The sequence below is a fragment of the Theropithecus gelada genome, chromosome 2 (assembly GCF_003255815.1).
Source record: "Theropithecus gelada isolate Dixy chromosome 2, Tgel_1.0, whole genome shotgun sequence".
Classification (NCBI taxonomy): Eukaryota; Metazoa; Chordata; class Mammalia; order Primates; family Cercopithecidae; genus Theropithecus; species Theropithecus gelada.
Genome location: NC_037669.1, coordinates 184,104,868 through 184,249,046, shown reverse-complemented (window position 1 = coordinate 184,249,046; position 144,179 = coordinate 184,104,868). Strand labels below are relative to the sequence as shown.

General features: G+C 42.3%; 3 protein-coding genes and 1 long non-coding RNA gene across 6 annotated transcripts; 3 read left to right on the top strand and 1 right to left on the bottom strand.

Annotated features, from left to right (window-relative positions):
• The first annotated feature begins 28,284 nt into the window (after positions 1 to 28,284).
• Positions 28,285 to 52,621, top strand: BCL6 (B cell CLL/lymphoma 6). Of its 3 annotated transcripts, XM_025376067.1 has the most exons (11): positions 28,553 to 28,602; positions 36,751 to 37,901; positions 39,079 to 39,117; positions 40,282 to 40,452; positions 42,374 to 42,595; positions 44,268 to 45,239; positions 45,766 to 45,950; positions 47,417 to 47,584; positions 48,690 to 48,820; positions 48,934 to 49,071; positions 51,397 to 52,621. In XM_025376067.1, the coding sequence occupies exons 4-11, from the start codon at positions 40,292 to 40,294 to the stop codon at positions 51,538 to 51,540; spliced, it is 2,121 nt and encodes a 706-aa protein (XP_025231852.1). In that variant the 5' UTR covers positions 28,553 to 28,602; positions 36,751 to 37,901; positions 39,079 to 39,117; positions 40,282 to 40,291; the 3' UTR covers positions 51,541 to 52,621. The 3 variants fall into 3 exon arrangements, with proteins under 3 accessions (XP_025231851.1, XP_025231853.1, XP_025231852.1); XM_025376066.1 differs by lacking the exon at positions 36,751 to 37,901 and having other exon boundaries at positions 28,285 to 28,602; XM_025376068.1 differs by lacking the exons at positions 36,751 to 37,901; positions 51,397 to 52,621 and having other exon boundaries at positions 28,285 to 28,602; positions 48,934 to 49,507.
• Positions 41,880 to 71,736, bottom strand: LOC112618697. Its single transcript, XR_003118114.1, has 3 exons — positions 71,563 to 71,736; positions 58,107 to 58,225; positions 41,880 to 41,924 (listed from the first exon to the last, which is right to left on the bottom strand). It is a non-coding gene; the product is annotated as an uncharacterized LOC112618697 (long non-coding RNA).
• RTP2 (receptor transporter protein 2) lies at positions 71,545 to 75,873 on the top strand. The gene is made up of 2 exons (XM_025376069.1): positions 71,545 to 72,139; positions 75,118 to 75,873. Exons 1-2 carry the CDS (start codon positions 71,976 to 71,978, stop codon positions 75,632 to 75,634), a joined length of 681 nt encoding a protein of 226 aa, XP_025231854.1. The 5' UTR covers positions 71,545 to 71,975; the 3' UTR covers positions 75,635 to 75,873.
• A 26,922-nt stretch (positions 75,874 to 102,795) lies between these two features.
• Positions 102,796 to 104,282, top strand: SST (somatostatin). Its single transcript, XM_025376747.1, has 2 exons — positions 102,796 to 103,058; positions 103,911 to 104,282. The coding sequence occupies exons 1-2, from the start codon at positions 102,921 to 102,923 to the stop codon at positions 104,121 to 104,123; spliced, it is 351 nt and encodes a 116-aa protein (XP_025232532.1). The 5' UTR covers positions 102,796 to 102,920; the 3' UTR covers positions 104,124 to 104,282.
• The last annotated feature ends 39,897 nt before the right edge of the window (positions 104,283 to 144,179 follow it).

Sequence of the window (144,179 nt, the reverse complement as noted above, 5' to 3'; positions counted from 1 at the left end):
ATTTGGCTCTAAAGTAAGTCTCATTAACCATCATCCTTTCACGATTGTGTTGCCCTCTTTCTACCCTCTCTCCTCTTGCTTTGTCTTTCTTTTGGTTGTTTCAGCTCTGGCACTTCTTTAAGTGGGGGATTTAAATGTTTGGCATGGTCACTAGAGAAGCCCAGACGTAAGATCTTTGAAGCGGTTGGTGAAAAAAGGGAAGTGATACTATTGGGTGAGGGGTGATATCAAAGAGAAGCTTATGTTCTGTTCCCTACAGCGTGGCTGGGATTTTTTACTCCAGGAAAAGAATTCAACAACAAAGCTTTCCAGGAAAAGAGTGACTTTCCTTTGTTTGCTCCTCCCATCTTCTTTTCCTGATCCCTTCAGACATATAAGCGATTTTGTTTTAAGGAGAAGCCTAACACAATTGAGCACTAATACTATAATTATAATTAATGAAAACAACAATATTCAAATATCTTATACCCTTTCTGTTTACCTTTGAACAATACAGTAGTAGTTACAAATGACAAATATGAATATTATCCCAGTTTTTCATGGAAGAAACCAGGGCCAGAAAGTCAAATGCCTTGCCCAGGTATTTAGCATCTTGACCTGATATTTAGCACCTTGACCTGATATTTAGCATCAAAATATAGTCTCCACTTTTTTGACTTTAGGCTCAGCATGTTTTTATCTACACCTTGCTGCCTCTTCCCACACATAATCTTTTAAGATTAAGTCTTCAGATTCCAGAGTTGGGGCCATGGAGTTACTAAAAGGCCTAAGGAAAATGGGGCTTTGAAAAGGTTATATTCTCATCCTTCTTACTGTGCACTGTGCCTGAGTATTAAAAGACTGCTTTGAAAATTCACTGGCCCATGATTACTTGACTAATGCCAGTAATAAAATGCGTATATCAAAACTATGCACTTTTATTTGATTTTTCTCGGCCCATTGCTTGTCTCAGCTGAGTGGCCAGCTATGTGTAAGCCTGAATGGTAGGAAGGTTTTCTGGGAGCGATGACCAGTTATGAAGTTTCTGTTGAGATCCAGGGAGCAACTTTAGGTAAGCATATTTTTGTTATCACTCAGAGGCACAAGAGATAGACCTTACAATCAGCTCATCAATGCCAGAAGGGAGCTTTGCCAACAGGGTCTCCTCTTTAATCACCACCTGGATCACCTCTGGAATCCTGGGAAGGAAAGTGATGGATGTTGATCAGAATGCTGTTGTGGGCAGGTTTTGCAGAAAAATAACCAACTGAGTGTGCCTGCCTGTAGGAGAAATTTTCCAGTTCCTACAAATAAGGCCAAAATTATGGGACCATTTCTCTCCTCTTTCCTCCTCTTGATCATTATCAGCATCATAAAATCAACCATGGGTGTGACTCTAGAGAGATGGAAGTACGGCAAAGAGGGAACACTCAGCCAAGGGTTGTAGAGTCCCTGGTTCTCTCCAGGCTCTTTGTGGTCTTGGACAACAATTTGACTTTGTGCTCTTTAATGTTTCCATTTATTAAATTATGAGTTGGACGATATTGCCTTTGACACTTCCAGGCCTGATATTCTCTGATTCCCATCTACCTTGTCTCTCTCCTGTAACTAACTTTATAATTCCAAGTGCCTATAATACATTATTTTGAGTTTTCCAGAGAGAAAAAAAGTACAAGGCAGATTAAGAAGTAAATTAATAATAAATATTAACAAATAATTTCTAGTTTGAATACTTGTCTTTTTTTATTTTTATTTCTTTATTTATTTGAGACAGCCTTGTCACCCAGGCTGGAGTGCAGTGGTGTTATCTCGGCTCACTGCAACCTCCACCTCCCGGGTTCAAGCAATTCTCCTGCCTCAGTCTCCTGAGTAGCTGGGATTACAGGTACCTGACAACACACCTGGCTAATTTTTGTATTTTCAGTAGAGATAGGATTTCACCATGTTGGCCAGGCTGCTCTTGAACTCCTGACCTAAGGTGATTCACCCGCCTAGGCCCCCAAAGTGTTGGGATTACAGGCATGAGCCACTGCACCCAGCCTGAATACTTTTTGTTTAGTGTACAAAATTAGAAAGCAAGTAAGTGAAAGTGAAAATAAAACCTCTCGTTATCCCATCAATCAGAGATGTCCACTATAAAGATTTTGGTAAGTTTTCTTCCAGTTCTTTATGTGTGTATATATATATATACACACACACACACACATATATGTATGTGTGTATATATACACACATATACACACACACATGTGTGTGTGTGTATATATATACACATACATACATATACACATACATATGTGTGTGTATATATACACACACAAATACACACATCTTTTATATATACATATACACACATATACATATATATTATATATAAAAATATTTTCCATTGATATTTCAAAAGATTTTTTAGGACTTACTATATACCTTTGGCCTTATATCAATTGTATAAGATCTAATTCCTATAATAAATCCATTATTCCATATTACTTGTGGTTCTGCTTTCCTGAATGAACCCTGACTGGTACAAAGAGTGGTTGAAACTCCTAAGCCTTGTCACATCTGGGTTTTGGCATTGGGTTCTCCACCTAGACATTTTCCAAGAAAGGATTTTGAAGCACTGAACAGTGTGTTCCAAAACAGCTACAGGGTTTAAAAGAATCAGCCATTTCCTATTACATTTAACGTTTATTGAACATATACTATACATGTCAGACCTGTGCTAAGTGATTTATTAGTACATGTATTATATTACTTAATCCTAACTCCCTGAGGGTAAGTATGTCATTCCTAGTTACGGATAAAGAAACTGGGGTTCAGGGAGGGGCCAAAGTTGCACAGCTAATAAGTGGCAGGGTCATGATTCAAACCTAGGCAGTTTGTTTATGAAGTCCACACGCTGGATTCAAAGTTAAGTCATTCACTGACGTACCAGGCTGGAGAAGCCTAATCTATTGGTGGGATGGCAGGGTATTGGTTAGTTGCTTGCACTGTGAGAGTGCATGAGCTTGTGAAATGAGCTTGTGAAATGACTCCTGGTGAGGAAGGTAGCAGATGTGCTGGAATAAGCACTAGACATGAAATCAAACAGACATGGGATTTTCCCATCACTTTCTTGTCTCAGCATCAATGCTTTCATCTGTAATAGAGAGATAATCATATCAGTCTTACAGGTGCAGATTGTGGTGAGGATAGAGAATAACATGTAAAAGCACCTGGCATGTTTCCAGGCATATAGTAAATGCTAATAGAGTTTAATTGATTCTGAATCTGAGCAGAAAATTTTAAGTTGAGACCTGGTTTTTTAATCTTGGATGGAGCACACTTGATATGTGATTTTGAATGAGATACAGGGCCTTTCTAGGCTCAAGTTCCTCATCTTCCTAGGCGGTGGTTAAACTAGATGATGGCTAACATCCTGTCTAGGATTCTAGGCCTTTAGTTGGTATTAAGAGGAAGGAATGTGGCAGATGGTATCTTCCCTTCTCACATCAGCCTGAAATGAGGCCAAATTCTCAGAGTACAGTGTGTTTCTCCCTTGGCTCCTCGGCCCTGTAGATATTCTTGACTAGATCCAAGCCCTTGGAACTTTCTGAAAGGTTTGAGGTCTGATGAAAATCACAACCATTTCTTAGAAGGAAGGGGCGAGGCCTGTGTCTTTGACTGCCAGGATGCTGTTGCTTTTAATAGCTCTTCTAGGAAAGGAAGGCCACAGTTTCATAGGTTTCCCAATGAAGAAAAAAAGTACGTCCTTTGACTTGCTCCAAAGAACTCAGTTGGGAAATCACAAATACAGATGATTTATTGGGTCCCTCATACTCTATTATTTTGTGATTCAGCTGTAAATTAACACGTCAATTGAATGTAACTGAAGAGCTCCTGGACACTAAGCACTATGCAGCATAAACAAGGGGCATGATTCTCCCTCTAAAGATACCTCTCCCTAATCTGCCTCCTTTAAGGAAATATAAACCAATAGTTGAAGAGGAGGTGCAAATTTTGGTCATATTTTCCAGAAAGAATGGTCAAGATTTTCTCCTATCTCCCTGGCTATTTCTCATTCTCCTGAGCTAGTGTCTTCTCCTCTCCCAAACCTCTGAACAAGGAGTGGCCCAGGACTTAGTCATTGGACCTCTTCTTGTTCTGTGCTCACTTCCTTGAAGATTTTATTCAGTTTCGCAGGTTTAATAAAATCTTAGACCTTGACAACTCCTAAATTTCTATCTCCAGCTTAGATTTCTCTTCAGAACTCTAGATTCAGAAATGCATCTGCTTGCTGAGTTATCTGCCTTTGAATGTCTATTAGGCTTCTCTAACTGAACATATCCAAATGGGAGTTCCTGATATGCCCCCAACTCCTTTAAATCTGCTCTACCTAAAGTTTTTCCTATATTAGTAAATAACAAGTCTATTTGTTACAGTTGCTCAGGTCCAAGTACTTGGAGCCATCTTTGACTCCTGTTTCTCTATAACCCACTTCAAATCTATCAGTAATACTATTGTCTCTGCCTTGAAAATATGTGCAGGAATTCAAACATTTCTCACGACCTCCCAGTCCAAGCCACCATTGTCTCTCTCCAGGATTATGATAATTTCTTCTTAAATGGCCTCTATGCTTCCACCTTGCCCTTCTCAAAAGAGCACTAAGAGGGATTCTGTGAAAGTAAAATTTAAACGCTGTCTAAACCGTCGGTGGCTTTCCATCTCATCCAAATTGATAGAGCTTCCAATGTCATATGAGGTGTCTTTTTTTTCTCTCCATCTTCATCTCCCACTGCTCTGTCCTCCCTCACTACCCCCGCCTTACCTTGATATCCAAATGGTTCTCACCTTCACCTCTTCTCAGTCTTTAATCCAATGTCTGACGCTCAGTGAAGCCTTTCCCAGCCATCTTATCTCAGATTGCATTTGTCCCTTCATATACATCCTATCCCCCTTTCCCTGCTTTTTTTTTTTTTCTTTTTCAACATTTATTACCATCAAAAATATACAAGCCAGGCATGGTGGCTCCTGACTGTAGACCCAACACTTTGGTCTCCTATGTTGCCCAGGTTGGTCTCACACTTGAGCTCAGGAGTTCGAGACCAGCCAACATAGGAGACTCCATTTTACAAAAAAAAAAAAAAAATCAAGAAGATTAGTGGGGCATGGTGGCACATACCTGTAGTCCCAGCTACTTGGGAGGCTGAGGTGGGAGGATCGCTTGAGCCTGGGAGGGCGAGGCTGCAATGAGCAGTGATTGTGCCACTACATTCCAGTCTGGGTGACAGAGGGAGACCCCATTCTCAGAAACAAAACAAAACAAAACCATACATATTTACTATTGAGCTTATTGATTATTTCCTTCCACTAGAACAAAACTCCACTGGGCAGTGGAGCACAGTGGAGGGCATTCAGTAAATGTTAGTTGAAGAATTGGGTGGGATGGTTGGCCGATAGCTTCATGGAAGAGCCTTGGCTTGAGTTATGTTACTGGCCACAGAGAGGATCTGAGCAAACAAATAGTCTGAGAAATAAGTGCTTGGGAGAGAGGGACACTGAGCAAAGGCCTGGGTGGGAGCCCAGTGGGGATGGCTAGGGTTGGACTAACTGACCTGTTCTCCATCAGCCTTGACCTTTCTGGTTTGGTTTCTTCCAGAATATCTAGTGTCTTTTAAGATGTGGCAACAATCCTGTGGCTGCTTGGTGTAATAGAAAGCTCATGAATGGAATTCAGAGTCATAGACCTGAATCTAGAAGTGTAACCCCAGACAAGCCACTTTACCTCTCTAACCCTCTGCTTGCCCAACTGTCAAAGAAGGATAACAACACTGGCTTGTGTTTCTCTTGGGGCTGTTGTGAAGATCAAATGAGGCAACAAATGGAGAAATGCTTCAACTGTGAAAGTCGGATGATTATAGTGGGGATTAGTAAAACGCATCCGCATATGGCTGAAATAATTACTCAGAGTCATATACAGATTATTCACCACAGTGTTAAGGAAAGGGCTAGAGGATTCCAATTGGTGACTAGTTCAGAAATCCTTCATCATTCAGCTTTTATATATGGGAGCTACATGGGAGGAGGAATTAGAAGATGTACCTTCCTGGGGATGTGCCAGCATGCAAATGAGGAGCGATTTATTCCTTGTGCACCAGGTTCTGGTGATTAATTCTTCTCCTTTCACCCTTACAAAAAACGTACAGTTAAATGTTAGTATCTCGTTCCTTTTTTTTTTTTTTTTTTTTTTGAGATGGAGTCTTGCTCTGTGGCCCAGACTGGAGTGCAGTGGCGCAATCTTGGTTCACTGCAAGCTCTGCCTCCCGGGTTCACGCCATTCTCCTGCCTCAGCCTCCCAAGTAGCTGGGACTACAGGCGCCCGCCACTATGCCCGGCTAATTTTTTTTTTTTGTATTTTTAGTAGAGATAGCGTTTCACTGTGTTAGCCAGGATGGTCTCGATCTCCTGACCTTGTGATCCGCCTGCCTCGGCCTCCCAAAGTGCTGGGATTACAGGTGTGAGCCACCACGCCCGGGCTAGTATCTCATTCTTTAGAGGTAGGAAAACCAATGCTCAGAAAGGTTAAGTAACTTGCTCATTGTCATACAACTATTTGGTGTCAGAGTCAGAAGAAACCATTTTGTCTCAAGAACCTGTGCTCTTTCAGTAGGCTACCTTTTCAGACACCTTGCTGCAAATAATTAAGCAGCAGCAGCAGCAGCACTACCCCAGTTACTTAAATTTGGGCAAGTGAATAATATATAAGTCTAACACTGGGGGGCCCAGGCAGATAACAGACTGAGCTATTAAACACAATTTCGAAAGTGAAAAGGAAGGTCAGTGTGCATCTAAACCCATGAATCCTAACCCTTGTCTAGGTCACTGCCTTGTGCTATGAATGCTTCCTTTCAGCAGTACCTGGTAACAATTTAGAAGAAACCAAGATTTTGAGTTAAAGTTTTAATAAGAGTGTAAGAATGATAAAGCTGGATGAATATCCACTAGTCTTTCTAAGCATCAGAATTTGTTTTTTTTTTTTTTTTTTTTTTTTAAGCAGTGGTATAAAGGCCTGGCGTGGTGGCTCACACTTGTAATTCCACCACTTGGGGAGGCCGAGGCAGGTGGATCATTTGAGGTCAGGAGTTCGAGGCCAGTCTGACCAACATGGTGAAACTCCATCTCTACCAAAAATACAAAAATTAGCCGGGCATTGTGGCGGGCACCTGTCATCTCAATGACTCAGCAGGCTGAGGGAGAGAATCACTTGAACCTGGGAGTCAGAGCTTGCAGTGAGCTGAGATCATGCCATTGCACTCCAGCAGCCTGGGTAACTGAGTGAGACTCTGTCCAAGGAAAAAAAAAAAAAAAAAAAAGCAGTGGTATAAGAAATGATATGATTATTTTGAATGATTAGCAAACCTAGTCTAGATTTTAACTAGCAACACCTTTGCAGCAAGTTACCTGCTGCATGTCACATAGTGGGACTTAACAAATGCTCACTGGATATATGCATATATCTGTGTGTGTGTGTGTGTGTGTGTGTGTGTGTATAGCATGTTTGGTGATGGTATTGTTTTGATAATTATGTATGTAAGTTCATTTGTATAGATGATGAATGTACAGATGGATGGATACTGGGCCCAGATGTCAGAGAAATGTCTCCCAAAATAGCCTGTAATCATGTATAGGATGCTGACAGAATGCTTACTTTGAAAATGAATGCACCACAAAATTTACAGAGTACCTACTGGGTGCTGATGAAAGGAAATAGAAGGCATATCTCTTTGCACTTGCCTCAGATAGCCACAAAAGGCATATATACAATTTTAAATAAATTGTTTGTATAGTTTAGAATTGCTTGGATTTGGAGGCAAAGGAGGACCATTTTCCCTTTGGTGTGACTCACCAATCACAGGATGTGAGGGGTGAAGGAGGCCGGGGTCATCTGGTGCATGTAGCCATTTTAGATTGCAGATTGAACTGCATAAAGGAAAGTTACACAGTGATTCATAGGCAGATGTTTTTAAAAAAACAGAAATAAAAAAAACCTCCCTCTCTAGCTGCCACTATCTTCTGTAGGTGCTATGGATACTCTCAGAAATAGGTATTTGCAAAGATGTGGAAAATTTGGTAGGACGGTATAAAGTCAATAGCTTGCAGTTTGGATTTACTTCAACCTGGGTTTGAACCTCCTTCATCTGCCTATTGGCTCTTCATCTCAGGGAGTCTATTTGCATTTTGAACTTCTGGCTCCTGACTTATGAAATGAAGAGACCTGACCCGCATGTCTCCTGTCAGGATGAAATGAGATTACATTGGAAGGGGCTCAGCAGAGTGAGTACCAGCTCACCCTGTTACTCAGTATTTCATCCTTCCTCATACCCACAAATTCTCCCTTTGTCTCTAATGTCCTGGATACCCTTGGGCCAGGCACAGACTGCTTCCTCCCCTCCTCATCTGCCACATTCAGGTGTTGGACCAGACAATATCTAAGATTCCCATCTAAAAATGGGACTGTCTAGTCCCATTTCTTTTTTTACCAGGAAGCTGAGATAGCTGGACAGTATATAAAACAGTCTGCTTTGTACACATTTATGTTTACAAACCATTTACGATGCTTTACCTCATTTAATCCTGCAAGGCAGTCGTTGCTTTCACTTTTTACAAATGAGCAAACCAAGGCAAGAGGCATAGAGAAAATAATCCCATACCTCTGGCTGTCAATCAGCATGCAGGGAAGACTTTTAAAGGCTTGACAACAGCATTCAAAAACAAGACCCTTCATGATACCCTTGGCCTTGAAAATTAAGTGTAAACTTTCCAAATTCACTCTGTCCCTTCTCTCTCCTCTTGCACTCACAGCTGTAGTCATCTTATCTTTCTCTTTTGTTGTCTCTTTTAAATGTTGCCATTCCAGGCTGAGGTCATGACTCTCTCTCCTAAGAGCCCTAATCAAATTTGGAAGACAACAGGATTGAACACAGAGCCTTCCATACCTGGTTCCCAGACTGAACATGCACAAACAAAGCCGACGGTTGGGAATTCAGTCCTTTGCTGCCTGAGGCTGTGGGGCTGGCTGTGAATTTTTACCCAGCTCCTACCTGACTGTCTTTCTTTAGCATTTGACATGCTTGCTGCTGGATCCATCATAGAGCCATTCTCTCAAGACACTGATTTATGTTCTCCCTTGGGGGCCTAGAACTCTAGCCTACTCTACACAATGGGTGCTCACTGAGCTGGAGATGGCATTGCTGCCAGTGCAGTCCAGAATTGCATCAAGTATTTTAGCAATTGCACCAAACTATCGTCCAGTCTGATTCGTAGCCTTTCCCACATAGATTCACAAAGCCCACTTTCAGAAACTAATTCCTAATAATGCAATCAGTTTTTGGAAACTGAAGCCGAGTTTCATATTTGAATGTTGACTTTCACCATGCAGGAAAGTTGGCCACATGCAGGAGTGACTGGAAGATTTTGGCAAAGATATTGATTGGGATTTTCCATTCTCAGAGAAGCTGCATGTGCTAATGCACAGGTAATACTCCATTCTCAGGGTTCCCAGGGACAAAGAGTGGGCAAAACCAGAAACTAAAAAACTAATATGCCTCATAGGGAATCACTAGCATTCCAAAAAAAAAAAAAAAGTCAGGTAGAGGCAGAATTGAACTGTTTCCCCTTTTGAAATGCAATAACACCTACTTCTCAGGGCTATCATGGGGACAAAATTTGAAGATACATGAAAAGTCTAGCACAGAGCTTTGCTCAGAGTATTCAGCAGATGTATTCGTTGTTGGGACTCTTATTTGAAGTAAAAGGACCAGGTTTTGAACCTCATTCTGCTGTTCACCAGCCCAGTGCCTTCCCCATTCTGGGTCCAACTTCTCTTATCTTCTAATGAGAGTAATAATTGCCACACACTTCGCAGAGTCATGATGAGAAACAATTAAAGAATGGCTGAGACAGTCCTTTGAAAACTAGATAGCTCAAATAAAATAAAGCATTATTAGGTATATGTCTAATCCCTGTGCCAGGGTTTCAGTCTTTCTTTTTGTATGAAAAGCCTTCCCTCCCCATACTTCCTCTCTTTAACCTACCTGTTGAAGTTCTATCCTTCATTCATAAGGCAGTAAAACATTAATAGCTAAGATTAAAGACTTCGGATTGCTAGGGTTCAAATCCCAGCACTGCTTTTTATTAGTTGCTTGACTTTGGGCAAGCTACTTCACCTTTCTGTGCTTCAGTTTCCAGTCTGTAAAATGGGAATAAAACAATATCCATTTCATAAGATTGTTGTAAGGATGAAATTAACAAGTGTAAAGTACTTAGAACAGTATATACTCCATACTATATAAAATGCTAGCCATAATTATTTCAAGGCTATGCTTATTGTTTTGATGTCTATTATTTCAGGAGTATGTTTACCATTTTGCATTATTTCATTATTATGTTCAAATCCCACCCCTGCAAGAAACTTTCTTTTATCTCTGAAGCAATCACGTTCTCACATTCAACCAAAGTATATTGATTGTAGCTCAGTGATAGCTCTGGTCATTGCTCGTGTGTTTGTTTATATCTCCCTCCCCCACCAGCTTTGGGGCCCTAAGTGACAGAGGCTTTCTCTTTTACCTCTGTACACATGGTCAGTGTACATTATTTGTTGAATTGGATGGAAGGTATGCAAAGCAAATGTATACACATAAAAAAACCTAAACATATTATATAACAGCTAATAACACTCTCTACATAATAACTACATTTTCAAGACTGAACAAAATTACAACCTTTTGCCCTCTCCCCGACACATAGTATGTGCCAACTAAATGTATTTACTTGAACTTATGGGAAGATCAATAAAGGTGCATAAACTCCAATAAAAGTCTCAGTCTGTTGGGTCCCCTTCCTTCAAAACATGTATGAGATGGGTAAGCTGCTTATCTCAGGCACGAGGCGAGGATTAAAATACCAAGGAGAAGAAACAAATAGCTACTGGCCTCCAGGCACTCACATTCAAGAGGAGAGACAGTGCAAATACTAAATAGTCACAAGGGGTCATAGGTACTAAGCTGAGTAGGATGAAACAGCACAGGGATGTGTGTTCAGCAGCTCAGTCATCTCTCTAAGATTTGGACCTTCTCAACATCAAATTGCCCAGGGATGATTGTACCTTCTTTTTCAATAAGTAAGGAACCAGGGAAAAAGATTCCAAGTTGACTAAAGGCAGAGGAGAACAATTCAGTTATAAGAGTGTGGTATCTCACAATACAGCAGGTGAGAATATAAAATGAGGAGGTAAGACCATAAGCCACGTCTCTAGAACATATCTCACAGAAAGTGCTTCTCAGTCTCAATGATTTTGATGTCAAATGTGGAGAAAATATTGTGAAACAACAAAAACTATCCTGGCTTAGGAGAAGGGAGACCTAGTTTCTTACCAACCCCATTTCCACCAATGACTTTCCTCCCTACAGCCCCAATTTCACTATCAATCGAGAAATGAGTTTGAACTTGAGTATTTCTAAAGACCATTCCACTTTCACTGCTTTTTGGTTCTATTTTTAACACCTGGCCTGATAGGAAAACCAACTCTTTCTTCTAGCTTCAAATACTACCTCTATTTTGATGAATCGCAAATGCATATCTCAAAGCCAGACATCTCTTTTGAATCCAGGTCTTGAATATCACCTTGCCTATTTTGACATCTACCTCAGTTGTTTAAAACAGAGTTTTCAACAATTTCTCCACTTCCAAAAGATTTTCATTTTACAGTGTTTTTGTTTTGTTTTGTTTTGTTTTTGTTTTGTTTTTGTTTTTGTTTTAAGTCAGTAAGTGGAAACACATTTGCCCAGATGCCCAATTCACAAACTTGGGATTCATTCTTGATATCTCTCTTTCTTTTACCACACACTCCGGCTCAATCTGATTGATTGTTAAATTTTGCCAATTCTAGGTTCAAAGTATCTCTCAAATATTTCTACACCTCACCACCTATACGTCAAAGGTGTGTAGTCCAAGCTACCTTCTTCTTTCACTAGGACTCCTACAATAGTCACTTAGAAATTGCCTTTTGTGGGAGGCTGAGGCAGGAGAATGGTGTGAACCCGGGAGGCGGAGCTTGCAGTGAGCTGAGATTGTATCATTGCATTCCAGCCCTCCAACCTGGGTGACAGCAAGACTCCATCAAAAGAGAGAAAGAGAGAGAGAGAGAGAGAAAGAAAGAAAGAAGGAAAGAAAGAAAGAAAGAAAGAAAGAAAGAAAGAAAGAAAGAAAGAAAGAAAGAAAGAAAGAAAGGAAGGAAGGAAGGAAGGAAGGAAGGAAGGAAGGAAGGAAGGAAGGAAGNGAAAGAAAGAAAGGAAGGAAGGAAGGAAGGAAGGAAGGAAGGAAGGAAGGAAGGAAGGAAGAAAATTGCCTCATGTCCATTTTTAATTCATCTTTTACACAATAGCTGGGATGGTTTTCTTTTCTTTCTTTCTTTCTTTCTTATTTATTTATTTATTTATTTATTTAGAGAGGGAGTTTCGCTCTTGTTGCCTAGGCTGGAGTGCAATGGTGTAATCTCAGCTCACCACAACCTCTGCCGCCTGGATTCAAGCGATTCTCCTGCCTCAGCCTCCCAAGTACCTGGGATTACAGGCATGCACCACCATGCCCAGCTAATTTTGTATTTTTAGTAGAGACAGGAGTTTCTCCATGTTGGTCAGGCTGGTCTCAAACTCCTGACCTCAGGTGATCTGCCTGCCACAGTCTCCCAAAGTGCTGGGATTACAGGCGTGAGTCACCTCACCCAGACTGATCCTTTTCTTAAAATGTAGAACAGATCATGTCAATCATGTCACCATCCTGTATAAAACCCTTAAATGACTTCTTGATGCACTTAAACTATAAATTCTGCCCATGGTCTATGAAGGCCTAAATGATCCTGATTCTCCCTCCAACTTCATCTTTCACCATGCTGGCCTCTTTCAGGTCTCTGAATATGTCACAGTTTTACCCACTTTAGTGTTGTCTGGTCTCTATTTCCTCTGCCTGGCACACTTTCCCCTCACTCTTGGCCTGATTAACCCATCTTCCTTTTTCAAATCCCAGTTTAAAGTTTACTAGAGAGGTCTGTACATGTAGGTAAATTATCTCCTTCCTGTCTTTTGTTTTGTTTTTTTGAAACGGAATCTCGCTCTATCACCCAGGCTAGAGTGCAGTGGCGTGATCCCGGCTCACTGCAACATCCGCCTCCCGAGTTCAAGCAATGCTCCTGCCTCAGCCTCCCAAGTAGCCGAGATTTCAGGTGTGCACTACCAGACCCAACTGATTTTTGTATTTTTAGTAGAGACGAGCTTTCACCATGTTGGCCAGGATGGTCTCAATCTCCTGACCTCAGGTGATCCGTCTGCCTCAACCTCCCAAAGTGCTGGGATTATGGGTGTGAGACACTACGCCCAGCCCTTCTCCCATCTTACAGCACCCGATTTCCTGTATCTCAGTTATCATACTTCATAATAAAATACTCAACTGTGGATTTGCTTAGGCAATGCTTGTCTACTCAACTAGACTCTGAGCTCCCCTAGGAATGCGTCTCCATTGTTCTTTGCGTCTGCAAAGTCTAGCCCAGTGCTCAGCATAGAGTAGGTGCTCAATTCATGATCGGTGGTTAAGTTTATAACCTTTTTGCCTGCATATTAGTAAGATCTAATGATATGAATATCTGTTTATTCCGTGCTGAAAAAGTGCAACCAGGTGGGCGATGAATGAGGAAATATAGTTGACTATGTCCCATTTCTCTAACTTTTTCAGTTCTTAGCTTCTAGTATCTTGCAGCAGTCCTCCATTCTCTTACTGAACCTTCCCAGTTTTCAGGGTTGAGTAGGGAAGTTTGGTATGATGTCCCTTGTGCTTTGCTCCCCTCAGCTATATTTAGCTTTGTGGAGGAATGTGGCTTCCACAGGTATGTTTGGGTGAGAGGTGTTGGGAACGGAATGGGTGGAAAAAGGAAAAGAAAGAAAAGAAAGAAAAGAAAGAAAAGAAAGAAAAGAAAGAAAGAAAGAAAGAAAGAAAGAAAGAAAGAAAGAAAGAAAGAAAGAAAGAAACCAAGAAAGAAAGAAAGAAACCATATAGGGGAGGTACCTAGCCTCGCTCAGCACGAACGTTGCCCAGGATTCCGGATTTTGTCCCAGCTCATCCACGTCGGAATTTTTATGTTTATTTAAATATTTTTTCATTAATTTATTTTAATCTTTAAGATTGCAGTTTTTATGCCATATACATCAGCATTCTCTCCCTCCTACCTCTAGGAATCCAAAAATAAATAAGCATGGCCTTGGTGCTGGCAAAGCTGGCAAGTATGAGCAGACAGGTCCTGATTTCAGGAGTTTTCCTGTGCTACTGCCACCCGCCACGCCTGGTCTCTTTGGAAGTTGTCATGCACCTATTCCTGTTGAGTCTACTGGACTTCTTATTCCACTTAGTTACCTACTGTTATAGACTACACGAAGTAGGAAATGGGTTTTTGAGTAGTTTTTCTTATTTTTTTTTTCTTAAAACACTAATAAATGTCTGTTGCTTCATCTGCCTGTTGGTTGCCTGATTCAGTTACTGGAATGAAAAGTCCTTACTACTTCTCTTCAGTCCCTATACTCATCATTTTGGGTTTCCTGTCATTGTTTGAAGACAGGGTTTCATTCTGTCATTCAGGCTGAAGTGCAGTGGCATGATCATAGCTCATGGCAGCCTTGAACTTCAGGTCTCAAGAGGCCTCCCATCTCAGTCTCCCGAGTCACTAGAACTACAGGCATAAGCCACCATTGTCCAGCTGGTGCTCATATTTTATTTCATTCCTATTAAAACCAGCTTGCTCCTAATCCCTTCTTATATTCACCTTGACATTTATGGGATCCACTCTGCATTTGCACCAGAGGTTGGAAGGATTGATTTAGGAATTCTCTTAGCACGACCAGGGCATTTCCTGTCATTTAGGCTTCTGGTAAGAAATTACCTAACTCTTTGTTTTGATAACTCACTCATCAACTCAATTGCTTAAACAATTTATAAATAACCACCTTGTTGACCTTAGAGAACAGCCCTAATAAATTTGACTTTTGCTTATACCTTTATCTAAGACTGAAGTTAGCTCAAAACAACTGATTTTTTTCCATTTGGGTACAGGAGAGGGATGGGGAGGAACTAAGGTAAAAAGAGGGGGAAGAAAGAGGAAGAAGGTACCAAAAAGGAGGATCTAATACTGGATTTCAGTTCCCACTACTGGGAAATGGTTCATTTCCAATTCTGCATTTCAAGAACAAGAAGGCTTTCTGGTGGTTATTTTTTTTTTACTCTCTTTGGATCAGTATGAATCCTTAGTAGCAATATATGCCTTCCTATACTTAAAGGGTTAAAAGATTTTGGGAAGTGAAATAATTGTATTTGAGGATGGTTACAAAGTCAAGACAGGACAGTTTAAATACATTGTTCTGCAGATACAATCCAAGCCTCAGAATCTATTACTTAATAACCTGATGGCTTCACTTAACTGCAATAGTTCACTCATTAGTCCATTCATCAGTCACTTAGAACTGTGCATTATGATTTTCAAAGTACTTTCTCCTCCATTGTGCTTGATTCCCATGAAAATCCTACAATGTACCCCCTTTACAGAAATTGCCATTTTAGAGAACAAGAAACTGAGACCCACAGGAGTTAGTCAGTTGCGAAGACTAAACTGAAACCCAGGTTCTCAGATCCCACATTGAATTCTATTTCAGTTTTACCTCCTTTAATTGAATCAACATTTTCTAAGTGAGCACCATGTACTGAACACAATTCTATGAAAACGAAAACAAAGTACCTCTGTCCTTGAGGAGCTTATAGCTTTGCAAAGAAAGGCAGAGAGCAAGGCTTGGGTGTGGAGGGAGGAAAGTGCATGGATCCTTGGAAAGTGCTGAGGAATCTGGTGTAGAAAACTGTGGTGGTAGGAGATAAGACTGGAAAGAAGCCAGAGGACCTGAAGGGCTTGATTGATGGATTCATCACCAAATCATCAAGTCTTCTTCATGTGCCTTCCCAAATTGTGGCCTTCATTAGCATCATTACTAATATTTTTTCTGTCCCATTTTCTACCGAGCAATTTGCTGGCATTTTAGTGCCAGTGCCCCCAAAGGGCAAGGTTGGTCTGAACAACTTGATGTTTAGACATTGAAAGCTGCTGGACTTCAGCTAATTGTAACATTGCTAAAATCTTTTCTGGTGGCATTATGCATGTGCCATTATGTCGTCTTGCCCTTGCCTGGCCACAGAAAATAAGTGGTTACAACTTCTGGCAGACAGACCCAACCCTGAGGCAGGATGGGCCATGGAAACTAGGATGCTGTGGAAATTGGTTTGGGTGCAGAGCTGGCACCTGGAGATATCACCTGTCGTCACTCTATCACCCCAAAGGTCTGGAATGCCCAGAGGGCTGAGGTGAACTTGGTCTTAGTTGAGTAGGCATCAGGTCAAGTCCCTGCTAGGGGTGGTGTTTGTTTCTGGAGTCCAGACTGTGGACATTAATTGAGGTTGGCTTTGGAATAGTATAATGCTGGGTGATCTGCCTGTTCATGGTAGAACCTGATGGGTACCAAACGCAAAAAAGCTATGAAAATCAGGATCCAGGCTCTTCAATGAGAGGGCTGACAAAAGTTAAGCAGGAGTACAGGCCTGTAGTCCAATACAGGGCTCTAGTCTCAGTGGGGGAATGATCATTCTTGCAGTAAGGCTCTGGCCTGAAGGCTGAGACAACATGGTGATGATGGTGTAGAGAAAGCTGAGGTTCTGTTGTGCCCCAGGCTTTTGCAGATCTTCCTGCATTAGGTGCTGGTTGTCATTCAATGGTATGCTGAGGTGGCTGGGTTATCCATCATTCCAATAAATACTAGATGAACCACTCCAAGTGGCTGAACCCGCACAGGGAAGGACTCCATGCCTCACCCTGACGGGGGATTGGGGTCAGGGAACAGCCTCTGAGAAGAGGCTATAGAGATCTACTGGGAGCAGAATCCGGACATTTGGAGGCCAGTTCTGGCTCAAGGACTATCTTTTGCATAAAGTCAGGGCCCCGTATTTTCTTCATATTTGTTTCACTAGCATCTAGCACAGTGTCTACCTCACAAGAAACAGTCAGTGAAATGCATGTTGTTTGAAGGAGTGAATGTGAGAGTGAAGAGAATGAACTGAGCATGGAGAATCCCATCAGCAGTTGAAGGGAGAAGGGCCTTATCAGGCTCATATGCTTCTTACCCTCGCCCTTAGATTCTTTTGCCCTCTCCTCTCCTCTCCTCTCCTCTCTTCCCCTCCCCTCCCCTCTCCTCCCCTCCCCTCTTCTTTTCTTTTCTTTTCTTTTCTTTCTTTTTCTTTTTTTTTGCTCACGCTTTTCTTTTACCATAGCCTGTAGATTCTGATGCCTACCCTCATGCCCTTCTTTAAGACCAGAGACACAATGAATGGGTCTTCTTATCAACTCTGTGATTCTCTGATGAACAAAACATTGAGATAGTTCATTTGAAATTTTTTTCCTCAGCATTCACTGACCAAACATTATAAAAATGTTAAAAAGTCACCTATAGCCCCCCAAAAAGTTCTATCTATAAGGAGAGCTCATGAGTGGCCTCATATAATAACCAGGAAAACCTTTAACATTTGCAAATGCCATGAAACACCAACAAACAAGATAATCACAGTATGATCAAGGGTGCGAGACCTACAGAGCCTACTGCATCTCATTATGGTCAATGTGTTCAGAAAGGGTGACATTTTGTTGGCATGGAGACAAATGTCTCCTAAAGTGAAAGGCCTTCTCCAAGAGTATGTGGATACTTTTCACTTTTGCTGTGGTCCCTAAAGACGTAGGTGGTTTCAACTTTAAGTCAGATATTCAAACCTGTGAATAAGGGGACTAATTGTTTGCATTTAAAAGACTTGAGTTAGGGCTTTTTATTTCTTGAGTGTGTGTTTGTGGGATAGATAGATAGATAGATGAGAGATAGATAGATAGATAATAGATAGATGATAGATAATAGATAGATGATAGATAGATAGATAGATAGATAGATAGATAGATAGATAATAGATATTAAGCGTTGTGGAAGATAAAGAAAAGAGTAAAGATGAGAAAAGCGTTCATAATCCTGCTACTCTAAGAGAGCTACTGAAAATATTTTTGTCAATTGTGTACTATTATTTACATCCAGTCTATTTTCTACAAAGAGTATATTTTTAAAAATTGCTGTGAATACACTGTACACAAATATTTTATAGATATATAATATGCATATATCTCTATATACATATTCTACTTCTTTCCACTTTACATATTACCATAAGTATTTTTCAATTCTAATTTTTTAAAATTAGTTGTATTGTAATTTACTTAATCATTCTTCACCCAACACTCTTTCTTCCAGCCTAGTCATGATAGGACATGTAGGTTGTTCAAATGTTTTGCTCTTTGTTCACATTTTTTGTTCTTAGATACAGCGCTAGGATGCATATACTCATTCATTGATTTTTCCTGTATGTTGAATTATGCATTAAAGATAGATTCCTAGAAGTGGAATCTCTGGGTCAAAAGGTCTGACTATATTTATGATTCTTGGTATATGTAGCCAATATATCTGAAAAAGAGTCATACTAATCAACACAGTAGGACCTAGTCTCACTGCACTTCACCAAGAGTTATTTAAATGTTGGCTTTCACAGTGAATATAAGTGTTAGTTCAAAGATCTTATAACTACTTGGCAGAGAGGCCGATAGATGTTAGAAAATATGAAGGGAAGAAGAGAAGAGACACTTAAAACTCAAGCGCAACATCAGAAGTAAAAGCCATTGATAACTGACAATTGGTTAGAGATTTAAAAAGCATTTTCGAAGTCATAATGTACATTAATACAATAACAGGCTTCAGTTTACCAGAGTGGATACTGCAACAAAATAAATGATTCGGGGTGAACTGGTGATGGGAATCAACCCCACCACTAATTTGCTAAGTGGTCTTTGCAAATTGTTTTCCTCTCTGGACCTTTCTCAGCTGTAGAACTGGTAAGCTGAAAGGTGAAGATCGATGCTTTCAGAATTTAGAGTATTGGGTTGTACTCAGATAATGCAGACAAACTCATAGGGTTAAGGGGTCTGATAGGTGCTTCTCCTCTGTAGACACCCAGACTCACAACTCTGATGAGATCCACAGCTCTATTGGAATTGTGCAATGAAATAGCAGACACTCTTGGGATCTCCTGGGGCTCCTCCAACTTCATGAATGAATCTCTAAGTTCTATATGCCCCATATAAACTGATGACAAGACCTTTGAGAACACTGTTTCCTTAGCGGGTTTCCACAGAGAAGTTTTGAGTATGGGGGTCCATGAAGTGGCTTGAGCCCATCTACCCTAACAACAACATTTGGCCTTTGGTGCCTCCCTAGTGTTCTCCTGATGGTTATACAGATGGTGGCATACAGAAATTGAGCGAATTAGTAAACTAAAAGAATAAATGAGGTGCTCCATTTCTCTGACTCTATTCTAGGAAAATGAGTGAGAAGCAGGATCTCCCAGGTTTCAGGAGAGATCTGGGTCACTTTTTGGAGGTTTCTGGTATTGAATATATATTTATATATATACACACACACACATCTCTCTCCTCCAGGTGTGTATATATCTCTATATGATATATGTATCTATCTATATGATATATATCTATATAGATATATATGATATATAGATATGCTATATAGATATCTCCTCATAATAGACTTAATTTTTAAGAACATGTTTCAATTAATAGAAAAATTGAGCAGATAGTGCAGTGAATAACCCCGTGCCCAGTTTCCCCTATGATTAACATAATACATTATATGGTACACGTGTAACAGTGAAACAATATTGGTACATTATTATTAACTAAAGTTCATCATTGATTCAGATTTGTTTAGGTTTATCTTATGTCTTATCTCTTTTTGCGGCCAATGATTCCATCTAAGACTGGACATTACATTAAGTTGTCATGTCTCCTTATGCTAATCCTTGTCTGTGACAATTTCTCAGACTTTCCTTGTTTCTGATGACCTTGATGGGTTTGAGGATTACTGGTTTTTTGTAGGACGCCCCTCTACTAGAATTTGTCTGATGTTTTTCTTATGATTAGACTAGTATTATGAGAGCAGGACCACAGAGAGAAAGAATCATTTTCATCACGACATATCAAGAGTATACACTATCAAGATGATTTATCATTGTTGATGTTGGTCTTGATCTCCTGGCTGAGAGAGTGTTTGTCAGGTTTCTCCTATTTTTTCCCCCTGACTACCTTTCCATATGGAATATACACCCCGGAAGGAAGTTACTATCTACAGCCCACAATTAAAGAGTAGGGGTTTATGCTTCTCCTTAAGGCCAGCACATGTCCATAAACTATTTGGAATCCCTGTGCACATCTATATAAATACATTTGGAATTAAGGGATGTTTGTCTTTTCTCTCTGGTTTATTAATTTACTTAATACTTTATGTATATTAGTATGGACTCATTACATTTTTTTCTTTTCTTTTCTTTTTTTTTTTTTTTTTTTGAGACAGAGCCTCACTCTGTTGCCCAGGTTGGTGGAGTGCAGTGGTGCCATCTTGGCTCACTGAACCTCCACTTCCTGGGTTCAAGGGATTCTCCTGTCTCAGCCTCCCGAGTAGCTGGGATTACAGGCACACAACACCACGCCTAGCCAATTTTTGTGTTTTTAGTAGAGACAGGGTTTCACCATGTTGGCCAGACTGGTCTCAGACTCCTGACATCAAGTGATCTGCCCACCTCGGCCTCCCAAAGTGCTGGGATTACAGGTGTGAGCCACCGCACCCAACCCTGGACTCATTAATATTTATTTTAGACTTTGGGTTATAATGTAAAATGCTATTCTATTTTGTTGCTCAAATTGTTTCAGCTTTGGCTACTGGGAGCTCTTCCAGTGGCTCCTGTGTCTTTTTGAAATATCCCTCACCAATAGAGTTTTGTTTTTGAATAATTCCTTACTTTAAGGTGCTACAAGAGCTTCCATTCTCATTTGTGTATTTTCTGCTGCAGTTTTAGACTCAACCATTTCTCCAAGAAGCCTTGGTTCCAGCTGCTGAGAAATGACATTAAAACTGAGACCAGCCTGGCCAACATGACAAAACCCCGTCTCTACTGAAAATATAAAAACTAGCTGGGTGTAGTGGTGCATGGCTGTTATCCCAGCTACTCAGGAGGCTGAGGCAGGAGAATTGCTTGAACCTGGGAGGCGGAGGTTACAGTGGGCCGTGATCGTGCCACTGCACTCCAGCTTGGGCAACAGAGTGAGACTCTGTGTCAAAAACAAAAACAAACACAAAAATGAAACAAAACTGAGATCCGAGCACCAGGTGTGCTTGTTGCTTTTCACTGCTTCTAGGACAAATATATTTTATATCTTATATTTTTAACACCAGCACACACACAACTACAATACAATTGCACTATGCATAAAACAATCCTATATTTATTAACAGCATTCAATTATGGTGTCATAGGAGCCTGTGGTCCTACACTGGAATCCACACACAAAACTTGCATATGATGGTCATCTTCTTTCAGTCCTGTTAGGATTGAAAGAGAGAGGTATAGCCTCAGTGGAGATAATATCAGAAGTCTAATTTTATTTATTTATTTATTTAGACACAGGATCTTACTCTGTGGCCCAGGCTAGAGTGGTGCCATCATAGCTCACTGCAGCCTCAAACTCCTGGGTTCAAGCAATCCTCCTGCCTCAGCCTCCCAAGTGGCTAGCACTACAAGTGTGTGCCATCATGCCTGGCTATTTTTTTTTCCATTTTTTTAGAGACAGGGTCTCATATGTTGCCCAAGCTGGAATTGAACCCCTGGTCTCGAGTGATCTTCCCACCTCAGCCTCACAAAGTATGGGGATTACAGTTGTGTCATTGTGTCTGGCCTAGAAGTCCAAATTTGAGGCCTTCTTTGAATGTGCAGCCACAACAAATGGCTTTTGCAAGGCTGCCAACCCCATACCCTCTTTCCATAATATGCCATAAGAAAAGCATACTGGATTTAGAACTAGGGCCTGAAAGTTCCGAATCCAGTTGTGTTAGTGTTATAGCATATCTAGCAAGTGGATTCTGTCTGGGCCTCAATTTCCAATGATATAAAATCAGGAACATCAGACTGGATAATGGCTAAAGGCCCTCCCAGTTCTAGCACACTGTAATTTTCAATAGTCTTACGCTGGGGGAATACAATTGGCTCCCCTAGTCTTTGTATACAGGCCTAATATTCCATAAAGTCTAAACCAGTGGAGGAATGGGGGTGGGGAGGTCGCTGCTGATAAATCAGAGTCATTTTATTATTTTTTGGGAATGTCAAAGCCTGTTAAAGGCTTTAGATTATCTAGACAGTTGGGCCTGAGAAACTTTAGACCTTTCTTTTTAAAGAATGAAGATCAAAAAAGGGTAAGAAATATTGATGGAAAGTATCTCATTGGTTTCATGTTCTGATATATCAAGACTTCTTCCTCTTTTTTTTTTGTTTTTTTCCTTTGGTAAGGGAAAACTCCTCATCTGTTATTTCCTCTGACTTCAAATAATTACCTTTAATACAGTGATGGCTGAGCCACCTCTATGTTTCTTACCAGGAATCTCTCTCTAGGTTTTTTTTTTCTTCTTCTCTTCCTTCCTTCTCTCCTCCCTCCCTCCCTCCCTCTCTTACTCTCTCTCTCCCTCTCTTCCTTCCCTTGAATGTTATGATGTGTTTTTTACATCCACATACTACCCAGTGTACAAATGTCATCTCCTTCCTATCATTGATGGGGACAGTTTCCAAAAACAAATAGAAGGAAAATAAAAAATGAAATATAGGGCAGAAAAGACACTTGGGAACTGTCACATTTCATTATGAATGCTGGAGATCAAAGGTACAAGTTCTTAGAACCTGCTTCCTCCACCTCTTAACGTTTAAAATCTTCAATTGGCTTTTGAACCCACTCAGCAAAATCCCAGACTTTGGTCTACAATTGGTTAAAAATTGATAGAGTGAGGATTCTGGGACTGCCTTCTTTACTTAGAAGTTTACATTTTAACTCCTTCCCTAGCCCCAGGTACACATATACACACAGCTCCTTTCCACTCCTCTTGCACAGTTCTGTAAATGTGTATTGAAATGTAAAGGTAGAGAACTAAGCGCAGCCATCCCGCAAATCATCGGGGCTATTCCTTCACACAGCTGAGGAAACGGAGTCCTCACAAGTGGCTTTGCTCAATGTCCCATCAAGAGTTTCAGGCAGAGCTGTAATTAGAAACCAAGGGTGTGTGTGTGTGTGTGTGTGTGTGTGTGTGTGCGTCTGTGTGTGTGTGCGTCTGTGTGTGTGTTTGCAACAAATACAGTTTTTTTTTTTTCCTTCTCCCTACACTGTGCCCCCGTGGAGTTACATTTGTGTGTGTGTGCCTCTGTACGTACACAAGTTACACAGACACTGACATGTAGGAAACGTGCACCAAAGTGTCTGTCGTCTGACCTCAGGTAACAGTATAATGACTCGAATTTAAGGCAGCTGAAAGATTTCTGCCGGTGGAGGTTGAAATAAACAAGAAAAGCCACTGTGGAGATGTGAATGGAAAAGTACCGAGCCCTCCCTCCCTCCGCACATTCTTCCGCTCTCCAGCTCTCCCTGCCATCGAGCTGGCTTCAGATAGGCTTCTGCACGGTCAGGTGTACAAGAGGGCGGTGTGAAGAAGAAAAAAAAAATGCAGGCACAACACGCAAATCAAGTTTTTCCACTTCTAGCCTTAGGTAGTAGAGACAGCTAAGTACAGCAGCCAGTAGCCCAGCAACGGCAGCGGGTGGACCAGCCACCCTGAGTTTACAAACACTGAAGTGCTTTCCTTCCCTCATCCCTCTCAGAGTCCAGCTGCTGCTTTCCTTCATGCTAAGGTTTCACAGGAAGTGAAAACTCTGCTATTCAAAACAGCGATCGAATGCAATAAACAAATCATTACACACCCCCTAACCCCCATCACTTCTCTATTTTAAGCTCCTGATATTTATTTCCATTTTAAGTAAGTGAGAAAAGTGTGGAAAATTAGTGTTTGGGGGTAAACTCTGAGCCAGGCTGAAAAGATTTCTAAAGGAAAAAGAAAAAAAAAAATCTCAGAACAATAAAGGCTAAAAGCGGGCAGCATATGGATGAAAATTAAACATTAATACTTCCTTTTCAGAAGGCAGTAGCTGGAAATTATATATTTTTTAATGTCTCAAAACTTTCTGCTCCTCTTGCTATGTTAAAAACGCCTTTCTTTCTCCAAAGATACTACGAGGAGCTTGTTTACAACAGCTCTAAATGAAGGATTTGAAATAAAATGAACAGGTAAAATTTAACAAGTCTGATAGATAATATCTCCCAAATCTATCAAAAGTAGTGCCAACTACTTCAGTGTAGCTGAGAGGCATAAATAAACCCAAATGACCATCAAAACTCATCATGACTTGGAGTTAGCTCTGAGTTTTACACTTTACAAAGAGACCATAGCAGCCTTGCTTTCCTCAGTTCTATAAGGAAACAAGATACCAACCTACAGACTCAAGTTGTCAGGTTACCCTGATCCTCTAAAATGACAGAGGGCCAGCAAATCATGCAGACCCATTTTCAGTTGTGTTCCTCGGGTCACACATCCTCCTAGTGAGGACCCAGCCTGTAATCCTGAAAGAAGAAAGCCTAGAGGAGGTGATTGATTTGAAAACTTCTTTCCAGCTTTAAAATCTATAGTCCTGTGATGTGATATCTTAAAGACCTACCAAGGTGCCAGAGGTTCTTGATAGGTGAAAACAACTTCCTCTTGTGAGCCCCCTTAGAAAGAGGACAGAACCCTGTTTGTTTCAAGGATAGGTTCTTTTTCGGCTATGACTGAATTGTGGGGAAGGTTTTGCAAGGGGGAATTGGATGTGAAGTCTGTTCTTTTCCTTAAATAGATGTAGTATTAGGACCAGGGTATTTTATTTTGTAATAAGGCTTATATTTACCCAGCGGCAATGATCAGGGACCTATTCTTATGCACAGTCCATGAGGCAAAGAGGTTGGCCTGGTCCTCTATTCTGAGTATTAACCGCCAGTAACCATTAAATCATGGGACTAGGTGATTTGTAGTACCCCCAAGTCTGCAGGAATTATTCATACGACCCCAGACATGGAATCACTCTTTAGAGCTTCTTAAGGATGATTTAAAAGAATCAGAATACATTCAAGTCAGCCCTTTCTTTAATCCTGTAACATGGCACTGCAGGAGTGAGGGAGGCCCACATAGTGATGCCAACTGGTTACTGAGGAGAGGTCAAGAACGAAAGAAGAAATGACATTCTGGAAGAAATTCAACTGGTATAATATTTGACAAAGTTACTTTCCTAGGAATTGAAAAGAGATTGAGAGGCGGGTGCACAATTTTCCTCACCATGCATTCAATTGAAAGTAAAAGAGACTCACCGAAAAGTAAGTGTCTATCTTTAGAACAATTTCAATAATCATTTTCTCTTTCTTTCTAACTGGTCTTCTGTTCTGGTCAATTTCTTTCAGTGTAAACACACTGATTTGGCAAAAAGCAGTAGGAAAATGTGGCACTCTGGCACTTGGTCCCAGAAATAATGTGCTGGGAAGATCTGAGGTCCCTGGTGATGAGGTTAATTATATATAAACCAGGCCTGGTGGGTTCTCCCTCTAGGGGCTCACTGCAGAGAATTAAAGAGGGCTGAGGTATGAGAAGGGTGAATTCTTTCCCAGCCCCCACTCGGGCTGGTTCTACTACTGCCTTAGGGAGCAGATTTCCCTTTGCTCTGCAGCGCCCCCATGGGGCTAAGAGTGGAGTGGCAAAGGGAACACAGGAGGGACAAGCTGTGTGTGTTTCAGGTTTGGGGGGGGCAGTGGATGAGGCTAAATGGCAGTTTTGACAAAAAAAAAAAAAAAGTGACCAAAAATCAGAAAAGTACTCTTTTGAAGGACCAATAATAGGGCAGAGCTATACAATTCACATTCCAAACGATATAGATAAATCTCAGAAATCCCAAAGTGCTAATTGCTCATAAAAGAAAAAATCATCACACATATAAACACACAAGGAAAATCCCTTCCGCAAAGTCGGGGTGTCATTTTGCATCCAGTGGGATTCATTTTAATCTCTTTGAAAATGAGAAGGAAGGGGACTCAAATGAAAAAGCAGATAGTCTGCCTTCTGGCAGAATAAATCTGAACTTGACAATATCATGTGTCTTTGGGGGTAAAACGTACATTTCAACAACAGTGACAGGATTAGGCCTATGTATATTTTTCAAAAACCCTTCACAAGACAGGCTTTTCTGCAGAGGCTGCAGTAATCCATCTGTCAATAAGTATTAAAATATTCAAATTTCACAGGGACAGACACTCAACGCATGTTTCCTAAGCTCCAGCCCTTGCGGAAAATAATCAACCTCTTTGCACCATTCTGGGTTTTAAAACCTAAAATACAGCCTTTAAAAATGTGTGTGTGTTGTGGGGTAGTGGGGTGCATTGCCAACAACATTTTCAGTGATACATGGAACTTCTTACGGGACTGTCAGTGAAAGAGATTTTCCAAATATCCCAGCAAACAGCAATCTTTCACAGCTCTGATCTCTCCTCCATTATAAACCCAAATTTTGGGTTGGGATAGGTAGATTATTTTAGGACATATCTTTATTAGAAATTAACAAGTGACGAGATTTTGTGGAACCTTTAAGAACTCATCTGTAATTTAATAAGTCGCTTGAAGGACTCTCATAGCCAAGGCTCAGAACAGCCTGACCTTTGAAAGCTGCTTCTGGTCCAAACATTTTGGGCTAATTCTTGAGGAATCTGAAATATTATTTTCCCCTCACACCCTTCTTTTAAGAGAGAGACATAAAAGAAACAAGAGTCTCCCTTATTCAGGGATGAGTAGGAGGGGAAAAAACCCCAACCAACATTTAAATAAGGAAACTAGCAGCTCTGAACAAACAAACTAGGACCCACAATGAAATGATTCTGCACTGCAATTGCCTTTAAAAAGAAAGTAATAGAGAAAAAGAGAAGGAAAGATTTTCCCCTTCTTCGCTCCCCCCCCCCACCCCCAACTCAGCTTCAAAGCTAAGACGACTGTGCTGCGTGTAGTGCGTTGTAGTTGTAGCAGTCTGTTCTAAATACAGGCAGTATCTGTGATACTGGCACGGCAGGCCTTTAGAATTCCCTCCGGCTGATCTCTTAAACACAGACTGAAGAGATTTTTTTACAACGACCTTGAAACGAGCCCCGAAAAAAAATATCAAGACCTTAAGAGAAAACTAAACACAAACAGGTATGTGGCTCACAGAATTTTGTAGAAAACACACACACATACCCCCCCACCCCCTACACACACACACACACACACACACACACGTTTCTTGCAACAAGAAATTTCCTAAGAGTCAACAATAACAGATTAAACCCACCACTTGCTGTCCTGGAAGAAACAAACCAAACCAAACCAAATCCTTTGAACATTTCTCTCAAGTGCAGGAGAGACACACTTCAGCAAAAGTCCAAGGGGAAAAAGAAAATTGCACCAAAGGAAAAAAAAAAAAGTGGGGGCTGGGATTGTTACATATGGCCAAAAATTTAAGCTTCTTTCAACAGTGTTAGTATTGAAATAACACATCTTCTTTAAAACGCTTGAGGGATTAGATAGGGAAAGAAAAGGCACGCACAAAAAAATCCAACCGATGCCGATCCTATGATTTATGTAACACCACAAACTTGCAAAAGGCAAAAAATCAGAAGCAAAAATCCATAAACCATCAAAATACAGCAACCAAAAATCCCAAGCCACCACACCAGAAAGAAAAAACCCCAGAACGACAGCAAAAACCCCTGTCCTAAATAAAAATAAAGCAAATGAACCCACCGAAAACTGCTTGGCAAATATTTTTCTCGTGGTGCCTAATATTCTAGCTGGAAAGAGCTGTGGTGTTTATTGTTTTTTTTTTTTTTTTTTTCTCTCTCTCTCTCTCTCTTACTTGCCTCTCTAACCCTACTATATATAACATACTTTTTCCAGTGGTTCAAACCTCTCGCTCCCTTTTGTGCATTTAGCTCGATCTGCTGAGTTTATGGGTAAGAGAGGAGGAATTAGCCCCAGACCCAGGGAAAGCAAAGCGCACTCCCCCTCTTATGTCACCGAATAGCAAATTAGTTCTCAGAATTCCAGAGGCCGAGCTTTGCTACAGCGAAGGCGCCGACGTCACAGAGGAGGAGCCCACGTGACGGTGGCGGAGCAGGCCATACCATCGTCATGGGTCCGGGGAGGGAGAGCCACATTCAGGCCCCTCGAACCTCGAACGGGAATCTCCAAATCCAAGACATTCTGCTTATGAGGACCTCGAAATATGCCGGAGAGTGAAAAAATCTTGTGGCTTTGAGGGCTTTTGATCGGCCAGGGGAGGTAAAAAGCTCAGAGAGCTGACACCAAGTCCTCCCCTGCCACGTAGCAGTGGTAAAGTCCGAAGCTCAAATTCCGAGAATTGAGCTCTGTTGATTCTTAGAACTGGGGTTCTTAGAAGTGGTGATGCAAGAAGTTTCTAGGAAAGGCCGGACACCAGGTGATTATTGCTGTTGCTGCCGCCGCCGCTGCTGCTGCTACTGCCGCCGCCGCCGCTGTTGCCGCTGGTGCCGCTGCCGCCGCCGCTGCTCATGATCATTATTTTACCTTTTAATTCTTTTTTTTTCCGCTCTTGCCAAATGCTTTGGCTCCAAGTTTTCTATGTGTATCTATTGATATAAATGTATATATTTATTTATTCTAGCTGTCAGATGTTAAAATAAATGCCGAAGATTAGTCCCACGTCTCTCCCACTCTAGGATATAGATTTTTATGTATTTATTATTATTATTGTTGTCTTTGAGTGAATCGGCCGGTTCGGGGAGGCTTTTGCCACCCTCCCTTGTGTTGTTTTGGTTTTTGGAAAGGAGGTGGAGGCGAGGAAGGAGGGGAATTAGGGGGCGGCCGGAGCAGAGAGGACGAGACAGTGCTTGGGGGTGATTCGGGCAAGTCTGGGGGCTGTCTGGCCCCAGACCGTGGAGAGGACGCGCGCTCGCGCTCTCGCTCTTTCTGCTGCTGCTTGCGTACGGCTTGTGATCTCTCTGGATTCGTGCGGCTGTGTTTTTTCCCTCTTTTCTCGCTTGCAAACTGCTTTCCTTGCTCCCTCGCTGCTGGCCTCCCCTTCCCTCCCTCCTCTTTTTCCTCGCCTCTTCTTCCTTCCCTTCCCCTGTCCTTCTGGGTAACTCCGGGAGGCAAAAAGGGAGGCTGCCCGCTCGCTCGCCCCGCTGGCTCTCTTCCATCGGCCTCGGTCTTTTAGATTCCCTGCCTTCGAGCCGAACCGAGATTTGGAAGGAAAAAATGCAAGCGAACTCCTCGGGTTTTTGTTTTTGTTTTTGTTTTTGGTTTTTTTGGTCATAAATCCAGATAAGATGAAGTATCGTGTCTACTATTTCCTTTCAGAGCCGTGATCTTCCTAACGAGAGCCGAGTGTTTTGGTGTCCCCTGCCCCTGTGTTTTGGGGAGCTTGGGGGCGGGGATGTTGAACACTTTGAAAATTATTCTTTCTTGGTTGTAGTCGAGGGTGTCGGGAACCTCCGCGCGCTCTCCCTGCCCATCCCGAGGAGAGAGGCTGACGGCGGGACAGGGTTTCTGGGGTGGGTGGGAAAGGGGTGCGCATTGCACCTGCGATGCCTTTCAGTGTGCGGGGGGACCCAGGGAACCGCGACAGGACAGCCCGGGAGAACGAGAAAGGTGGCGGGATTTCTGGCCGCCGCGGTGTTTGTATTTTGGGTGCTGCGTGACTCTGTGTTGGCTCCCAATGGCTGTTCCCTCCCTTTCCTAAATTTTATTTTATTTTTTTCCCATGGTACAAGCTCTGTAAAAAGGGAGCTGCGGGCCTGAGCGTAGTGGACGCCAGGCTTCAGATTCCCGAGGTCCTTACCTTGGGCGAGGAGAAAGACGAACAGAGCCCCAGCCCGCGTTCCTTATGTGCAAGACTCGGGAGGAGAGAAGGGCACTTTGTGGCTGTGGCTGGGGGGACCCGGCGCGGGAGGAGCGGGCGCGGGCGCGAAAGGGAGATCTTTGTGAGTGATTTTGCAAAAATAGATTGTGAGGTTGGTTGGATTTGCAACCTGTGGCTCTCCTCGAGGGAGTAAGAATGGGGGAAGGCGGCGGCGGCGGCGGCCCGGGGAGGGAGTGGGTAGAGTTGGAGCCTCAGAAATCGGCTGAGCTCCGGGGGCGGGCGAGGAGAAAGGAGGGGGCGGGCAGCAGGAGCTAGGGGCCACCCCGCTGCCGGATGTAGTGACCCTGGTAAATGTCTTGAGAACTGTGGGTTGCGTTGCCTTTATGATGCCGTGTTATTGGAACCCTGGCGAAAAATGGAACTAGTGTTGCAATAATGAGTTTTAAAGCTCCCCCATGGAAAACAAAAACACAACCAAACCGATTTTTTAAAAAAATGAAAAAAGACCCTCTGTGTTGTGTTCCCTTCTACGATGGTTGAGTTGGTGGCTGGGGTTTGGGGGTGGGGGGTCCTGACAGTTGAGCAGATAAATGACCCCAAACCAGGTGCTGAAAGTCCCAAGCTGTTACAGGGCCCCTGACCACCTCAAAGAGCCAATCTCCACTCCACCGCCCCCCCCCGCCCCCGCCACCCCACAACCCGCCAGGATTTAATCTTTTATGGATTTTTTTTTTCAATCAGTTTATAGTTTCCAGGAGGAAAGTCTTGTAACGCTTTACTTTTTCTCTTCTTTTTCAAAAGTAAAGTGAGTGTCAGTAGATGTGTTTTTTACAGTCTGGATTAAAAAAAAGTGGGGCAGGAGAGAGGGAACCAGGGAAAGGGCTGTTTAGAAATACAGTTTGTGGCTCTGAGCGATGCCACCGGCTTCCTCTACAGAGACTGCCAGTTTCCCTTTTTCTTTGCAAGGTGTGTGTGGTTTTAATAAATAACTTTAAAAAAAAGAGGGGGCGGCAAGATCCATCAGGAGACAGGTATCTATTTTGCTCACTATTTACTACCAAGAGCCTTTGGCACTAGAACAGAACCTCGTAAATCTGCAGCCCAAGTTGAAGTTCATCTGGCCCTAGTCCACACGCTATTCCTGGAGGTAGCAAACATGAGCTCAAAGGAGAGAGATGAAATCACATTCTTGCTTTAAAATACATACTTTTTTTAAAAAGACGAAAAGGTATTTGTCTCTGGGGGAGGAGGAAATGGCGAACAAGTACCAGGAGATGGGCATTCCCTTACTCTAATGACTGCAGTTGAGTCTTCAGGCCAAAATAGAAACCTGTAGATGGGAGCTCTCTCTCCACGCCCCCCCCCCCCCCCCCCCCCCCCCGTTTATAAATAGAAGTTTCCAGTATCCTCAGTATCCTATTTGGAAGACTTTCCAATACTAGAGGCTGAAGCATTGGCTAGTTTTAAGGGTCTGTTGATAGGGACAGTAAGGCTAGATGCTGTTCATGAAAACTAGGGACTTGAAGGAGACAGCCAGACAAAGTGGGAATTCTCCAATTGTCCCTTTCCTCTTCTTTTCAGTTTTGAAGGGTTTTATTCCAATGCTTTCTTGAAAAGACTAACTTATTCTGGGTTTGGTGGATAGGAATGGGACTTTAAATTCTTAAGCTGTCGTTTGCTGAGCCCTTGAAGAGTTCCAGTTATTGGTTGAGTAAATGGTAGCCATGGCTAGATGTCAAAACCCTTCCTTCCCTCTATCAGGGTAATGACACTAACAGGGTAATGACACTCACAACCCACTTTGTTGTGAAAAACTTAAGAGATTTAGAGGAGGCGGTACAGCAGCGCCACCCCTCGGTGGGTGAAACTATTGGCAAAAGTCAATTTTTGAAAAATATTGGGAAGTGAACTTATGAAACATTTTTCCCCCCAGAGATTTAAAGAAAAGGGGGGAGATAAAACTAACGGATAAAAAGGACTTCGCAGTTTATCAAGTAGGGAAGAAAAATGTTGCTTTCCAACTAGGATGGTGTTATAATAGGCAACGTGGTTCATATATATATATATATATGTGTGTGTGTGTATATATATGTGTATGGTGGGGGGAGGGTCCCTGGTTGACTGTAAGTAGAAGAGTTCTCCAGGCGGAGGTAGCCCGACCTTCCCCTTGGACTGACTTCTCAGGGTATCTTAATTCTGCTGCCTGTCGGATACCGAGATAGCGAGGGATGTTTAGGTGTAAAACACCACAGTGGCTGGAAATGCTGTAGTTTTGCCGGCGGTGGCAGGACGTATGTGTAGGGGGTGTGTTGAGGAGGTTTGTGGATGGCGTGGAGCAATGGTAGGCTGGTCTGTAGCCCTCTGTGAGTCAACATCGAATGGCGCGTGCCGGTTTCCAGCACTGCGCAACAAGTGGGACCGCCGCTGCCGCCGCGAGCACAGCGAGGGTGCAGCGTAGTGGTAAAACTGGCTGGTTTCTCTTTGCCCCAGTGGAAGCCAGGAACGGCCCCCCCAACCCTCCCGAGACCCACAACTTCACCAAAAGACCATACCCGACTCCCCACTCCCCCGCTTTGCCAGACGCAGTGAGCCTGAGTGGGATCCAGCTCTCGGCCCCCAGCGCCCCTTTCCTCCGAGAAGATCAGGAGTTTATTCCCGACTTTCTTTGCTGGACGACCAGTGTTTGGCAAGAATATGTGCCAATGCCGTCGAGTGCCATTCTGCTTTTTGAAGACAAGTGCACCTTCTTTCCCTTCCCAGTACATAAAGCTTTTCGGGGGGTGGGGGGGGAAATCAACTTATGATACATGAAACCAGCCCCCAGATACCACGTTGTGGTTGCTACAGGCGGGAGCATCGGGAAGAACGGAATGCCATCCACTAAATTAAATGTTTTCTAGCTTTGCTTTTAGAGGCAATCACACCCCCAACCCTCGCCCCCACCAGACAGAAAATAAAGAGGGGCGGGTAGGGATCGGTGTGGAAGCTGCGGCCGCGCGGCGATTCTCGGACGGGCTGGCCTGCCACCTAGCGGTGGGCTGAGATCGAGTTCGCGGCCATGGGCGGTGGGCTCGCGGTTCCACCTCCCGGGCGGCGGTGCCCTGACCAGATACTAGGCCTGACAGAAGGAGGGCACCCTCCAATGGGGATGGCATGCAACCTCCAAAGTTTTGACAAGAAGGATGAAAATCAGGCCTCGCTGCTCGCCCATCACTCAGCGATGAGCATCTATTTCCACTAAGAGAAACTACAAATAACCCGCTTCGAACACACCATCTTCCTGTCCCTGTGGCCCTTCTTAGGGGAAGTCGGTAGTGGAAGGATGCCACCTAGGAGCTCAGGGGCTTTGGGACGTACAACTCTGTTTTACAGTTGAGGAAACAGGCCCGACAAGGAGGCTTGTTAGTGGTGAGTTAGTGTCTTAACCAGGACCAGATTTTAAGCTTCTGAATTTCATGTCAGTGACTGAAAGTCACAGGCGGGTTTATCTCAGCTCCTTTGAAGTATTTATGAGAATGGATCGGCTGCCAGAACCATGAGTTAACCTCTTAGGCCACCTTTGTTGCCAGTGCTCATTGGAAACCGCTCCGCAGCAGTCTTGGAGGATTTTTTTTTTTTTAAAGAAAATATGGCCTAAGATTTTCGGTAATAGACAAGAAAAGCCTAGATGGTGCTGAGGGGTGTGGGTCTCGGAGCTCGTGGGTTTGCGTGTTAAGAGGGGGATTAAGGCCTGGGCCAAAGACTTGCTGGGCGAGCCTCGATCCTGAAATCGCTCCCTTCCCCTTCCTAACATCCTTTGCATAGTAGCCTGGCGAGAAACCGTGTGTGTGGGGGGGGGGGTTGGGGGGGCGGTCATGTGGATAGGCCAGAATTTGTGCCGCAACAGCTCCTCCGTAAAGTTTTCTTTCTCCGAGCTCGTGACTTAAGATGGCAAACGCGCGTCCGCATGCTGGCGGCTCCTAGCGGCAGCCGGCGCGCTCTGCAGCGGGAGACGGCGCCGTCTCCCCCGCGCAGGTCCGCGGGGATCGAATTCAGCCTCTCCCACTGCGGGAGCCGTCCGAGGCCGCGTCGGAGAAACGCGCCTCTGTTCGGGCTGGAAACGAATCTGGGAACGTGTTTGAAGCGCGGTCAAGTTTGACTCATCGCTTTCCAAGGACAGTTAGTGCCTTCCATCTTCATTAACGTGAATAAGGACCTTGGCTGACTTCTTTCCAGATCGGATTTTTAAAGGCATTGTTTGCTTGAGGAGATCATGCTTCTCCCCTCCCCCGCCAGCCCTTTTGCAAAGGCTGAGCCCAGTCCAGCCAGGACGGCCGAGGGATCTCTGCTCCGGGACGCGATTTGCTGGCATTGTCTTCGGGCCCTTCTGGAAGGCTGTCTCGCGCTGAGCGTATGGGGAACGTCCCTTTTGCAACTCCTCTTCAGATCTTGATGATAAAACACATCCCTCTGTTTTATTGCATTTCCTAGAAGCTTGCAGGCTTGCAAGAGCACTTTGGCAGGAAACGTGATAGAAATGAAAGTCAGGACATAATGTTCCCGAACACCTCGGTTATCCAAAGCGGCTGCCGAGGCCATCGCGTTATCAAATTCGCTTTTATCCACTGTCGCCTCCTGCACCCTCCCGTCCCCCAGCCAAGAGGGCGAAGAGTGTCTTCCCCCAAGAATAAAAGCAACTCCGCCGTTTGACCTCACCCCCTGCCGCCGGACCACGGTGGTGTCTGCAGCCGTGCAGCTAGTTGGCTGAGACACCGCTGAGACCGGGAGCCCCATGGCAGGGCCCCTGATGCGGGGTTCACTACGGCAGTTCCAGCCTTATTAAAATTCCTTGTCCTTGTCCCTAAACAGTGCTTTACACTTTCAAATTTCCCTTTGGATTTTTCAGCGTGTTATTGGAGTTATTAGATTACCAATAATCCAACAGCCGGCCTGGCTAGAGAGGAGGGGGAAGGGCGGAAGGCATTCTCCAAATCGGGAGGCTCTGGCCAAACTAGGTCAATGGGAAGGAGGGGAGGGGCGAGAAAGGGCTTGACGGTTTCAAACCTTGATGGAGGGCTCTCTCTAGTGTTAGGCAGCGGTAAAAACACCATTAGGTTTGAGCTCCCGGAACCACGGGACTCCTAATTTCCAATAAATGCACTTACTTAATTTTAACTTCCCAGATTCTCATCTCCACCCCATATTAAATCCCAACCGTCTCTTTCACCTTTATCCTACCGGGCGAAGGGGTGAGAAAGCCTCAGTGTAAGATTTTGAGACCAAAGAGGCTCCGTCTTTGCAGACCGACTCTGACCCTTCCGCTGCCGCAGAAGGGATGAGCGGCGCAGTGTGACGCCACTGGCTAGTTTTAGGATCAGACTGCGGCCTTTGTGGCTGAGTCTTTCACTGTCCCCTGACCCCCGAAAGCGCACCCCGGAGCCTGTTACCGAGGCCAATTAGGACATGGCACCCGGGAGGGCCACAGGAAGGCGAGGCAACTTTGGAGAGTGCCAGTGCGTGCGCAGGGGTCGGGGCCCCGGCCTCTGCCGAGTCCAAGCAGTGTCTCTACGGTTTCGGGGAAATCGGTTTCGGAAATCCTTACAGCTTGGCAGCTCCTATTCTAAAGACTTTGGGCGGAAACCAAGGGGAGCTGGGTTCCCGTTCTTGCCAACGTAGGCGGAAGGGGCTTTCGATTTAGTTTTTCTCCAACCTTGCCAGGGGCGCCTATGATGGAAACCCTCGGCCCCTAGGGACTCCATCTTTTTGACCTTGAAGTCTCGCGCAAACATTCCCCTAAAAGAAAGGCGGCGAGGGAGAATGGAAGGCAAAAAGAGGGAAAAAAGCAAATAAACTTCGGAATCGGACAACTTAAAGTCTCGATATGAGCCTCGGATTGTATTCGAACTCCTGGGTTCTAGACCCAGCTCTGCTACTAACTTGTCTGACCTTCCCTATTTATAAATGGTTGCGGGTGAGAGGTTGGACTAGGTGAACTCTGAGAGCCCTGCACTCGGCGCGGACGAGGGATTTAGGGGAAAGTGTGCTGTATTCCCCGCGAGCCTTCCCCGGCGGCCCCGCCTCCCCGGGTGAATCCCCGGCGGCCGGCACAGCGCAGGCAGCGATCCTGGCGGCTGCCCGGGCCCGGCAGCTTCCTGGAAAGTTACTTCTTGTTGGAGCCTGCGATAGGCAAAGTGTGTTCTGTGAAATCCGCAGAGCCGAGATTGACTACGTTCCGGGAATGAGAGGGTTGTGCCATTCCCCTCATTGCCCGCTGCCTTGACGGCGTAACAGGGAAAAAAAAAAAAAAAAAAAAAAAAAGGCATACACACAATGTTAGCTACCGAGGTGCACGAAAGGTTTTATTTGAATGTAACTAAATTAAGGGCCGCCACGGTCATACCACAAAGCCTCCATCGCGCCTTGCGGGGGGTTTCGAGGTGGATCGCCCAGGGGCGGGCAGTCCCTGGAAGACAGGTACGGAGTCGTCGGGGTGGGGTAGCGAGGTCTGCCTAGGCTTGCCCCGGCGCGCAAGGCTGGTGTTTGTGCTCTTATGTGTGAGCGAGAAAATGGGGCTTCCTGGTGCCAGCCCAGGGGAGGAGGAAGGAAAAGGATGGGGTCTTTTGTATTGGCTCGCTCTCTGGCTCTTAACCTCGCCTCTCGCTCTTATTTTCTCTCTCTCTCTCTCTCTCTCTCGTTTCTGCTGTCTTCTCTCTGTTTGCTTTTTCTTTTTTTTTTTTTTTGGTTCCTGTTTTCTTCTTCAATGGAAAGTTCTTTTAAAGGATCTGCCTTCTCAAGGAGCCTAGTTGGCTATGCACAAGGAAAGCGCCAAAGGAGCTAAAGGGAGGAAGAGAGGAGAAAACATGTAACTCTACCGTGGTGGTTACTGACCCAGCGCGGGTGCGGGTTGATTGGGATGGGAAGTCCAGGTCTGGGGGCAGCCAGCAAGTGGCAGTTTCTCATTGACAGCCCTGCTCCTTGGAGATTGTTTTTGTGGGTAGTCTTTTGTGTGGCATTAGTGGAATGGCTGAATCTAGGAGATGAGTCATGTCCAGAACTTGCTGGAAATTGGCTTTGAGATTTGGAGCAAGGCTTCTCACCTGGGGCCTCAGTTCCCTCCCTAGTAAAGCAGGGCTGTTATAAGGATAAGATGTAATCCTGAGGGGTGGGAAAGGACTAAGGGCTCGGTAAAAGTACAAACCAAGTACTGGTGGTGCTTCCACACCTGCGGCATTTGGTGACAACACTGCCCACACTCAACCCACACACTCAGGAGTTGGGGGGTGGGGCTCTTAAGAAGAGTTGGCTTACAAAGGAGTGAAACTGTGCCTTGTGTATGTACATTTGTTTTTGGCCAGGCAGAGGCTTAGGGTGAAAAGCCCAAGGCCTAGCTGACAGTGGACACAGGAGAATTTGTTTGTTTCAGTCCGCATCTGGAGTGAGTCATTGCCACTTGTCATGGTGAAATGGCAAATCTGGGCTTCCTGTGGTTCCAGAAGCCTGCGACTGGAAATCCACAAGCAAGCTGGTGGTTGAAGCTGGTTAAAGAACAGCCTAGGTATTCCAGAAGTGTTTGAGGATCCCTTCCATGAGGCAAGAGAGGAAAGTTTACAAGTAAACCTCCCGTGTGTCCTCAGCTTTCTTTTGCAAAGGAGAAAATCCTTGACGTTTGGTAAAGACCGAGTTAGTCTATCTCTCTTTGCCTATCTCGAGTTGGGCTGGGGAGAAGAGGAGATAGGTTCTTTTGTCTTTTTCTGTCCTCTCCCTTCCCCACTTCCTTCCCTCCAGTCCTCACTCGCTCACATGCACACACTAACCTTGGAGCCGATGGGATTGAGTGACTGGCACTTGGGACCACAGAGAAATGTCAGAGTGTTTGGTTACAGACTCAAGGAAACCTCTCATTTTAGAGTGCTCATTTGGTAAGACTCAGCAGCCTGGAATGGGGCAAAGTGTTTGTGTGGGGGAAGGAACTTAAAAATGAGATTCACCCACATCAGGGTGCTGTCTTGCATGTTCTACAGCACGTAGGCTGATTTGGAAAGGGGACAGGAATTGGAGCCAGAAGACCTAGGGCCAGGTCACCAACCATCTACATGGCCCAACATGACCTTGCTGGCCTCAGGCCCGTTTACCCGGAAAATAGCTCTAAAAGGTTCTGCTTTTTTTTTTTTTTTTCTTTTTACAGGAGGAAAGACAGTTTGAATATTGTTTTGTTTTGCAGCCCGCATTTGATCATAAATGAGGGTCTCACACCTATGCTTTTAATGATTTTGTTTTAGAGAAGCCAGTTTGGAAGGAGGTACATATTTCATTAAATCTCTTTAAGGTTTAGTGCTCCCTGGCCAGTTCTCAGCTAAATCACATAGTTAAGTCTTTTACCAGCAGGGAGAAGCACAAACTTGGAAGCAATAGCATTCTGTCTGGTCTTAGACCCAGTAGGGAAGGGAGAGAAAACTTTGAAAAACAAGACAAAGGTTTTCAAGGAATACGTAGACATGACGTCTCAGGCTGTGATTCAGTCTTAATATTTCAGATAGGCAGGAAATACTGCCTAGCTGTTTGCCTTGAGCAAGCCACTTGAACCCTTAAATCTCAGTTTCATTGCCAGTGAAATAAGGATAAAGATATTGGCCCTATCGTCCTCGTGGAATCATTCTAAGACTTGAAAGATAATATTGTAGCAGGTTTCGAATGACGTCCAGTATATTTAGGCCACAGACGGATCATTATTGTTAATGTTGACAGAACCATTTTTCTTGTTTTTTATTTCCCATAAACTCAAGTGGCCTTTGGATGGTATACATTTTTTCTTTGAAGAAGGAAATGTATGTATGTATGTATGTATAACTAATTAATGTATGCAATTGTACTCCCAGTACTCAGGATAAAAACATTATTATCTCATAGCTTCGGGTGCCTGTTGTTTTCGTAAGAGCAGAGCTGGAAAATGTTTGTTAGCTTGTGGTAAAACCACACCAGCTGGCAAGCTGCAACTATCAAAGCAAAACTAAATGTGTATGTCCTAAAATAAGACTATAGTGGACAATCTTACATTCGTTAAATCAATTTCTGTTTGCTTTCTTCTCTTCTCTGCAGGTTTTGAGCAAAATTTTGGACTGTGAAGCAAGGCATTGGGTAAGTAAATAAAATTATATGCTTTAAAATGTTGGGACAAACTGTTTCTTTTGAATTTGCCAATACATGTGTTTCTGTGAACTTTGCTACTGTTCATTATATGAGACAAGGATAACCAGTTCCCTCTACATCACTCCTAGTCCTCATCCTTCACCTCTGTATTAGACTGTCGTAACACTTGCATGGTCAATCATTGTTACTCTTTCTTTGTACAAACTAATTTAGCCAGCTACTGTGCACCAACAATATGCTAGCTCCTCAAGGTACGAAAGTCAGGCAACTCTAAAGCCTAATAGTAGAGAGAGACCAATGGTGACTGAGATGATGAAATAAGATACTTATGAGAATAGCTGTGAGTTTTGAGAACCTCCTATGAACAAAGAATGTATTTCCAACTTTTATAACCACATAGGTATTACTACTTCCATCTGGGGAAACCAGAGCCCAAAACCAGTAATCAACCTGCTTAAAGTCCCACAGATAACAAAAGGCAAGTCTAGCCTGATAATCTTAAAACACAGTGTCTCGACCGGGCGCGGAGGCTCATGCCTGTAATCCCAGCACTTTGGGAGGCCGAGTTGGGTGGATCATGAGGTCAAGAGTTTGAGACCAGGCTGGCTAATATAGTGAAACACCATCTGTACTAAAAATACGAAAAAATTAGCTGGGCGTGGTGGCAGGCACCTGTAATCCCAGCTACTCAGGAGACTGAGGCAGGAGAATCGCTTGAATCTGGGAAGGCGGAGGTTGCAGTGAGCTGAGATTGCGCTATTGCACTTCAGCCTGGGTGACAGTGTGAGACTCCATCTCAAAAAGAAAAAAAAAAGCAAAAAATACAGTGTCTCTCCATTGCCACATACTCACTGCCTCTCAGTGCTTGGCAGAGTATTTGGTATGTGGGAAAAACACTCAACAAACATTCATTCCCTTTGCTTTTCCCCTAACGGACTTTCTATCCTAGCTTGCTGGATAAAAGTTATTTTCCCCATTTTAAAACTGTGAAGAATAATGGCCAGAGTTGGGCTATGAATTGTTCAAAGATCAAACACAAGGGACCTGAGTTGCATTCCGTACCTTAGCAGGCTGAGCCACCTGCTCTGATACCCATGGCAAGCAGGAAACAGGTTCTGGAGGACTAACAGGATTTTGGCTTCTTTTTTCAAGTGAAGACAAAATGGCCTCGCCGGCTGACAGCTGCATCCAGTTCACCCGCCATGCCAGTGATGTTCTTCTCAACCTTAATCGTCTCCGGAGTCGAGACATCTTGACTGATGTTGTCATTGTTGTGAGCCGTGAGCAGTTTAGAGCCCATAAAACGGTCCTCATGGCCTGCAGGTGAGGGGTCTGAAAGGAAAGGGTGGGTGAGTCAAAGTGGGGTGATGGTGCTGGCGGCCAAGCAAGGCGGAACATGGAGGCCTTTTACTGCATCTGGGTGACGTCTCGCTTTGTCTCCAGATCTCAGCACCATGACCTGGCAGAGTAGGCTCCCAAGTGAATGAATGAATGAACGAATGCACTTTTAGAAAAGAAAGAGTCATGTTCTGTGGGCAGAGAGGGAGAAAAATTATTTACTGCCCCAAGAAAGGATGTGTTTGGGGCAGACATGGAGAACAACTTCAGTTAACCAGTGAAAAAAATGACAGAAGATTTCAAATGAACTTTCTTTAAGTAGCTTAAGCAAGTTAATTTGAAATATTTTGCTCTTTTATGCTATAAATGTATTTATTTTATGCTACAACTGAATCTCCAAGGGTGTTCAGAGTATATATAAGAGTTAGTGAGGCCGGGTGCGGTGGCTCAAGCCTGTAATCCCAGCACTTTGGGAGGCCGAGACAGGCGGATCACGAGGTCAGGAGATCGAGACCATCCTGGCTGACACGGTGAAACCCCGTCTCTACTAAAAAATACAAAAAACTAGCCGGGCGAGGTGGCGGGCGCCTGTAGTCCCAGCTACTCGGGAGGCTGAGGCAGGAGAATGGCATGAACCCGGGAGGCGGAGCTTGCAGTGAGCTGAGATCTGGCCACTGCACTCCAGCCTGGGCCACAGAGCGAGACTCTGTCTCAAAAAAAAAAAAAAAAAAAAAAAAAAAAAGAGTTAGTGAGAGTGAACTAGCGATTCTTCATGTTCATCAAATATTTTGAGTTTTCAAAGCAATTTTATATTACATGATATCATCTCCCTGGATCTTTTTAGCAGCCTTCAGTGTTATGCATTGCACTATTGTCTTCATTTTATCGATGGTAAAAGGAAAGCACAGGGAGGTTAAATGATGTAGAATCAGGGATCTCTATTGCTATTAGATAACTTATCCAACATCTACTCTAAGCACCTGATTTTTAATAGTGGAAATAACAGAGGCTTATAGAGATATAAAAATAATAGATAATGTTTAGTGAATGCTTACTATATACCAGGCATCATTCTATATCCTTTAGATTTTCATTCTTGCCACAACACTCTAAGGTAGACATGATTGTTCCTCCTACTTTGAAGATGAGTAAAGCAAGATGCAGAGAAGCTAAATATCTTACCCAAAGTTGCATAGCTACTTGGTGGAAGTCTGGCTCACTTCTGGCAACCCACTCAGAAAAAGCAGAATCAGGAATCAAGACGATAGCCCAGAATTCTTGTTTACAATTGAGTACTCTTTCTACCACCAGACAGCATGGCACCTGGAGGCATTGCTTGGGGTTTGACTTGGGTCTTCTAGGAATAACAGACCCTCTTTTAATCTATGGACTTTGATAAAAGCAGTAGAGTATAGATGTAGGCATATTTTTATTTAGTTGTCATTCATACCCAAATTCTAAAAAAAGATAGAATTTAAAAAATAAGTAGAAATGCAATGGAACAAGAGGAAATGCTTATGCCAAAGATAGACTAAGAATAGTTACTGCAAATGGGGGCTAAATTAACTCTGGTAATCCGTACAGTTAAGACTAAAAGGAAAATAGGCCCTGTGACTTTAAGAAGATTCAGTTAACCCCTCTGATGTTAGTTCCCCTATTTGTAAAGGCAGAGAATGATAGTACCTACCTTGCAGGGCTGTAAGGAGCAAAGGATAATGCATGTACGGTGCTTAATGACTCTCTGACATTTGATAAGCTCTCCATAAATAGCAGCTATTATTAATTACCATAGAAGTTCTGGAGGTAGGGGAATAGCCCAGGGGAAAGGGGCTAAGTATCAGTGCTGACTGTAATGGATCACAGATTCTATACATCTACTAGAGTGGGCTATTTGTTTGTTTTACAGTGGCCTGTTCTATAGCATCTTCACAGACCAGTTGAAATGCAACCTTAGTGTGATCAATCTAGATCCTGAGATCAACCCTGAGGGCTTCTGCATCCTCCTGGACTTTATGTACACATCTCGGCTCAATTTGCGGGAGGGCAACATCATGGCTGTGATGGCCACAGCTATGTACTTGCAGATGGAGCATGTTGTGGACACCTGCCGGAAGTTTATCAAGGCCAGGTGAGTTGCTGCCCGGGTGGAAGCCTCGGAGATGGAAGAGATGGTCCCCGATCAGAAACCTTTGATAATTCATGCATACAGAAATAATAGTCCTCTACGATATGCTGCAACCCACATTTCCACTCTTTTTGCACACTTCTGCGCTTCTTAACTCTTGTGCCCCAGGCAGACTTAGCTCCTGTGGCTATGCAGATAGGTCCTATGCATTACCGCCTCTTGCTTTCTTCCATTCACTTAATATACCCTCTCCTCGACCCATCCTGCAAGGCCAATCTTGGATGCCAGCTCTTCCGTGGAAGTTTTTCTGATTACCACTTTTCCTCCCTCAGCTCTTCCTCTGTGTTGTGAAGCATTTTGCCTGTGCTTTAAACTTTCCTTCTATTTTAATATTTGCATATGTATTTTAGTTCTCCTTTAGACTTCTATTACAACTATTTACGTATGTGCCTTAGTTCCCTACCAGACTGTGGGCTGCTCAAGGTTACAGGGGCTGTCTTACTCACCTTTTATGTCACGCTGCTCCTACTAGGCAGGACACTTATTGAACTGAATTGAGTTCACCTGAAGGGTGATAAGACATGACCTTCATTTAAAGGTGAGGAACTTGAGATCCAAAGAAGGGAAGAGCTTCACTATGTGGAACAGAGACTCAGAGCTTAACTTCTTTAGAACCATTTGATCCAGCCATGCTAGGGTGATTGCATCCTCGCTCAAACAGAAGGGGTTTCCAGGCTGTGTTTGAAAACCTCCAGGAGCCAGAAACTCAGTGTTCCCAGAACCACACGGCATACCTTGGACAGTTAGAAAGCTCCTCTTTTTGGCTTCTCTTTAACCTTCTTATTGGTTCTAGCTCTGTTAACTGTCATCATGGTGAACTTGCCTATTTATTTTACTCACGTGATGTTCCTTCAGGTATATACAGCTAGAGTTCTTTGTCTCCTGTGGGTGCTAATGGTGGCAAGATCATCATTGCTATCATTTACAAGTACTTTCAGTGGATCAGGCCTTGTGCTTAGAATGGCTGAGTAACTTGCTCCATGTCACCTAGCTCTAAGTGGCACAGCTGGGTTTGCAAACCAGGTCTTGCTGCTCTAGACCAGGGATTCTTGTATTGGCATTTGCTGCCTGTTCTCTATGTAAGCTTTCATCAGCATCTGGGACAAGTTCTTTCTTCAGTAGGTTACTCATTTGTGTATGATCCTCCAAATGTGTCATACCAGCATTGTATAAATTCTTCTTTTCCTGTTTCCCTATGTGTAAAATGGAGATAATAATAACCACCTTTCCTTCCTTTCAGGATTTTGCATGGGTGAAATGAGATAAGGGCTTTGAAAGTTTTATGTGAGCTATAAAATTTTATAACATCAGAAGAGCTATAGATTCACACACATGCATAGATATGTGCCTTAAACATACAAGATTATGTCTAATCAGGCACAGATCATGCCGGTAACTCACTTCCCTTCTCTGGGCCTCAATCTTCCCAATTGTAGGCTAGATTTCCAGGCTTCTAGTGTAAATGCGTTGTAATTGTATTTCCCAGCTCCAGAGCCATGTCACCTGTGTCTAGCTAATTCAAACACAGATGTGGTTACGTAAGTGCCACTGGAAGCTCATCTATTTAACCGTCCTGATTTGAGCCCGGTGTCTTTCCTCTTGTTTTCTTTCACAGTGAAGCAGAGATGGTTCCTGCCATCAAGCCCCGTCATGAAGAGTTCCTCAACAGCCGGATGCTGATGCCTCAAGACATCATGGCCTATCGGGGTCGTGAGGTGGTGGAGAACAACCTGCCACTGAGGAACGCCCCTGGGTGTGAGAGCAGAGCCTTTGCCCCCAGCCTCTACAGTGGCCTGTCCACACCGCCAGCCTCTTATTCCATGTACAGCCACCTCCCTGTCAGCAGCCTCCTCTTCTCCGATGAGGAGTTTCGGGATGTCCGGATGCCTGTGGCCAACCCCTTCCCCAAGGAGCGGGCCCTCCCGTGCGATAGTACCAGGCCAGTCCCCGGTGAGTACAGCCGGCCGGCCTTGGAGGTGTCCCCCAGTGTGTGCCACAGCAATATCTATTCACCCAAGGAAACAGTCCCAGAAGAGGCACGAAGCGATATGCACTACAGTGTGGCTGAGGGCCTCAAGCCTGCTGCCCCCTCAGCCCGAAATGCCCCCTACTTCCCCTGTGACAAGGCCAGCAAAGAAGAAGAGAGACCCTCCTCAGAAGATGAGATTGCCCTGCATTTCGAGCCCCCCAATGCACCCCTGAACCGGAAGGGTCTGGTTAGTCCACAGAGCCCCCAGAAATCTGACTGCCAGCCCAACTCGCCCACAGAGTCCTGCAGCAGTAAGAATGCCTGCATCCTCCAGGCCTCTGGCTCCCCTCCAGCCAAGAGCCCCACTGACCCCAAAGCCTGCAACTGGAAGAAATACAAGTTCATCGTGCTCAACAGCCTCAACCAGAATGCCAAACCAGAGGGGCCAGAGCAGGCTGAGCTGGGCCGCCTTTCCCCACGAGCCTACACTGCCCCACCTGCCTGCCAGCCACCCATGGAGCCTGAGAACCTTGACCTCCAGTCCCCAACCAAGCTCAGTGCCAGCGGCGAGGACTCCACCATCCCGCAAGCCAGCCGGCTCAATAACATCGTTAACAGGTGATTTCAGAGACAGTCTGGGTCTGAGGTCAGGGATTACCTGGGCAGGGTTCCACGTCATTTCTTCTGATGGATACAAGGGTTTCTTCTTTCTTGGCTGAATTGCTGAGCCTATTAGAGGTGTGGAATCAGTGCCTATTGATTGAGTTAGTCTAAGTAAGGAAGTGTATTACACTGAAGTAGTGTATATGTTTTCACAGCAAGAGAGATCATTCCCTTCTGGGGCAGAATAGTGTTCTGTAAATCCCACAGGCACTTCCTGTGGTCTTGATGTGGCAGGGGACCATCCTGCTACCCTTGGACTGAGAGAGATTGTGGGCTACGGAGAAGCTCTGGCTCAGTTTGACCCTGGTCAGTGATCTTTCCGCAGATACTGTTTGGAGATAAACTTGAGGACAACTCTGGGGTCTCAGAGCCTGAGCGGGCAGTCCAGCTCTGGCCTCTGGGCTTGCCAACACACAGGGAGGAGAGGGTGGTCTTGAGGCCCTGCCCCAGGTGCTGAGGCTGTCTTCACTCCTGCCCACAGGTCCCTGACAGGCTCTCCCCGCAGCAGCAGTGAGAGCCACTCACCACTCTATATGCACCCCCCGAAGTGCACGTCCTGCGGCTCTCAGTCCCCACAGCATGCAGAGATGTGCCTCCACACCGCCGGCCCCACGTTCCCTGAGGAGATGGGAGAGACCCAGTCTGAGTACTCAGATTCCAGCTGTGGTGAGTCCCTTTCCCTCCCTCCCCTTGTCAGGGAGAAGGAAGACCCCTCTGCTCCGTGGGTTTTGTGCTCCATTTTACTTACGCTGTTGTCTCTGATTGGAGCAGTCCTCAATTGCAAGTCCACTGGCACTCCAAGTCAGCAGCCGTTCATCCCACGCTTCGCTTCTTAGGGAATCGAGCTAACCAAAGTGAGGGATGGGGTATTAGAGTTAATCTGGTGTAATCAGGACTTACCATACAGTCTTTTAGCTTCATTCCAGCAAAAGTAGCTTGTGGGACTGGCTGCAACTCCCAGAGCTTTCTCCATTTCTCAATACCAAAACGACTGGGACTGACCTGTGTGCATGTTATTCTCTGCCAGGCTGTACATTCTGCAAGGAGAAGCATCTGACCTTATTCATTCTTGCATCCCCCATAGGTAGTAGTAAGTGCCTAGCATGGAGTAGGAACTCAGTAATACTAGTCGAGTTAAAAGAGTTGAAGAGAATTATTAAATTGGAGTTTCTGGATAGTCGGTGGTTGGCATTCCCAGTTTTTACCAGACAAAAAAGTCTAATTCTTCACCCAGCTCTGGCTACAGTAATAGAGCCCGGTAGTACCTAATCAGGGTTAAATCACCGTGACTTGTCATTTTCAAATTGTTACAACAAATGAAAAAAAGAAAAAAAAAATCAGCTGCTTACACCAAGAGATTTGGCACAGGGTCATGGACCCATAGATGGGAGAGCGAGAAGTGTCCCCTCCTGCCCCCTGGCTAGTTTTGCCTTTGCTCTGCACTCCAGTTCTTTTTCTCTGGGCCTCTGTTCCCACTTCCACCATCAGCTTTGGTCTCCCAATCTCACAGGAGGATTTGGAGACATGAGATTCAGATAGGTGCAAGGGTCACCATAGTGTTCATCATTAATTCCTCCTTCAGTGACCTCAAAGTAGAATTGAATTGACCTATATCTTACATTCCTGGAATGCTTTGTGTTTTATTTTGTGTAATATAATATCCTCCTGTGAGGTAGGCAGGACAGGGATTTATTATCTGACTTTGAAGACAGAGATACAGAGAGAGGCTCAGAGGTAAAGGGTCTTGCCTGAGGGCTTCTGTGTATCAGTGTAAATAAAACCATAAACTTACTTTTAAAAATCAATTCTCAGAGCTCTTGGGGAAAGAAAATCTCTGTTGAGCTTTCCTCACACTGGCGCAGGCCCTCTGAAAACCTATTTGTTTGACCTTCCCTTCTGTACCTTGATTCAGTCCATCTCCTTTCTCCCTTCTCTACGGCTAAGACTCTAAATGCTAAGAAAAGTAAAGTCCCCACAGATCCTTTGCTCTGAGCTCCCATGAAGGTCGGGTGGATGAGTGAGGGACTGAGGGTCCAGTTTGGCACAGGGGGTAGCTACAGAGGAGAGTGGCCTTAGAGCCCTGCCTCCCTTCCTCGTGCTGACGTTGGTGTCCCCCTACCACCCTCCAACAGAGAACGGGGCCTTCTTCTGCAATGAGTGTGACTGCCGCTTCTCTGAGGAGGCCTCACTCAAGAGGCACACGCTGCAGACCCACAGTGACAAACCCTACAAGTGTGATCGCTGCCAGGCCTCCTTCCGCTACAAGGGCAACCTCGCCAGCCACAAGACCGTCCATACCGGTATGGCCCTGCCGCACATGACCCGAAGTCTCCACAACTATTGGGGCAGGACAGGGAGAGGATCCTAGAGAAAGCTGCGTGGGGCCTGAAGACCTGGTGGGGCAAGGCAGGAGGCAGGCCCCATCCTGGCCTGAACGAGGGGCCTAACCCTGTCTTGTCTTTGCTTAGTGACTTGACTCATCCACTCCCTGTGTCCTTTGTCTTTCCTGAGATGCTCTATCCTGCTTTTCTGCCTTTGCTGGGGTCAGAAGTGTTAATCCCACTGTACAGGTGAAGAGACTTAAGTCTGGGGAAGACAAATAGATTCGATTTTTGTAAAGCCGGAAAAAAAAAAAAAAAAGGTCTCTTAATTTCTTTTAATAACTTGTTCCTTATCAACTCACATTCCTTTACCAGGTAGCTTCTCATGACCTGATTGTTGTTTAAGATCTCTCTTAGTACTGTAAATGGCCCTATTATCCCAGAAACTTTCATGAAGGAAGGTTCAGCCATTCTATTGGTTTCCTCTGCCTGAGCATCTGCTCAGCCCCAAGCCCCACCCCTCTTGCAAATGGAATCCAGCTGTAGTTGCCACAAGTGGAAAAATATGTTTGTTCTAAAAGAAAGGAACTAGAGCAGCCTGATTGTGTCTCCCTGGTGAATGAGTTGATGAGTGAAACTGTCTTATCCAAGGGAAAAGCTAGAAGAGTCTTCCCAGGTAATCTGAAGTAGCCCCTCAGGTTGCAGAAAGGGAAACTGAGGCCCAGAGAAGGAGAGTGACTTGTCCAGGTTTCACAGGCAGATAATCCTAATGACAAAGCTGCTTCTAAAGCCCAGGCTTCCTGGAGCCTCCCCCTCTCCTATCCCACACCTGGCATTGTTGCTACTCCATGCCACCACTTGTTTCTTGGCCCTGGTCCCCTGCAAGGTATGCGGGTGTGTGTGTGAGAGAGGGCTGGCAGGCATGGGGCAGGCCCCTGGATTCTCTCTCTGACATTCCCTAAGGGAAAGGAAAACACAAGTGGCCTCAGGGAGGAGCAGGCTGCTTAGGAATCTGGGAGCCAGGGACTGCAGAGACCTTCCTTACTGAATATGGCTTTTCTTTTTCCCCTTTTCTTGGTAACAGGTGAGAAACCCTATCGCTGCAACATCTGTGGGGCCCAGTTCAACCGACCAGCCAACCTGAAAACTCACACTCGAATCCACTCTGGAGAGAAGCCCTACAAATGCGAAACCTGTGGAGCCAGATTTGTACAGGTGAGCAGAGTGGCCCGGAGAAAGGCCCAGTCAGTCCCTGTGTGCTGATGAGGGGCTGCTCAGAGGCCTGCAGCCCACCCCAGATGACCTCTCATGCTTTCTTCTTCGTTCAGGTGGCTCACCTCCGTGCCCACGTGCTCATCCACACTGGTGAGAAGCCCTATCCCTGTGAAATCTGTGGCACCCGTTTCCGGCACCTTCAGACTCTGAAGAGCCATCTGCGAATCCACACGGGAGAGAAACCTTACCATGTATGTAAGCCTCTTGAGGCCGCTCTCTGGCCTGCGGGGATGTGGAGGGCAGGGAAGGAGGTGGAGCAGGGAGACAGTAGAACTGTTTGCTCCCATCTCAAGCACACAGTGGGACAACCACTATACTAATGGCTGGAAGACCTAGATCTGAGTCTGATGGCCAGACACCCTGCTTGACCTTGGCCCAAGCCTTAGGGCACTCATCTTTAAAGTGGGAGTATCAGACTAGGTGATCTGGGCCTTAGAGAAGAGTCTAGACTGTGGATACATATATTTGATTCCCTCCACCTGGATTCATTCATTTCACAAATGCTTATTGAGTGCCTACTGGACACCCCATACTGGGCTAGATGCACATTTAAGAGGAGCTAAGGTGCTTGAGAAGGAACAGTCTTAGGAGGAGGAGAACAAAAAGAATGTTATAAGAATTAATGATGTTACAAGAAAAAATTATTTTAAAAAAAACATAGAGAAGAGTCATTTTAAGAAAGAGGAGGCGGCCAGCTGTGCAGCACGACACTGTGGGTGGGTCCCTGGGATTGTAGTGTTCTAGGGCTGGTCTCAGCAGTTACAGCCTGTGTGCCAATGTCTGAACATTCCATGAACTAGGAATGGTTTTTACAATTAGAAAGTAAAAGAATATTTTGTGCCGTGTGCAAAGTATATGAAATTTAAATTTCATTGTCCCTAAGTAAAAGGTTATTGGAACACAGCCATGCTCATTTGTGTACATTTTGCCCATGGTTGCTTTGAGGATTTGATGACATCCTTCTAAGTGGTGATGGGAACAAGAAGTAATCAATGAATGGTTAACCTACCTACCAGAGGTTAACCTGCAAAAAACATGGTTATTTTTGTTCACTTGTTTATCAAGCTGTGAGTGAATATCTTCTTACTTGCTGTTTGTTCTTGGGCAAATTAGTTATCCTCTTAGCACCTTTATTTCCTAGTCTGTAAAGTGAGTTTGATGATAGTATCTACTTCATGAAGTTGTAGTATTAACTAATTATTAAAGTGTCGCGTGTAGCACAAGCACATAGTAATAGTAAAATAAATATCTGCTAGGATAATGATTTGCTAGAATTTTAGATGCGTAGGATATCAGAGTTGAGAATGACTTTCAGCCTGTATTGACCCCGCTATTCAGAAGGGAGATCCAAGGCCCGGAGAGAGAAATGACATGCTGGGGACACACAGTGGTGAATGGCATAGATACAGCAGACCCTATGTCTCCCAAGACCAGAGATTTTACACATGGCCCTGCTCATTTTTTATTGTCTTAATCTATTTCCATTTTCACTTTAAAACATATACTCTATCTGAACATATTTTATTACCCTTTTTGTTTTAGAATAGTTTTAGATTTATAGAAAAATTGCAAAGATTGTACCAAGGGCTCCAACATGTACCCATTTTATCCTATTGTTAACATCTTACGTTAGTTCCATATATTTGTCACAACTAATGAACTAATACTGATATATAATTACAAGCTAAAGTTCATACTTTACTTACATTTTCTGTTTTTATCTAAGAATGTCCTTTCTCATTCAAGATCTCCTCTAGATTACCCCTTTACATTTCGTCATCCATGTTACTTTTAAGTAACTTTTATCTAAACTAAAGTGCTTGTTACCCATTCGTTGAATTCGATCAAGAAATGGCTCCACTTGCTAATGTTTAGTTAGCTTACCTAAGATACATACCCTACGAAAGAATATCACTGCATTTAAAAACATTTACCCTAGACTCCAGAATATCCATGAATTCAGACTGATCTAGTCCATTTGTCCAGGTGTGTTTAGATTAATTGCATAATTGGAATAAGAGGTGCATTCTGTTAGGTACTAGGAAGATTATAAAGTTTAGAGAAAAATAGCCATTACCCTCAAAGTGTTACCCACTTAAGAAGGATCCATACACACGGAGGGCTGTGTGGTAAAGGTAGAACTCTCACAGAGGCTCAAAGGAAAACAGGGATTATTTTCATCCTTGAGAGATTCAGAAATGACTTAATAATTAGAGGAGTTTGCATCTAACTGCATTTTTGGATAAGACTTGAACTTGTGGAGTTAAGGCAGGGAAGGACATCTCTAGCAAGGGAGAAGCAGAAGCAACACTTGGGAAAGCAGGGAATGGACATTTGCACGATGCTAGCTTATCTGTTGGCAGAAGCCCGGATGTATATGGGTTCTTCACCTGGCCTTGGAGAGGCAAGAGCTGCCCCTGTCCCTTGTAGGGAGAATCTTCCTCTCTGGGTCTTTGAGCAATGACACTTTTCTTGGGTTGATGACAGCTAACAGTTTGCCTCTGATATCCCTGCAGTGTGAGAAGTGTAACCTGCATTTCCGTCACAAAAGCCAGCTGCGACTTCACTTGCGCCAGAAGCATGGTGCCATCACCAACACCAAGGTGCAATACCGCGTGTCAGCCACTGACCTGCCTCCGGAGCTCCCCAAAGCCTGCTGAAGCATGGAGTGTTGATGCTTTCGTCTGCAGCCCCTTCTCAGAATCTACCCAAAGGATACTGTAACACTTTACAATGTTCATCCCATGATGTAGTGCCTCTTTCATCCACTAGTGCAAATCATAGCTGGGGGTGGGGGGTGGTGGGGGATGGGGCTTGGGGGACGGGGAGCCGCAGCAGCTCCCCCTCCCCCACTGCCATAAAACATTAAGAAAATCATATTGCTTCTTCTCCTATGTGTAAGGTGAACCACGTCAGCAAAAAGCAAAATCATTTTATATGTCAAAGCAGGGGAGTATGCAAAAGTTCTGACTTGACTTTAGTCTGCAAAATGAGGAATGTATATGTTTTGTGGGAACAGATGTTTCTTTTGTATGTAAATGTGCATTCTTTTAAAAGACAAGACTTCAGTATGTTATCAAAGAGAGGGCTTTAATTTTTTTAACCAAAGGTGAAGGAATGTATGGCAGAGTTGTAAATATATAAATATATATATATATATAAAATAAATATATATAAACCTAAAAAAGATATATTAAAAATATAAAACTGCGTCAAAGGCTCGATTTTGTATCTGCAGGCAGACACGGATCTGAGAATCTTTATTGAGAAAGAGCACTTAAGAGAATATTTTAAGTATTGCATCTGTATAAGTAAGAAAATATTTTGTCTAAAATGCCTCAGTGTATTTGTATTTTTTTGCAAGTGAAGGTTTACAATTTACAAAGTGTGTATTAAAAAAAAAAACAAAAAGAACAAAAAAATCTGCAGAAGGAAAAACGTGTAATTTTGTTCTAGTTTTCAGTTTGTATATACCCGTACAACGTGTCCTCACGGTGCCTTTTTTCACGGAAGTGTTCAATGACGGGAGAGCGTGTGCCATCCCGTTTTGAAGTGTAGGCAGACACAGGGACTTGAAGTTGTTACTAACTAAACTCTCTTTGGGAATGTGTGTCTCATCCCATTCTGCGTCATGCTTGTGTTGTTACTACTCCGGAGACAGGGTTTGGCTGTGTCTAAACTGCATCACCGCGTTGTAAAATATAGCTGTACAAATATCAGAATAAAATGCTGAAAAGTCAAGCGGGCTTGGTCTGGAGGGCTTTTCTTGCGTTGGAATGGGGCCTGGCCTGGGTCTTGCTCCCTCAGCTCCTAACCTGGTGGAAAATGCTCTTGGAGGGGAGGGGCTGCTGCCTGCTGCATTCTCAAAAAGGAGCATCATTTGAGATGAGGCTAGGTTCCCGGTACCTTGGCATGAACGCACATTTGGATCCCAGCACCAGGAGAGACTGTGGACTCCAGGCCCTTTCTGAAGAGCTCAGGTGGGAGATTTTGGAAGGATCTCCCACTCAGCTCTAGGCTAAGCATTTTGTTTGTTTGTTTGTTTGTTTGAGACAGAGTCTCGCTTTGTCTCCTAGTCTGGAGTGCAGTGGTGCAATCTCAGCTCACTGCAACCTCCGCCTCCTGGGTTCCAGTGATTTTCCTGCCTCAGCCTTCCGAGTAGCCAGGATTACAGGTACGCACTACCATGCCCAGCTCATTTTTTGCCATGTTGGCCAGGCTGGTCTTGAACTCCTGACCTCAGGTGATCTGCCCACCTCAGCCTCCCAAAGTGCTGGGATTACAGGTGTGAGCCACCATGCCCGGCCTAGGCTAAGTATTTAATGACTTCCCTGCTAGCTCTGCTGACATAGGCATCTCTTCTTCCTCTGGCCCTCAGTTTGCCCAGTCTTGGAAGTGAGAAGGCCCATCTTGCTTCCTGGCTTCACAAACAATTTCTCTCCACTCAGCTCATGGGGCAATATGAAGGCATGTGGCTCCAGACATATATTTCTCAGCCTGAGTGCCTGTGGGCTTTTTGGTGTCTGCTGGGTGATTGGCAGACATCTGCAGACTCAGAAGCTTTATGAATGGTTAGTAGCCAAGCAAACCTCTATCCCTGCAGAGGTGCTCTGTCCCAAGAGCCCTGTGGTAGAACTCAGCCACCTCCTCCAGTGTGACTTGGGACAAGTACTTTCCCTCTGGGTCCCCCTTCCAACCTTCATGAGAGTGAACTACACCATTTATGATTCCCTGATTCAGATGCAAGTTCACCTAGCTTGCTTTGGCACCTAGTTTTATTTTACCTCAAAAAACCCCAAGGATCAAGTTTGACCTGAGAATAGTGAGGACAAGTGTGGTTCTGGTCACTGGCCCAGAGGAGAAGCCTGCACACCCCCCTTCCTGTTCCTGGGTGGCAGTGGGGAGGGCATGTGGAGTTGAGCCTGTCCCCAGGGCCGTGGGCCCACTTGTTGGGCAGTCGTGTCCCTTGGCAATGCCTTTGCAGCAGGCTCCGAGCACGTGCTGGGAAGCTATGGGAGCTGACCACGCAGCGCCCCACAGAGAGCCTCAGAAAGGCACAGCACCCTCTGCCAGCTGCATGGCCTTTCAGCTCAGGTTTCCTTTGAAAATGACTTTAAAGGACTTGCCAGCTCGAGGCCTCAACTCACCCTGCTCTTTGAAAAGGGAGAAAATGATCTCTCTGCTCCCATAGAAACTTGGCAGAAGAACTTACAAAACAGACAGCTTCAGGAATGACAATTCACAGGCCTAAGGGAAGCTGGCCCCACGGTCCCTTTGCTCCCAGAGTACCTCCAAGTTTGTTTGCATTTCATTACTGTTTAATAGAGAGATGGAGGGGCGAGGGCAGATAGCGTGGGTGGCCATTTAAACAAAAGGGAAGATCAAAGAGTGAGTGACTGGAGCCAATTGACAATCAATAATAACTAAAAAGAAAAGTCTCTGAGCAGATAAGCCAGGGCAAAGGGAATATAAAATGTTTACTAAAAAGCGTGATGTAAATGCAACTTTTCACCAATACATGGAATATGTGTGATGTTCTATATTGTGGGATTTTTAGAGGATGGGTTTCTGAGGACCAGGGTGATGAGGATGTGTAAGGGATAATCCCAGAGAAGCAGGGTGGTTAGAACTATGCAGAGCTATTTAGGAGTTGGAAGGGATGGGGTGGTACTATCACCTAGCTCGGATCTTGCATCTGACCCATGAAAAGATTGAGGCAGGAGGCGTGAAGGCACTTTCCTACTGCCACCCAGAGCCTGGGGTGGGGAGTGGAGAACAGGCTCCTGCCCCTTACACAACCCTAAGGGAAGGACAACCAGAGGCCAATGCTCCATTTTACTTTTTAATATTTATTTATTTATTATTATTTTATTTTTCTTAGAGATGGAGTCTTGCTCTGTCACTCAGGCTGGGGGGCAATGGCATGATCATAGCTCACTTGAACTCCTGAGCTCAAGCAATACTCCTGCCTCAGCCTCCAGAGTAGCTGGGACTACAGGGGCACGCCACCATGCCTGGTTACACGTGTTCTGTTTTAAATATGGGGAAATGGAGGCAGGAACTAGTCCGAGGTCACACAGCTGAAAGTGTCCAGGTAGGCTGAGTTCACATGATGGTTGTCAGTAGAACTTTAATTGGTTCAATTCAATCGTTAGGCCTCAGGCTTCTTGCAGAAATGAGCTATTCCCTTTGGAATCTGGGTTTCTATTTTCTCTCTCTGTCTCACTCATAGTAATAATTAATAATAAGTTTGGTCGCAGGGGCTTACCCCTGTAATCCCAGCACTTTGGAAGGCCGAGGCAGGCAGATCACTCGAGGTCAGAAGTTCGAGACCAGCATGGCCAACATGGTGAAACTCCGTCTCTACTAAGAATACAACAATTAGCCAGGCGTGGTAGTGCAAGCCTGTAATCCCAGCTACTAGGGAGGCTGAGGCAGGAGAATAGCTTGAACCCAGGGGGTGGAGTTTGCAATGAGCCAAGATTGTGCCACTGCACCCCAGTCTGGGCGACAGAGTGAGACGCTGTCTCAAAAAAATTTAATAATAATAATAAGCTGTCTTGTGTTCTACCAGAGACATGCATTGGTAAGCACTAAGAGAATTAGAATGAGGAAGAGAAGCAGAGAAAAGCTGAACCCTGAAGAGTACTTGGGGCCTCATTAACGGCAGAGTTCCAGAACTAGGATGACCTTTCAGAAACTAGTTTTATGAAGCTTATAATTGTGTGGGGGTTTCTAGTCTTAGATTTCTAGGATAATCCATCCCTCTTATAACCACTTTATAGTGGGGTCACTGCCTCCATTTCTACACCACTGCCATTACTTGGACTGGCCTGTATGAGCCTATTTCCTGGAACCAAAAGAGCATAATTTACACACAGATAGCCACGCTTCTGGGGTGTTTGTCATTAGAAGGACCCTTACACTTCTTTGACTAGGCCCAAGCTTCTCTATAGTGGACGCCAAGGCATGCTGTAATCCCTCCAAGGTAGGAAACAAGATGTCATTTGCCCAAAATACTGTACCCAGTTGGAAAGGCAATGTTCCTCCCCCGCCCAGAGCAGAGACAGGAGGCTTCCAAAGGGTACACAGAAGCCCAGCCCTACCGTGGGCATGCTCCCCATTACATGACCTACAGCATCCAGAGCCTGCCTCCAGAGAAGAGAAAGCTTCAGCATTCACTAAGAAAGTGAACTTCTCTCGTTCTCTATGACTCATGGGAGAAAAAAAGAAAAAAATAATAACATAAAAAAGTGGCCTTCCAGAAAGACAGATGCCCAGGCAGGAGGACTTTGGAGTCTAGGAAAGGGACCTAGTGGGGTTTACAGCTCCCGAGTACTATATTGCTCCCAAACCTTTGGGGTCTAGCCCCTTATTAAATGAGGCTGATTCATTTAACCCCAGATGACAGCTGCTCAACGTATCTAAGAGATGAGTTTCCTGGGTCTTTCTTTCCCCTTAGGACCCCAAGAAGGCAGGTTGGGTATGTAAATACATATGGAGTTGGGATCACAGAATATTGTAACTGGAGAGAGCTCAGTGATAATAATTTCTTCCACAGGCAAGGAAACCAGGCCTGAAAGGAAAGGTGACATGCTTGAGGTCACACCAAGAATTCTTATCAAACATCACCTGACTCCCAGTGAGGTTTGTAATGTGGTTCCAGCCCTTAAAGGGTTTGTAGTCAAAATCACAAAACAAACCACGGACATATATGGAAGGAAAATTACAAGGAAACACCAAAATATATAAAACTATGGCTAATAAATGATAGTCCTCAGTGAGAACATATGGGCACAAGGAGGGGAACATCAAACTCCGGGGCCTGTCGGGGAGCTGGGGTCTAGGGGAGGGATAGCATTAGGAGAAATACTTAATGTAGATAACGGGTTGATGGGTGCAGCAAACCACCACAGCACAAGTATACCCATATAACACACCTGCACATTCTGCATATGTATCCCAGAACTCAAAGTATAATTTAAAAAAATGATGTTCCTATGGATTCAGCATATCTTGAGAAGGGGCATGTTCAGAATGGCAAATTGTTCTTTCAGGGCAGTACAAGGTGGACAGCCTTGTTGAGCTGCTGGCCCATGGAGAGGCACTCTCAGGGTTTTCACGTGTCTCCCACTTGTTCTGTGGAACTTCAGTGCCTCCTTCCATCTGGACAGAGCTGTCCTTTGATGTCACCAGTAGGAGTCACCTCTAGAGGTGTATTAGTTTGCCAAGGCTGCTGAAACAAAGCACCACAAACTGAAATGGCTTAAACAATAGAATGTTATTCTCTCATGGTTCTGAAGGTTGGAAGTCCGAGATCAAGGTGTTGCCACTGTTGGTTTCTTTTGAGGGCTGTAAGGAAGAATCTGTTCCAGAGAAGAATCTGTTCCAGACTTCTCTCCTAGCTTCTGGTCATTTCCTGACAATCTAGCACTCTTGGCTCATAGAAGTATCACCTCAATCTTTTCATCTTCACATGGTGTTTCTGTGTTTGTGTCTCTGTATCCAAAGTTCTTCCCTTTTTATGAGGTCATCACTTGAGTTAGATTAAGACCCACTCTAATGACCTCAACTTAACTAATTATATGTGCAATGACCCTGTTTCCAAATAAGGTCACATTCTAAGGTACTAGAAGTTAGGACTTCAACATATGAATTTTGTGGGGACATGATACAACTCAACAGAGGCTGTTTATGGGAAGAAAGATGAGGAAAAAGGCTCTCAGAAAAGGTACCACCCCAGCTTCTTGTTTGCACTTTCTTCTAGCTGTCAAAGACTCAGGGAGTTGAGATTTGGAAAGCCTTCTCATTGCCAGTAGGCTTTATACTCACGGTCTCAATTACCCTCATGACAACTCACTGAAGTGGGTTTCTCTTATCTCTTACAGATGAGGTGAATGGGGAACAAGAAGGTCATGGCACTTGGCTAAGATCAGGCAATACGTCTCCTCTTCTTTCTTTAGTTAGTTTTGTCTTTTATGTCACTGGTGGGTCTCTGTCCAAAAGAGCACAACAGAACAAAATAATTGTGCTCCGTGAACCACACTTTGATCATGCAGATGGGAGAAAACTCTAGATCCAGGTAGGTCTTTATGAAATAGGAATCACCAAGAATTTACATACCAGACCATCGTAGGCTTGATAAAAACCCCTTAACAAGAACTGAAGACTTTAACATTATTATAGTTAATCATGTCTTGAATAATCATGGAATATTTGAGCTTACCCCACTAATGGTCTCATCCAGCAGTTCTGGACCATAGGGAGCTTTCAGACCTTCTGCTGCCTGCTCTCCAGGTGATTCTGACTTAGAACCAGGAGTGAGAATTCTGATCAAATCCAACTCTACCATAAAGGAAAGGAAGCCAAATAACATTAAGCAAAGAAATTCTATGAGGACTAGGGCACAGCTCCCCCAAAGCCTATGTCAGTATTAGTTCCTCGGAAATAATACTACCATGATTTCCTATTTCCAGAAACCTTAGTGCTGCCACTAAATGGTTACCTTCTTCATATACATTCATATGTCTGATTACTTCTTTGGCACAACCCTGGAGGGGGGAACCTTGTATCAATGAACAGGAATTATAAACAGGAAGAACTCAGCCTGATAGAATAAAGGATGTCCTGCTATCTAAAGGTGGAACGGGCTTTGAATGAGCATCCGAACTCATCACTGAAGGCGATTTAAGTTCAAGATGCGTGGTGAGTTGTCAGCAATCTTGGCTTACAGGGAGGGCTGGATTAAATGACTCTAAGGTCCCTTTCAAACTTGAGACTATACAAGATCCTATCCCATTTAGAAACTGATTTTGATCATGGCGAGGAATTCAGATTGTGTGTTTCCTCCTAGGAGTCTCAGGACGGAAGGGCCATGGAAGTTTAGGGGCCATTTGCGGAGGAGTGGATGGTTCCTGTAACCTGAATTGACCTGCACTCCAGGGACCAAGTTGTGTCTTTGTTTTTTTGTTGGTTTGTGTGTTCTTTTTTTCCTAACGTACAGGCTTACAGTTTCATACATATCATTTTCTGATAGTGAGGCTATAACCTCACATCCCATCATTTCTACCTGGTGCACCCTATTCTTCAGTCACATGGAGAAGCTCACCATTTCCCAAACCTGGGAGGCTTCAGTGTCTTTGCAAACACCAAGACCCCTGCCTAGCAAGTCTCTTTGCTCCATTTACCCTCCCTTCAGTCCCTCTCTTCTTCCAGACTGTGAATTTCTTCAGCCTGAGCAACTGTGAGCATCTGTACAAGTTTGTCGAGTGACGAAGTAAAGGAGTGAGCGCCTGATTACCGGTTCCTGTTGGTCCCTGCTTTCTCTGAGGCTGTTCTACTGGTGCAGTCTAGCAAATAGCCACAAGGTGGCAGGGTAGACTAAGCCGTGAAGGCTGCAGGTGCCACTTTTTCTGGCTCCAGGGAAGTAGGAAGGTATAAATGGGACCAGTGCTATTTTTTGAGTTGATTTCCTATGCCTTTGTACCTATTCTCTTTCTAAATCCTTTTCGTCATCTCAGCAGAGCCATTCGACAGAATTGACTGGGGGGCTCTGGCCCCCAAATCTTTCTTTCGGACATCTACTTGAATGTGTGTAAAATTCCACTCTGAATCATTCCTTTGGGGATCAAGAATTTCCAGTTCTTCTTGAAAATGTAAGGGGTTATATCTCAATTCTTGGGCAAAAGAGGTCAATTCCTAGTAGAACTGTGGAGAGAGGCAGGGGTTTATGATATGACACTAATCTAGTGTCTAGTATAACAAAACTTTACAAATCACAAAAGCCTTTCATCTCCAAGGGTTCACTTAATCCTCACCACAGTCTCGCCAGTTAAGGAAGCAAGATATCCCATTTGGCAGATGACAAAACTGAGGTTCGGAGAGGAGGGCCTAACAACATCTGGCAAGTGGGTGAGGGCTGGGAACAGACCATTTGCCTTCAGACTTGCTGTCAGACACTCAGCTAGCACAGGCAGTAACTTTGTGTGTCAGTGGGTGAATTAACAAAAAGGTACACCTATCTTTGTGAGGCAGGAGAATAGGGTCTGGAGACAGAGAACCTAAGGCCAATTTGCACTGGTTTCCTAGAACTGAATGAAAAGGAAAATCCTGGACCGGGCGTGGTGGCTCAAGCCTGTAATCCCAGCACTTTGGGAGCCCGAGAAGGGCGGATCACGAGGTCAGGAGATCGAGACCATCCTGGCTAATACGGTGAAACACCGTCTCTACTAAAAAAAATACAAAACACTAGCCGGGCGAGGTGGCGGGCGCCTGTAGTCCCAGCTACTCGGGAGGCTGAGGCAGGAGAATGGCGTGAACCTGGGAGGCAGAGCTTGCAGGGAGCTGAGATCCGGCCACTGCACTCCAGCCTGGGCCACAGAGACTCCATCTCAAAAAACAAAACAAAACAAAACAAAAAAGGAAAACCCCCCCACCTCTTCACACCCAAGTAACAAAAGGATCAGAGGCTACTCCCTTTGCAACCTGCTCCCCCAACCCCTCCTGCTTTTCTGCCTTGCAGATTAAAAATGAAAGTACGTCTGATTGGTCCCCTCCTGCAACCAATCAGACTGATTGTAGGCCTACTCTTCACTTGCATAGGAGTGTAACTTTGTAACTTCACTTCAGCCTCCGATTGGTCACCTCCCATGACCAATCAGATTGATTATGAGCCACTACTTCATTTACATAGGGTGTGAATCAAGTAACCAATGGGAAGCCTCTAGAGGGGTATTTAAAGCCCAGAAAATTCTGTAACCAGCGTTCCTGAGGTGCTTGCTCAAGCCCATTGTTGCTTTGTGGAGTATACTTTCGTTTCAATAAATCTATGCTCTCTTTGCTTTATTCTTTCATAACTTTGTATGTTTTGTCCATTTCTTTGTTCAAAATGCCGAGAACCTGGACACCCTCCTCTGGTAACGTTTGTCTATCCCTGAGCACAGCTTTTTCAACTCACAACAGTGTAAGAAGAAAATTTAGGCTTTTAGGGTTGGTATTCTCTTAGGGTCGAAATTGTAAATTCTGGGCGTGGACAGAGAGGAAGCCACTGGGACATGCCATGGCGCTCACCACCTGCATCACAGTGTAGGCCGGTGTCCGTGGACGGCTGATGCCTAGGCTGTGGGCTGGGTGCATCTCAATCCCCTCCCTGTTCCCCTTCAGTACTGAAGGCCTGAGTACTGAGGCATTGTGTACTGAGTACTGAGCATTGTTCTCCTGATGACACTCAATGACTCTGGGTAGTTGTGGGTGGGAGACAGCATCAAGTCTCTGCTGTCCTAGGCCCTGCCACAGTAAGACCCAGAGCAAACAGCTTTCGCCTTGACTGAAGACCAGACTCTGCATTTGACCAGCTACCGTCCCTGGGCCTCAGCTTCTGACTGCAAATGCGAAGACTGTATAGGATAATCTTCAAGACTCCTTTTGGAAACAGTGACAAGGACTTTTCTGGTCAAAGTAACTGAGTGATGGAGGTAGGAGATTGCTCTCACTCGGGGCGTTCTGGGAATATAAACCATTCGTTGAGACCACAGAGTTCTAATTGCTGGGGGTCAGTCCATTCTCATCTATTGTTCCCAAGTTTTCCTGCATCCACGAGACCAACACGCATGGATTCGGGACTTAGGGTTTTCTTATTCATACCTCCCGATATTTTCACAATTCGAAAGGAGCGAACAAAATGACACTAGTTATCAGAAATTAATTCATTTTTCAACTCACAAAGGGCTCAAAGTTCCTCTACGTGTAACAATATGGAACTTGGCTGAGATACACTTTGTCTTTTTAAAAATTGTATCTATTGTTCTGAATTTAATTTCAAAATTAATATGTGTTAAATATACATAAAAACTTGAAAAACAGCTATGACAAAACGTAATATTTATTATTCACCATATGCCAGGATAATTTAGAAGTTTTTTAAATTTTTAAATAGCTATGGATTCACAAAAAGTTACAAAAAATAGTGTCGAGAGGTCCTGTGTACCCTTCTCCAAGTTTCCCTCAATGGTAAGGTCTTACCTAACGATAGCACAATATCCAAACCAGGAAGTTGACACAGTGGGTATAATCCACAGACCTTATTCAGACTTAACTCGTTTTACATGCACTCGTGTGTATGTGTATGTGCGTATGTGTGCGTGTGTGTTTCTATGCAATTTTGCTGGATTTGTAGATTCACACAGGCACCACCCCAATCAAGATATACAACGGTACTATCACACCGAAGACAATTTGTGCTACCTTTTTATCGTCATCCTGTTTCCCTCCCTTCATCTCTAACCTCTGGCAACCTCTGATCTGTTCTCTACCTCTATAACTTTGTCTTTTTGAGAATGTTCTATAAATGGAATGTATAATGTAAGTAGAAAAATAATATTAAATAACATTTATTGAGCACTCACTATGTGCCAAGAACTGTTTTTGGTTCTGTGCAAGTATGAGCTTATTTGATCCTCTCCGGAACCCACTGCAATAGTCTGTTTTATTTTTCTTACTTTACAGATGTGGAGACTGAGATCATCACCCAATTTTATGCAGCCAGTCATTGGCAGAGCTGAGAGGAAAATCTAGATCTGGCTCTAGAGTCTGAGGTTGTAATTAACATATTATCTCTCTAAATTGATTCAGCATAAACGTTTAAAAATTAAATACAGAAAATCATAATTAAGAAAGATCAACAGTTGCCTTAGAAAACTTCAGTGTATTGGTGCCATACAGACCACATTCTCTAAGAACAGTGCTGTTAAGTTAGAAATCAGTAATGAAAAGGGAACTGGAAAAATTCCACTTGTTTATACATTTTTTAAAAAATTCCCTCGAAACAACTCATGGGTCAAACAAGGAAAGCTGAGAGTTTCCTTCTAACAGAAGAGCAGTGGGTTCCCTAAAGGCATAGTGCACGGTGCAGGTGTCGATTGCTTCAAGGCTGAAAAAAAAATAAAGGTGATACTATCTCTGCCCCAGACTGAATCCATGAGGGCAGGGACCATGTTTCAGTCATACCAGTAGCCTCAGAGCCTCACCTGACAAGGTGTTAATAGATGCTTACCGAATGCATTTAAAAATAGACTCCCCTGGACACTGCCTATATTCCTTGGATCCTAAAGTGCAGACCAAGCTGAAAGACTCTTTGAGCCATTGGAAGCAAAAGCACACCAAAACCAGGATAGAGATGCACAGAAACAGCAAAAGGGGTGGCTACGCGTATTAGGAGCAGTGAGTGCACTTTGCTTCACATGGTGCCTTTAGACATCCAAAATCGCAGCAGAGAATGGGGTTTTAGAGGTCAGCACCTTTGAAATTTCTAATTCGGCATCTAGAAAATTGATGCTCAGGATACTCAACTGATTTATCTAGGGTTATTACAAGTTTGAGATAAGAACCTGGGTCTCCTGACTCCCCATAGAGAGCTTTGTGCCAACAGTGGACCCTTGACATTGCCAGAGAATTTTGGCCTACGCTTTCAGGAATCCTCCAGTCGAAAACCCAGAAATGTTTGCAAAGGTTTTTGGGCTTTTTCTGAAATCCCATTTAGAGAGAATCATGGTGTATTAGTCAGCGTTGTCCAGATAAACGGAATTGATAGGATCTATATGTGGGGTGTGTATCTCTGTGTGTGTGTGTATGTGTATTTGTATGGTTCTCCATATATTTAGGTAATATATACACATATGTATATGTATATTGTATACATGCACGTATATATATATATATATATATATATAAACCTAAATATATGGAGAACCATACGTATCATATGGTTCCCAGGTTCTTCAGAGAAACAGAACCAATAAGATAGATATTTATGTGTGTGTGCTTGTACAGGATATACACATACACACACATATAATATATGTATTATATAAATTGTGTGTGTGGATATTTAGGAAGACATTTATTATGAGGAATTGGCTCATGTGATTATGGAGGCTGAAAAGTCCCACAGTCTTGCCAGCTGCAAGCTGAAGACCCAGGAAAGCCACTGGCATAGTTTGAAGGCCTGACAGCCAGAGAGCTAATCTTCTAGATTCTAGCCTGAGTCTCAAGGCCAGAGAACCAGGAGTTGAGGGTAGGAGATCAATGTCTCAGCTCAAAAGTCAGGCAGAGAGTGAATTCAACTTTCCTGCATTACCTTTTCGTTCTATTGAGGCCCTTAATGGATTGGATGATGCCCATCCACGCGGGGAGGGCCATCTGCTTTCCTCAATTCACCGGTTCAAATGGCTGATCTCTTCCAAAAACACCCTCACAGACACATCCAGAAATCGTGTCTGAGAAGGTATTTGAGCACCCCTTGGCCAAGTGAAGTGGACATAAAATTATTCATCACACACATGTTGCCAGTGCATGTCCTCACATCATGTTAACATTTTTTCAACTTTTAATGATGGTTCCTCCCTCTTTAGATAAACATTTTCACACAGAGAGAGTATGTATGTATGTATGTATGTATTTATTTATTTTGAGACAGAGTCTCATACTGTCACCCAGGCTGGAGTGCAATGATGTGATCTCGGCTCACTGCAACCTCCGCCTCCCGGGTTCATACAATTCTTCTGCCTCAGCCTCCTGAGTAACTGGGGTTACAAGTGTGCACCACCATGCCTGGCCGATTTTTTGTATTTTTAGTAGAGATGGGATTTCACTATATTGGCCAGACTGGTCTTGAACTCCTGACTTCGTAATCTGCCCACCTCGGCCTCCCAAAGTGCTGGCATTACAGGCGTGCCCACCAGAGACAGTATTTTAATATATTCCCAAGGTACTGCCTGTGCAGTGGAACATGCAAGCCACGGTGAGGTGCTGATGCCGATTTCAGATAGTGCTCAGCTAACAGAGGCTCACAAACAAGCTTCGAATCTATGTCTTACAAGCCATTGTGCACCAAACTTGGAAGATGTCAATGCCATGTAACTTTTTTAAACATTAGAGATCCTATAAAACACTGCAATGTTTTAAAAATCAAATGCATTTTTTAATCAAATAAATTCTAAATGTTTAACAATAGTAACTTGGAAAAAGTAGGTTAACAATAGTAACTTGGAAAAAAATAGTAACTTGGAAAAAACGAATGGCAGGGAGAGGTGGGGTGAAGAGGATATGGAACTTTCATTTAATAGTTAATATATTTTTGTATCATTTGACATTTTACAGTGAGTTTATTACTTTAAAAACTGTGCCTAGGTTCTACTCCTGGGAAGACAGGAAAAAAAAAAAAACAACAACAAAAAACTGGGCCTAGGGAATAGTTTAGTGGATAAATATGCATAGTCAGTAAGCCAGATTGTATGAGTCCAAATCCCGGAACTGTCACTTATTAACTATATGACCACTAGTAAATCACTTAACCTTTCTGAGTCTCGGTTTCCTCTTATCTAAATGGGGAAAATAATTATAGTATCCACCTCATAGGGTTATTGTGTGTGCTTAAATGAATTAATATACATAAAGTACTTAGAAAAACTCATAGTGCATAGTGAGGACTTTATCACCATTACCTTTTATTATAATTAAGGTATATTAAATTAAGGTCCACTCCTGCAACTAGTATTTAAGATGAGAAACTAGTCTGCTGTTTTTTTGCCCAGCTTCTGATGCCTCAAGAATCAGCTTGAAACTTTTGCTATTTCTTGCATCATACAAATTCTCTGGATAGAATGAGTTTGGTGTTGCCCATGACCAGCTTCCATCAATGGGTCCCCTTGGACATTGAAACCATTTTGGACTGAATCTTAAGAGTTTCTTCACCCACTCAGACTTCACTTAATTGCCTTTCAGGGCATGACACAGATTAAGTAACTGTTATGGCACCGGCACCAACAGTTGCTACTTTGTCATCACAGAGTTTACTCTTCACTGTAAATTATTTTCAAACTCCTTCTTTCCCCCTGCCTACCAGCATAAATCCACATTAAGATTTTTCTGTCTTCCTATAGCATGAAAAATCTAGGTAGGAGACTTAAGGCAATTTGGTAGATATAGCCCCTGGGTGTCTGTGTTCATTTGTCACATGCTGATGTACTACTGGAGACTTACAAACATCAGTGTATCTATTTCTTGTTCACATGTACCTTCATTGGGGGAAAATAGTCCATAGAAGGTTTATTGACAATAAAAATTCATTAAAAATTTAATATTCCAATTCTATTAATTACTTTTCAATATAAAACATTGTAAACTATTTTTCCATCTTCTCATGACACTTAGTCCAGTGGGCTTCAATTGGGAGTGTACAAAAGAGTATTCAATGGAGTGTTCTCGCTAGAGAGCACTTTTGGATAACGGAGTGAAGGTCCTTTTCACACCTCCTACAGAGGGATCTAGATTTGCAAAGAGCTAAGCGGATTAGAATTCACGGCAAGTGTGTCATGGAAACAGCATTTTTAGACACCAGCCAATTTATAGGGAAAAGGGAGAGAGAGCAATGTGCTTAAATAGCACGTTGTTGATATGCAAATACAATCATGTAGTTCAGGCCTAAAACGATTTAGTAATTTCACATCCCCTCTAAGGCAAAATCTTACTTTTCCCAGGACGTTAAAAACTCCTTCATAATCCAGGTCCCACATATCTCTCAGGCCTCCACTTCCATCGCTCTTCTGTGTGACCCAGATGTCCTAAATGATACGGAGTTTCAAGAATGATTCTGTATCACTTCATTTTCTAAGTCTTTGCCCATGCTTTCCCCTCCTTAGGGAAAAGCACCCCTTTAAAAAATTTTATTTAGTTGCCAATTGCTCATCCTGTAAGGGTTTGTCCACGTAACACTTCTTCTGTGGAAGCCTATTGACTTCCCTACCTGCTGTGATAACGCATGTTTTCCAAAGACCGTCACAACGGTACCTCCCGACTTGCATCTTCTTCTTACAACATAGCTTTGACCGTCCTCCTCTCCAAATGTGGGGTCTATGTTCCTTTACCTTGAATCTGGGCAATGGTGAAAGTGTTGCTCTGTGACTTTTGAGGGTAGCTCATGAAAGGAGGCACAGCTTCTGCCTGATTCTTTGGGGACACAAGCCCTTGGAACTCCACCAGCGTCCTGTGAGGAAGCCCAGGCTCCACAGAAAGGCCATGTGTAGATGTTTTGGCCCATAGTCCTAGCTGTGGTCCCGTCTCACAGGCAGCATCAACCTCCAGACATAGGAATGAATGAGCTTTGATATAATTTTTCCAAGAAGACCTAGTTTGCTGCTGTTGTTTTAATTGGAGAACGGTATTAGGAACCCAGATGTGCATGGTAGGTGTGTTCATTGTTACTGGGGCGGGTCATGTTTAAAGAAAGACTCACTCTGGCCAGGCTCAGTGGCTCACGCCTGTAATCCCAGCACTTGGGGAGGCCAACGTGGGTGGATCACAACGTCAGGAGTTCAAGACCAGCCTGGCCAACGTGGCGAAACCCCATCTTTACTAAAAATACAAAAATTAGCTAGGTGTGGTGGTGCGCATCTGTGATCCCAGCTGCTCAGGAGGCTGAGGCAGGAGAATCACTTGAACTCAGGAGGCGGAGGTTGCAGTGAGCTGAGATCATGCCATTGCACTCCAGCTTGCGTGACATAGTAAGAGTCTGTCCCAAGAACAAAGGAAAAAAGAAATATTCAGTCTGCGTGAGATGAAGTGAGGCATGCATTGGTACTTCATGTGCTCCCACTCTATATCCAAATTTAACTCTAATTGTTAGATGTTCTGGCTTGTAGTTGCGGCCATTTTCTTGTTTCACTAACAATGGATCTTTCTCTTTTAAAATTATTTTTATTCTTGTCAGTGGATTTTCTTGCAGCGTTCTCTCTTTCCAAGCTTTTCTTACATTCACCTCGGGACTTTGCAAGAAACGTAGCTTTCTAACTATAGCGTCTATAAGCATATATCAAGAAAGCTCAAATTTCCTGAGAAATATACAGATCTGCATCTCATATGCTTTGTGTTACATCTCATGTAAAACGTCTTCGTTTAACATCTTTGTTTTACATCTCGTGTAAGATCTGCAACTCATATGCTTCGTTTTACTATTAAACCTGCCTGCCTTATCCTTGGGAGTGAGAAACATTTTTATAGTGTGTAGATCTGCTCTTTCCAATTGCTTGACAACTGGGGAAATAAATTGAAGTGTTTCTAGCATATTTAACTTAACTCTAAGCAAAGCCTGATCATTTTGGGCCTGTGACTCCTATCGACTGCGTATCTTCTGTTTCCAATGTCAGAGCTAAGTGGTCTGTTTAAATCTTTACTGGGGGCTTTTAACTGCCTGTTTATGTAATATCTATGTAATGTTTGTCCAATTTTATGCACTTGAACACTTTTATCTTCATTTTTGGATAAGAAAAAAGGAAAGTCAGTATCCAGCCTTAAGGGTAAATACAATACTAATGAGTGTATTAGTCCTTTTCCTCCTCACTCCCATATAAATTGAAGTACGCAGTCAATTCTGCATATGGAAAGTCTCCAAGAAAGTTAACTGAGCTCAGTGTTGGGGCCAAACAGCCTTTCTGACTGCTCATCGAGAAATCCCCATCAGTATTTGGAAGGTGACCTGGTTCCTAAAGATAGACACTCAAGGTAAAATTAGTTCTATTTATAGTAAAAGACTTGCCTCAGGAATGGACTCAGCTTTAATGGGTCCTTTCCTTGTGTGAATTGGTATCTCCTGGAAAGTGCTGGAACTACACACGTTCTCCTGGGTAAATGTGGGTTTAAAAGGAAAGATACGTATTTTTTAAAATCTGCCCAGGATATTGACCCCAGCACTGTCATTTTTAGAATGGATGCTTTAAAAGCTGCCATAATCTATCTCATGCTCCCTTTTCACCCTGCCTTGATGGCTGGGAGTGTCCCAGAGAGGAGTCATGGCTATTTTTGTGTGTGTTGAGCCTTAGCTCAGCAGAAACTAACAGGTTCTCTGAGTATACCTAAGGAACTCTGAAGAAGGTCCTCAGCCTCTTGGACAGAAGCAGCATAGGCTGTACCCGCTGAAAGTGCCCCCAGACCCTCTATATTCTTCCTTCCTAACTCAACCCCCATCTCTTTTTTTTTTCTCCCTTGCATGGAGTACACCCTATTTCCATCTGTTTTTTTATTTATTTACATCCCATAAATAGTGTGATAATTCTGCAGCAAATCTCTACGTAGGATAATAAGGCCCTGAAAAAAGGTAAGTAGATATGGCCACTCTTAATACAGACTCCAGAGCCTTTGGGGTACTGGGAAGCACAGCACGTAGAATTTGGACCCTTGGACATCAGCAGAAACAGAACGTCATCTGCCTGCAGTTGCTCCGGTTGCTGCCAATTAATAAAAGGGCAGCATGAAGTCTTCCTGGGATGTTGTTTCTACACTATGCGCCATATTAGAGAGCCACGGACTGCTCTATGTGGCCTCCCCTGAGATTCAGAGATCAGCTCCCACCCAAAGAGTGCGAGCTTGGACCATGCTCTCGCCAAGTGCTACAACCTGGGGATGGAGAGGCCTTCCTAATATCGCTTGAAAACACTCCCCAGGGGATCTTGGATTCGCCCTATAGCATCGTCTATGGTTCTTTGAATTGCAGAGAGACAGGAGAAGATAGGACATAGCTTGCATTTGTCCTGGATCTATTTCCTGGGAAAGGCATATTATAAACCACTTGCTCATTTTACTCAATCTTCTTTTTTTGTTTTTCATTTTTGGCCTCCAGTAGCCTGTGGGACAACATATTGCATCAGTAACAATGGCTGGCAGTAGAAGGGATCCTTCCCAGGACTGGAGCAGGTGGAGAGCAAATTTGTCTCCTCAAGAACATGTATTGAAATCTGAGGCAGAGGTATATATCGTTTTCCAAACTCCCTAGATGATTTCGATGTACACACCTTTTCAACTCTTCATTACTTTGTCATTTTAGGCTCCACACTGGCATTTCTTACATTACTCTAATAAGTAAAATTTGAATAATAAATATTTTACAAAGCTCTTCATTAACCTGCACTCCAAATTGAAGGGGAGAAGTCATTCTTTTATCCATCCTCTCCCCCTTGCTGATTTGTTTGCAGAATACAGGTGCACAGTATTTTATTTTACAAAGAAATAACGATTTCTTTATTTGAAAAAGTACTACCTAAATAAAAGATGTATAATGAAGTTGCCAGAGTGTGATGTGGCCACAGCTGTACACAATATACATTGGTAAGCTCTTAAATCGTGGGATCTGGAATAACATAGTGCCATTCACGGAAAATTGAAGTACTAATTGTGCTCATCGATTGTATGAAAAGTGAAAACGGTGCTGTTATACAGAAAGATGAATTATATTGCTCTCTGCTTAGAGAGCTGCTATGCTAAATTAAACCTGACACTAAGCCTAAGGGGATTGCATCATTTGAGGGCAAAAAAAAAAAAAAAAAAAAACACACAACAGGTAAACCCTGACAATTCTCATCCTCTTTCTGTTTTTCCTTTATTGCCATTTGTTCTGGGAACAAGGGTATAATATTTCTCAGAAGTTCATTCCTGGCACAAGGGTCTAGGCCAGGCCATAAGCTCATCTCAGCTTCATTCAATTCCCGGCCATTCATGGATCCCTCTGTCTCACCTGGTCTGGTAACTGGCTTCTGAGGGAATCCCCCTGTGAGGTTTGAGCTACCCAGTCCTGAGAGCTTGGCCCAGTAATTTTCCATTTCTAGGCCTCAGTTGTCTTAATTCAATGTCAAGAAATTTTGGTTAAGAAATGAAGAGTTGAAGAAACAAATCAGATTTTTAAAAATAAAAGAGCTCTTCTAGAGCTACCAATCAATGGTTCTAAGACAATTGTGTCCTTTCTGAGGTCTTTAGCACAAAGCCACTAGAGTAACACATTTTCATTTCAAGAGAGAATCCAGTGACATTGCCCCTGACCTCACCCTTCCAGAAAACCATTTGGCAACTCAACACCAAGAGCTTCTGGTTCTTAGCAACCTATTTCACTTCTTGATGCTGTTTACTGTTGAAACTCCGCATGTCCAGGGATCCAGGTTAAAGAATTATAAGATGATTACAGCTGGAAGTTGGACCAAAGCTAGAGTAAGCAGCCACATGCCTGGTCTTTTCCATGCTCAAGGCTACCTCCCTTCAGGTGACCATCTCTTCACCTGGATTACCAAATTTGAAATCAAATTCCCCTCTAGTCTCTAAAGAATTTAAATTGGGCATCACAGAGCTATGGATGCTCTCTTGCTCCAGCTTAGCAGCAATGGAGGCAGCAGGAGCCTGCAGCACAGAACAAACTCACTCCTCCAGTAGCCGCCTTAGCCTGGCTTGGGACCAGGAACTGAATATGGGCTGTAACAGTTCTATGGTGCTATGAATCTGAAATGTTATTACTGTGTTTTTCATGGCATGTGAAATTACATTCTAGCTCACCAACTGGTCTGAGATTGCCCTCGACAAAGAGATGTTACTTCTCACTCAATTCCCTGTTAGGAGCACAATAGTACTAAAATAAATAAACAGATGAGCTTGGTTCAGAAGGCCTAGATCTGAATCTTGGATGAGTCACTTAGGGGTTGCATAACCTTCAGTTTCCTGATCTGATCTGCGTTGGCCAGCACACAGGTCAAGCAGTTTGTGCTAGACACACGGTAAGTGATGGTCACAGCACATCAGGGGGTGTGGAAGCAGCAGGCTCTGCCTTTCCCTGTCCCTCATTTCTCTTTGACTTCCTAGGGTGTCATAGTTACTATAGCACACGATGTGGAGAATGCTAGAAGAACAGTTGGGTGGAGCAGGGCCACCAAATATCCTTGCCTCCTGGAGACCTCTGGAAACCCCAGTGAGTGTGGTCTGAGGTTGGGGCCTCCCACCATGCTTGCTCCTCTCAGTCCTACCCAGCGCTGCCTCTCAAGCCTAGCTCAGGGCCCTGAAACTCCCCCTTGGGGCTTCCCTTCTCCCCAGCCCTCCCTCTTGGTGCCCTTCCTGGCTACCATGGTAACAGGTTCCAGGGTAACAAAGGAGGGAGCTGGGTCCTGTTTCCTCCCAGTCCTGCCAATAAGGATTCTCAGATCTTAGACACTGAATTGTCACGCACCTAATCGTGCTGTTTCTGTGTTCTCACCAGGGCTGAGCTCGAACTGCCACCTCTGCCAGCAGGACCATGTGTACCAGCTTGACCACTTGTGAGTGGAAGAAAGTCTTCTATGAGAAGATGGAGGTGGCAAAGCCTGCAGACAGTTGGGAGCTCATCATAGACCCCAACCTCAAGCCCAGTGAGCTGGCCCCTGGCTGGAAGCAGTATGTGGAGCAGCATGCCTCAGGCAGGTGAGAGGCTCAGTGGGGAGGGACCTTGAAGACAGCCCATGGGTCACAGCTGTGGGGTATTTTCCAAGGAGAGATAGAGCCCCGTCCCTGGGGCAGGCTCATTCTGGTGTTAGCTCAGATGGGGGAAAAAAAAGAACAGCCAGCTGGGTCACAGAGTTCTTGGTTTTAATCCTAGCAATACCACTAACTTCCTGGGTGACCCTGAGCAAATTATGGTCTATCTTTTGGTCTTAGTTGTCCACATTAAATGAAGAGCTGTAATATCTTCTACGTCCCTGCAATCTCTGACATTTAAAGAGTGAGTTGGAACTAAAGGAAGGAAGCTATGAGTTCCATTGGGGAAAGCCTTAACCTAGAAGTTGGGGGATGTGGGGGGTGTAGCTATGCTCTGGTCCTAGATATGTTTAGTGAATTAATCCAAATTGATCTGAATACAGAAATATTTATTGACCACCTGCTATGTGCTATGAACTGGCTATATACAGCTAAGTAGCCCTGTAAACTTGGCAAGTCTGTTTCCCTTTCTGGCTCTCTGTTTTTATATTTACAAAATGAGGGGGTTGGTCTTAGATAATCGATCCTACCCACTCTAGCTCTATTATTTATGTACCTGTGATAAAAAGATTTAACTTTGAGCAAAACCTTCTTTAGGAACTTAGAGCCCATGGTCCCACCCTTTATAGGAACTGCACATCCAACGCAGTGCAAAGAGTCCTTGAGGCCAAGGGGACAAGGCCGTCTAAAGTCCACATGCCTTTCCTCCTTTTAGATCATGATTTGGGACTGGGACTACAGAAATCCCTGCCCAAACTACTTCAAGTCTTGTGGTAGTTTGGGCAGGGATTTCGGTAGTCCCAGTCCCAAATCATGATCTAAAAGGAGGCCATCTGTAGGGTCTGTGCAGGCCTTTTCCCTGTGTCCTTTGATTCAAGAGAGGCCAATAGGTTACTGTGATTTGGAGATGTAGCCAGAACACGGACACAAAGGCTGGGCTGTTCACACGTGTATGTGTTTGAAGCTTCTCGTGGTACAGAATGGTGCTGAGGATGGGAACAGAGGAGGCAAGATGTGGGTGGGGAGCTCACATTTGTACTCTTGCCCCAAGACCTGGAATTATTGGAGTAAACCTGGCTTGTGAAAAAAAAAAAAAAACACAAGAAAGCCAGAGGTTGGCTGATTCATGTCAGTTCCATCAATTCAAGAAGCATCTGTTGGGTACCTATTATGTGCTGGGCACTGGCTCTGCCTCTAACTACCGGTGTGTACATGGATGCCTCTCTTACTATCTGTGTGTCAGTCTCTTCTCAGTGAAATAAAGGGCTGACTAGATGCTTCTTAAGCTCCCCTGTCCCCAGATCTGATATTTTTGAATTTAAGATGTGAGGCCTGGTTTGATGGAGGTGAAGCAACTCTGAGTTGGCTTGATGTAAAAAGGTGTAGAAGGAGACTGAAAATATACAGCATTTGAACTGCCTGCTGGGAGAGATGGCAGAGGCCTGGAAACTTGAGTGCCTGGGATCCAGAGTTTAGGGGCTGAGCTCAGCAAACTTATGTCTCCTCTTGCCTCAGGGATAAGCTCCTCTTACTCCTGGCTGGTGACTTGTGGCTCCCAGCTGGCCTCAGGAAGGGCTGAAGAACTGTTGCCCATGAGCTTATTTGTGCACAGGTTCACTCTGTCTCTAAACAGTCAGATGCCCTGCAGCTCTCGCCCAGCACTGGGGGCAGGGTAACCTCTCCTGGTTCAGTACCAACTAGGTTCCTCTGACCTGCCAACCCCGCCTTGGGCCATTCTGGGTACTGTTCTATGCTCATGTGATCAGGCTTTCAAGGGTCAGGGACTGGCTTGGCCTCGTCTCTATCCCACAGCCTAGGTTGAGTGGTGTTTGGCATATGGTAGGTGTTGAGTGGTGTCTGTTGGATTGAATTGAGTTCCTCATCAGAAGTCCTTCAAGGCCATCATACAATGGATCCAGACAGGGCCAGTGATGAGGTCAGGGTCAGCTCAGTGGATGGACTGCCCGTGAAGCCTCTGTAACAGAGGCCTGGAGGAGGTTCATCTCAGGGAAGGAAAGAACTGCCCTGGAGGTAAGGAGGTGCATCACTGAAGTATGCAGGCAGTGGTGGGGTGGAATGAGTGGGGCTGGCCTAGATGAGCCCCAGGCTACCACCCACCACACTTCCTGAGGTTGGGACTCTAGAAAACCCAGGTTAGGCCAAGTGGCCTGTGTGCATGTAAGAGAGAGAGACAAAGCATGTGTGCGTGTGTCTGTGTGTGTGAGGAGTGGCAATGGGAATGAGTACCCACTTTTCCAGTCCCCACTGCAGGGCTAGAGGGGGATCTAGAGATGACTTGTCAAGAGACTGGGGAGCGTTCTTTGTGAAGATGTAGTAACTAAACTTGGTAGTTCCTCCCAAAGCCAGTTGATCCTACCCATCCCGTCATTCTCAGTGGCATACTGAGGACCTACAGTGTGCCAGGGTCTGTGCTTGGCACAAGTAGAGGCGTCTCTTCTCCCCAGAGTAAGCAAGATGCGTTAGATGGTGTATGTCATCCTTCTTATTAGAATTGCAGGAGGTCACAGAGGAAGGACCCTTATTGAACGCCAACACACTTCATTTCACACATGAGAAATGAAGCCCAGAGAGGGGAAATGACCCTACACAGCGCCCAGGTGCAAGACCTGAGTGCATTGGGCTCGGGGGTAGCTGAGACCGCAGGAGGCACGCTCTAGAGCACTGCTGGATGCCAGATGGCTTGGGCACTGGCTCCTGAGGATGCTGCTTGGGTCCCAGGGGTGCTCAACAGGAGGAGGCGATAGCAGGCAGGCCTTGGAGTGCTAATGAATTCACAGGGCAGTAAACACTCTGCCTCCATCTCCAAGCACGGGCACACAGGCCTTTTTCCCCCCTCAGAGCTCCTCAGGGCGGGCTGTCTCTGGGAGACCCACCTTCTCCACCCCTCCTTCTCCTCCCGGCAGGTTCCATTGCTCCTGGTGCTGGCACACCTGGCAGTCTGCCCACGTGGTCATCCTCTTTCAGATGCATCTGGACCGTGCCCGGCGGATGGGCTCAGTGCGCATGCGTGTCTTCAAGCAGCTGTGCTATGAGTGCGGCTCGGCGCGGCAGGACGAGTCCAGCATGCTGGAGGAGAACATCGAGGGCTTGGTGGACAACCTCATCACCAGCCTGCGCGAGCAGTGCTACGGCGAGGACGGTGGCCAGTACCGCATCCACGTGGCCAGCCGCCCGGACAGCGGGCCACATCGTACAGAGTTCTGCGAGGCCTGCCAGGAGGGCATCGTGCACTGGAAGCCCAGCGAGAAGCTGCTGGAGGAGGAGGCGACCGCCTACACATTCTCTGAAGCCTCCAAGCCGAGGGCCCAGGCGGGATCCGGTTATAACTTCTTGTCTCTTCGCTGGTGCCTCTTCTGGGCCTCTCTCTGCCTGCTCGTTGTCTACCTGCAGTTCTCCTTCCGCAGCCCTGCCTTCCTTTAGTGGAGCTGGTTAAGGGTGGGAGAGGACACATGGGCTTGAGAGTGGGGAGGACACAGTCTGATCTTGATCCTGCTGCAGATTCAACATATGACTGGACAGCCCGGTCACCTCTCTGGGCCTCAGTTTATGCATCTGTGGAATGAGGGGATTGCATTAGAAGATATGTAATGATTCTTTCATTGGATGTGGCAATAAAGGGGGGAAGGGGAAAAGGGTGTAATAAAGGTTTTAGAGCTTGCCAAGATTGGTGCTAGTACTAAGTCAACAAGGAGGGACCTGCTTCCTTTCCCTCCTCCACCTCCATCTCTACCTCTCCTTATGCTTCATTTCCATATATCATCCCCCATTATGACCCCATTAGATTCTGTCTTAACCCTGCCTCATCCTCAAACTCACATTCAGCTGCCTCTGCCCATCCTGGTTTGCTTCCTTTTGGAGAGGGCAGTGGCCCCATTCAAGGCTTAGGGACAAGGTACCTGGTCCTCTCCTGGAAAGCCTGCTCCCATCGTTCTGAAACTTAGTATTTTTACTCTGGTTCTAGGGTCAGCTTGGCTGGAATTGTCTAGAGCTGCACTGTCCAATATGTTGGCCGCTAGCCATATGTGGCTATTTCAGTTTAAATTAATTAGAATGAAATAACATTAACAATTCAGTTCCTCAGTCACATCAGCCACATATCAAGTGCACAGTACCCATATGTGGCCAGTGGCTAACATATTGCAATGTACAGATATAGAACGTCATTACAGAAATTTCTGTTGGTGAACTCCGGTCCAGAACTTGAAATTCCCACTTAAATGTATGTGGACTTCTACCACTAAGAGGTGGGCACAGGTTTAAAGGTGCAACATGAAGCCTTCTGGGGGCAGGTAAAGGTGGGGTGGGGTGTGGTAAAGGTAGATAAATACTGTAAATAGATGACCTCCGTGCTCGTGGCTCTCTGTTGAGTAGCATCTGCAGGTCCTTGTGTTGTCTTACCTTATTTCCTGGGAGGATATGGAAAGTGGGTCTGGGCTGGGCATGGTGGCTCACGCCTGTATGTAATCCCAGCACTTTGAGAGGCCAAGGTGGGCAGATCACGAGGTCAGGAGTTTGAGACTAGCCTGACCAACATGGTGAAACCCTGCCTTTACTAAAAATACAAAAATTAGCTGGGCCTGATGGCCAACGTGGTGAAACCCTGTCTCTACTAAAAATACAAAAATTAGCTGGGTGTGGTGGCGCACACCTGTAGTCCCAGCTACTCGGGAGACTGAGGCAGAATTGCTTGAACCCGGGAGGCGGTGGTTGTAGTGAGCCAAGATCGCGCCACTGCACTCCAGCCTGGGTGACAGAGCAAGACTCTGTCTTGGTGGTGGGGGGTGGGGTGGAAGTGGGGGGAAGAAAGTGGGTCTGGTCAGCTAGGTCTGGGAAAGAAAGTAGACCATAGGAGTGGGGTGCCAATTGCCAGTTGTTTACAGCCCCTTTGTAGGGTTCAGAGACCATAAATGCCACAGCTGTGTCTTTTTTATTTTTAAGACGTGGTCTCATTCTGTTGTTCAGGCTGGAGTGCAGTAGAGCCGTCACAGCTCACTGTAGCTTTGAACTCTTAGGCTCAAGTGATCCCTCACCTCAGCCTCACGAGTAGCTGGGACCACAGGGGCACCCCGACATACCTGGAATTACTGTATTTCTTTTGTAGAGATGGGGTTTTTTCCACATTGCCCAAGTTGGTCTCGAACTCCTAGGCTCCAACATCTGTCCTGCTCAGCCTCCTAAAGTGCTGGGATTATAGGCATGAGCCACCACTCCTGGCCCATTGCTGTTTCTTGAAGGAAATACAAGCTTGAGACAGAAAAGTGTGTCCAAGAATAGTTGTCAAGGAAATGGAAGGTTGAGACAAGTGTTGGAAACCGAGGTGGACTGCGAAGGAGGAAATGGAGAACAAGGGAAAGGGAAAACAAGATCAAGAGTATAGATGGCATAGAGACTATGCCTTCAGCAAGGCCACCTTCCTTATGGAGTATTAGGCTGGGCCTGCGTTTCTTGAGACAGGCAAGGTCATAAAATGTTTTAATTTAGGATGCTCCTCAGGTGGTTTCAGTGACTACTTCTCTTGGCAGTGCTCTCGTAGGGAGTCAGTCGTAGACTTGTGACGTCGCTAGCACTTCCTCATAAACTTTCTTGGTATCCTGTAGAATGTTATCAAAGCTGTGAAGCGTACTTGGGCTGGCAGAATGCTTCCAGAAGGCCCTGTGTTAGCCATCCACCATCCTGACCTGAACATGGAAGTCCATGCTGTAGCAGGCTTGGCTGCATGATGCCCTGATATCAGAGATGAGTCCCAGTCAGGCAACACTTAGCTGTAAGGAGGCTGCAAGAATCTCAGCAGAAGCACAACTTCTGGCTTTTCTTTTTCATTGAAAGTGGCCACGCCCCAAAAGGCAGCTGGGGGACCTGCAGAAATTCATCGCAAGATGCTAGCTCAGTGTGCGTGTCTTGGTTTGGTGGGTGCTTGGAGAGGAGACGGAAAGTGGGTCTGGTCAACTGGGTCTGGGATATGAAGCACATCACAGGGTGGATCATACACATGTTTTGTTTTGTTTTGTTTTGTTTTGTTTGAGATGGAGTCTCACTCTGTTGCCCATGCTATAGTGCAGTGGCACGATCTCGACTCACTGCAACCTCCAGCTCCCAGGTTCAAGTGATTCTCCTGCCTCAGTCTCCTGATTAGCTGGGACTACAGGCATGCGCCATCATGCCTGACTACTTTTTTGTGTTTTTAGTAGAAACAGGGTTTCACCATGTTGGCCAGGCTAGTCTTGAACTCCTGGCCTCAAGCAATCCGCCCGTCTCGGCCTCCCAAAGTGTTGGGATTACAGACATGAGCCACCAACCCTGGCCCATACACATGTTTTAAAGTGTGTTTATACGTTCCTGTGCTCAGCGGAGATGTGGTAGGACATGGCACAACTAGCTACCCATGATGCAGGGAGATTCTTCTCTGTCATTCTGTATGAAAATACACTGTGGCAAATTTGATAGCCATCCTAGTTCCTGGAGATGGTGAGAGAAGGGGCAGATGAGGCAGATCTGCAGGTGTGGATCTTCCAGGTGAGAGCAGGGCTATGTGTCTCCATGCAGGGGAGGTCATGCCCAAGGGGAGGCGTAAGTGGAGGCAGACAGCATCTGTCCCCCAGCACCTTCCCCTTTGGGTAGTCCATGGGACCACCCCATCAAGGTAAATGCATTTGCTGTGCCCATTCCCTCAGGCATCACTGTGAAGCGGGCAGTTTGACTCATGAGCTGGGGTCCGATGACACTGTATTCATCATTGTCTGGAACTGGAAACAGAAACTCTCCTATTCACACCCTTAATTGTCCCCTGAGATTCACATCTTTCTATAGCCCACCTTCAGAGCCCCCAAGTGGGGCCTGAGAGCTGAAGGTGACGTTCAGGGATGGAGTGTTTGGTTAGATGTGCTCTCAGAGAGGGGCTGCTTTGAGTACTGTGCCCCACCTGCTATCTGTCTCCCCAGGCTGGCTTTACTCTTCTCCAGCGCTGGCAACGGAATCCTGGTGGCTCGTCAGATTTCTCTGTGGACCTGCAAGAGCAAAGAAATAGGCAATCTGAAAGAACCTCTGCCTTTATTTGGTTGGGTTCAGCAAAAGGGTACAAGAAGAGCATCAGGCTGGAGTGGTTGTAAATTAGCAGGCACATGAGGTTCTGGATTCACTTTTGTCAGCTGCAGAAGGTGCTCAGCGGGGCCAGTGCAGCGTGTATGCCCCTCGGGGCCATTGCCCGCTGCAGGTGCATGGTGGTTTCTGGGAAAATGGACATCAAAGAGCCTGGGAGTCAAGTGATCTCCAGAGAACTTGGCCAACCCTGGGAATCTTAAGGAACATGAAGGGACAGGATTGGGATGAAGTGGCATCAGCAGCATCTCTTACTGAAATTGTGGTTGATGGGGGTAAGGATAAACAGCCAAGACTGTGTCAAGGGAGAGGTCATGCCTCAGAGGGTCAGCAAGGCTGGGGCATCTGTGGTGAGGACTGTGAGTTGGGTGATGATGAGCCACTGAAAATGGAAGTGAGGACAAGGGGGCTAGAACGGATGAAAAGAGATGGGATCTGGGAAAACAAAAGATAAACATATTCTACTTCTCCTTCTCTACCAGCTCATTTTCTCAGTATATAAATACACCTGTGTCTTTTCCATAGTTAACTAGAAAGACACTGCTCTGATTCCACATTCCCCTTGGACTATTCATTAAAAAGAAAATTCTTTCAAAATCAAGTTTCTCAAAGGAGTAGATTACATTTATCTCCATCTCTTTATTTACTCCTGAATCCATGGAAATCTCATTTTCATGTTTCTGAAACTGTCACTAAACACTCCACTGCCAAACCATTAGCCACTTGTCTGTGGTCAGAGACTGCTGGCTGACCCCAGGCATTCTGATGATAGAGACACCCGGGCAATCCCCGGAATTCTAAGGGTAGAAGCAACAGGGCGACCTCATGCATTCCAAAAATAGAGACTCATGGCCGACCACAGGCATTCTAATGGGAGACACTCCTCACTGATACCAGGCATTCTAATGATAGGGACACCTGGGTGACCTCAGACAATCTAATGATAGACACCTGAATGACCACAGGCGTTCTAAGTTAGAGACAAACCGTTGGCCACTTGTCTGTAGTCATCTTACTTGATGTGCCTGTTGCATTTTATACTCCCTTCTTGAAGATTCCACAGCAGTACTTGCTCCTCCATCTGCTCTTTCATTTTTCTCTCCACTGTAATATTCTTTGTGGGAGCTTTTCCCTCACCCATCCTGGGAGTCTCGTCTCACTCTGCTCATGTTTTCTCAGTAACATACTCACTCATAATTTCCAGCATGTTCATCCCATAGGAACTCCTGGTCTTCATGGCTTCTCTAAGCATTTCCGTGGAGCTCCAGGCCCACAGACCAATTGGCCTGTTCACAGAGCATTCCCATCAAAGGCAGCATGACTAAAGCTGGGCCTGTCACTTTGCCATCCAAACCCACTTCTGTTACTTCTCAGAAATCTGGGTAGTGTCCCCTGATCCCCTCTCATGGCCCTACCCCACCCCACAATAATTGGTCACCATGTCTCATGTCCTGTTGATTGTTCTTCCCAAGTCCCTCTGGGGTTGGTCTCCTTTCTTTCCTTTCCCCTACTGCTGCCCAAATCCAATCATTTAGGGTCTCTTGCTTAGTAGCCTCCTTAATAATCTTTATGCCTATAGCCTCTTTCCTTACACTCCACTCTCCACTCTGCCACCGTCCCAGGGTGATTTTCTAATGATCATGTATGATGCACACAGTCCTGTGCTTGGACTCTTCCAGAGCTCCCTGCTGCCATTGGGTAAAACTTAGTCTCATTAGCCAGGTACACTTCATTTCCAGAAAATAATAAAAAATAACATTTGTGGAGAAGGAGATCCATAAACATTTGCTATTACAATTATTTACTGTGCATGAAATGCTATGCTAAACACTTTTATGTGCATTACCTCATCGAATTCTGAAAACAATCCTTCGAGGCAGGTATTATTTTATCCCTATTTTATGGCTGAGGCTTAGAGAAGGTAAGAAACTGGCTCATGGTGACCTAGTTAGAAAGTCTCGGTGCTAATGTTGAAATCCAGGGTTGCCGTAACCCCAAAACGTGAGTTCTCAACCACTGTACCATCCTGCTACTGCAATTAAGCCAGTGCCCTTCAAATTCTACTGTTCCTTCTCCCTGGAACACCTTACCCCACTGGTTTTCAAACGTTTTTCCTTCAGTCTTGCTTGGTTTGAGCATTAGCTTTCCTGTGAGCCTTCTTTCACAGCCCCAGGCAGTGTTGGGATTTCACCACCTGAGGCTACCTCTGCTACTGCCCTTGGCGTGCTGTGTTGTCATTACTTGTTTGCAGGTGTATCTGCCCATCGCTATCAGGTTTTTTTTTAAAGTCTTTCTATCCTCAGCACCTGGCTTAGAGTAACTGTTTAATCAGAATGGCTCACTGATCAAGTTCTTGTCTTGTTAGATGCAATGTTCCCGATTACATCCTTCCTCTCCCTAAGAACAATGTTGTATATATTTCATGCACTGCAATACTTCATACCCCCAAGCTGGAAGGGAAGGAAATGTTGGCTCTGTGCTAGCTTTTATGTTTAATTTCTGTTTAATAAAAACCCATGACATATACACTATAGTTATTCACACTTACAGAGGGGAAACTGAGGTTTTGTGAGATGTCCAGTTTTGTAAGCCTAGTGAGCTAATTAGTTTAAACCTGATACAGGAGCCCAGACTGCTAAGAAATACAAAATTAAATAAATCTATTTTTCTTTTTTTCTGATACAGGGTCTTGCTCTGTCACCCAGGCTGGAGTACAATGGTGCAATCTCAGCTCACTGCAACCTCTGCCTCCTAGGCTCAAATGACCCTCCCTCCTCAGCATCCCAAGTAGCTGGGACTACAGGCACCCCCCACCACACCCAGATATTTTTTGTACTTTTAGTAGAAACGAGGTTTCACCACGTTGCCCAGGCTGGTCTTGCACTTCTGAGCTCGAGCAATCTGCCCACCTCGGCCTCCCAAAGTGCTGGGATTGCAGGCATGAACCACCACACCCCGCCTAAATTAACCTATTTGAGCAACATGAACACTTATGGAGAAGCAGCTCAGATAGTAGGCAAGGACCGTGGCACCTTGCCTGGAGGGCAGAGTTACCCACCAACATCTGGATGACAACTGGACTTAAACCTAATATCTGAAGACAAAAAAAGGAAGTTAGACTTCTAGAAATCTAGATACAGATGTTTCTGAGAAATGCGCAAAAATTGTTTGCTACGATAGTTGACGAGAAATTCAGGAGAAGCTTGGCATGGTGGCTCACGCCTGTAATCCCAGCACTTGGCAAAGCCAAAGTGAGCAGACCACTTGATCACAGGAGTTCGAGACCAGCCCGGGCAACATGGTGAAACCCTGTCTCTACAAATGCAAAAATTAGCTAGGCATGGTGGTGTGTGCCTGCATTCCCAGCTACTTGAGAGGCTGAGATGGGAAGGATCGCTTGAACCCAAGGGGCGGAGGTTGCAGTGAGCTGAGATTGTACCACTACACTCCAGCCTAGGCAGCAAAGCCAGACCCTGTCTCAAAAAAAAAAAAAAAAAAAAAAAAGATTTGGACAAGAACTCTTGTAGATGTTTGGTGTGAAATTATTCCAGTGATAATGTACCTTTGTTGCTTTAAGATAGAATAAATATTTGTTCCTCACCTCTTATGAGGCCTGTGTGACCTGTCAAGAGTGGCTTCTTATTTTTGTTTCTGTCTATATCATATAACTATATCTGTATTGTAGGTGTTGCAAGACAGTGCTTAATAACTCCCTTGTGAATCTTTGTGCTAATTTTGCACGGTTGAGTAAGAAAATACGGTTTTCACTGATTACTGGTTGGCAGTTGTTTGCAGAGTACCTGATGAAGAGGACAGTAAACTACACAAAAGAATGCTGTGCTGGTAGTTTACAAATCAGAGAACCAGTGCAACAATACAGTGGAATGAGGATGACGAACCCATTACCAACCTTGGAAAAACAAGGCAAGGAGTATGTTCTAAAGAATACAGCTGTATTTCTTTAATTTTCATTCATAGTTCAACATATATCTATTCTGGACTATTTTATTCTTGGCTCGTCCTAAGTTTCAGGACCACAAAGATAGTTAGACCTAGTCCCTGAATGGGAGAATTCAGCAGTCCCTCCATTCTGATCTTTTTCCACCCATCTTTGTTTCTCACTCACATAACTGAGAATCGTTTCAGTTCTCATCTTTAGGTACAGAAATAAATTATCTCTTTAAGTGCGCTGTGGGGAGTGGTAATCCGGGCTGCAAATCACAAAACTAATAACTTCAGCCAAATAACATAAAGCTTTGCTTATTTAATGCTGAAAATAAAGTCAACTAACTAATTTAATAATCAGTCTAACCAAACAATTTGTTTCTGGTCCCAACTGTTCACACATGTTGAATTCAATTGAGAACAGTTATAGTACTGATGGTTTCCCTTTTGCTTTTTTGTTTCCTTTTGTTTGTTTCTACAATAAAAATGAATTACACCTTTAGAAATGTACATATATGCATATACATTATATGTAGTACATTCATTAAGCAAAGTTAAATGTTCCTAATAAGAGAAAATAAAGTATATGAAACCTTTGACTATATACGTATATGTGTGTGTATTCTCTTATCAAAGTAGGTATATAAAAGATGGGAAAGAGAGCAGCAGGCTCTGACACCTGGGATGGTCTGACCCTCACAGCCAGGCTGCAGGTCTCTCCTGTTGTACATAAACAATTCCACAGAACACCAGCCTCATGCAAGGCCACTCTGTGATGATGACAGATCAAGGCAAGCCCGAGGCCACCTTATATAGTCACGTCTGAATTCAGATAGAGACGTGAACATTGTCCAAACCATGATATGACTAAACAACCCTGTATCTTGGCCAGTATGAGTGGCTATTTCTTTACCAATCACAGCTTTAGCTTCATGCTTTTTCTTTTCACCTTCTAGGGAAGATTCACTAAGTACCCAGTCGTAGAGTGATTCTCACTTTTTGACAGCAACCAATTCAGAACAAAGCCCCACTTAGGTGAACCTCCCTCCCAAACCAACTAACATATGCTCAAACGCCACAGTATTTTTTTTTTTTTGAGATGGAGTCTCGCTCTGTCGCCCAGGCTGGAGTGCAGTGGCCAGATCTCAGCTCACTGCCACAGTATATTTTAATACGCTCTTACTGAAATGCTTCATGATTCTTGTGGGCATCCTCACTTGTAGCAAAGTGTCAAAAAAACTCAGCTGTGTTCAGTGATGGGTATGTTCCTGGTGGTCTTTGGCTAAAGGACATTGACAAAGGGATGCTATATTTCTTTTTCTAGTGTCTGTGAGGTTCTCAGATGTCTCAATGAACCTACATGAAATACAATTATGCAGAAAAAATGTTTCTGACTGTAATATATTTAACAGAGAAATCAAAACAAAAAAATTAACCAAACTAAAATAAAATAAAATTAGAGTGTCTGGAAATTTTAAAAGCATGTTTTAAATTTTGGATTAAAATGAAGCAAAATATTTGTGGCTGATCAAGAAATTAAGGAGAAGGAAAATCCTATGTGTAAAAATAATTTGTTTTGATGTTTCTTAATCTTTTAAACATTTATTTCACAGAATTGTTAGACCTTAAAAAAACCATTTTCCTATTGAAAGTTGTAAAACAAATGTATATTTTAACCTATATTCTTATATTTATTTCAAATATTTGCATAAGCTATGAATTCTTTTGGTAAGTGGGAAGGAATCTAACATAACTTCTTCCCTGCCAAACTGGATTTCCAATTTTGCCAAAATAATCTACTATTTTATAATTAAATTCATAGAATACCGCTCATACATTCTCTTTCACAAATTATATTAGACAAATGCATTGTATTCCATAATATTGATAAGAAGTTTAGTAATGAACTTTTAAACTTTACAGGTTTCTTTGTCCTCATCATTTTTAAACCAGTCCACTTTACTTTTGAGTTCTTTATTTTGCTTATTTTCTTCATTTTACTTAAAGTACTTTGGAGAGTAACATTTTCCGAGAGGGTACATAGATGGTATGCTTCTCTAGGAATGACTTTCTGTAGCTTTTACCCATAAAAAATGGCACAGCCAACCATTACATTCTTTTATCACACTTTTAACTTCTTTTCCTCTCAAAACTTAGAAGGCACTATTTCAATGTCTCTGGAATTTACTGTGGCAAAGTAAAATTCTGGTATCAACCTGATGTTCTTTTATTTTTCCACATTGCCTGATGCAATGATACACACACACACACAAACATATGCAATAACTTCACAGAGCTTGTAAAGAATATAAGCTGGAGAGCTTTTAAGGCTTTTTTCTTGTTTTATTGTTTCTTGCAGTAACTTTGTCCACAGGCGAAAGAGACACTTCCTCTGATTCTTTAGATTGTTTTTATGCATTGAACTACAATTTTGCAGATGCTTAATGAAGTTTCTCTGCTGATTTTTATGGGGACATGGAACTGCGGGAGTTCGTTTAGAGATTATGTGGTATTTCTTTAGATTATTTGGTCTCAGACAAAGGGAGAAGGGAAATGCCAATTTTGCCCAAATTTTCTTTACCAGAAGAGAGGACTTGCAAAGGGGGTGGTAGAAAGGGGGCTTCCCGCAGATGCAGCCTCCCTCTGTGACCATAGGAATATGACAAAGCATTTTCTTTTCATGTTTTGCTGCAGAACAAGTTGTGGGGATACTGCCTCTCTCACTGACTGGCATGAAGACTCTCATTAGGAACTGGCTTTGGAAGCTTCCTCTTTATATTCCATGCGAATTTAATCTGGAAGTTAGTGCAGTGACCAGATGCTCCGAGTGTGGGGACCTGGTGCAGTTCTAGAGGCAGGATAGAGATTTGCCCCCATCAACTGTCCTTCCACCTGTCTTCATCTCCAGATCCTGTCTGAGGATACAGGGGAAAAATATATTTTCTCCTCTCAGTACAACAACTTCTGGTCACTAAAATGTGTGGGGATTTCTCCCCACCAATAGTCAACCGAGTCTCCAGCACATCTGCAGCTGATTCTCTGGTGGGCACCAGCTGGGTGTCTTCTCATTCAGTTCAATTCTGACACTTCCTGCTGGGAGGAGATAGCACCAGATCCCACAGGCTGCGGGCTCAACCCCACAAAATCGTCCCCCACTTCAGATGTCAGTTACAAGCAGGGGTTGTGGCCTGCACCTTTGGTGACCGGCCATAAATGGGAGTTTCTATGACTCCCTCCTAGCGTTTGATTAATTTGCTACAGTGGCTCACAGAACTCAGGGAAACACTGACATTTACCGGATTATTACAAAGGATATTTCAAGGATACAGATGAAGAGATGCATAGGGCGAGGCATGGAGGAAGGGTGGCAGAGCTCCCATGCCCTCTTTAGACACACCACTCTCCAGGAACCTCCACATTTTCAGCTATCCAGAAGCTCTCTAAATCCTATTTCTTTGATTTTTTTTTTCCCCCAAGACAGAGTCTTGCTCTGTCACCCAGGCTGGAGTGCAGTGGCATGATCTTGGCTCACTGAACCTCTGCCTCCTGGGTTCAAGTAATTCCCTGCCTCAGCCTTCTGAGTAGCTGGGATACAGGCATGCACCGCCATGCCTGGCTAAATTTCGTATTTTTAGTAGAGATGGGGTTTCACCATGTTGGGCAGGCTGGTCTCGAACTCCTGACCTTGTGATCTGCCCACCTCAGCCTCCCAAAGTGCTGGGATTACAGGCATGAGCCACTGTGCCCAGCCTTCTTTAAGTTTGATGGAAGCTTTATTATGTATGTATGATTGATTAGATTATTGACCTCTGGTGATTAGCTCAACCTTCAGCCCCTCTCGTCTCCTAGAAGTTGGGTGGATAGAGCTAAAAATTCCGACTCTCTAACCTCACCTTGGACTTTCTGGTGACTAACCTCCATCCTGAAGTTACCTAGGGGTTGCCAGCCATCAGTCATCTCATTTGCATGCAAAAGACACTCTTACTACTCTAGAGGTTTCAAGGATTTTCAGAGATATATATCAGAAAATGAAGACAAAGTCAAATATATATTTCACAATATCCCACCCTGCCACTCCCAGCTTGGAAGCATTAGTTAGTGCTTGCGTTCTAGGGTTGGAGGAAATGGTCGTTTTCTCTTATTCCTGTAAGGAGCTTTTCCTTTGCATATGGAGATGCACAGATTGGTCCAAAATCAATCCTATCATGACTGCCACTATATAGCACATACATATCCAAACATTTGAGAAATTTGCTATTGAGCATCTGTGACTTCCCGTAAATACAGATCTCTCCCTACTTTGCATTTTTCCCATTGCACCAACAGAGAATTTGGAACGTTTGGGAGGTTTGGATAGTAGGTGCTTGGGTGGAGTTCACTATCTTGAACCTGAAGTTACTACTTCTAATTTGCCTTTTAAAAATCTACTCCTTTAAACCAACGTAAATCTTAACTAAACAAGATGATTATAAATAAATAACTGATACAGATTTAGATGCATATTAGGTGATATTTAAATAATTTTTTTAAATTAGTATTTTATACTCATACATTTCTGGTTTTTAAAAGAGGTACTTTTCTAGCTGTGGAAGATCACTAGTTGTCTCATAATATCTGTTGTCCCTTTTCCCCACAGGAGTAAGATTTTAGCTGGGCACAAGGCCTTGTAGAATAAAGACTACTTTTCCCAGACTCCTTTGCAGCTGGGTATGGCTATGTGACTAAATTCTGGCCAATGGAATATAAATTACACAGAAGTTGAATGTGAAAAATTTAGAAAAACTTTTTAAACAATGTTTAGATCGTCTATTGCTATGTAACCGACCATCCCAAAATTTAGTAACACAAAATGACAGCAATCATTTCCTTATCTCTTGTGGTTGCTGTGAGCCAGAAATATGGGAAGGTGTTCTGATTGTGAGTATTTTGTGGAATTGCAGTCAGACAGTGGCTGCAGTTGCAACCAGTGTTTAGGGCTGGCTGGGTAACTCTCTTCCTTCACTGGGTCTTGAGACTTCTCCAGGTAGTCTCTCCATATGGGCTTTTGGACTTCCTCACAGCATGGCCACCTTGGGGCAATTAAACTGGTCTAGTGGCTGAAGGCAATAAGAATGAATATTTCAATGGGGACCGCAGAAGTAAAAATTTATTTTATGACTTAGCTTCGAACTCACATAGTGTCAATCCTAATATAGCCTATTAATCAAAACAGTCATAAAATCTGCCTAGTTTTAAAGACTGGGGACAAAGACCCTACCTTTCAATAGAAGATATGTCAAAATCATATTGTAAGAAGAACATCACTATAATAACCATTGGAAAATATCACCTCCTATAGATGATGACCGTGTGTTTCACTTTCATCTTTATTCTTTATTTTTCCAATCCTGCTGCCTCAACACAGATGTTACCATCTTTGATCATGGTCAAGACCACACACAGCAGAGGAACAAAATAGAAGTTACCTTGGTAGCTAATATCATCCCTTATTAGCCCTGAACCATCAACCTGAAATTTTGTATGAGGGAGAAATAAACTTCTCTGCTTTTAAAGCCATGGTTATTTATTTGTCATTTGAAGCTGAACATAACCACAACTAGTGTATCAGGCTCGTCTCGCAGGTCATCAACTTGTACATTGGCACTGTGGTCCAACGTAGAAGTGGTCACAGGGCATTGGTCCCATAGCGCTATGTGTTGCTCTGAAACACACTGGAGATTTTTACCGTTCCCTGTCCTCAAACACATGGATCTCCAAGCTTTCAATTCTTGGGCTCCCAATCTTCACCGAAAGTTTGCTTATTCCCTTTATTTAAGTCCCACAACAAATGACATTCTTTAGGAAGTAGTCTTTGACACCCTGAGACAGCATTAAGGACATTGGAACATCATCTGGCACATTGCCACAACCTGTTTCTGGAGTCTGCACTTAATGAGTTCATCCTGTTCTGTATGATAGCTGTTAGCATGTCTCCATAGCTCCTGCTCTGTTATACATTTCTTGAGGGGAAGAAGCACTTTACTCTTATCTTTACAATCATCCTGCTCGGCTGTTTTTCAGTGCATTTATCTCAGAGTCTTGGTGTTCAATATGTTTAAATGTTTTTGTTCTATGAATCTCTGTTAAACTTTCTCTATGAAGAGATTTTTATTCATAATTTTGTTTTTTTTCCCCTAAAAAGCTCCCTACCCCATACCAAATTGTATAAGTTCCAGGTCTCCAAATATCAAGATCCACTTCTTCCAGGAAGATACGAAATTGGAAATGCTCTCTAAGGAGCAAGTAGACTTTGATAGAAGGAGATGGGCACGAATGTATTGCATACAGATGGAACAAGACAAGCAGTTTGAGACTGAAATCTGTGGACCATTTTAGAAAATAGTGAGCACATATGTTTTCTGAAGGGTGAAGCATCAGTGGGAAATAAAACTGAAGGAGGAGAAGTTGGAACTACATCCTTAAGGGCTTCAAAAACCTGCATAAGGAGTGTGGGTATTTTTTGGAAACAGTGATTTGTATTTGAAGTTTTGAAGGGAGGCAATGATATGATCAGATGTGTATTCAGAGTTGGACTCAGACCTTACAGTATAGAATAAATTGGAAGAGACTAGGTTAGCAATTAGTGGCAGATGAGAGTGGAGGGAAGGGCTGGATCAATGATGAGAAAGCTAGTTAGGAAGATTTTAAAACAGTTTACAGGAGACCTAATATGGTCCTGAATCAGAGTGGCAGTCCATTATGATGACAATGGAGAGAGACTAAGCAGAAACACACATCTAAAGAAGAATTTACAAGATGTGAGCTGTAAGATGTGGCTTCAAAAAGGCAGAACAGACAATGGTAAGACCAGAGGTTAAAGTCAATATGCATTCAACGGCTCACAAGTATTTTGTATTAGTATTTTCCAGGCAATCTTCTAGGGAAGCCATGACAGGAAGGCAAGTTCTTTTTGATGTTTGTTTTTGTTTTTGTTTCTGGCAGAGTCTCACTCTGTCACCCAGGCTGGAGTGCAGTGATGCAATCATGGCTAGCTGCAGCCTCTATCTCCCAGGCTCAAGTGATCCTTCCACCTCAGCCTCCCAAGTAGCTGGGACTTACAGGTGCATGCCAACATGCCCAACTAAATTTTAAAACTTATTTTTGTGTGTGTGTGGAGACCGAGACTCACTGTGTTCACCAGGCTGGTCTCAAACTCTTGGGCTCAAATGATCCTCTCACTTTGGCCACCCAAAGTGTTGGGATTATAGGCATGAGTCATAGCTCCTGGCCAGAAGGCACAGTTTTTGTTGTTGAGGAAAGTCATTTTACAACAAAGCCTTTTGCAAGGAGCCAGACTTACAAAATACTATTGACAGACAATAAGATAATTGCTGTAATAAGCAAGCAAACCACAACAACAAACAACAAGGAGATTGTCTCGTTTCAGAATTATCTAGTTCTGGGAGCCTATGTTGTAGGTTCTTGGAAGATGGTGTATGTTTTTTGCATCAGTCTCCTCTGAAGTTGTCAAGAGTGTGCAGAAATGTCCAGCCTTTTTTTTTTTTTTTGAGACAGAATTTTGCTCTTGTCGCCCAGGCTGGAGTGCAGTGGCGCGATCTCGGCTCACTGCAAGCTCCACCTCCCTGGTTCAAGCAATCCTCCTGCCTCAGCCTCCCAAGTAGCTGGGATTATGGGCATGGGCCACCACACCAGGCTAATTTTTTTCGCATGTTTAGTAGAGATGGGGTTTTGCCATGTTGGGCGGTTTGTCTCAAGCTCCTAACCTCAGGTGATCCGCCTGCCTTAGCCTCCCAAAGTGCTGGGATTACAGGCGTGAGCCACCGCACCTGGCCCAGCCTCTTAAAGAAGAAAATGAGGATTAGGGTCCGAAGGAACAGCTCCAGATAGACATGGAATCTAAGGACTGGAGGAGATTGGGAAGTTATCTCGTGCACTCATTGCTAACCGTGGGAATCTTTTCTGACTGGAGCTTATCTTGCCTCTCCCTGGTTCTAAGAACACAGTTTTTCTGCTGAACTTGTTCTCTTGTTAAGAACCCAAAGCTGACATCTGTTTCCATGTGACTCCTGCTTTCAAATGCGGCTTAGCCAATAGTTTATTATTATTATTTTCCTCTAAGGCATAGCATTGGTTCACCAATTTATCAGAAAGTTTTTATGACAAGAAACTGCAGAGCTAAGGTAAACAGGAGACAGCAGCGATTTCCCTTAAGCGAAGCAGTTGGTGATATAAACACGTCGAAAGCTGAGTTGAGGCACAATATGCCTGAGAAAGGTAGGCTTGATCTTATCTTTCCTTTAATGCTGTGGGAAGGGAGAAAAACCCTGAAACTCTTCATATTTATGTTGTTAGCATTCAGAGAAAGCACCCACCTGCCATGTATTGACTGTGCAGCTTTGGGCAAATCATTGCACTCTTCTGGGCTTTTATCTTCACACCTAACCCACCACTTCTACTGACGTGCTACACCTGCTTTCCAGTCTTAACAACTGATGTGCGTAACATTTGAGGAACCTCTGGGAGAAAAAATTCCAACACATCCGCAGTTGGGATTGAGCTGATTGAGGCACGTCTTCCAGAAGCGAGTGTGGTGGAGTGGGGTCTTGCAACAGGAGCAACATCACAAGAGCAGACTCTAGGGCTTCTTAGTCTAATCTAATCTTTAAGAAGAAGGTGTTTGGTAGAATGGGCCCGACTCTATGAAAAAGCTTGGGGTTTGAAAGGGAGCAGTGGTCCCAGGCATGGTGTGGAACTGACTCAAATCCAGCTCTGTCTGATCCCCTTGGAGCTTGGGGAAAGGAGAGGTGTGGCTAGTATATGTGTTTCCTGTGACTGCTGTGATAAATTGCCACAAACCAGTAGCTTGGAACAATGAAAATGTATTCTCTTGCCGTTCTGGGGGTCAGAAATGTGAAATCGAGGTGTCAGCAAAGCCACACTCTTTCCAATTCTACCCTATAGGGTAGAATTATTCATTGTCTCTTCTCACTTCTGGTGGCTCCAGGTATTCTTTGGCTTGGGTTGTGTCCCTGCACTCTGACTTCACGTGGCCTTGGTCTCTATGTCTGTGTCTTCTCTTCTGTCTCTTGTAAGTATCCTTATCTTTGGATTTAGGATCTACCTGGAAAATCCAGGATGCTTTTATCTGAAGATCCTCAACTTACTTATATCTGCAAAGATCCTTTTGTTTTTTTTTCTAAATAAAGTCGCATTCACAGGTTCCTGGAGTTCTAATGTGGACATGTCTTTTGTGGGCCACCATTCAGCCCACTGCTTTTGGTAAACACTGCTGTCTTAACAACCAGGGGCCTAAGCAGCTCTGCGGCGAGACCCTCTAAAAAGATGGAACGCAGAGGAGAGAAATAAGAGAAGATGGGAGTTCTAGCATCCCAGGACAGCAAGGAATGTTGTCCTGTGACACTTTAGGATTGAGCAGCCATGGAGAGAATGGCAGCCTAGAAGCTCCAAGTGCCAGCCAAGTGCATGCAGGTGGGCCATGGCCCAAGGCAGTACATTCCAAACTCATGCTGGTGACTCAGGAGTGGATCACACACTTAATGACCCAGTTACAACCTGCGTTAAACAGAAAAATAAACAAAATAGAAAATAATGGGAATATCATAATTTATTGTAAGAAATAAAGGTAAATATTGTTTTGAGAAATGTATGTGTGGGTATGCATGAGTGCACTGGATCATGATGTAAAATGTCTTTCTCACATAAGTTCCCATCAAAAAGTTTGAAAGCCACCGGTGTATGAGACTCTACCATGGCTCTTTACAGCAACATGAAGAGAGCTGTGAGTCAGGGAATTGTCCTCAGTTCTGGGCACAACATTGGCATTGACCTGGGACCCAGGGAGCTCTGGCCAGGCACAGAAACAGTGTCCTGGATAGCCACAAGAGGGAGCACTCAACTCACACGAAACTTCTTTTGGCACCCTCCCTGCCTCATGGCCAGAAGGTGACCTTGCAAAGAAACTGAGATATGGGTGAAAAAAAAAAAGGGGGTGGATTAGGCAGTAAACACTGAGACCAGTTAAAAATGTGACATCAATTGTAAGTACAGGTTTGTGAGGCTGGGAAGCTTTTAGATTGCATGCAAAAAGAAGGTTTGTATTAAATCTGCAGTTTTTAAACACTGTTTCCCCTTGAAACCCTTTGTTTCTGTGAGATTTTATGGTAGAATCCTAATCAATGAAATAGTATCCCTGTCACAGGTGTCCTCCCCATGTTGACAGTCCCTGAGGACTGTGTGCAGAGAACTCTAAACCTAATTAGGGGAGCTATAATGAATACTCTGAATTAGAAGGTATCTGTAGTCCCTGTTAGTGCTGATTCTTTGATTTTGTGACTCAGAACAAAAATCTATAAAAGCTACCAAATCTTGTCTTCTTTTTGAAGCCAAGTATCTGAATGCCCAGCCCAGACACTGGCACCAAGTGTTTAATAATTGAATGTTTGAAGGAAGAGTTTATTTTGCATGCTTCTCTGCAACTGCAGCAGCAGTAACCTAGTGCATAGTGAGCACCCTTTTTAATAGTGAGCACTCTTAAAAAGTTGTTGGAGTAAATAAAAGAATGAACGACATCCTGCCCTAAAATTTTAGATGGCGCCTTCTATCAGTCAAGCCAGCAGAGGGCAGGAGAACTCAGCTTAACCACAGCATCCTCGCTGGTGGGCGGAAGCAGTCCAGAAGCATGCGCTGAGCAGCAGGTCTGGTTGTTTCGTAAGATTAGGAAATGCACAGCCAGAAAAGGATAAAGACACAAAGCATGAAGGTCCAATCTGGGGATCTCGAAATCTCTGCACATGAACCTCCAGAGCTTTCTCTGTAGACTAAATACCCTTATCAGGCAATGGGATTTGGCTTTAGGCTGACTGTCAGGTACATAGAGAACAGGATAGGCATTGCCAATCTTGCAACAGGACTTCAACCACTTGGTTGGAGAGATTCAAGGAACCTCACAGTGTACTTGTGTCATGGAGGGAAGATAGGATTAAAAATCAGAGGTTCAGCTGGGCACGGAGGCTCACAGCACTTTGGGAGACCAAGGAGGGTGGATCACGAGGTCAAGAGATAGAGGCCACCCTGGTGAATGTGGTAAAATCCCATGTCTACTAAAAATACAAAAATTAGCTGGGTATGATGGCGCACACCTGTAATCCCAGCTACTTGGGAGGCTGAGGCAGGAGAATCTCTTGAATGTGGGAGGCAGAGGTTGCAGTGAGCTGAGATCACACCACTGCACTCGAGCCTGGGTGACAGAGCAAGACTCCATCTCAAAAAAGAAAATGGAAACAAACAAACAAACAAACAAACAGAAAACAGAGGCTCTGACTCTGAAACTAGTTATGTGGCCTCGAGAGAGCTTCTTTTCTTCTCTTGGCTTTGGTTTTTCCATATGTAAACTGAGGGGTAGGACTAGATCACTTTTTAGGTTCCGTTCAGTAGGTGGATACTTTGTGGCTTCAGTCCTGCCCCTTCCCTCAACTCTAGGGGGTAATAACAGGAAAGTCAATTAAGCAGGTGCTTTAGCCTCAACAAGTCAAAGCCAACCTCATCGCCCCTGGTGTTCTCAAGAGAGAAAAGGGCAGTAGTGGTTGAGTAAGAAGAGACAAATAGGAGACAGAAAAATAAAAAGAAAAATGAGACAGAGGATTGACAGGGACAAGAGCAAAGCAAAAAAAGGAAAAAAATAGAGACAAATATAAGAGAAAGATGACAGGGAGAGGGAAGAAGAAACAGAGCTGAGTGAGATAAGAGAGGAATGACAGTGGGCAGTGGTTTAGGACCTACTAGTTTTCTAGGGTGGTAACAATCCAGTTTCAGACTAGAATTAAGCTTTTAAAAGACACAGATCTCTGAGCCCAGCCCAGACCTGTGAATCAGAATCACTTCAGTTGGGATCCAAGCACCTGTGGTTTGTAAATGTTTCTCAGGCAATCCTGGTGTGAAGCCAAGGTTAGGAAACACCTGTCTAGAGTAATACTAATAAGTTTGAGTGTGAGAAAATTGGAACTGTTGCAGAGATACTTTCATCCCATGGCGGATTTTTGTGCTTATGTGGCTTCTATCGTACTTTTTCAAAAGGGAGGTTTCTGGATCAAGTCAAAGGGGAACTTTGCCATGTATTTTCCGCTGTTCCAGGAGACAGGGCCATTGATTCCTGGCCTCATTTTCCAGACCTTGCACTGGAGGGATCTGACCAAGATAATACCTCCCCTGTTGACTGCTCTGGGAAGGCTCATGGAAAACCTCAGGTTTAATGCCTTGTTTTAGGAAGGAAAATAGGTCAAGTAAAGTGGGAGATATTCTCTGGGTGGCATAGTGGGGTGGAACAGTGTTCAATTTTATTTAATCGGGAAGCCCTGAGCAGAAATCAGAGCAACAAGTGCGAAGCTTCTGGAGTGTCCAATGGACCCACAAAGAGAAAGGGAAGCTGAGAGAATTAGGAAGAAAACTTCCTTACATATCTTACCTTTCCTCTGAGACAGGCAACGCTGGAGCGACAGTGAGGGCTCAGATCTCAGCCCAGCTGCACACTAGCTACGTAACTTAGGCCTCCATTTCCTTGCCTGGTTGGGGTCATTATGTTATTAACACACTTAAGCAATTGTCAAATACTACGTAGAGGTGAGTTAGCGCTGTTGTTCACTTCTATGTGCACCAGGAACATATGCCTATTTCAGTGGTAAACAGATCTTTCCTCCCTTGGTCTTCCAATCAATATGAAGACTCTTACATTTTCAGTGACTACGTTAGCATACATACGTGACAAATTCAGTTAGTTCTTAATATAGAGGAACATTTACACTGAGCCTCAGCATTTAGATTTTTGTCCTTTCTGAAGCTCAGAGATGACTAAGGGATCAATAGATATGTGTTCCTGAAAGTATCAGCTACCTAGGGTTGGGGGCTGTGTGTGTTTGTGTGTGTCAAGTAATACAGACCTCAGTTAGCTGCCGTTCATTATGCTTGTCCTACTTACAGAATCCACAGAGACCCGCAAATAAGGACAGAGAAATTCGTCTTCAACTTAACCATCATTTTTCAACAAATATTCTGTGCTTAACATTTTCATAGTCACCGAGGAGAAAGTAAAGATAGTTGAGACAAGGGTTCTACCCTCAGCGAGCCTCGAGACTTTTATTTTTTTTTTTTTTTATTTTTTTTTTTTTGAGACGGAGTCTTGCTCTGTCGCCCAGGCTGGAGTGCAGTGGCCGGATCTCAGCTCACTGCAAGCTCCGCCTCCCGGGTTCACGCCATTCTCCTGCCTCAGCCTCCCGAGTAGCTGGGACTACAGGCGCCCGCCACCGAGCCCGGCTAGTTTTTTGTATTTTTTAGTAGAGACGGGGTTTCACCGTGTCAGCCAGGATGGTCTCGATCTCCTGACCTCGTGATCCGCCCGTCTCGGCCTCCCAAAGTGCTGGGATTACAGGCTTGAGCCACCGCGCCCGGCCGAGACTTTTATTTTTATTTTTTATTTTTTGAGATGGAGTTTTTGCTCTGTTGTCCGGGCTCGAGTGCAGTGGCATGATCTCGACTCACTGCAGCCTCTGGCTCCTGGGTTCAAGTGATTCTCCTGCCTCAGTCTCCCAAGTAGCTGGGATTATAGGCACCCGCCACAATGCCTGGCTGATTTTTTGTATTTTTAAAATTTTTAGTAGAGATGGGTTTCACCACGTTAGCCAGGGTGGTCTCGAACTCCTGACCTCAAGTGATCCACCTGCCTTGGCCTCCCAAGAGGGACGTACAGACTCCCAAGGAACAGAAATATGTGAGGGTCTCTGCTAGGGGCATGAAAGGCACACTTTTGGACACAGGAGTGGGCCCCGTTGATTCTAAGTGAGAAGCTCTTGGAAATATCTTAGAATAGGCTACATTATCTTATTAGTTAGAGACGGGTTAAAGATATTCCAGGAGAGGAAACAGCATGTGCAAATGGAGATGGGAGGGTACAGGGAAGAGGAGTGTTTAGAGGGATTAGGAGGGCTGGCAGACAGGGAACCATGAAGAGGGAGACTCATGGGAAAGTCACAAAGGAAATACAGCTGTCAGGCTGCTGTGTGTGCATTTGAACACACTGGCACTGGGGACTCATTTAAAGCTTTTGAGCTGGAAAGTGACAGGATAGGAGACTGCTGCAAGACATGAGCCTGTGATGTCACCACCCATCCCTCTCCAAGAACAGGTAATCTTACAGGTCTTTGCCCTTTCTTACCTAAAGCAATCACTTTGGCCTAGGCTTTGTGGAAGGTGGTGAAAGTCAATTTGTCAGGGAGGTCTGGCTCTTCTACCATCAGCAGTTCCAGGGGCTTGAGCTGGGAATTTTCCAGCTGAATGGAAGCCCTTGGAGGGTTGCAGGTTTTAATTCTTGTGCTCCGTGATGGTGGGGTTGCTTAGAAGAAAAGGTCCCTATGCGATGTTCATCCATGCACCCTTGAAGTGTCTATATACTCATAGCCTACCGCCATCCCCAACAGCTCATCTCACGCAATCTGTCTTCTGCTGCATGGTTTCTTACTCCAAATTGGTCTCCTTCTCCCAGCTTTACTTAAATCAAACCTTCCACTTGCCAGCTATAAATCTAGAAGACAATTCAACAAATGAATCCACATTCAAATGTTAATAGTTACTAAGTTTTAATGTATTATACCTCCTAGGTAAGTACATGTAAGGGAGAAGAGAGTATTTTTTAATGGAAGGATTTCAGCACCTATCTGCTGCATTTCTGTGAGATCTTTCTAGACCTTTAAGTCACACCCGACACATTCCCACTGAGAAAGGTCTGCATGCTTCTTGGGTCAGAGCCTCAGCAGAGTCTCCAGCTCCCAAAGTGATTGACTGGTTCATTGGAATCACCTTCGGCTTAGGACTGGTTGCCTCCATCTGAGCAGCGATAAGAAAACCTGTGACATTTTATGGGCTACCAAGCATTTTCACTTACATGGTCTTATTTGGTTCTCAAATCTTGTTTGAGAAAAAGAGAGGATTAGCAGGTCCATTTTAAGCAGATGCAAACTGAGTACTTAAGCCTGGGGCCTCAGACTCCCAACCCATGACTGTTTATGCTCTTCCATGTTGCTTCTCCTCACTGACTTTATTTCTCACTGTCTTCTGTCTGGAAAATAAAATGGTTTTCTACTTGCAAAATGTCCAGGAGAAGTTTTTGGCATAAACCCACTTCCTGACCTCTCTGGAATTTGTGAAACTTGAAGGCATTTGAGAGATAATCTGGATGACTCTCTAGGCATTGTTGATGGTTCTTCTCATTTCCTTAACTCAACATCCAAATAAACCATCATCGTATCCTGCTTACTATACTACAAAATGAACTTTAAGTCTAACCAGTCCTCATCTTCTTCATGGCTACCACCTTCGCCCCAAACATCATCTTATGTCACCTGAAGTAGGTCTAGAGCATAGGATTCCCAGTAAAAAAAAAACAGTTGGCCATGGGACATTTCAAATAAAATCTGTGTTCCTTTTGCCCTGGCTCCTCTTCTCTCTTAAACACTTCTTAGACTCTGAGGTTATCTCCTTTCTTGAGCTCTTGTGCTCCTACGATTAATTCCCCACTGAGCAGAAGGTATTCTTTTTAAAAGAATCAAATCAGGTCACTTTTCTTGCTCAGAAGGGTTTCCCTGCCACAGCCTTCAAGGCTCTCTGTGATCTGGTCCTGGCCTGCCTTGCTGACCTCATCTCCTAACCCTCTCTGCTTTAACCACTCTGTTCGAGTCTTTGCCTTGTTGCTGCTGTTTGCATTTACCAAGCATACTTCTGCCTCAGGTCTTTGCACTGATTGTCTTTGCACTCAGGTCTTTGCACTGATTCCACCTGAGTTGGAGATATCTTTATTCAGATATTTGCATGGCTAGCTCCCTTGCCTCAAACAGCTCTGTTCAAAGAGCTCCTCCTCAGAAGCATCTTCCCCCTACCATTATGCTCTATACTTTGCTTTAACCCTAACATAGTTGAACATACCTGGGTTAATATGTTTATTCTTTGTCTTTCTCAGGAGGACTATGCCTATCCAGTTCACTGCTGTATCATCGGCGTCAGTCTAGCAAAGCTTCTCAGGAATTAGCTGTAGAAAGAGGTTGAGTGAATCAATTTTATGGATGGAGAAATTGAGGTCCAGAGTGAGAAGGGCAGGTCAGTAACAGAAACAAGACTCAAGAATACATCTTCTAATAGGCCTGGGAAATGCCCTCTGCACCCAGCCTCCTTTCTGGTATTACATAAAAACCAGGTTCTCTTCCAATATAAAATTCTCATCTTGAGAAAATGATAACATCTTAACAATAATAGTACATTCTAGTTTGCCTTTTTATTTCCTCAAATTTATACTCATTAATTATCAGAGCTGGAGGGAACCACAAAGATGACCTGCCAAGTTTTGTTTTGCAAATAAAGAACCAAGGCCCAGAGAGGATGTCCCATGGTTGGTTGTGGCAGAACCAGACTAGAGCCCAGGTCTCTCAGCTCCCACTACAGGCACTTTCTCCTTCCTTACATTGCTTAACATTGAATGTCTATGTCTAGTCACAGATTATGTTGCTTTGTATTAAAATAAGTTTCTACTCCTTATACTGGCAGGTAGTCACGCCAAAATGTACATTCCACAAGGGAGGTGGGAAATCATATCCTGTCCAGAAAAAACTGCACATGAAAGAGGCTTGGATGCCTTCTAGAGGTGCATGTATCCCGGCTGCAGACTGCTCAGCCAGGAATCTCTGGCATCTCTGAGTCAGGGAAGCATGAAGCATTCTCAAGTGAAGTAACATTCTCCCTGTGACCATGCCACTTCCTGCCTGTGTGCCCTCGTGTAAGGCACTGAAGGTCTAAGTACCTCAGTTTCCTCCTCTGTGAGGTGGGAATAACATGCCTTGAAGTATTGGATGAGAAAGTGCTTTGTGAGCCACAGAGGACTGGGTAAGGATTCCTAGTGAGCTCGGTTGGTCTGGGAAATAGGGTCCCCAATACAACCACAAACCACTTTTCCCTTCCAGCTTTGAGACTTGGGAGAGATGCCTTGGGGGTTGATTGCAGAAGGCTCAGGTTGGGAAAGTTTGAAGTGCTTTATGCTAAACCAACCTTTAAGCTATAACTCACCATGGAGGGCTCAAGGGAGAATTTGTGTTCCTTTTTGTCCTGGCTTCTCTAATAAGTGGTTCTTAGACTCATAATTCTCCAGGAAGTAAAAACAATAAAAGCAAAACCCATAAGTCATCTCATTACAGCCTCAGCTCCTCAGCAGGGTGCAAGGGAAGCCACTGTTTACTATTCATAAGTAGGTACTTAAACAGATGGAGATCATGAAGTGTTTTGTTTGTTTGTTTTTTTTTGGTGAGAAGCAGCTGAAGAGGGAAGAAGAAAGAGAAGAAGAGAGACAGGAGAAGGAGAGATGTCTTGAGGCAGAGACTGGGATAGGCCCTGGCTAAGCAGGGAGAGAAGGCAGGGAAAGAGCCGGGCTGAACCAGACCAAACTCAGAAAATGATTGAGAAGGGCAAGAAAAACAAAGGAATGAGGATACAGAGTCAAGAAAGGAGACAAAAGAAGGATTGAATGAGCAAAATTCTGAAAGATAAATTTGCAGAAAGGTTAAGGAAAAGGAGGAAGAAGAAGGAGGAGAAAGTGTAGAGGGAGAGGACAGGGATGGGGAAGGAGGCGAGCAAGCATCCGGGGAAGGAGAGAGAAGAGATCCTAGAGCACAGGGGAAGATGGGGAGCTGCTATTTGTTCTTCGACTGGCTCCTGCTTTAGAAAAATCCTCCTTTCCTACTCAGTGGGAATGCCAAAGACCACATCCTGGATACAGGAGACATGAGATCATTTGGAGGTACGGAGGGACAGTCACACTGATAGAACTAAACTCTGAGTCCTTAGTCAGGGGCCAGAGAGAGTTGCAAGATTTAGAGAATATAACATGTATTTCCTAGGGCTGGGTTCCACAGCTCCGGATTTATTGATCTCTTAGACTATTCTGACACATGTGAATGACTTTTTAATGTCCCACTTTAAATGTCCCGCTTAGTCTTGTCAAGACCTGGAAGCTTTAACACTTCTTGCTGTGCATTTCCTCTTTGCCTTGGATTACAGGCACAAAAGGAAATAGTGACAATTATTCAAGCATTCAGGATACTTCCCAAACCTTTCTGCCTTCTGCCTCTCAACACTGTGGTTCAGGTCTAAGTACTGAGAATATTTTAATACATAATGTGAGCTTCGCATGGTTTCCAGAGATGCAGCATATCTTTTTAGCTAATATTGGCTTTTTTGAAGCTCATAAGATATCAGCTCTTAAAGATCCTGTAGGGATCATCTCGTCCATGCTAGGAAATTAGTTGGTCCTTCCTCAGTAAGGAACTATTTAGATAAAAGCAGTCAGAACTCTGGCCTGAAGAGCAAACATGTAACCAGAGTTCAATCAGAATTCAAGGACAGGTTTTCTTAAACTAACTTTGTGTCTAGGAGATCAGGCAGAGCTGAATTTAAGAATCTTTTGATCCTTTCCCACTATAGATACACAATAGTGGTCATATATGTTTTGGGAGTTCCTAGACTTTATATGTCTAAACTGGGGCTTCCTGACATAAAACTACGCCTACTGGCCAGGAATCTGTTAGAAAACTCAGAGCTTGGTAGAAGAAACTCTGGCTTTGGAATGTGGAGGTCTGGTTTTGCTCAAAGTATGCAGTAGGTGAATGAGAACAATTTACTGACTATTACTCGGCCTTACGGATTCAAATTCTGAGGTTTATTGGATGATTTCTTAGATTGCCTTCCAGTTCTAAATTTCTCAGCACCAAAATGAAGTCAATTTCAATCTCTCTGTCTCTCTCCCTCCCATACATATACACATACTCATACATACATATGTTCACAATAGAAAGGCAGGTAGATCAGAAGTCTCAGTTGCTGAGAATCAGGGAGGGAGAGTGAGCCAGAGGTACCTTCTCCCCCATTTTAGAGAAGAGTGACGTTCTTTCAGAGCCCTGTTACATCTTCAAGACTTTTGATGAGATAATGGAGGAAATAAAGAGGGCGCAGTCCTTTTACTGTCCATATTTCATTCCCAGATCTGTTATTAGAGGAATGATTCTGATCTCCACCTGCCATACACATGTCCTTTTGCATTTGTCAGGCCTTCCTAAAATGTTTGAGTATGATGACAGATGGAGTTGTCTGGGTACATTTATGTGCATTTAAGGGTGATAGTGTATTTGCTCTTTAAGGGCTGAGTGTTTGAGCCTCTGTTTGTGTGTAATTGAGTGTGCATGTGTGGGAGTGAAATTATGGAATGTGTATGCTCATAGCACTGAGTGAAAATAAAAGATTGTATAAATCGTGGGGCTTGTGGAATTGTGAGTCCCTGTGCGTGTGCAGTATTTTTTTTTTAAGTAAGACACTTTAGATCTTGTCGCCTCCCTTGTCTTCTGTGATTGATTTTGCGAGACTAATGGTGCGTAAAAGGGCTGGTGAGATCTGGGGGCGCCTCCTAGCCTGACGTCAGAGAGAGAGTTTAAAACCGAGGGAGACGGTGGAGAGCACACAAGCCGCTTTAGGAGTCGCGAGGTTCGGAGCCATCGCTGCTGCCTGCTGATCCGCGCCTAGAGTTTGACCAGACACTCTTCAGCTCAGCTTTCCCGGCGCCGCCGAGATGCTGTCCTGCCGCCTCCAGTGCGCGCTGGCTGCGCTGTCCATCGTCCTGGCCCTGGGCGGTGTCACCGGCGCTCCCTCGGACCCCAGACTCCGTCAGTTTCTGCAGAAGTCCCTGGCTGCTGCCGCAGGGAAGCAGGTAAGGAGACTCCCTCGACGTCTCCCGGATTCTCCAGCCCTCCCTTACCCTTGCTCCTGCCCCATTGGTTTGGACGTAAGGGATGCTCAGTCCTTCTAAAGAGTTTCGGAGCTTTTCTGGGTCCCTCATCTCCCAAAGCTCTTGAGAAAACTTTCAAAGGCTAAAATCCCCTTCTAACTCTTTTTTCCCCCATGATAAGCGGAGTCGGGCACAGTTCAGGTGAGTTCTTACTTGGTATTCAAGAAAATTCCAAAACCTGGATAGTTGTCTGGGCACGAAGCGATGATGGCGTCTATCCCTGGTGCTGACCCTGGGAAGCGCTGACCCAGGTGCTGAAACGCAGACCTCGGAAGCTGCTACCTCTTCGCGTATCTCACTTCTAAACGTCGGGACTAGGGCAAAGGGGCACTCTAAAGACCAAACGCAGTATGTTCGAGATTGTGAGAAGTCTCGTTCCCTTGCAGTTTACTTGGTAAAATGATAAAACAATTCTACTTTGTAGCTCGTGATATGAAAATTGAATTAAATTGTTGGCACACACTTTATCTTACCAGAATGGTCTTAATGTGTGTGTGTGTGCGTGCGCGTGTGTGTGTGTTTTAAGCCTACAGGGACAGAAAGATTGCAGAAACATTTGAGCTCTTAAAGTCTTTTTGTGTAACTTGGTAATTATAGCAATTACCCTTATTTTTATATCCTGGATTGATTTTAAATGTGACAAAAAATGCGCAGCTGTAAAAACTGGATTTTGTGTGTGACCAAATCTGTTCTTTAATTTAGGCTTTTCAATTTTTTTCCATTGTCCTCCCTCCTTCTCTTTCTCTCTTTTTCTATCCCTTCTGCCATATACAGGAACTGGCCAAGTACTTCTTGGCAGAGCTGCTGTCTGAACCCAACCAGACGGAGAATGATGCCCTGGAACCCGAAGATCTGTCCCAGGCTGCTGAGCAGGATGAAATGAGGCTTGAGTTGCAGAGATCTGCTAACTCAAACCCAGCTATGGCACCCCGAGAACGCAAAGCTGGCTGCAAGAATTTCTTCTGGAAGACTTTCACATCCTGTTAGCTTTCTTAATTAGTAAAGTCCATACCAGACCTCTGATCCCTCACCCCTAAACCCCATCTCTCTTCCCTAATCCTCCAAATCCTCAGCGAGACCCTTGCATTAGAAATTGAAGACTGTAAATATAAAATAAAATTATGGTGAAATTATGAAAAATGTGAATTTGATTTCTATTGAGTAAATCTTGCTGTTCAATAATACATAATAAGCTTGAGTGGTGGTTTAAGTAAAGTTATTTGAGATAGGCACGTCAATGTTCACAAACCTCTATTTAAAATTCTCAGTGGCAATAAAGTTTACGTTTTAAATGATAACTATTATAACATGAGTCATTTTAAACCTAAATAGTTTCACATAACTCTATGCATTCAAACTTTAATTCAATGATAATTACTGGGAAGGGCTGACACAAACATTAATTACATATTAAATACACCTAAATTATATGTTGGACTATTGAAATGAGTGTGTGTGAATAGTTAGGCTGAAAAATCCAACTATCTACCAGGTTGATATGTAAAATACATAACATATGAAAAGATGGAAGGAAAAAAGTCTTTTAGTGGTTGAGAAAAAGTCTGGCTTAAATAGCTAAAATGAGGTTCTGATTTTGTTTCTAGTTTGTAAACACTTATCTAGAGAAATACCATTGCTTCTGTATCTTCTTTGACAATCCTCTCTAATTGAACAGTGCAAAATGACTGTTTTAAAAGCAAGCTTTTAAGATATTTTTTTCTCAGGGAGAAATATTGCTTTTATTGTAAGATTCCTTCTGGAAGTACCATAGGTTGCAAGAAATGCACATTGGTTTACCTCACTGAATGCTATCCATATTGCTGGTATTGGAGCTCAAAACCATAATTATGAAATAGCTGAAGGAGACATCTCTGGTATTCTCTTAATTTTATCAATATGGGAGTCAAATAAAAACACAAAAATTATTCTTAAATTCTCAGTAAAGGTGGTAGTCTTGTAACAACATGCTAAATGGGACCACTCAAGACAGAAATGGAAACATTGCTAATTTAATTTACAGAGACCTAAAGAGATATCCTTTTGGGGGATGTGTGTTTTAGCTATCAACTGCATTTCTGCGTAGCTACTGGAATAAAAACCAAACATAAATATCTAGGCTCAATATAAATCCTTGTAGTATAAACTAACTGGTCGTATCATAAAAACATTTAAGAAGAGCTTAATATTTTATAGAAAATATTTGTGTTAGATAATACACATTTGAATGTGGCTGGCTTAGAGGAAGTTAATTTCTGAACAGCTGATCAAACAAAAGAAAAAAAACCAAGCCACTTTACTAATCTCTGTGAAAACAGAACATCCTTTGATGCTCTGGTATATCTTTTATTTACAAGACATTTAGGTGTGGGGATTAATGCATGTCCACTTATGGGATCTGTCTGTGCTAAATGCCTTATGTACATCTGGCTACCAAAAAAACCTCAGTGGAGTAATAGCATCATATTATAATTAAAGCACAGATGAGAACACAACTTAATGATTTTCTGGGCCGTGTATGAGTGTCAGGGGATTTCGAGTTTTTAGTACCACCTTTGTTGTCAGTTCTCAATAGTAGTACGAAAATAATTGGCTTGGGAGGCTGAGGTGGGGGCATCACGAGGTCAGGAGATCGAGACCATCCTAGTTAACAAGGTGAAACCCCCTCTCTACTAAAAAAAATACAAAAAATTAGCCAGGTGTGGTGGCCGGTACCTGTAGTCTCAACTACTTGGGAGGCCGAGGCAGGAGAATGGCATGAACCTGGGAGGCGGAGGTTGCAGTGAGCCGAGATAGCACCACTGCACTCCAGCCTGGGTGACAGAGTGAGACTCCATCAAAAAAAAAAAAAAAGAAAAAAAAAACAAAGAAAGAAAGAAAGAAAGAAAGAAAGAAAGAAAGAAAGAAAGAAAGAAAGAAAGAAAGAAAGAAAGAAAGAAAGAAAGAAAGAAAGAAAAAATAATTGGCAAGAATTATGTAGTCATATGCTCACATACATAGATATTTTTAAAGCTTAAATTGAGTAAAACATCTGAACATAATCAACTATCTTTCAGCCTCAGTTTGCCCACTTCTGTAAGCAGAGGTTCGTATTAGAAAAGGCACTCACATCTCTTTTAGATGTGACTGCCAACTGCTATTTTGTGCTTTGACATTGACAAGGGTGCTCAAGGAGGGCTGATTTTGGGCTGTTTTAAGTAATATATAGAGTATAGCTTTGTTCTGCTTTGTTTTATTTTACATATACAGAGGATCTTGCTTTTTACTTCCTATTTAGTTCATTTGAGTTCCTTTTAAGTCTGATTCACTGAAAGAGTCTAGCATTCTAGCCTGTTTATTACCTAGCCACAGTGAATCATCTATATATTTTCCTTCTTGCCTGCCACAACCACGTGCTTCAGCCATCCTGAGCAGCCTGGTATTTCTTTTAATGGAAAAAATTGGGCTAGGTGTTCTTTACTGCTGGACCTTACTTTTCCCACCCGAAACTAGGCACACAGCAGAACTAATCCCTTGCATTTATGACGATTCACTGAGACCATGTATTTAAAATTCTTAGTACACGCTGAACAGTAAATAAATGTTAGATGTTACAACTGATGTCAACTTTTTTTCTCATATGTGGTATGCTTCCCAGCCTCTTTTTCTTTGCCTTTGCTATTTCCTGCTGTTTCCACGGGATAAACCTAATCTAGTCTTGAAGGTCCATATTACATACTTCTTGCCCATAAAATTCTTCTTTTATACCCTCAAGTGGAATACCTGCCTTCTCTAATCTGTGTCTTAATCTGTGTCTCTTTCATGGCGCTTATTTATCACTTTGAACCATTCATGATAGTTGCATGAATGTATGCAGAAGAGTGAGTGAGTGTTTGTGTGAACTTCCTTCGAATAGATATGTGTCTGATTCATATTTATGGTCCACTCAGAATCTCATACAGTGTCTTATGTATAATAGTGTCTCAGTGCTCATTGAAAAAGTGAGTGAATGATCTATGAACTTACAGTGTCTAGTGAAATAAATCTCTCTTTATGAGGAGACAACATTCTTATTGCTTTAGTTGGCATAGGAAAATGACATTAGTGGCCATTTTCTGTCATGCTAGTGTGATGACAGAAATAGCACATAGTTATGATTTTAATAACCACTAAAGCATGTGGTTAGCAGACTCAGTCATTTTGGAAGCTTCAACCCGTTCAATTTTCCTTAACCATGGTACAAAACCCTTGGCAGGGCTGCTTAACTGTCCATCAACTATGGGGCTCAGAGTTATAGAAAATTAGATTCACTAACCTTTTTCTCACATTTGTTTATTTCAAGATCATGTAGATCCATTTTTGACCCTAATACATGGCCACTTTTCTTGGCCTTTACTGAAACTATTCTCAACATATTGACAATTCAGTTTTATAGTGACACAAAGTGTACCTTTAATTCTAAGTATCCAATATGAAAGGAGTCTCAGAAATGATATTGTCCTCACCACTTATGTTACTGCAAGATGACTTGGAGAGATTAAGGTTTCTAAGAAAACAGTAAGTTGCCACAGAGTTTGAACAAAGCTAGACTCTCCCTCTCCTATCTCAGGGTTATTTTGATTATTCCACTACACTGTCCCACAAGGAATCTACCATTCTAGATAATTGGTATGTTTTATTAGTCTGATGTGAATACTAATTTTGTTCCTGGAGCTTCCTTACCCTCCACTAAACAGTTTGTTTTCTTCTGAAAGGGAACAAGACAATTGGTACAAAACAACGTGTACATTAGGAAGAAGTGGTAAAGGCATTGAATAGGAAGAAAAGAAACTCAAGGGACTGTCTTTCACTAGATTAGACCCAAGAAATAAAGGATGCTTCTGTCCTGGAGTGGAAAAGAAGTGGCTGTCCCAGAAAATAGAAAATTTTTAAAATAAAGAAATAGTAGTGTGCCTTGAGAGGTAGTCTTCAAATCAGTCATGGTTCACAACCACAAAACTAAGGAGACACTTTGATGACCACACCCCTGGCTCTTTAGTAAATGAGAATGAATGCTTCAATTCCAGGGGTTCTTCTTTTTATTACCTAAAATGTGCCTCAATGTCAAGGATGTGCTGGAAACTGGGAAACAAAGTTTACATGTCAAGGACCCTGCTTTCAGGAAGCTGAGTCGAATAGGTAACATACATTCATAAAAAATAACCAAATGCTATAATGGAAGTTTGTACAGAGTGCTAGGAAATGACTTCTGTAGGAGTTGGGAAAAGCTGTCAATGACTCCTCTCTCTTTCTGTGTCTCTCTCGCTAAACTATTTTTTCTTATTGGTTTTTAATTATGTTTTAGAAGTCTAAATGGTTTTATTCTGCATGAAATGAATAAGTTATAGGTATAATGATGTAGTATACACTTTGATAACATAATCCACATTAGCTTGAAATGAGTTAATATTTCTCTTGCATGTGAAGAAATGGAGAATCAAAGAGATTAAGTAACTTGCCAAAGGTGTCCCCAGCTGCTTAAAGGTAGAGATGAAACCAGGTCATCTGATTTCCAATCCAATGCTCTTCCTACTGTAACTTAGGGAAAAGAGCAGAGTTAAAGGAAAATTGTAACTTGCTGGGCAAATTAAGAATAGATCAGCTCTAGGCCATCTAACTTAGCTCTTCAATTTATAATACAAATGGGTATTACTACTCTATTATTGTTAGAGGAGAAAGTGATTTAGGCTCTGGGATTGGGATTTCATTTTGTGACTTTACTAGGGGCATTATTTCCAAGGAATTATTTGTAACCTTTCTTCTCATATATTCAATGTCATCGCTTTAACTTTACTAAATGAATAAATGGATAGACACATAAAAAATAAAATCAGTGACCTCATGTTTTAAGCACTCCTTTTGTCATTAAATTCCTCATACACAGGTTTTAGTACAACTCAGGATGTGGGCACATTTAGCCTTAAGCAACTACGAATTGACTGGTCACAGTCTTTACTGCACAGGCCATGATATCTGCCTCCGTCATGACTGGGTAGTAGCCATGTCTTCCACCCTCTGACCTTGTAGGTGTACCTGTAAAAAGTTGGCCTGAGCTGAAATCTGGAGACCTGAGTATTTCTTTTTGAGATTTATAAATGAGGTTAACTTTTATGTAATAAGCATTTATGTCATTGAAGTTGATATACCTCTCAGGGTCTCACATGAATATTCTAGGTCACATAAGTAGTAAAGGGTCTAATATAAATATTCTAGGTCACAGAAATTGTCATTTTATTTCTATTAGCTTCATATGTTTTTAGAATATGGTACATTAGGATGATGAAGTTGTTATCCAGATATTAAATAGTACTATTAATATAAATAGTATTTCAAAGAAATTCAGACATTTAAGGTAAAGTTCAAATAGTTAAGAAGGATAATGCATTTCTAGTTAATTGCTGCTTAATTCTATCTTTCCTGTATAAAAACCTGAAAGTACATTTTTATTTCCAATGCTGCATTAAGGTCAGATGACACACTTTATGAAGGAAAATATTAAACTGCCCTAAAACTGCTGTCCTTGGGTATCAATTTGTTCAGCTACAAAATGCACATCATGACAGTTAAAATTCTGTATGTAGTATATTCTATACTACATATAGTAGTATATTGTATACTATATGTAGTAAATTCTATATGCAGTAGGACGTAATTTTCCCCTCACTTTTCCACGTACATTTACTCACCACCCGAAACAAGGATGGAAAGCAACGATTTTACTAAACTTCTCACCACTCCCTTCTTCATCATCATTTTTGTTTGTAATTATACATGGATTAGCAGGACGGACTCATGTGTAAGACCCCTAATCAAGTTCTGCAGTCTTTGCAAAGTCTTCTGGAATTCCTCAGCAATCAGGCTCTTTCTCTCATCGGAATTACCAAACAGTCACTTTTGGGTTACTTGTTTTCATCGCAGCAAACTGATTTCTGAAGTTGTTGTTGCTGCCTTCCGTCTTCATTCTCCTCTCCTTCTTCCTCTTTCTCTTCCCAGTTCTTCTTTTCTAATACACACTTTGAGTAACCCACCCCTCTGTGTATTCTCAGCAGTGTGGTTGAAATTGACTCCATTTCCAGTTCAGGAATGATATTAGAATGGATTAAGCCATTTAGAATATATCATCCCCTAGACATAGGGATTGGTTCACCTATAGTCACATGACCATAAACTTCTCTGGGCACTACTGGGACATCTGACAGTTCTGATTGTGGATGAAGAGGTAGTCCTGAGAGCTTCTGTCAATCATATTAAGATTTTCTCTGCAGTTTGAAAGCCTGTGTTGTAGAAGGCAGAGTGGAGAGATGTAATAAAATTGGGTATTTTGTGTACTTATTAAAGTACAATATTAACCTTAATTTTGAAAAAAACCTCACCATTATATTTTTTGGTATGTATGATCCAGTAAGTTCTTTTTATTTTTTAAAAGTCATTTGGGTAAGATTTTCCTTTACTTTTAACCGAATTTTTCTTTCACATGCACCTAGTACTATCTTGTGTTACTAGTGTTGTGTGTACACATGTACATGCGTGTTTCTATGGTTATGTTTTTGTTTACATATTTATAGCGACTTATATATTAATGTTTATCCCAACGTTTCAACATGAAAGTTCTGAGGAAAAAAAGGCTAGGCTTTACTAGACTTTTTATCTTTTGAAAACTCTAGTATGTGACTGGCATATACTAGCTTCTTTACAAATGCCTTTGATAATAAAGGAAAGAACCACTTACAATTTTAAAAATATTTTCCAATTTATTAAAGTGGTCTGCAATCTCACTGGAACTTCACACATTTTATAATTCATAAGTTAGACAATAGAATAGTAATTTATAACTCCATTTTTAAAGATATAGAAACTGATGTTCAAGGTATTTAAACCACTTGCCCGAAGTCGCCGATAGCTTACATGGAAAAGTTTAAAATTAAGACTGGCTTTTCTGAAGAATTAACCCTTAAAAACATGTGGACAATTATTATTTCCCTTACCTGAGTGCTTTCTTCTCCAGACTAAATTCCTTCAGTTACTTTAACATTTCTTGCATAGCCTAATTTCAAATTCTCTTCACCACTTTGGATGCTCTGTCCAAGAACTGCTTAAATTAATCTATATTTCTTAAAGGGCGATATCCAAAACAATATGCAATATTACAAGTGACAGCTAATTAATACCCTCCAAAATGGAACTGCTTCATCCTTCTAGAGTAGAAGAGGTTCCCTTCTATTAATGCGGCCCCAGAGCGGGGCTGCAGTGCTATAGCTGTTCACTTTTGGTGGGTGCTATCTTGTTGTGAAGAACCATCTATAAATCAGTCCTAACTTTTGTTCTTAATCAAGTAGTTATAAGGAATCCCTTCATGAGGTGGTGGATGTGGGTTATCTACCCATAGAAGAAGTAGTGTAGTAGGTGTAGAGACTGTGGGTACCTGGGACCGCTTGCTTATGCTTACTTGCGCCTTCAAGATGTGTATGGGCCTTAAATCGTACATATCATTCTCATTTGTTAATGAAATGCTGCTGCTGCATGCACCCAAGCTTATGGGCTGGTGGATCAGTCAGTACTCAATTCCTGGAAACTCAGACTGCAGTGTAACTTGATAGACTCCGGTCAAGCATTCAATCTCTACTAGGGTCTAGGAAGAAGCCAGAAGCTGTGGGTTTTTGGTTTTGTTTTTAAAGGAGCATGGTTATCTCTATAGGATAGAATAGCTTAATTCCAAAACATGATTCATCATGAATCACCTACAGGAGCTAGCCAAATCTTCCCTAAAGCCCTCCTATGTGCCACATGCAATCCAAACAGGATGACTCTTTTGGGAATTATGGTCAAAATGGTAGAGCTGCTTATACTGAAGCCCAGATCTATTTGAAATACTTATTTTCTTCTAAGTCTTTCTAAAACCTAGGAGATTTTCAGATTACTTGGTAACGGGCCTCAGTTGTATGTCCAAAAAAGGTATATACTGCTTCCATTCTAGAATCCCACTAGCCATTTTGTCTCTTTTCGTTAGGAGGTGAGAATAGGTGCATCTTACTTCATCTTGGTAAGAATATTACTCATTCCACCATGAAGACACATACACGTGTATATTCATTGCAGCACTATTTGCAATAGCAAAGGCATGGAATAAACCTAAATACCCATCAATGACAGACTGAATAAAGAAAATGTGGTGCATATACACCATGGAATATTACACAGCTATAAAAAAGAACGAGATCATGTCTTTTGCAGCAACATGAATGGGTCTGGAGGCCATAATTTCAAGCAAACTAACACAGGAACAGAGAACCAAATACCACATGTTCTCAGTTATAGGTAGGAGTTAAAGATTAGGAACATATGGATACAAAGGAGGAAAGTTGGCACTGGAGCCTACTTGAGGGTAAACGGTGACAGGAGGGAGAAGAATAAAAAACTATCTATAGGGTACTATCTTTACTATTTCAGTGACAAAATAATCTGTACACCAAACCCCTGTGACACAAAATTTACCTATAAAACAAACCTGCAATATACTCCTGAACCTAAAATAACAGTAAAAAAAAAAAAATCTCAATACGACCCAGACCACTAGATCCCTAGATATTTCAGTGAAGTTGAAGGCCCTTGAAGTTTTCTGGAATTCATTTGGCACCTTGTAGCATGCATGTGTCTTACCAAGATGTTTAGAGATGTTGCTCTATTTAATGAACAGGCACAATGTCCTGTGAAATGTAGAGGCGATTGAAGTCCCTCCTAAGTGGATTATGTAATAACATAGAGTTTGAGAGTTGATGTACCCCCAGCTAGGATCATGAAAGTATATTCCTATCCTGGCCAACTAGAAGAAAACTATTTCTGTTGATCTTATCAACAAGTATAGAGAGGAAAATACATTCTCCAGATCAACAGCTATATACCAGGTGCCAGGGAATGTGCTGTTCTGGAGCAACAGTTGCAGTTGGAGTTACTATTTTAATAATTTTATGACACCTCACTGCCATTTTTCAACATCCATCTGTCTTCTGCACAAATCAAATATAGGTGACTTGTGTGGAAATGCTACAGGAATTACTAGCTCTGTATTTTTTAAGTCTTTGATGGTGACACAAACCTCTGCAGTCCTTCTTGAGATGTGGTATTGTTTTTGGTTTGCTATTTGATAGGTTGAGGCAGTTCTGTTGGCTTCCATCTGCCTTTTCTACAACAATGGCTCCTTTCTGTGGATCAGGGAGTCATTTTGGGAATTCTGTCAGTTGGGGAGATTTTCTATTTCAACTCTGCGTTTTAGACCTTGGGAAGATCCCCAAAGTGGGTACAGGGACACATTGTGCTTATTGGGAGATGAATCTGAACTAAAAGTTTATTATCACCTGATATCCATAAGCTCCTACACTGACTTGTGGACAACAGTGGAGTTTTGATTTTGTAAGAATTAGCATGAGTTTGGAGCTAATATCCAATAATTGCCCCCAAACCCTGGCAATTTCTTCTTTCTTAATATACAGTTACCCTGATCAATGCATGCAAATCTCTTTGGGGAGGTTAAAAGTATACATTTTTGGCTGTTTAGTAGGGTTCTTCCTCAAGTAGATCAGCCTTCTCTTCATTCAAGGAGCTCTGGTCTGTGAACTGGCTCAAATATTGGAACTGGTTGAAGTGTTATAGCTTTTTATTGTGGCAATTCAAGTCACCTTGATATCCACTAGACTTAGAGGGTTTTTTTTAAAGAAATATATATACACAAAATATATGTAAAATATATTATATATATATGTAAAATATATTTTATATATAATATATGTAAAATATATGTAAAATATATTATATATAACATATGTAAAATATATTATATAATATATGTAAAATATATTATATAATATATGTAAAATATATTATATAATATATGTAAAATATATTATATAATATATGTAAAATATATTATATACAAAATATAAAATATATAATATATAAAATATATTATATAATATAGATAAATATATTATATATAATGTATATAAATATATATATAATATATAAAAAAATATAATGCCCATTGACTTCAGTTTCAGGGAAAACCAGGATCAATTAAACAATACTGAAGATCTCTGTTGGTCAAATCATTTTGACTTCTACTTTACCTCTACTGCTTGTTGTGGTAAGCACATTCACCTCATCTCTGGCTTTAAGCACCATTATTGGCCTCTGATACCCCAGGATCTGAAAATAAAGTGGACTCCCAGGAATTCACGGAGTTCATTTTAATGACAGCAACTTTTACTGTTATTTCCGGCCTACAGAGGAGAGACTTCATGAGGCTTCACAGAGCTCTGTGGGCGTTTTCCCATTCACAGCCTTGGTAGAAAGAGTGTTGCTGGTCCCTCTCACAGGTCATAGGTAGGAGGTGAATGAGCAAGTGTTATGTGATAAAGCCACTCCAGTATTCCAAGCTCCTCAATCCAGGATAATTTCCTCTGTCATAAACCAATAAAACATTACTTTAACTTTATTTAGTGTAGGCCACTTTAGGGTTTAGGTTCCAATCAACTAAGCAAGAAAACTCTGAGAGCCACTTCTAGCCACCAGAGCTAATAGTACACATAACCAAGAATATCTCCTTAATATGCCCATATTAACCAGTTTAGTCTAATCTAACATTATATTTCTTTCATTCTTAGTATCCATTCTCATACAAATCTCTCAGTCTTTTTTTCAACACTTTTTAGCAAAATTGTAAAATTTTTTTGGTGGTACTTTCTCAAGGTCACTCCTATACCTTACCGCCTGGGAACTGTTGGGATTTGATTCTATGATAGCTCCAGAAACAAAGGAGATGGTGGGGATACATCCTAAGGAGAAAGGATCAGCAGCCCTTTTAAGGCCACTGTTTTAGTGGAGTATTAAAGTTTCTTCAAGAAAAGGGAGACTAACTTCTTTGGACAACGGTAAAAGGAGATTTGGCAGAATTTAGGGGTTCAAGTTTGCCAACTTCACCAGAATCTGATCACATATCCCCATCCACCAGTCTTCAATATCCTACTCCTCTCTAAACAACACATTGAGCCTAAAAGACCCTTTCATGTTATTAATTCAATTTGCATATAATTTTTTCATTTTTAGAATTGAATTTTGGTTTTAGTTTTAAGAAATCTTAGCCTTGCAGCTAAGGAAATAAAAGTCACTTTTCGAGTAACAATAGATGCTTTCTGGTCACTTACCTACACATTGAGCTGGGAAATTAAATCCGTGAGCTCATATTTTTTTCTCAGGTTGTCCAATACCATTATTTCCAGTATCCTCCTTATTTTCATGAAAATGTTCTTGGTAGCAAGTACTTGGCCATCCAAAGCCTTGCTTTCTATAAGTTCTTGATTATTGGCACCTACAGGTGGTAATTCAGGTAAATTTTATGTCATGGGCTACAAATATCCCCTTTACCACAGACTTATTAATGCCTATAAGTATAATGAATTCTGTTAATTAGATAGCCCAGAACCAATTCAGAGAATCCATCTTTAAGGTCCTGTTCCCATGGAACAAACTTTGGTACCAATTTCTGTATCAACTGGAATTTGATCAGGATTGTAGAATCACTATCTGTGATATGGAATACAGGACTTTTAAACAGAGATTAAACCTTACACAGTTGTGGGGGGCTGGTGATAAAAGTTTATAGGAGACTACTTTGGTGGTTTGCCTGAAGTCACTTGTAGTCAACAGTGATAAAAGTTGAGAAGAAAAGCTGACTGTAAAATGAGATGAACAAGAGAAACCTGGGAACTGTGTTAAGTAGATTTCATAAGAATTAATAGGAATCCACCGGGCACCGTGGCTCACACCTGTAATCCCAGCACTTTGGGAGGTCAAGGAGGGCATATCACGAGATCAGGAGATCGAGACCATCCTGGCTAACACGGTAAAACCCCATCTCTACTAAAAATACAAAAAATTAGCCGGGCGCGGTGGCGGGCACCTGTGGTCCCAGCTACTTGGGAGGCTGAGGCAGGAGAATGGTGTGAACCCGGGAGGTGGAGCTTGCAGTGAGCCGAGATCGCGCCACTGCACTCCAGCCTGGGCGACTGAGTGAGACTCCGTCCCAAAAGAAAAAAGAAAAAAAAAAAAAAGAATTAACCTGAATCCTTATCTGTCTCTCACTGTCTCCAACCTCAACCACTTGAGAGACTTGTAAAAACAGCTGGTGTTCTTGGGCAAAGATCTGTGTACATGCTTGTCCCAGGAGTCAGAGAAGAAAAAGAAAGGGATATGGTGGGAGCTGGAGCAGCTACGGACCCAGCTGCTGCTCCAAGTTACTAAGGTGAGCCAGCAGATCAATGGCAACATGTGCAAATTGCAGTGCTTCCTGGAATCCTACATCGTACAGGTTGCTGTCTCACTTTCACCTTCTAAATCTCGTGTAAAAAAAAAAAATTTTTTTTGAGACAGGGTCTCCTTGTGTTGTCCAGGCTAGAGTGCAGTGGCACAATCATGGCTCACTGCAGCCTTGACCTCTTGGGCTCAAAATATCCTCTCACCTCAGCTTCCCTAGTAGCTGTGACTACAGGTGCGTGCCACCGTGCCTGGCTAATTTTTGAATTTAAAAAAAATGGAGATGGGGTTTCCATGTTGCCCAGGCTGGTCTTGAACTCCTGAGCTCAAGCAATTATTTCACCTTGGCCTTCCAAAGTGCTGGGATTACATGCGTGAGCCACTCATGTAAATTTTTTTTACGTCTAGCCCTAACCTGGAATCTATGCCAGGTGGGGGATTCTGCAGAACATAGCTCCAGCTTAACTAGCCACAGTTGGTAAGAAGTGTAGGCGAACTCATTTATTAGAACTTCTTTATTGATAACTTTTTAATTAGAGCTCTTACTCTCTTGAGAGTACATTTCAAACACATTTACATTTAGTGATGAGTGCTTCTGTGTATTATTAAGGAATTGTGTCATGGAAAATAAATCTGGAAAATATGGCATAAACGGGAGCAAAAATTATTGTCTCTTTTAATTTGTCTTTTCTAATTTTTCAGTTATCTGTATAAGCAATAGACCAACTATTGCATGGCCTAAAATGGCTATATTCTGATCAGCGTATCAGTACAAGTTGTCCCTTTCAAACTCTTCACCAAACAAGTTCAATTCTGCAGTGTAGAAAATAACACAGAACGCAAGAATGATAAAACATTGTAGAAGAAAAAAAATTAAAATCCACTCTTAAGAATTTTAAAGGCAGCAGAGGAATTAGAGTGTCCAGGTACAGGGAAGAAAAAATAAATTATAAGATTATATTTGGAAAGATATGTAGTACAGATAAAATGAAAAAATAGTGCCTCAAGTTGGAGTTTGCAATGTTTCCAAGACCTAAGTATATGTTGTTTACAAGAAATGTATAAGCATGAAGACATAGATAGATTAAAAGTAAATGATGACAAAGGTACACCGTGATAATCAAATCAAAAGAAAATGGAACATTTCATATTAATTTCAGACAAAGAACACTTCAGAACAAGAAAAGTTATAGGGATAAGGAGGACATTACATAATGATAAAAGAGTCAGTCCTCCAAGAAGATTATTATCATTAACATGTATGCACCTAACCACAGAGTATCAAAATGTTTGAGGCAAAACTGACAAAGGTGCGAGGAAAAATAAACAAATCTACAGATAAACAAATCTATGGTTGGAGACTGCAATGTGTCTCTATCAATAATGTGCATATCCAACAAACAGAAAATCAGTAAGGATATAGTTGACTTAAACAGCACCATTAATCAACTAGAACGAATTGACATTTATAGAATACTTCAGCCAACAACAGCAGAATACACATTTTTCTTAAGCTCACATGGAACATTAACCAAGACAGACCACATTCTGAGTCATAAAACATACCTAAACAAATTTTTAGAATTAAAATAATTAAATAAAAAAAGTAAAAACATCATACCAAGTATGCTCTAAGAACATAATGAAATTAAACTAAAAAATCAGAACAGAAAAATAGCTGGAACTCTCCCAAATATTTATGGATTAAACAACATAATTTTAAATAACACACGAATTAAAGAAGTTACAAAAATTAAAACAATGTTTTTAAAATTTTTAAATATTTTCCTTGTAATAGGTACTAAAACACAATTTTAACCAAAGAAAAATGAAAATATAACTTTATCCAAATTTGTGGGATGCAGCAAAAGCAGTTCTTAGTAGAAAATTTATAGCATTAAATGGATGTATTAGAAAAGAAGAAAGATCAGGCCAGGCACAGTGCTCACACCTGTAATGACACTTTGGGAGGCCGAGGTGTGCAGATGGCTTGAGCCCAGGAGTTCTAGACCAACCTTGACAATGTGGCAAAACCCTGCCTCTAAAAAAATTTTTTAAAAAATTAGCCAGGGATGGTAGTGTACCCCTGTACTCTGAGCTACTTCAGTGACTGAGGTGGGAGGATCGCTTGAGTTGGGGAGGTTGAGGCTGCAGTGAGCCATGATCCTGCCACTGCACTCCAGCCTGGAAGACAGAGGGAGACCTTGTCTCAAAAAATGAAAGAAAAGAAGAAAGACCTGAATTAAGTACGTACCTCAGGAAACTGAAGAAAGATAAGCAATATAAATCCAAAGCAAGCAGAAGAAAATGAGTAATAAAATTTAGAACAAAAATTAAAAACAGAAAATCAATAGAAAAAAATCAATGTAATCAAGAGTTGGTTCTTTAAAAAGATCAATAAAATGGATAAACCTCCAGCCAAGGTAACAGAAAAAAAAGAGCGAGAAGACAAAAATGAAAAATGACAAGTATCATAAATCAAAAGGGGTAATCGTTACTACTTCTACAGTAACTAAAAAGATAAAAAAGGAATATTGTGAACAGATCCATGTCTACAAATTTAATAATTTAGATAAAATGGACCAATTTACTGAAAGATAAAAACCACTCATACTTGTATAAGAAGACATAGGTAATCTAAATGGACTGATTTCTACCAAAGCAATTGAATGAGAAATGAATAACTTTCCAAAAATGAAGCACCAGGCCCAGATGATTTTACTGCTAAATACTACCAAACATTTAAGGAATAAATTATACTATTGTTTACAATGTCTTCCAGAAAATACAAGCAGAGGAAAGCAGATAAAGCATTACAAGAAAGAAAATCTACACAACATTTCTCATGAACATAGATGCAAAAATCATTAAAAAAACAAAGCCAACAATGTCCAAAAGAATTATAACTACAACCAACTGGGGCTTTTCTACAAGTATACAGATCTGGTTTAACATTAAAAAATCAATCAGTGTAATCCATCACATAAAGTAACTGAAGAAGAGATGGCACAAACAAATGGAAAAACATTCCATGCTCATGGATAGGAAGAATCAATATTATGAAAATGGTCACATTGCCCAAAGCAATTTATAGATTGAATGCTATTCCCATTAAAATACCATTGACATTCTTCACAGAATTAGAAAACACCATTTAAAAATTGATACAGAACCGAAAACAGCCTCAATAGCCAAGACAATGCTAAGCAAAAAGAAAGACACTGGAAACATCATGCTATCTGAATTCAAACTATACTATGAGGCTGTAACCAAAGCAACATGGTACAGGTATAAGAATAGGCATATAGACCACTGGAACAGAATAGAGAACCCAGAAATAAGACTGAACACCTACACATCTGATCTTTGACAAACCTGACAGAAGCAAACAATGGAGAAAGGATTTCCTCTTTAGTAAACGGTGCTAGGAGAAATGGCTAGTCATATGCAGAAAAACTGAAACAGGACTCCTTCCTTACATCATATACAAAAATAAACACAAGATGGATTAAAGACTTAAATGTAAAACACAAAACTATAAAAATCCTAGAAGACAATGTAGGCAATACCATTCAGGACATAGGCACAGACAAAGATTTCACGATGAAGACTCCAAAAGCAATTGCAACAAAAGCTAAAATTGGCAAATGGGATCTAATCAAACTAAAGAACTTCTGCGCAGCAAAAGAAACTATCATTAGGGTAAACAGACAACCTACAGAATGGGAGACAATTTTTGCAATCTGTCAATTTGACAAAGGCCTAATATCCAGCATCTATAAGGATCTTAAACAAATTTACAAGAAAAAACAAATTACTTCATTCAAAAGTGGGCAAAGGACATGAATGGACACTTTTCAAAAGAAGGTATACATGCGTCCAACAAACATATAAAAAGAAACTCAATATCACTGATCATTAGAAACATGCAAATCAAAACCACAATGAGATACCATCTCGTGCCAGTCAGAATAGCTATTATGAAAAAGTCAAAAAACAGCAAATGTTGGTGAGGCTGTGGAGAAAAAGGAATGCTTTTACACTGTTGGTGAGAATGTAGATTAGTTCAATCATTGTGGAAAACAGTGTGGTGATTCCTCACAGACCTAGAGGCAGAAATACCATTTTACCCAACAATTCCATTACGGGGTATATACCAAATAAATAGAAATTGTTCTATTATAAAAACACATGCACATGTATGTTCATTGGAGCACTATTCACAATGGCAAAGACATGGAATCAACCTAAATCCCCATCTGTGCCAGACTGGATAAAGAAAACGTGGTACATATATACCATGGAATACTATGTAGCCATAAAATAGAATGAGATCATGTCCTTTGCAGGGACATGGATGGAGCTGGAAGCCATTATCTTCAGCAAAATAATGTGAGGACAGAAAGTTAAATACCACCTGTTCTCACTTGTAAGTGGGAGCTAAGTGATGAGAACACATGGACACACTGGGGAGAACAACACACACTGGGGCCTATCAGGGGAGGCGAAGGGAGGGAGAGCAACAGGAAGAATAGCTAATGGATGCTGAGCTTAATACCTGGCTGACAATTGAATAGGATCTGTGCAGCAAACCACCATGGCACACCTTTACCTATGTAACAAACCTGCACATTCTGCACATGTACCCCTGAACTTAAAATAAAACTTAGAAATTATGAAAAAAGAAAAAAAGAAATTGAAGAATAAAAATAGCATGATTATATTAACAGATTAAAAAAAAAAAGTGTTAGAGACCAGCCTGACCAACACGCAGAAACCTCATCTCTACTAAAAATACAAAATTAGCTGGGCATAGTGGCTCATGCCTGTAATCCCAGCCACTCGGAAGGCTGAGGCAGGAGAATCACTTGAACCCTGGAGGCAGAGGTTGTGGTGAGCCGAGATTGCGCCATTGCACTCCAGCCTGGGCAACAAGAGTGAAACTCCATCTTGAAAAAAGAAAAAGAAAAAAAGAAAAAAAGCATTTGACAAAATCCAACATCTATTCAACATAAAAGAGCTCAGCAAACTAGGAGGAAAAATTCTTCAACTTTATGAAGAATGTCTACAACAAACTTACAGCTAACATCATACTTACTGATGAGAAACTAGATACTTCCCCCCTAAAACTGTGAAAAGGTATGTCCTGTTACCCTAGTCCTACTCAACATCATACAGGAAGTCCTAGTTAATGTAATATGATAATAAAAGAAAAATTTTAAAAGCATACAGATTGAAAAGAAAGAAAGCTGTTTCTGTTTGCAGATGACATAATTTTCTATGTAGAAAATCCCAAAGAATTAGAAACAACAACAAAAATACTCTGGATTTAACAAGTGATTATAGTGAGGTTTGTGGGATACAAGCTTAATATACAAAAGACACTTATTTTCCAAATGCCATAAATGAATGATTGAAATTTAATGTTGAAACACAATATAATGACATTAGCATCAAAACATAAATAAACAAAAAAAATTTAAAAATGCCCAAATATGATCTACCAAAATATATACAAGATCTATATGAGGAAAACTATGAAACTTTGATGAAAGAAATTTTTAAAAATTCAAATAAATTGAGAGATACTCTATGATCATGGGTAGGATGATTCAACATTGTAAAGATATCAATTCTTCTCAACTTGATCTATAGATTCAATGTACTCTCAATCAAAATATCAGCAAGAAATATGGTAGATGTTGACAAATGCCTTCTAAAGTGTACAAAAAACACAAAAGACCCATGATAGCCAACACAATACTGCAGAGCAAAGTTGGAGGACTGACAGTACCCTACATTAAGCCTTACCATAAGACTACAGTAGTCAAGATAGCCTGATATTGGAGCAACAATTGATGAATAGTTAATTACAACAGAACAAAATGCCCAGAATGCAATTAATTGATCTTTGACAAATAGGTAAAGATAATTTAATGGAAAAAGAAAACTATTTTCAACAAATCGTACTGGGATAATTAGATGATCATATGCAAAACAGAAAAGAAAGCAACAAATGAAACAAAATAAAATAAAAACAAAAAGTCAAAGGATCTAAACACAAACAATGCAGCTTTCACAAAAATTTACGCAAAAGGTAACCAAATGGAAACAAAAATATATAAATGATCTAGAACAGTGGTCCCCAACCTCTTTGGCACCAGGAACCAGTTTCATGGAAGACATGTTTTTTCCACAGACAAGGGGTAGGGGGATGATTTGGGGATAAAACTGTTCCACCTCAGATCATCAGGCATTAGATCCTCATAAGGAACACGCAACCTATGTCCCTCACGTGCACAGTTCATGATAGGTTTTGCACTCCTGTGAGAATTTAATGTCGCCACTGATTGGACAGGAGGTGGAGCTCAGGTGATAATGCTTGCTCACCCACTGCTCACCTCCTGCCATGCAGCCTGTTTTCTCACAGGCCACGGACTGGTACCACTCCATGGCCTGGGGGGTGGGGACCTCTGATCTAGAAGATAACATGGGAGAAAATCTGGGTGACTTTTACATTCAACATCAAATGGATGACCCAAGGGAAAAAATGATAAGTTGAAACTTTATAAAAATTAAAAACTTATCTGTGGAAGACACTGCTAAGAGAATAATAAGATGAGCCACAGAGTGGGAAAAACTATTATAGAACAGACATTTGATGAAGGACTTCTGTATTAGTGTTCTCTAGAGGAATAGAACTAGTAGGATAGATGTATATATATAAAGGGGAGTTTATTAAGGAGTATTGACTCACATGATCACAATGTGAGACCTCACAATAGGCTGTCTGCAGGCTGAAGAGCAAGGAAGTGAGTCCTAGTCCCAAAGCTGAAAAATTTGGAGTCCAGTGTTTCAAGGCAGGAAGCATCCAGCAAGGCAGAAAGATGGAGTCTGGAAGACTAAGCCAGTCTAGTCTTTTCACTTTCTTCTGCTTCACGTTCTTCTGCCTGCTTTTATTCTGGCCATGCTGGCAGCTGATTAGATGGTGCCCACCCAGATTGAGGGTGGGTCTGCCTTTCCCGGTCCACTGACTCAAATATTACTCTCCTTTGGCAACACCCTCACAGACACACCCAGGAACAATATATTGCATCCTTCAATCCAATCAAGTTGACACTCAGTATTAACCATCACAACTTCTATGCAAAATATATAAAGAACTCTTAAAATTCAACAATAAGAAACTAACCCAATTTCAAAAATGGGCAAAAGATCTGAAGAGACACATTGCCAGAGAAGATATACAGCCAACAGATAAACATAGGGAACGATGCTCAACATGATATATCACTAGGGAATTGCAAATTGAAACAACCATGAGACGCCACTACATATCTGTTAGAATGGCTGCAATCCAAAAACCTGATGATACCAAATGCTGATGAAGATGTGGAGCAAGAGGAACTCTCATTCATTGCTAATGAGAATACAAAATTGTCAAAAATGGTACAGTCACTTTAGAAGACAGTTTGGCAGTTTCTTACAAAACTAAACAGAGTCTTAACATAAATCTAGCAATTGCACCCTAAATAAGTTGGAAACATACCCACATAAAAACCTGCACGTGATTGTTTTTAGCAGCTTTATTTATAGTTGTCCAAAGCTAGAAGCAACCAAGAGGCCCTTCAACAGGTGAATGGTTAAACAAACTGTGGTACATCCACAGAATGAAACATTTCTTAGTAATAAAACCAATGAGTTTTTAAGCCATAGAAAGACATAGAGAAACCCTAAACATAATGCTAAATAAAAGAAGCCATTCTGAAGAGGGTATATACTGTATAATTACAAACATATGACATTCTGGGAAAGGCAAAACTATAGAGACGATAAAAGATCACAGGTTACCAGGGGATCAGAGGAAGTGGGAAGGGATATATAGGCAAAGCCCAAGGGATTTGAGGGCTATCCTGTATGCCATGATACATATTCCATATGATAGTATAACGGTATAATTATATGTAATAGTATAATGGTGTATTCATGGTGTAACCTAGGGACTACACTTAATAATGTATCAATACTGGTTTATTAACTGTTGCAAATGTACCACCCTAATGCAAGATGTTAATAATAGAAAATATTGTGTGGGGGAAAGGAGATATATGGAAACTCTCAATACAAGCTGCCTACATTTTTTGTAAATCTAAAACTGTTCTAATAAATACATTTTATTAATTTAAAAAGCAATAATCTTTGCCCAATTCAAGATAACAAAGATTTATTCCTATATTTTCTTCTAAGAATTTTATATGTTTAGCTCTTATATTTTGGTATATGCCACATTTTAAATTAACTGTAGTATATAATATGAAGCAGGGATCCAACTTTATTCTTTTGTATGTAGATATCAAGTTATTCCAGCATTTATGGAAGGTGCTATACTACACTTCAGTAAACTTTCAGGATAGAAATCAGTGACTAAAAATCAGTAACATTTCTGCAAATCAGTAACATTTAAACTGACAGCCAAATAAAAAATTCAATCCCATTTATAGTAGCCACACACAAAACAACAACAACATCAACAACAAAAACCTAGGAATACATCTAACCAAAGACGTAAAAGATTTCTACAAGGAGAACTATAAAACACTGCTAAAGAAATCTTAGGTGACACAAACAAATGGAAAAACATTCTATGCTAATGGATTAGAAGAATCAGTATTGTTTAAATGGCCATATGGTCCAAAGCAGTCTACAGTTTCAATGCTATTCCTATCAAACTACCAACATCATTTTTTATAGAACTAAAAAAAAAAAAAAAAATTCTAAAATTCGTATGGAACCAAAAAAGAGCCCAAATAGCCAAGGCAATCCCAAGCAAAAAGAGCAAAACCAGAGGCATTACATTATCTAACTTCAAACTATACTGTAAGGCTACAGTAGTCAAAACACTGTGGCACTGGTACAAAAACAGACACATAGACCAATGGAACAGAATAGAGAACCCAGAACTAAAGCCACAAACCTACAGCCATCGGATCTTTGACAAACTTGACGAAAATAAGCAATGGGGAAAGGACTCCCTATTTAATAAGTGATGCTGGGATATCTGGTTAGTCATATGCAGAGGAATAAAAACAGACCCCCTACATTTCACCATATAAAAACTTAACTCCAGATGGATTAAAGATGTAAACTTAAGACTTCCAAATGTAAGGATCCTAAAAGAAAATCTAAGAAACACCATTCTGGACACTGACCTTGTAAAATAATTTATGACTAAGTCCTCAAAAACAATTGCAACAAAAACAAAAATTGACAAGTGGGGCCTAATTAAAGAGCTTCTACACAGCAAAGGAAACTGTCATCAGAGTGAACAGACAACCCATAGAATAAGAGAAAATATTAGAAAACTGTGCATCTGACAAAGGTCTAACATTTAGAATCTGTAAGAAACTTAAACAATTCAACAAGCAAAATTAAATAACCCCACTTTAAAAAATGGGCAAAAGACATGAGCAGACACTTCTCAAAAGAAGACATACAAGCAGCCAAAAGACATATGAAAAAATCCTCAACATCACTAATCATCAAAGAAATGCAAATAAAAACCACAATAAGACACTATCTCACACTGCCAGAATGGTTAAAAAAAAAAAGTCAGAAAACAACAGATGCCGGCAAGGCTGTGGACAAAAGGGAAACTTTATATATTGATGGTGGAAGTGTAAATTTAGTTCAGTCACTGTGGAAATCAGTTTGGAGATTTATCAGAGAACGTGAAACAGAACTACCATTCAACCCAGAAATCCCGTTACTGGATATATATCCAAAAAAAGAAAAAAAAAGAAAGAAAAAAACCTAAGCTTTCGACCAAAAATACACATAGACCACCATGTTTATCACAGCACTCTCCCAATACCAAAGACATGGAGTCAACCTACCTGTCCATCAGCAGTGGATTGGATAAAGAAAATGTGGTATATCTACAACATGGAATACTATGCAGCCATTGAAAGAGCAAAACCATGTCCTTTGCAGCAACATGATATAGCTGGAGGCCATTATCCTAAGCAAATTAATACAGGAACAGAAAACCAAATACCACGTGTTCTCACTTATAAGTGGGAGCTAAACACTGGGTACCTCATGGGCATCCGATGGCAACAATACACAGTAGGGACTACTAGAAGGGTGAGAGAGTGAAAGGGGGAAGGGATGCAAAACTAACTATTGGGTACTGTGCTCACTACCTGGGTGATGGGATCATTTGTACCCCAAATCTCAGCATTACGCAATATACCCATGTAACAAACTGGCACATGTACCCCCAAATCTAAAGTAAAAGCTAAAAATGAGTAAAAGAAGACACTATATTAGTCTGTTACCCCAAGAATCAGACTAACAGATTGGTTTCTTTCTATGAGAGATTAGTCTCTATTTGTCCTATCTATCTATCTATCTATCTATCTATCTATCTATCTATCTATCTATCTATCTATCTATCTATCTATCTATCTATCTATCTTTCCAAATAGATTTATTATAAGGAACTGGCTCACACAGTTATGAAGACTAAGAAGTTCCTAGCTCTGTAGCTGAGAATCTGGAGACCTAGAAGAGCTCATGGTATAGTCCAGTTTGATTCAAGTCCTAAAATAGGATAAGATTAATGTTTAATCTTATCAAACTGACTTAGAGCTGGGGCTCTAAGACAGTCAGGCAGAGAGAGAGAGAATCCTTTTTCACTCAGTCTTTTGGTTTTATTCAGGCCTTCAATAAATTAAATGAGGCCTATTCACATCAGAGAGGGCAATCTACTTTTCTCTATCTACCAATTCAAATGTGAATCTTAACCAGAGACATTCAAACAGACACACTCAGAATAATGTTTAACGAAATACTGGGCACTCCATGACCTAGTCCAGTCGACATATAAAACTAACCATCAGATAGACTTTTCTTTCTCTATTGAATTGTCTTGGCAATGTTTATGAAGTCAATTGACTATATATGTAAGGATTTATTTCTGGAGTCCCTATTTTATTACATTCATGTATATGCTTATCCTCTTGCTATTACCATACTACCTGTATTACTATAGTCTTGCAGTTATTCTAAAATTAGGAAGTGTGAGTCCTCTATTTTGTTCTCTCTCTCTCTCTCTCTCTCTGTGTGTATATATATATATATATATATATATATATAAAATTCATGATCTCTTCAATTTCCATATGAATTTTAGGATCAGCTTCTCAATTTATGGGGAAAAAAAGTATTCTTTTAGTTTGAATCCAGCTAAGCATTTATATGTAAAGTGGGTTTCTTATAGATAACATGTAGTTAGATCTTGCTTTTTTCTGGTCCACATTCTTTGACAATTTATATCTTTTAATTGGTATATTTAGATTATTTACATTAAAAGTGATTAGTGATATGTTTGGACTATTGTAACTATTCTCCATTTGTTGCATTTCTTCTTTGTTGTTGCTCCCTCTCTCCTTATTTCCTTGATATGTTTGGCTTTAGTGGTTGCCGTAGACTTCACAACAAATTTTGAACCATTCTATGTCTCCCTTCAAATAACACTATGCTACTCCATGTGAGTTCAGATACCTTATAACATTATTCCTTCCATTTGTATCTTGAGACATTGCTGTTACATGTTTCACTTATTAATATGCTAAAATCAGCCAGTAAATTGTTACTATTATTACTATAAACTTACAGTTATATTGTAGATCAATTAAGAATAAGAAAAATAAAAAGATTATATTTGATGTGTTTTTTTTCCTCTGATACTCCGTCTTTCTTTATGTAGTTCTAAGTTTCTGAGAAATATTATATTACTTCTGCTTGAAGAGCTTTTTTCAATATTTCTTGTGGGTAAGTTTTCTGTCAATAAATTCTGTGAGTTTTGTTCTTCGGAGAAAGAATTTTTGCTTTACTTTTAAAGGACAATTTTGCTATACATAAAATTCTAGGTTGTTGGTTTTTTCTTTAAGCACTAAATATTTTAATTCATTTTCTTATTGCTTGCATTATTTCTGGTGAAAAATCTGCTCTATAAGACAGTTTCCCTCTCCTTTGGTTACTTTCAAGATTTTCTCTCTGTATTTGGTTTTCTTCAGTTTGAATATGATATATTCAGGTGTTTTTTTGTTTTAGTTTGGTTTACTTTAGTGATTATCCTGCTTGGTATTCTCTGAGCTTCACGTGGTTTGGCACACATCATTAATTTTGGGAAGTTTTCAGGCATTATTACTTTAAATATTTCTTCTGCTCTATTTTCTCTTTTTTCTTCTTCTGGCGTTCCCATCATGTGTATGTTATACCTGCCAATATTCTCACATTTCTTGGGTGTTTTATTCTGTATTTTTTTAAAATTCTCTTTTCTTTATGTATTTTGATTTGGAAAATTTCTAGTGATCTACCTTACTTTTAAGTTCACTGATTCTTTCCTCAACTGATGAACCCACTGAAGGCATTCTTCCTTTTTTCATTGTTTTTGATTTCTTGCATTTCCTTTTGACTGTTTCTTGGAGCTTATCTCCCTGCAACATTACTTATCTCTTCCTACATGTTGTCTGCTTTTTCCATGAGTATCCCAAAGTTATTATTATTCTTTTTTTAGATAAATACCTCAACTACTTTTTCTTCTTATTCAAATATATTAGAATTTAAAGTACATTCTGAGGTAAATTGTAGGTGTATTTCTGTCCAAGGATTTTTTCTAATCAATAGCTAGAATTATCATATTAAAAATACAATTCCAAATATTTATATAAATTAACATTTATATTTTATCTTTTGCTCATTAAAAAAATGATTTCAACTTTTATTTTAGATTTAGGGAGTACAAATGCCAGTTTGTTACCTGCGTATATTGCATAATGCTGAGATTTGGGGTACAACTGATCCCATCACCCAGGTGGTGAGTGTAGTACCCAATAGTTTTTCAGCCTTTGCCCCCTTTCACTCCCTCACCCATCTAGTAATCCTACTGTCTATTGTTGCCATCAGATGCCCATGAGGACCTGATGTTTAGCTCCCACTTGTAGGTGAGAACATGTGGTATTTGGTTTTCTGTTCCTGCATTAATTTGCTTAGCATAATGGTCTCCAGCTGCATCCAATTGCTGCAAAGGACATGGTTTTGTTCTTTCAATGGCTGCATAGTGTTCCATGTTGTAGATGTACCACATTTTCTTTACCCAATCCACCGCTGATGGACAGGTGAGTTGACTCCATGTCTTTGGTATTGTGAGAGTGCTGTGATAAACATGGTGGTCTATGTGTCTTTTTGGTCGAAAGATTTGTGGGGTTTTTTTGTATATATATCCAGTAATGGGATTGCTGGATCGAATGGTAGTTCTATTTCAAGCTCTCTGATAAATCTCCAAACTGCTTTCCACAGTGGCCGAACTAAATTTACACTTCCACTGCCAATATATAAGAGTTCCCTTTTGTCCGCAGCCTTGCCAGCATCTGTTGTTTTCTGACATTTCTTTTTTAGCCATTCTGGCAGTGTGAGATAGTGTCTTATTGCGGTTTTTATTTGCATTTCTTTGATGATTAGTGATATTGAGAATTTTTTCTTACATCTGTTGGCTGCTTGTATGCCTTCTTTGGAGAAGTGTCTGTTCATGTCATTTACCCATTTTCTGACATCTCTTTTCCTGGAGAGTAGGCCTTTGTTATCAAGAAGGTTTGGGGCATATTTCAAAATGGTTAATTTTCTCCTGCCGTCTTGGACATAACAAAGGGACCTTTCTCAGAGCCCTAACTTGAAAACCTGGTGAGATTCCTGGAGGGGAAACCCACAGACGTTTCGGGGCTTCCAGGAGTTTCTTATTGTCACATTAGCCCACCTTGCCTCCAGAAATTTATCAAGATTACCATGGAAGTGTTCCTTCTGCTTCAGGTAAACAGATGTAGGTTGCTGTATTTCTCTGTATTCAACTGTTTCTCAAGATTTTAGGTGACAATTTGCCCTGCTACCTTCGTTCTCTGCTACCTTTGTTCTCTGATAAGTCCAAGAAAAGTTGCCGATTTTTAAACTTGTGCAGCTTGGAGTTGTCCTTATAATTGTTCTTATTGTAAGATGGGAATTACAACTTCCAAACTGTTTATAGGTTGGAGCTGAAACCAGAAATCCTCATTTTCTAGAATTTGCTTTTTTCAAAAAAATTTGTCCTCTGATGGTGCTATGAAGATACAATGGATATCTGTTTTCTGCAGATATCCATGAACCTGCCCCTCTGGTATGCTCTCACTACACCCTGAGTGTATTTCTCACCTCCGTAGCATTTTCCTTACTGTGTGGTAAGTACCTATCCAGATATCATTGGCCTTCTACACTGCAATCTCTGTGATGGCAGAGATGATATCTTGTTCGTCCTCATAGACCAGTAACTGGTGCATTGCTTTGCATAGACTACTCAATAAATGAATGCATAAATGAAGCCACCTTAAAAACCAGGTTAACTACCAGCTCCCACATAGGGAAGGCAGGGTTTATCCATGATTTACCCTTCAATCATGACTGGAAGGGAAATATTTAGTTTTCATAACGATCACCATATTTTGAGGAAAAGAACATTTGTGTTACATAGCTTCTCTACGTGAAATGAAAAAGAAATCTAGAAGTAAGAGGTTTTCAGAGTATCTTTAGCTCTGTCTTGGATACACAGCCTTCTTTCCTTCAATCATTTTAGGCTGCTTGGCCCCACACAGGGAAATGGATACAGCAATGTATTGCAGCTCAATGCTACTGGCTGCCGTGCTTCACCAACTCACTTTTGTTTCTCTGAGTTTACACTTACCAGTTAACCTTGGATTCCTACAGAGGTTGATGCTCAGGAAGAGAAGGTGCTTCTTAGAGAAGCATATGCCCTTGTGAGGTAGTTAAATTTTTCATAATTGGCTGAATACATCTGGTACTATGTATATAAATTTTGTCAGTAACGTTTGCCTCTAATAGATTCATTAGGCCAGGAGCGTTAGTTTACTCCTGTAATCTCAGCGCTTTGGGAGGCTGAGATAGGCAGATAACTTGAGCTCAGAAGTTCGAGACCAGCCTGCACAACGTGGTGGAACCCTGTCTCTACCAAAAATACAAAAAAATTATCTGGGCATGGTGGTGCATGTCTGTGGTTCAAGCTACTAGGGAGGTTGAGGTGGGAGGATCACTTGAGCCTTGGACATGGAGTTTGTAGTGAGCCGAGATTTTACCATTGCACTCCAGCCTGTGTGACAGAGCGAGACCCCATCTCAAATTAGAAAAAAAAACCACCAAGGTTAGATTCATCATCTCTGGGTGCAATGATAAAAATGATTTAGGGACTCTGACTTGATAGTTAGATCCTGCTAGTATGAGACACTCCTGGCCACACACTGAGGTTTTTCTTGAGTGTATGGTATGACTCTTAAGGTAACATTTTGTTTGCTTTTCTAAAACTGTTGATTCATAATCATCAAGATATTGTTTATTTCGCATTGTTATTAAGTGGTTCACATATGGTGGAATGTGTATTTGAGTGTGTGTATAGTTTTTTACTTTTATTTTTTAAGATGAACTCCTTTGATTTACAGATGTTTATTGATGGTCTATTTGCTAGGTGAGGTGGAAGCTACAAATATTAGTGAGTTAAAATCTTTGTCCTTAGTTCAAAGTCTAGATGCATGTTTACTAGTAATTATGATACAAGACATTAGTTCTTCAACAGTGTTAAAATCACCTAGAGATGTGTTAGAATCACCTAGAGATGTGTTAGAAATGCAGATTCTTGGGCCCAATCCCAGACCTAATAACTAAAAAATGTTGGTGACTGGGCCAGAAATCTGTGTTTTAACAAGCCCTCCAGGAGATACTGATGCACACTAATTTTGAGAACCACTGTTCTAAGACAGTAAGAAAAAATATCAGGCTTGGGTATATTTGGAAAGTCATCATAGTGACTAATATGCCATTTGTAAATATTTATGTTTACAATATAATATGCCATTTGTAAATATTTATATTTTTCAGAATTTATAACAAATAAATACAAATAAAGTTGAAGGTTTTTTGTTCTCTTCTGCAGGGACAGGTACTATCATGAATTCAATGTGTATTCTTCTCCCTCAAAGTTTTAAACTTTTACTATATGTGCATAAAATAACAACTGATATGTTGCATTGCTTTGTATTTTAACAATCTTTATGAATATTACCTTATGTTATATTTTTGAGATCTATCCATTTAAATTTTTCAGTCATTTTAATTGTGTATAGTTATTTCATTGCACAAATATACCACAATATCTATATCCATTCCTCTAGTAAGAAACATTTGAGTTGTTTCACATTTATAAAGAAGGAAAACAAAGCTTGCTGATGCCTTTAGCTCTTTTTTAACACCATGAAGCAGGATGATCTCTTTTTACTAGAGAAAAAAGTTAAAATCTAAATAACTCTGCTGGTCTTATAGTGCCTTTCACTTAGCCATAAGCGTTTTATGCTTCCAGGCAATTTTTGTGTTATAATTTGCTTTATTTGAAGATTCATATAATTAAGTCCATCCACTTACTGTCCCTTTGTACTTATTCATCCCATCGAGATTTGGCCTCTCTGAAATTTCTTCTTTGGAAATTGTCTGTAAAGAGAACTCTCTGAATCTGCTGAACACAGCAGATGTTTTGTAAACTCCCTTGATTTCAGTTAGCATAAGTTCCCATCAGGTACTTCTAGGCAGATAGAGAGTTGAACAAATCAGACGCTTGTTTATAAAACTAAAATCATCTGGAAGGAGCTGACTTGAGAGGCTAACCTCAGGGTGAAGGCTTGATCTGCCTCAGTGAACCCAGCCACAGAGAAAATCAATGGTTCATTGGGGTGTAGACCCTGGGTCACTATAACCTAGGGCTTTATAATCTGCTATATAGTTTGCCTTTTTAGGAAAACTACTTATATCCGGTGAATTCTTTACTGTAACAGCTTCTACCATCTCCCAGGGATGCACCAATGTCCTTCAAATCCTGTCCTGAGAGTTTTCTCAGAGATGGGTGTGGTTGGGACTCGAGAGAGAATCAGCATCTCCTGGCTATGTCCTCACCCATCATTTAGAACTTGAATCTGTTCTTGAGGCCGTGAGCTAACTCATCATTCAATATATAAATCTGCCCTGACATACCCCTATCCAGGAGCCATCCACACACTGCTGAAATGCCTCTGGTGGTGCGGTATTCATTGCTAAGAGCTCTCATGCCCTGGCCCCTCACAGTACCCATGTGCTCTCTTTTTTCTCCTAGCCACCCCTAGTTATTTACTTTTCCTTTTTGCATGTGACATGTATTCCAATCCTTTCATCCACCTCTGCACACAATTGAGTGTTGTCTATATTTTGTTTTTGTTTGTTTCTGAGAGTTAGAAATCATTCTAAAGATCTAGAAAAGAAGTAGTTCAACTACAGTGTTAAGTACATCAATTTATTTTTATTTTTTGATGGACTCTGCCTCATGGCACGTATGCTGCATTGATCAGCTCTTGGTTGAAATAAGAGCAAAAATATGCTGGATTTTAGGTCTGTTACTATCACCAAACCATAGGAAGATATTTTCTCAAACACTGGGAACTTACTTTTTATAAATGAGAAAAATGAGGTTTATGGAAGAAAAGTGTCATATCCATTGTTACATTCAGGATTAAACCCTCATTCTCTTGGCTCTCTTACCAGTACTCATTGCATTATCTTTGTGAGACACTTGCAGGTATGAGTCTGTCATATATTAATTGCAGAATTTACAATTTGGCTTATGGGGAGGTAAGACTGTGAAGGCCATGTTGTCAATTACTGTCAAGCTAAAATATAATAATAAAGTTGGGTAAATTGCTTCCTGATGCTAACTGGGTTTAATTTTAAATGCAGTGTCATATGGTCCTCAAGGATTAGTAAACAAAATCTTCTTTGTATATATTTAATTTAATTATAAGGAATATTGAGTGCCAATGCACTGAGTTGGTGCTGTGGATATTCAGAGACATAGCCCTTGACCTTGACAAGTCCCATCTGGAGTGGGAACTGATGTGTTCATGGCTGAGTGTAGGAAGTCCTACATGTGAAGTGCAAAACTATTGCTATGGGGAAACAGCCAAAAGAAAAGACTTATTCCCATTCAGGGAAATCAGAAGAGCTGGGCTTTCAACAGAGGGTAGAGGGCAGAGCCATGTGAACATCACTCCAAGTCAAACAGATAGCAAAACAGGTAGGAAAACACAGGCTGTGTTTCCAGAATGATGAGGAGTCAGTTGCAAGGTGTGTTACTGTCATCTAGATTCTCCATTGGACCTTGAAGGACAATTCAGGCAGCTGTTTGTTTATACATTTTTGGGGTGGTTGATGCAGGGAAACAAGTCTTTCCCTGGAATGAGTGGAGGATGTATGAGTTCTCTTTTGAGATTGCTTGTGAGCATTTTCCAATTTCTTTGAAAGACTAAAAAGCATTAGCAGAGGTCAAAGAAAATACATTTTTGTTATACTCTGTAACACTAGAAGAAAATCACGATGTTGAAGTAGGCTGTCAAAATATTTCTCAACAACTCAACCTAAAAGTGGCTTCAAATAAAAGAGCCAACTAGAGCCTGATCCGTTAGCATGAAGCCCTTTATTTCTCTAAATGACAACTGTGTCAGTATGCTTCTTGTGTTTGTCTTAATTTTTATAGAAAGCTAATCACTTGATTATACCTATGATAAAGTTAAAATTTGGGAAAAAGCATTAATCAGAATTTTAGAACCGTGGGGATGATCTATTGGATGTATAAGGCCTTAGACAATGTTTGTTTTATATATTTTTCACAAGTATCAACTCACTCAAGTTCTCAAGATAAATGTCCTAAGTATTTGCTATGTGTGAGGTTCTCTCCTAGCATTGATGATACAAAAAAGCCTATGGCCTCTCTCAAGGAGCTCACGTTCTTACAGGAAAAACCATCCTATAAAACAAAGTTCCAACTAAGTGTGATAGCAAGTATAGTGGCAGCTCATAAGGTGGAGTAAATGAAACTGTCTTATGGGAGAAGGAGTATTGGAGAGCTTTGCAGAGGAGGCAATGCTTGCACTGATTCCTGAGGATACATGGAAATTTTTAAGATGAAAATAGTTGCAGGATGATTCAGTCGGTGGAAAATGAGAGGAAAAACGACTAAGTATGAGATGTGTTGATGAGTGGCTTAGAATCATTTGGTGGCAGGTAAAGAGACTCATTTCATACTTATTTAAACAAAAAGGGAAAGTTGGATAGAAAATCATGGCATCCCACAGATCCCGAGGGCCCGGAGCTGCCAAGCCAAATGAGGGGGTTGAACCAAGAACTGAAAAGGAATCTACTGAACCATAGATATCTAATTTACAGTTCTGAGTCTAAATTCCAAATTCTTGATAGAGAATAACTACCTGGCTCAACCTGGCTCCAGAATCTGTTCCAGTCATACCATCATGATCAGAGTGGAAGGATCGTAGGGTTCAAACATAGTTTCCCAGGCTCTCTGCTATGGGTGAAAACTTTAAAGATGGGGACTTGAAGGCTGCACAGACAGTCTGAAAGGTGTCTGCTAGTTGACTGCAAGCTTTTGGGAGACCTCAAATAAGAACTGGGAATTTTTGTAGTGCTAAAGTGCAGTGGAGTTGGAGGGGGGTCAATAGAGACAGATGAGATTGGAGGATTGGCGTACAGCACATTGTGAAAGACTTTCATTTTTTTTTTTTTTCTTTTTTAGATAATGAGGGACTTTAAAAAGTCTGGGCATAAAACAACCAAAATTGCGATTTGGGTGGTTAAGTATAACAGTGGTGTGGAAATGCACTGGAAAAGGACAACCTGAAAGAAGAGAAGACAGGTGAGAGGTTGCTGAAATAGTCCATGTAAGAGGCTAGAGCCTTAACTAGACAATGAGAATGGATAAAATGAGATAAAAGAGGAAAAAATTTAGGAGAAATAAATAACAGAATATTAAGAACTATTCAATGTGCCTGAGGATTGAGGAGAAAACTAACATGATTGCCACTTTTCTGATACAAGCAGCAGAGTAGAAGGGGGCGCCATCACCAAGGCAAGGACCAGAAGAGGACAAAGTTTAGAGGGAGCATAGTGGATCTGCACTGAGCATGGGGAGTTAAAGTGCTGGGGACCACCCAAGAGGAACTGGTGAGTGAGAAGGTGGATGTTCCCTCAGGGGTGAGGTGGGGGCTATAGATGAGATCTGGGAATCATCAGCTCATGCGCGGCAATGTAAGTCCGGGGGTGATATTGTCCAGGAAAAGCATACAAAGTCAGAAGAGAAGTGGAAAGAGGAGAGAGTCCTGAAATGAGTCCACAGTAAGAGGTGAAAGGAAGAAAACCGTCTCACAGGGGAGACCAAAAAGAATAACCACACAGCTGAGGAAACCAGAAAAGAAGGGTATCCTGGAAGCCAAAAATGGAGAATTTCAAAAGACTGGGAAGTCGTTTATCAGCACATTGCACTGTTATATCTGTTTCACGGAGAGTAAACTGAAACTTGGAGACTTAAAATGACAGTTGATTAGTGTCAAAGGCAAGACTATAATGGAGATGTTTCAACGTTCAGTTCTGTGCTCTTATTTTCTACAGAACACCACAATACTTCCCTGCAGAGAGACTGGAGCAAACCACCAAGATGTCCTGGAGAGGAGAGATGGGAGCCTGAGCTGAAGGGCAGGGTCCTACATGTTGTCTGTTCCTGCACCACATGTACTTCAGCTGTCGTCCCAGAGCAGGGGGCTGTGCAGCGGGCGTAGGGCTGGCCTCTCAAGTGTGGTGCCAGCCTGGAGTCCAGGTCAGTTTCCTACTAGCCCTGAGGCTTTGGTTGGACCGGACCCTCAGTTTTCTCCTTTGTAAAATCGAGAAGTTAAAATTTATTCTCTCCTATCTCTAATGTTATGATTCTTTTTATGATACAGTTTATTGGTTTTCTCATTACAGATGGAGCAAATCCTCATAAACTTTCAATTCTGTTTGTAAGTATGAGGGTGAGGAGGCAATGAGAGGCACTGAGTAAGAATTGGAGACCTTTTTCTTTATAGACACAGATAATTCAGAATTTTACCAGCTTCTATAAAACCATGGGTGAATATGATGGGGAGACAGAAGAGCTAGGTGAGGATGCAAGAACTAATGGAGCATGAAGATCAAACAAATCAACTAGAGTGGTAACAGTAAAAGAAGAAAAAACAAGGAGAAGAAGAGAAGAAGAAGCCACAGCTAATTAAAAATAGCTGAAACCCAGGAGGTGCATTTAAAGCAATCACATCGGATTGTTCAAATTAAGAACAACAAATAAATAGCTATGCGAACTCCATATTCTGAGTGCTTTTAAAAAAATAATAAGCTGATATTAGAAAAAAGCGTTTCCTTTTTCAAATTCTCCTCTTGTTGCAGAAAGAGAAAAACAGAAAACTTTCACATCATTTTTCTCTGGTCTTTGGGTGCTAGAATGAAAGGAGAATGAAATTAAAATCACTTCAAGTGTTTTCCTTCTGGGCTGTAAAGCTGCTGGCATCATTTATCCCAGCTCCACACTTACATAATCTGGATACCACAGGAGCCCTTGGAAGTTATTAAATAAAAAGAAGACATCAAAAAATATAAAAGAAAGGCAATTAAAATGTTGCACCCAATAAGTGAGTCAGAAAACTTGATTTAAATGCAACCCAGGACCCAGAATATTGGACATCAAGGAGTGAGGGAATTCAACTATGAGGAATTAAGGGGGTTGAAACAATGCCTTTAGGAGCCAGGAGGGGACCAGAGTTCCTTTGTGGCCGGGGAGTCTTTCTTTGTGTAAAGAGGGAGGGGCATCATCAACTCATAGACTCTGGTAGTTTAAGAATCCCTGAACCTAGGAGGGAAAATGGGTATTGGGCAGGATGAGTGAGGAGGTATATATCTCAAATGTACTGATCCCATGGGGTGCGATGTTTGAATAAGAGAAAGACATTTGAGCTGGGCAGACTTAGAGGTTTTCCTTCTTTTGTTTTCTTTTGTTTCTGGTTTGTTGGACTGTCAGAGTGGACTCAAGTGTCTTATGTCTCTACTGGAAGCTGCACTAGCTTAAACAAGCAGGCTCTCAGTATGCTGAAGGCAACAACATCCAAAACACAGGCTCTTCTGGTCAAGACAAGGTGTTATGCTATTCTGGGAAGCCCAGGACCCTCCAACAGGAAGCAGAAGGTCATCTCCCTGACTCTGGCATCAAGGCAGTGCCCACCTGGATCATTGGAGTTATGGGAATTTCCCTATTGTACCTGCGTCTGCCCTTGAGTGTTCCTTGGGGCAATGCAATGGCTCAAAACAGCATAGGAGCTGAAGAGCTGGCATGCGACAGCACCAGCATCACTTCTGTCCACTTTTTCCAGAATAGGCTCAAAAGCAGGAAGTTCAGAAATCATCAACAGGTTTAGGAGATGACTTAAAAGTCAGGTCTGAGTCTTCCAGGAAAGAGAGAGTGAGGGCTCCACAGCACAGACCTGCAATGTACCACCACCTGCTCATTGCTGTGGTCTGAGGAATGTGTGTGTCAACAGGTCTCACTGGATCTCCATAAGAGACTCATCTCCTGCTGGAATAACCTTTGGAGATGCTATGGGAAAGAGGGTCTGCTGCTCCCTGATTTCAAATCCCACCACCACACCCTCATCTCAACTTTACTTTGGAAAATGTCTCATCCATTGCCCTTTCCTAAACCCTGGGATCTTACACCAACTTCCACATTTGACAAGGTGAAAGGCACATGTGGTAGGCTGAATAATGCCCCCAAAAGAGATCCAGATTCGGATTCTTGGAACCTATGAATGTTTCCCTATATGATTATATGGTTTTGCTCTGTTTCCCCACCCAAATCTCATCCTCAAATTGTAATCCGCACGTGTCAGGGGAGGGACCTGGTGGGAGGTGATTGGATCATGAGGGCAGTTTCCCCAGTGCTGTTTTCATGATAGTGAGTGAGTTCTCACAAGATCTGATGGTTTAAAAGTGTTTGGCAATTCCCCCTTCGCTTGCTGTCCCTCTCTCCTGCTGCCTTGTGAAGAAGATCTTTGCTTCCCCTTCGCTTTCTGCCATGGATTGTAAGTTTCCCGAAGCCTCCTCAGCCATGTGAAACTGTGAGTCAATTAAACCTCTTTTATTTTTAAATTACCCAGTCTCAGGTAGTTTTTTAGAGGAGTGTGAAAACGGACTAATACATACGGTAAGAGGGACTTGGCAGGTGTAAACAAATTGAGAATCTTGAGATGGGAAGATTATCCTGGATGACCCAGGTGGGCTCTAAATGTAATCACAAGTGTCTTTATATGAGAGAGGCAGGGGACAGTTGAAGAAGACAAAGTGACACTGAGGCGAGATGGTAAGCCCCTGACTTTGAAGATGGTGGAAGAAGCAGCTCTAGGAGCTGGAAAAGGCAAGGAAACGGATCCTCCTCTCGAGCCTCTGGAGGAAACACTGCCTTTCTGAGACCTTCATTTTGACCAAGTGAAACTGACTTCAGACTTCTGACTTTCAGACTATAAGAGAATACATGTATGTTGGTTTAAAACACGGTATCTGTGTTAGTAATTTGTTACAGCAGGCACAGGGAGCTAACAGAGGGCACTCCTGCCACATGCGACGTTTTTATTTTAGGCAAAGGAATGGACTTACAAATGAACAAAATGTTTTCAGCCCTGGGAGTTTGGTATGTAGGATTTTTTTGTTTTTTGTTTTCTGATTTAAAAAAAAACCAAAAAACAGAGTCTTGCTCTGTCACTCAGGCTGGAGTGCAGTGGCATAATCTCGCACTGCAACCTCCATCTTCCACCACACCCAGCTAATTTTTGTATGGTTAGTAGAGACAGGTTTCACCATGTTGGCCAGGCTGGTCTTGAACTCCTGACCTCAGGTGGTCCACCCACCTTGGCCTCCAAAGTGCTGGATTACAGGCGTAAGTCACCATGCCCAGCCAGTATACAGGTTCTATTCTCTTGTTTTTTGTTTCCCTCTTAGTTTATAACAAGCACAAAATTTTTCTTTGCTTAAATATAGTTCAACATATTCCCTGGCAACCATACCTGTTTGGTCTGAGATCAACTTCGGTAAAACATCCTGATGCATTTTATTGATTTTTTATGGCAACATTAAAGAAAAAGGCCTGAGGGACTGGGCTGCTCGTTTCATTTTTTTCCCTGTGGATATGAGAGAACAGCAGAAAAAGACTGGAAAAGTGGCAACTCGCAGTGATATTGGGATCCTGCAAACTCCCTTTTCCTGGGGTGCAAATACCACAAGTTGATCACAGGTTCTCTTAAATCTTCAATGTGGCTTCACTGGAGAAGGCTAGAAGTGGAGTTTATGGCCACAGGCTGTGCAGACCTGCCCTTCCCTCTGTCCACATCTCTCACTCTTCAAGTTGCTTACTTAGAGTGCTCTATCTCTTTGGATGGCTTTGTCTTCTGAAGGGCAGGACGCTCAGGTCTGGAGGCTAGGAAGAATCCAGTACGGAGAACTAAGGACTGGGCTTGAGTTTAGATCCTGAAGAATGGACATAGACGCAAAAGTTCTATGTCATCAGACATATCCTGCCATCAAGAAAAGAAGGTAGATATTGAAGTGAAGAACAAGGTCTGGAAAGAAAGCAAGCCTTCAGCATAAATCTTCTGTATGGCTGAAGTGGGAAATGGTTCTACAACTAGGCTAAAAATCTTTGGCAGCTTCAGGCTATTACCAGTAGAGACCTTAGTCATGGGGCTTCCTTTTAGTGTTTCTGAGCCAGGGGAGGACAAGGCTTCTCTTCCTGCTGCTAGGGATCCTGGGAGGTTGCAGATTCAGCTTTGCAGACTGGCCTAGGTTGGAGTCAGGGAGCCTGCCTGGTGCTTGATGTCTTAGAAGGATTTGAGAGCTTGGGGCTTGTGGAGCTAGTCCTTCTCTCATGGAGCCACCTCAGAGTGTATGGTTTCTGTGTACTCTGAGCTTGATGGTCATGCAGGACAGAAATTATGGTTGAAAGTCTTACTTAGAGCAGCTCTAAGATGATCAGGAAGATTGTTTTACACAACAGGAATGTTGTTTACTTTCCCAGTTAAAAAAACTTGACCCTTCAATTTTATACTAAGTTTTCAACTCTAAGCTAACCTATGTCTCCTTTTCTCTTCCTCTCCCTCTTTCATTCCTTCTTTTTTTCTCTCTCTCCTACAGTCCTTGAAGCATCAGAAATAGAAATAGAGGCTGAAATAGAAAAACCCACTGAATGAGAGGGCTTTGTCTCCTATCCTTCATACACAGATCTTGAAGCTGAGGTCAAAAATTAGTGACAGAGCCAACTATTCATATTTTTAATATAAGATAATCTTTCTCATGCACTATGTGATGACATATTGTGAGACTATCACCAAAGTGATTTTTACTTTGCTATCAGAATGACCCTTGAGTAGTCTGTGAATTTTTTAGGGTAAAACTCAGTAGCTTCCCTACTTTGTTTTCATTCAGTTTGCAGGATCACCACTTTTCCCTGGGTGCTATTTATTCTACAATCAAATTAGCAGCAGAGTGGTATATTATATTAATGACTGGGGGAATCAGTAAGGAATCAATATTTCCCAAATCTATGAGGTACTTTGGGCTCAGCTGCTTTGATAAGCTTCAGAATCCTAAGGGGTTTTTTTTTTTTTTTTTTTTTTTTTAATTTGAGAATCTGCATGATGTAGTTAAAAGAATATTGAACATTTAACAATAACAGCACATTTTCTCTCATTTAATCCTTACAACAACCTTAAGAAATAGATAATAATTTTTAAAATTGGCATGATTCCAGTTACATGTGAAGTGTGAAAACATTTAACTCATAGAAACAGAGAGTAGAATACGTATTAGTTTTATCTGTACTTTACAGGTGAGGCTTAGTGGGAGATTGTGGCAGAGCCTGGACTCTAATCGCCTATGTTTGGCCTCAAGGAATTACTTGTCTATATCTATTCATTAGGTAAGAGTCATATCCCCTTGGCATTTCTTCCTATTAGACTTGGGTGTGTCTTGGAGTGAGATCCAACACAGACAAACTGAGAGTGTCTTGTTGGATATAGTCTGTAAAACAAACAAACAAACAAACAAAAATTGGGAAAATAAAGTTTGCTGGGTGGGGGACTGATTATATGCCAGTTGGATAAGTTGGACTCATGGGATAAATTAGTAACAACTCTTGAAGGATCGTGAATAGAGAAGTCAGTGCCTTTGTATACACTATGGAATACTATGCAGCCATAAAAAAAGGATGTGTTCGTGTCCTTTGCAGGGACATAGATGAAGCTGGAAACCATCATTCTCAGCAAACTAACACAAGAACAGACAACCAAACACCACATGTTCTCACTCATAAGTGGGAGTTGAACAATGAGAACACATGGACACAGGGAGGAGAACATCACACACCAGGGCCTGTCAGGGGGCTGGAGGTTAGGTGAGGGAGAGCATTAGGAGAAATACCTAATGTAGATGACGGGTTGATGGGTGCAGCAAACCACCATGGCACGTGTATACCTATGTAACAAACCCGCACGTTCTGCACATGTACCCCAGTATTAAAAAAAAAAAAAAAAAGAAGAAGTCAATGCCTTAGTCTGGGACAAGGCAAAGGTCAGAGCAAATAGACAGGTCACTTCCAAAGCCCAACCTAGCAGTCATTCATTGGTTCCAAAGCCCAACGTAGCACTTATTGGTTAGCACTCATTTAAGGTGGCTTGGCAGCAGGGAGAGATAATATGATTATTGGATCTCAATCATGTGAGAGTTGGAAGCCTGATCTAGTGAGGGAATAAATTCATAGACATTCTGGAGGGAAAGAAATGACAGGATTAGATGGCAATTAGACATAAGACCTTAAGGAGAGTTATGAATCAAGGGTGACCTTGAGATTCTTCCCTGATGTCTTTTACATCTCAAAACTGTACTAAAATAAGGTGTCCACAGGAGGCAACTAGGGTGTAGCTCAAAGAGTTGGGGAAAATGTTAGGAAATATTCTCTGGTGTGGAATTTCACAGAAATACATGACATTCATCATATATGAAATATTTTTAGAAATTAACCCACTTGAAGGTGACTTCTGAATGTTGCCAGTGAATCAATAGTTTTTTCCCAAATCCCTCTGAGATATCTCAAAGATATCTATTTCAAATATAGATATGTGTCTGGAAACTTCTAATTAGTCCTATCTATCAAGAAAATATGTTGAGTGGTGACCCTGATTAATACAAGGTAAAACATGTTTTTGTGACTGGCTAAAGCAATTAATAAAGGAAAACTAGAAAGGAAAAATTGCCTCATAATTATTTAGTACTTTCTAAGGGAGAGAGAATCTGTATTCCAGACCTGGAGTACCTGTGGATTAGGATATAAATATCTTTTATTGGTGAGAGGGCGATTATTCTGCTTACCACAGCTAGTATTATCATACTTTGCTGAGCCAATTACGGGCCAGTCTGTGGTTGTATACTGTCCCTCCCTAAGTTACTGGCACAGTCTCTAAGGAATTGGTCTCTGAGACTAGGCATGGTCCAAGCAGTTAATGACAATCTCAAGATGGGCCCTTGGGAAAACCACTGTTCATGGCTAAGTGGAATTCATGAATACAAATAGGACCATACTCAAAGGTGAGGAAGCAAAAGGGTATGGACATTTGCCACACAGTGAACACTTAAAAGAAGTCAGTTCCCAGCCTTTGGATCTGTTCAAGCAGAGGCTGAACTTGTTAGGAT

Bases quoted from the DNA above. Each gene is read 5' to 3' on its own strand.
- BCL6 (XM_025376066.1), top strand. From the start codon at position 40,292: ATGGCCTCGCCGGCTGACAGCTGCATCCAGTTCACCCGCCATGCCAGT. The intron at 45,240-45,765 runs GTGATTTCAGAG...TCCTGCCCACAG, and splicing joins CTCAATAACATCGTTAACAG to GTCCCTGACAGGCTCTCCCC. The intron at 47,585-48,689 runs GTATGGCCCTGC...TCTTGGTAACAG, and splicing joins CCACAAGACCGTCCATACCG to GTGAGAAACCCTATCGCTGC.
- RTP2 (XM_025376069.1), top strand. From the start codon at position 71,976: ATGTGTACCAGCTTGACCACTTGTGAGTGGAAGAAAGTCTTCTATGAG. The intron at 72,140-75,117 runs GTGAGAGGCTCA...TCCTCCCGGCAG, and splicing joins GAGCAGCATGCCTCAGGCAG to GTTCCATTGCTCCTGGTGCT.
- SST (XM_025376747.1), top strand. From the start codon at position 102,921: ATGCTGTCCTGCCGCCTCCAGTGCGCGCTGGCTGCGCTGTCCATCGTC. The intron at 103,059-103,910 runs GTAAGGAGACTC...TGCCATATACAG, and splicing joins CTGCTGCCGCAGGGAAGCAG to GAACTGGCCAAGTACTTCTT.